The sequence below is a fragment of the Chelonoidis abingdonii genome, chromosome 17, assembly GCF_003597395.2.
Source record: "Chelonoidis abingdonii isolate Lonesome George chromosome 17, CheloAbing_2.0, whole genome shotgun sequence".
Lineage (NCBI taxonomy): Eukaryota > Metazoa > Chordata > Testudines > Testudinidae > Chelonoidis > Chelonoidis abingdonii.
In genome coordinates this window covers 32,527,402-32,643,592 of record NC_133785.1, presented here as the reverse complement: position 1 = coordinate 32,643,592, position 116,191 = coordinate 32,527,402, and the positions used below count along the sequence as shown (strand labels likewise).

The 116,191-nt window shown below is 41.2% G+C and overlaps 4 protein-coding genes across 7 annotated transcripts; 1 reads left to right on the top strand and 3 right to left on the bottom strand.

The window, feature by feature from the left end:
• Positions 1-3,712: 3,712 nt before the first annotated feature.
• On the bottom strand, positions 3,713-35,523 carry TMF1 (TATA element modulatory factor 1). 2 transcript variants are annotated; one of them, XM_032772859.2, is made up of 17 exons: positions 35,240-35,523; positions 30,941-32,175; positions 27,579-27,682; positions 26,956-27,082; positions 25,746-25,851; positions 23,126-23,268; positions 19,786-19,952; positions 19,422-19,578; positions 18,683-18,775; positions 16,044-16,200; positions 14,906-15,098; positions 12,971-13,040; positions 12,793-12,885; positions 11,284-11,403; positions 10,456-10,602; positions 9,291-9,416; positions 3,713-7,491 (listed from the first exon to the last, which is right to left on the bottom strand). In XM_032772859.2, exons 1-17 carry the CDS (start codon positions 35,379-35,381, stop codon positions 7,348-7,350), a joined length of 3,324 nt encoding a protein of 1,107 aa, XP_032628750.1. In that variant the 5' UTR covers positions 35,382-35,523; the 3' UTR covers positions 3,713-7,347. The 2 variants fall into 2 exon arrangements, with proteins under 2 accessions (XP_032628750.1, XP_074929337.1); XM_075073236.1 differs by lacking the exon at positions 9,291-9,416.
• Positions 35,524-36,899: 1,376 nt separating this feature from the next.
• Positions 36,900-61,680, bottom strand: UBA3 (ubiquitin like modifier activating enzyme 3). 3 transcript variants are annotated; one of them, XM_032772852.2, is made up of 18 exons: positions 61,585-61,680; positions 61,429-61,470; positions 58,286-58,406; positions 56,434-56,514; positions 53,870-53,952; positions 52,124-52,204; positions 50,092-50,135; positions 49,782-49,846; positions 43,377-43,532; positions 43,151-43,253; positions 41,380-41,493; positions 41,048-41,101; positions 40,528-40,564; positions 40,372-40,453; positions 39,001-39,101; positions 38,803-38,866; positions 38,659-38,713; positions 36,900-37,738 (listed from the first exon to the last, which is right to left on the bottom strand). In XM_032772852.2, the coding sequence occupies exons 1-18, from the start codon at positions 61,602-61,604 to the stop codon at positions 37,650-37,652; spliced, it is 1,392 nt and encodes a 463-aa protein (XP_032628743.1). In that variant the 5' UTR covers positions 61,605-61,680; the 3' UTR covers positions 36,900-37,649. The 3 variants fall into 3 exon arrangements, with proteins under 3 accessions (XP_032628743.1, XP_032628744.1, XP_032628745.1); XM_032772853.2 differs by lacking the exon at positions 61,429-61,470 and having other exon boundaries at positions 61,585-61,675; XM_032772854.2 differs by lacking the exon at positions 61,585-61,680 and having other exon boundaries at positions 58,286-58,430.
• Positions 61,681-64,266: 2,586 nt separating this feature from the next.
• Positions 64,267-78,936, top strand: ARL6IP5 (ARF like GTPase 6 interacting protein 5). Its single transcript, XM_032772856.2, has 3 exons — positions 64,267-64,567; positions 76,494-76,711; positions 77,117-78,936. Exons 1-3 carry the CDS (start codon positions 64,392-64,394, stop codon positions 77,287-77,289), a joined length of 567 nt encoding a protein of 188 aa, XP_032628747.1. The 5' UTR covers positions 64,267-64,391; the 3' UTR covers positions 77,290-78,936.
• Positions 78,937-81,706: 2,770 nt separating this feature from the next.
• LMOD3 (leiomodin 3) lies at positions 81,707-93,409 on the bottom strand. The gene is made up of 3 exons (XM_032772849.2): positions 92,960-93,409; positions 88,381-89,820; positions 81,707-83,801 (listed from the first exon to the last, which is right to left on the bottom strand). Exons 1-3 carry the CDS (start codon positions 93,248-93,250, stop codon positions 83,775-83,777), a joined length of 1,758 nt encoding a protein of 585 aa, XP_032628740.1. The 5' UTR covers positions 93,251-93,409; the 3' UTR covers positions 81,707-83,774.
• Between the last annotated feature and the right edge of the window lie 22,782 nt (positions 93,410-116,191).

Here is a 116,191-nt window from a genome sequence, read left to right as displayed (position 1 = left end):
TGTCACCCGCACGGGCAGGGCTCATGCTTAGGAAGGACACGGCCACTTCACTTGTTAATGTTGCTGCGGGAGTGGCCTGGGACACCCCCTGGGCCTGGTTGCGGTTAGCAAGGCCTTGTCCAAACCATAAATGGTCCCACTAAGTATACCCTGTACAGCATTAAATCACTCCCACCTGCATCGCTCTCAAGTCTGCGGCCTTTGGGAAGGAGAGTTTTAAAAAGGTCCGGGGAGGTAGGAGAGGAAACAGTCCAGCTCAGCAGAGGAGAAAAGAGCTGGCAGAAGGCAGAGCCCGAAGGGTTGTAACATCACTTCTAAATGTGATGGATGTGGCAGAGATTGTCTCTCTCCTTTGCATTTGCCATGAAATCAACGGAGTAAATGCTTTACCGCTCAGGACACATACCCATGCTCTCTCGAGGCTAGGGTGACCAGACAGCAAATGTGAAAAATTGGGACCGGGGTTGGGGGATAATAGGAGCCTGTATAAGAAAAAGCCCCAAAAATCGGGACTGTCCCTATAAAATCAGGACATCTGGTCACACTACTGGAGACTGAAGGATGCCTATTACTACCTATGAGAAAGGGAATAAACTGTACTTGAATAAGGTACCTTAATATTGCTCAAACTCAGGGGTGGGCAAACTTTTTGGCCCAAGGGCCACATTGGCATTGCAAAACTGTATGGAGGGCCGGGTAGGGAAGGCTGTGCCTCCCCAAACAGCCTGCCCCCCCCCACTTCCCACCCCTGACTGCCCCCCCTCAGAATCCCCAACCCATCCAATGCCGCCGCCCCGCTCCTTGTCCCCCAACTGTCCCCTCCTGGGACCCCGGCCCCTCACCCCTGCTCCGTCACCTATCCACATCCCCTCTCCCTGAGAGCCCCCCCTGGGATTCCCACACCTATCCAACCCCCCCCTTCCCCATCTCAACTGCCCTGACCCCTATCCACATCCTTGCCCCCAGACAGACCCCCCAGGACTCCCATGCCTACCCAACTACCCATTCCCAGTCCTGATTGCCCCCAACCTCTGCCCCATCCAACCACCCCTTGCTCCCCATCCCCTGGGACCCCCTCCCCCTTATTCAGCCCCCCTCCCTTACCGTACTGCCCGAGCAGCAGATCACAGCCCCGCTGCCAGTAGCCAGCCAGAGCACTGCAGCTGCGGGGGGTACAGTGGGGGAGGGGCCAGGGGCTAGCCTCCCCGGCCGGGAGCTCAGGGGCTGGGCAGGACAGTCCCATGGGCCGTAGTTTGCCCACCTCTGCTCTAACTGCAGCCACGTTAGTTGTTGTACAGGTATAACTGTCAGTATAAATTCACCACTCTAACATAGCTGTACCAATACAAAATGCAGTACATAAAGCAGGCTTTTTCTGTACACTTTATCAGCTCTTGGAGCTTGTTTGCAGTTGTCATGCTCAAAGCCCATAAGGATCAGATTAATGCATTGGAGAATAGGAGCATAAGCAACTTTTTTGGGGGAGAGGAGGGGGGCGAGCCTAGAGTTAAAAATATTTATTGAATAGCACTTTAATGAATACTTTTGTGCCATGACTAAATTTGTGCACCTTTAAACAAAGTGAGATAAATAAGCTTCTGTTCTAGACTCAGTGTCTTATTAATGCATTCACTAAATTTTAAAGGGAGCTTCAGCTGCTCCCGTTATCTGTACGCATGATTAAGGTTTGCTTTGTTGTTTTTGATAAATGTCAAGTAACTACACACCTTCTCATTTGTCTCATGTACCCCTTGTGTCTTTTTTAGCTCTTTACCATGTTTGCATAGCATCTAGTCCACCGGGGCCCTGACCTCGACAGCTAGATACTACTGCAATATAAATGTTAAATGCTTTTAAAAATCTGTTTATATTTCAGATCTTCCAATTATCTTCCCTTTACCTCTGTATAAAGCAGAACATAAATGAAGTACTAGAACAGAGCTATTCTCCTGGTGTGCTTAGGATAAGGGTGGTCTTTTCAGTATGTACCGGAAAAGGGCCTTTCCTATCATGGTCCAACAGGAAACAAACCCATTTAAAACACCATTGTTTTATTTCCTTCAATCTTGAACTTATTTCCCCTACTTAGATACAGCTTCTGCTTTAGTCAAAGGGCAAACTCCCATTAACTTTAATATGCACAGCATCTCAGTGGCCAAAATGCAACCTTTTTATTTTCAAAAGCCATTCTAATTACTGCAGGGTAGGGCTGGATTTTGAGGAAGGCAACTGCCTGGGTTGCTGGGCTTAGGGGGCACCAGGTTTCGGGTGCTGTTTTTGTTGCTAGTGACAAAAAAGAAAATAGAATATTGCTACCAAAGAAATGGCGGAAAACTTAAGAGTTGAGCCTGTCAGGAGACCAGTTGGTTACAAGGACAGAGATAAAGTGATGGGAAGCTTAGAAGAAAAATTCAAGAGGAAGGTTTTCTGCTTGCTTGTTGACACTGCTCAAGTGTCCATCAAAGAAAGGTTTGGACAAATAAAGCACCATAAAAAGACCTAGGGTTTTTTGTATGACCTTAGTAAGCTACCGGCAGACAGGAAAACACTCGAACAATTGTGTGGATCTTCACCGGAGGCTGACGCATGGGGAATGTTTGGATGTCAATGATAAAGACCTCAGTGTTGAATTGGACAACATCTGTTACATTTTTCAATGTGAGAAGCGCTCTCCACTCCATGTTCTCCCATTGATTCACGATGCAGAGCTGAAGGCCACTTTTCCTAATGTGTGCATAGCTTTGGGGATTCTGCTCACACTGCCATTCACAATAGCAAGTGGTGAGCACAACTTTTCGAAACGTGGGCTAATTAAAACATATCTGTGGTTGACGATGGCCGAGAGAATGACATCACTTGCTATTTTATTGCTGGAAAATGCCATTGGCCAGTCTTCGGATCTCTCTGATACTGTGCTTCAGTTTGGAAGGGCAAAGGCGAGAAAAGGGACTTTTGGAACGAAAGGACTAGGGTTAACATTCCAAGTCACCTACAGTAACATTATTTTATACTAGTCCACCCAATGTTGGTGCACACTTCAATGTACTGATGTTAGTACATTTCAGGTTATTCTTAAAAAAGTTTCTATAAGTTTAGAGGAAACAAAATTCCCACAGGAGCTGAGCCCCTCAAATCTTTTAAATATAAATCATTGCAAGAGCCCTGTGAGGTAAGAAAGTGCTATCATCCCCATTTTACAGATGAGGTACTGAGGCAAAACCGTTGATTTGTTCAAGGTCACACGGGAAATCTGTGGCACCACAGGGAACCGAATCCAGCTCCCCCAAGTCACAGGCTAGCACCCTAACCACCGGACCATCTCTCTCCCCATCTCTATTCAGCAAAACACTTAAGCACAAATATCAGTCCCAATAATTTTAATAAGCTATTTTGATAGATATTTTACATTTACAGCCTAAAGGGAAGTTAGTCAAAACCCTGCATTATCTTAATCCTAGAACAGCATTAAAATTCAGAACTACATTTGGTAAGCCATCCTATTGTGCCTAGATATTGGTGCACAAACAAAAATTGCAAGACCTACCAGTGTTCTGAAACCCTGGTTCAATTCAATGTTCATTTTTTGAGGGCTGCTTATTTAAATTACCTAAGACTTTTTCTTTGCAGGCTGCCATGTTGATATTTGCAAAGAATCACCTATCTTCAATTAGTTTTCAGTCTTCAGTCATTATAGAAAACTAGGAACACACTATTAGCTTCAATTTTTATTTTACCCAGCCCCTTTTTTATACAGGTTATTTACATTATTTTACAATCAGAATTCAAATGTTTGATTTTCATAGTATATTAATCCATTTTCGGTCTTATATTCAAGATAGTTGTAGCCCTTTACAAAACATACATAACCGTAATAAAAACAAACAAACAGTCTCATAACAGGACAAATTAACTTTTCTGTAGTGAAAATAAAAATTGTTACACATATACAGGTAGATAGCATTTGGAACATCTACTCTGGTTCTTCATTAAGGATGCAATGCAATGCTCATTAAAGTAAATGAGTGTTGGACTGAACCTTAATTTCTCCCTACTAAACCACCATGGGTTTAATCCGAAGTCAATAGGAGTCTTTCCATTGCCTTCGGTGGGCTACAGGACAGGCCCCATTTGAAAAATGTACTTCGAGCAAGTCTTGAAATGGCAAGGTTTCTTCACACTCATATAGTACTTATTACTGGAGACTAACAGATACAGACAAAATAGTTATTCTTTGGGTAATATTTTGATTACTTTGAATAGAAGTTAGACCTTTCTCAAATCTTTTTATAATCTCTTTTCCCAAAAAATATTTCTCAGACAGACAATCTCAACAACAGCATTGCATCTAAGGAACATTGGCATATTAAAATGTTTTAAAGAAACAACTGTAACAATGTTTCACCCAAGATGATTAAAACAAAGACCTTTTAAAATGTAGTGGTGAAAGGTAAAATTTTCACCATGTATGTTATTTACTTTTTATGTTTCACAAGGCTTTGATGATTAAAGTATATTAGACTGTTCCATTTTCTAATTTTACTGCACTATTATAGCAAATGGTTTCACTGCAGGAGAATGGCTGAATGCAAGCAAAAAGCCATCTTTTCACTGAAATCAAAATATTTATAAAATCTGTCAAGTTTGTAAAACAAATTCTGGGCCTGAAATACATGACATATCACTTTATAGCTAAAACCAACGAAGAAACAGTGAGTGTAGAACATACATTACTTTTTCCCATTTATTCAAGCTCTTCATTACTGAAAAGAACATATGAAAAATATTTGCCGTTATTAGTGAATAGAGCAGTTGCTATATCTGCTCTTTTGACTGAAAATTACCCTCTCATATTTTAAGCATGGAATGTTCTCTTAGAAAAGCACCTGCAATCATATGTGAAATAAAAATACCAAGCTAGATGCATCTCTCTCAGGAGTAGTCCTTGACTTGTCTATTAAGAATAAATCACTATTAATTGATCTTCATTTTTAGATACTTATTCATTCTTTTTACTAGATGAGTGTTGTCTCATTTGTAATGGGAAACTGCTATATGAAAACAATTCTTAACTGGTGCCCTAAACTAAGTTTAATTCTACTAGAACATTGGTTCCATTACAAATGGCTCAATTTTTAAATATTTACACCTCAGAATTTAAAATGATTCAACTAACCCGCAGATGATTCACCTTCTGCAAAATAAGCTTAGATAAAATTTTTAGTCTACATTTTGTATTTACCAGCAATTGAATGTCATTTTAAGAAAGCAAAATCTTAGTTTGTCTTTCAGTATAAGAACTATTAGTTTCCAAGATGAAATAAACTATAAGGATTCACTACCCACAAGAATACAAGTTCCTTTATTTGACCAAAACAGCTATTTTAAATTGTTTAAAAGTTACCATAACAGATGCAGGCCTTTATAACGTTTAGCATCCTTACAATTCTCTATTGCTTTATTAGAATCCTCTGAATATTTCACCCTAAACCTTGCTGCTAACATTGGAGATTTTTTGCTGCAGTGCAAATCTCCAGAGATGTTATCTGTTTGAAAGTGTAAATTGCACCAGTGCAATCGTCGTTTTATACATGTGTAGCTACATCAGTGCAGAAATACTTAATGCAGGCAGACTCTGAGAAGGAAAGCCCTACTACAGAAGTATCTCTCTAAAAGAGGCTGATTCCTCAGGGCTTGTCTACACTTAGCACTTCAGTGAAGATGCAACCTATGCCAACAGGAGGGATTTTCCCGTCACGTCGGTAATCCACTTCCCCAAGAGGCAGTAGCTATGTCAAGAAGCCCTCCCATCGACATAGCACTGTCTACACAGGGAGCTAGATCAGTATAACTGTGTCGCTCAGAGGTATGGATTTTCCACACCCCTAAGTGACGTAGTTATAACCAATATAAGTTTCTAGTGTAGACCAAGCCTCAGTCAAATCTCCATGTCCCATTAAGTCCAACCAATGCTAAGCTGTAACACATTAGGGACTATTCTCTGACACTTAATATGCATTTGTAACTTAACAGGAAGAGAGAGAAATCTCTGAGATTGCAGGCAGTGTTATGATAAGCAGTGAATTTCATATGCAGCATAGTTCACACTATAAGTATCGCTGCTACAAATCTGAGATGCAATGAACTATTTGCTGTCTGGAATGCAAACAGGAAGAAGGCAAGCTAATTCTCAGCACTCCCAAGGGTCTGATTCAGAAGTTCCCTCTGACACATGACCCCAAATGTAGCTCTTCGTACAGTAAGCTATGTAGATGTTATCTGATTCCTAGCCAATGCCTGTCCTAAATGGGAAATGGGAGATCTTTTCTAACAACTTCAGGCTATCTTAAAAATACTACTTTTAAAAATATATAAAGATAGACCAAGAATGGCTACAGAAGAGCAGCAGCAAATGTTGTGTGTCAAGAGAATTTTATATATCTGTTTTTGTTGGGGTTTTGTTGTTAAATAGTACTGTTAAAAAGCAGGACCCAAAACTACAAGAACCAAAAGAACTGTCTTGCTTATTGCAGTTGAAGTTAGTTCCATTTAGAGTTACAGGCTAAATGGCCCCATTATGCTTCAGGAATGCAGCACAAAGAGTATTCAAGATGGAGCAGTAGGTTAAAGAACAAGAGTAGTAGTCTTGAGTCAATCTCCTTGCTTTGGGGAGTGAAGATAAAAGATGTTATATGAAGATAAAATTTTGTCTATGAACATGAAATTGTTACTCTTGTATGTTCAAGATCTCCAAAGTACAAATCAGAAATTTTCACTAAGTAAAAAAAGCTAAGCCTGAAATAGCTACCCGCTTTAGTTTCATACTGCAAGTCACTGCTATTTACAGTCATGTTAAAAAAATATTATTTGTACTATCAAATTATAGAAAAAATGTTGATATGAAAAAAATCATCCAACATAAACTCTGATCTGTACCCATAAAAGTGTGTAAAACAGTAATCTGAAAATTATCAGGGGCTGTTCTAATAAAGCCTCATGCTACAGTATCATTACACCTTCCAGTGCTGTATGATTAGGTAATATTACATGAGTCAAATAATCTCTGTGCTACTGTCTGTACATAAAGGTCCACCTTTTGGTTGAACTTAAATAAAGAGAAGGATGGTTTTATTTAAACACATTTTAAATAATGCACAAATAATTTAACTGCCAACAGTACTAAACACTGTTAAAGTGTAATGATTTTTCCCCCCCACAAAAGAACTCTACAATATAATCCCATTTTTATAGTACATTTTTTTTTTACAAGGCATTTGAATTCTGCATTTACATAAACACCACTTTTTACAGTTTAAAGTCATTGTCGGAAAGTTACGGTTTCCGCAGAAATTAGTTGTGTCTTTGTTTTAAAAGTTCATCTATTTGAGTCTTGTACATATTTTTCACATCTTCAAGATCCAGCCGAAGCTCTTCGGCCTCTTCTGCTTTCTCTCCATACATCTGAAGAATAGTATTGTATCTTTGATCCAAATCCTAGAACAACATGGGCTTTTGGTTATTTGGCTATTTCTCCAATTTAAAAGCAATGCCACATATTTGTTTTCATTATTTGTCTAAACACATTGCCTATAGTGCTCTAAGTATTAAAAAAAACTGAAAAAAGTTAAACTAATGCTAACCCATATAAACACATACTGCATTGTGTCCTGAATATTGCTAAATGTGTGCTCTTGGGAACCGTGAAAGGAAGCAAATTCCAAAGGCAGGATTTTTAACTACAAAGAGCAATAGCATAAATCTTCAAATCAGTTTCAGCTGCTGTGGTAGGGTATAGGATGAGTGCGTAAAATTTTCATAAATGACTCTAGCTTTAATGCCCAAGTCTCTATAGAAAATAGGCACTTTTTGCAAGTTTTCCCTGATATATCAGATAACAGGCCCCAGACTGCTAAGGGTTTTACAGAAGACCACCAAGATCTTGAAATATAACTGAAGGCTTAAACACAGAGGTTGGCTGCTCATAGCATTCCATTCAGCGGGTGGGCAGCTGTAGTTTCTATATGAATTTCAAAGTAAAATAATCTGGAAAGGTCCACAAATTATCATCTAATGAAAGGGCATCTACTTCATGACTCAGGTCACTTTATATTATAATATTCAATTTTAACTCTCTTTCACACCCCAGATTTTACAAGCACTTGTACACATAAAAGCCTAAAACAGTTTCAGAAGCATTTTTCCTTCATTTTTGCATAGTACAAAGCAGTCTGAAAACTGTGCAATTGTTAATGTTCATAACTTAAGATGAGTCAAGGAGAGAACATTCAGCAAACCATCACTAGATTTTGTTGTAGGAAGACGCTTAGAGTCAAACACTTTCTGGTTTGAAAATTTAACATGCCGCACATATAAAAAAGAATAATTTTCCAGAATGAGATAACTTCAATTCAAAAGATTTGCATGTGTTATTCCTCTTTTTAAAAAAAAAAGACCCAAGAAGTTAAGTAATAAGAGTGGATTAAAATCTGCAATATTTATTTTATTAATTCCACCAGTATCAAACCTTTTCTGTGATAGGCTATGTTTTGCTAAACTCACAAGAACTGGAGTATTCTATATGCTAGCTCTCAAGGCTTCCAATTCACTCAAAAATTATGAGCTCCAGGCCAGATGTTTGGAATGCTCTGAGCACAAAAATATGCACACCTAATTTTTGTATACAATTATGCGTACAATTATGGCAACTATGTGTGCAAGTGACTATGTGTCTATGAAGTGGTCATTCACACATGCAGTTACACAAATAATGTGGCATATTTTAGTATTCCTGACAGTGGGCATAATTCTGAAAATATGATTCTCTCTGCAGCTCACAATTCCTGACTCTTAACACAGATTCTGTTATAGGTATGCACACTCACAGAACTGTATGTATGTTTTACAAGCATAACAATTTGAAAATCAATTTGGGAAGTAACTGATAATTGCCATGCAATATAGCAAAGCCTGCTGACAAAACCCATCCATCTCTAAGCTGCATCCTATAAAGTTACAAAACAATTTTTGTTTTACTGTAAAAAGAGCACTTAATTTTCAAGTCTAAAATTGTATTCCTTTGAGTTATTTTTCCACTGCCTAACTTAATAATTCAGTGTACATTTTGTGATTCTTACCACATTTTCAACTTTAAGGAAAAAAGCGATTTTGAATTAAGTATCACTATGGGCACCTACAGGGTTACATATCTATTTATGAATGATTAATTTAGTAAAAAGTTTTCATAAATCACTTGTCAATCTCTCACCTGATTTATATAAATGAAAGCCACCTACCCTTAGCTGTGCACGTAGTTTTGGTATCTCCTTCACCTTTTCTTCAAATTCATCATTTTGATTTGTTAATTTAACCAGCTCTTCTGCCATTATTGATCGAGTTCTTTCAAGGTTTCCAATTTCCAGCTAAGGTAACAGGCATTTAACAGTTATTAGAACTTTGTGCTGAGAGTGACCTACTGAGTTACTAATTTTGTTTTTCATTTAAAAAAAAAAAAAATCAGAATGATTGATCTTGGAAGTCAATTTATTATACAGACCAGTGATACTCAACCTCAAATGGTTCAGGAACCAAAACAGCGATCAACATTACCCAAAACAGATATAGTGCTGCAAAGAGCCATAGGAGACACATTAAAGATCTGCTTGCAGCTCGCAAGCCTCAGTCTGAGTATCACTGATATAGACAGTACCAAGTGGATGTCAGATTTATAAAGAAAGAAAATAATATAGTATAGATAGGACAGTATTTGCTGTGGGGTAAGGTGTCAATTTAAAGAGCTCTTTCATACATAAAAATTGAAGCTCAAGGTTAATTTGCTAAACTGAGTGCATACATATTAAACATGGAAAAACACATTATTCAAGTTTAAGACAGGTTTACAATGACACACAACTACATGTTTAAGTGGTTTCTTTATTTTCCAACCTGCATGTCACAAGTTCACATCAGTATTCCTTACACTTAAACTACAGTTAAGTCTTAGGGATTTTCACTCCCAGATCAGTAGAAACGAGAAGCAATCAAACCAGGTGAACAGAGATAGGGGGAGGAATTTTGATATACTGCCTTTAAAGCATCTTCAATTAAGTACCCTATGAAACAGCATTCAACAAACTCCTCACCTTTTTCTTCACCCTTCCCTGGAACCCTGATCAATGTTGAGATAGCCAGGTAGAGTCTACTTGATCCACCTCATCCAAAACCTAGTTAATGAATGCTTATCTCTTGTGATGGCCCATCATGACTTTAACAGAACTGCCCGGGGGATGGATGGAGAGAAGTGTCCCTACATCAGCGCAAGACAAAACCATTGTTTGCACATCCAGACCCTACATAGCTATCAGTAAAATAAACTTTGTAAAACAAAGCCAGTAAAGTAAGATCACATTCATCTTTCTACTTATGACACACACAATAAACTCAAAGTGATTTTCACAGTACCTGTAGGTGAGAAATCTCTCCTTCCTTCAGTTTTAACTGCGACTGCAGGTTTTCAATTATACTTGACCCTGCTCCCATCCTTACAGCATCATAAAGATTGCTCCCACTTGTAGACATTGACCCAAATGAATGATCATGAGGATCATCCTACAAATAAAAAGTTAACCAACCGTAAGATCGGACACAGAGACTTTAGCACTAGAAGCAAGAGCCTACTGATTCAATATGAACAGCAAACGAAGATCATCATCATTAGAGTCAAAAGTTTCAATGCTTCAAATATATTCCTTCCAAACAAAAGCTCATTTTGAACAGCTAAACAAAGTTTAAGATAACTCCTTATTTGCTTGCTGTCATTTGGCTAGCATAGATCTCTATATTCTCACAGATAAATTCATCAGAAGCAACAGCATTTTCACAGATTGCATCAAGACAGTGGCAGTGTTACATGGGTGAGTGGTGCACTAAAACTAGAATCACTGGATTAACAGTCAACTTTAGATATCGTGTCCAATTATTTTATAAAGCACCTTGGAATGAATTACACAAATAGTACCTTAAGTTTATATTCTCCATATTACTGTTCTACATTTTTTTTAATGTACTCTCAGGCACCCTCTTTCAAATGCTATGCAAACCTAGACATTTCGTACATATGTTTAAGAAATCAGAATAGCTGAAATCACTTTTTTCAATGCAGTTATTAGCTAGACAAAATTAACATGCCAATAAAACTATTTGAAGACACCAACATGATTCATTGCAAACACACACACGGTAGCAAAATGGTTGATCAAAAAACATCAACTGATAAATGATACATTTTACCTGGGAGAGGAAGGATGGCTGAAGCCCTGCCATATCAACTCCACTTATAGAGCTTGAGCGTGACAGTGTTGGAGTACTCGAAACAGTTTCCATTGCTGATGAGGTAAATGACTTACGCTCCTTTGAAAAATACAACAGCTAATTAAGAGAAAGTGAATACAAGGAACAAAGACTGTTGAGGAAGAGGATGATGATAAACAGACCTTTTCGCATATAAGGGGGTCTCCTTTTTCACTCCCAAATGTATAGCACAAATTCATTTTTTCTGTTTATTAATTGAAGTTTAAACAGTGACGTGGATTTAACAGAATCACTAGTACATCTAGCCTAAGTTCAGCTCCTTAGGAAAGCCTAAGGAAATGGTGGGAAACCTGCGGCCTGTCAAGGTAATCCGCTGGCGGGCCACGGGACAGTTTGTTTACACCAGCCCGCAGCTTCCATTGGCTGGAAACAGCGAACCATGCCACTGGGAGCTGCGGGCGGCCATGCCTGCAGATGGTCAATGTAAACGAACTGTCCTGCGGCCTGCCAGCAGATTACTCTGACGGGCTGCAGGTTTCCCACCATTGCCTTAGCCTTTCCTGACTATGCAGAAACAGAAGTTACTACCTACTGCATAGGGAAGTGTTTTTTCAGTAGCTACACTGCATAATGCTGACCTAAGACCACAAAAGTATGTGAGTCCTAGAGACAATTAAGAGTTTTGCTGAGCTCATGTGCCTCACAGGAATGACAGCCTGAACAAAAAGGTAGGTTCTTCCCTGGATGAAGGACAGAGAAGAGATTTTTTAAAAAGTGTTACAATGCCCAAATTCAGGATCTCTGAGGCTAAACTCTGTTACTGATGAGTTTTTCTAAATAGGCTGATGTCCTCTGCAGTCAGCAACTGAAGACATGCTGGCTTCAGAAGGATGAAGTAAATAGCTTTGAACAGGACTTTGATTTCAGAACTGCAGCAACTAGGAGATTAACAGTGAGGACAGAGCTGTGTTAGAATACTAACTGCTGACTGGTAGTGACTGATGGGCATTTGGTAACCTATGCTAAACAAAGTGGAGTCCGGGCCTATAGACCAGTATCCATACCACACAGACACATCGCAACTGGAATTAACCAGCACCTTGCTGGTAGTCTAAGCAGACGTAAGAGTTTTTCAGTGTCCCCAGACACTGAATGTCATGCCCCTCAAGGTAAGGACAAAGGCACACTGGTGCAACAGTGTGGATCAACCTATGCTACCACTGTCCATGTTTCATTTATCCCGTGGCTAAGCAGAGGAATTATTCAGGACTGTCAATACAGCATCTTTCACACAAGCACTGAATTCACAGGAAAAGAAAGATGTGGAGAAGTCCCAGATACTTAGTTTCATGGTATTGCCATGCTAGATTCTTGTAATTCTTGTTTGTTGTTTATGAGACATTTTAGCGTTCGAGACTTGCTCGGTCATCCTGTGACCCAATAAGATTTTTAAAATACATGAATAAACATTAAAGCAAATTTCAATACCTTTTCCTTTGCTGTTTCTTGTACAAAAATTGCTTTCTTCTTTTCTTGTTCAACTTTCATTTTCTCCATTTCTAACTGAGTAGCTAACAGCGTCTAGAAGGAGGAAATGTGGATTTTTAATCCCTTGCAAACTTAAAATTTTATGATAAAGCAATTGCAATATCGAATTAACCAATACCTTTTCTTTTTTTGCTTCATCAAGAGTTTTCACATACTCCTCTTTCAGGTTTTCTAATTCAACCTCATACCTATATTGAAAAGAGAGAAAGGTAATGTAATTTTATTAAAGACAATTGTCTCTTCATGTTTCTGTTTTAGGTTCACACAAAGAAAGATAATTTACTGAAACTGACAAAAGCATAATGCACTATATTTGCTTTCTGTACAAATATCAATCTAAACTTAATATCTAACTGCATCAAGAACAGAATTGATCTGTATTACCAAATGGAGAACTACAACTATCTCTCTATGATGTTAGAAAAATACCCTCACACTGACTTGTAAGCAGTATGTGGCTACTTGAATGTTTGCAAATCTTAAGAACCCCTGTTGAACTACTACTTATATTTCCATACAATATCCTCTTAAGCATCGTTAGTTGTGTGCATGCTGCTTTAATATTCTGGATACTTGGTCTATCATTGCATGAACCAGTAACACATTAATCTTAAAGATAAGTTATTGAAAGTTGATTTAACTATTTCTCATACAAAAACAGTGTGAGCATACTACAGAAGTGGGCATATGACTCTTCAAATTAACACAATGAAACCCAGAAGACAAAACTATCCCAGGTGTCAGAATTTCTTAGGACTGGTAGATTGTCTGAGAAGAAACTGCAGTTGCCTAGACAGGATAAAGTCTACTGAAAGATCAACAAAGTATTTTGATCCTCCCAATGTACCACCAGGATGCTGAAAAGGGAATTTCCTGATATGAACAGGAATCACAATGCAAGAAAGCACACCTCCCCCCAGGAACAACCCAGGGGATTAAAAAGGAAACAAACACAGAGTTTGTCAGAGACATAGTTAAGAGGAAGAATTTCACAAGGATAATTCATAGTTAATGTCTCTGCTACTGACTTCAGGTTTGCGTCTACAATAGTTTCTGTGCTGAGGCAGAGGTGGGAGGCCTGGACTGCATGTTGGTGGAAATGCTTCAGGGCAGACGTTCAGAAGGTGGTGGCTGGGAGCCACCAAAAAGCATTAGTCTTCAAAAGGACATGTTTTCTTGTTTTTCTATTATTAAAAGCGGGAATTTGTTTAAGAAAATAGTCGTTGCCACAGTTCAACTTCTTAGCACTTGATAATTATTTGATTTAATTTCTTTTGGGAGATGTTGGATGCTTTCTAACATCCCAATCCTGCAAGCTGCTCTGTGCAGATGGACCCTTAAGCCAGCATGCAGGCGCACGGACTGCAACTGCACAAAGCAGCTTGCAAGAGTAAGGCCAAAGAGAACATCATCATGGGTGGTGTGTGAACTGCTGGCTGGGGGAGGCTAGCCCTCAGCCCCGTCCCTTCTGCATCCCTCCCCCAACCGTAGCAGACCCCAGGCCCAGAGCACTGGGACAGTGGGCGGCATGCGTGGACACAGCCCCAGCCATTGCCAGTACTGACTAGGGGACTGGAGTTCCGCATGCAGAGCGTGGAAAGCAGGAGGGTGAGGGGGCTGGAGGCAAAGCCACATCTGGCTGTTTGGGAAGGCATAGCCTTGCCAAGCCTATGGTACCTGCCACCCATGAACATTATCTAATATTCTTGTCAAAAGCAAATGAAGTAGGTGAGAGTGACTGGTCATGGGTCAGGTGAGAGATTTAAGGCTCAACGCATTAGAAGTGCCATTAGGAACCCTAAGGGTACAACGACAGCCCCAAAGAGCTGAAGTGATCTGAAAATAGTAGGTATCAGACAAACAAAAGGATCTCTGTCTTTGTCTTTCTTCATAAAACCTGTCCAGCAACACCATCAGTATTTTATATGGTTGTTATCAAATTAATACAAAAGAGCAAGTCTTCCTGTTCAAACACAAAAACCTGATTGTTCCTTTCATTTCCACATGAATCTGACTAAAGAAACATGAAAGTCAAGAACTTGACCCAATTCACCTATTGTTTTCATTTTCCAGTTTCTTGAGTCTGGCGCTCTCTGCTTCCAGCTGAGCCTGAAGGCGACTGTTTTCCTGCCTCAAGAGGCTATTCTGTGATTCAGTGGAAGACACTTGGATTTTATTGGAAAGAAGTTCTTCTGTAGCAGCACGTTCTCTCTCAGCTGCTGCTGCCAGGAGGGCTTGAGATTCACCTAATTCCCAAGAAAGAGTAAATACACAATCCATTATAAAAAACAAAACAACTATTAGCTGACTTTTACACCAAAATAGTCAGTCCTCCATAACTAAAGACAATTATATAGGTGTTTAACTGAAATATTTGTCATATTTGCCAAATGTTTTGAAAAATATCTGAATTGAATCTAACACTGTAAAGGTTTATTCTTATACTATTTCCAGGCTTCAATAGAAATGTAGTCTTTTCAACAGCATTCAAAATGTGGTAAGTAATTACATCTTGGCATTAGCCATCAGAAGCACGTAATAGCAGGACTAGTAGATACAACACTGTTTGAGAACTGGTTGGTGGCAGTATGCCTGCCTTCAAACAAGAACATGCAATTAGAGGTAGAGAGGATTGTCGGGCAAGGAGGATTTGAGATTCTAGTCTTAAAGAGTAAATCGTTAAAGGACTGAAACAGTAAGCTCCAGGAAACATTTATATACTCTACCCGTGGCTTTGGACATTTTATTCCATTGTCATTTTGTTCATCCAAGGGGCAATGGTTTTTCATTACACCCTCAACCCAGCTGAAATATATTTGTTTTACAGCCTTGGATAGTGTTACAGTAGATAAGCCCAGGTCACAGAATCCAAAAACCACATCTGACAATTCAAAGTGTTTATCCATTTCCATTCCTGCCCCTCTCCCAGGCCCACAGAGTACTTTTCACTTATATAAATCACTACCACCATACAATCTCAAGTCTTTTACAAATTCAGTAAATCATGCCACACAGCACCCTTGCAACACACCTAAGTATCATCCTATATTACAGATACACATTTGAACCCAGATCTCCCAACTCATAGTCTTAAGCTTTAGACACAAGTCTATGCTCTTCTCATTACATTACTGCCATCTAGTGTCTCCCCCACATTCATACTGTACATTAAAGTCTACAGCTAGACTTACCAAGTCTGTCAGAAAGGTTCTTCTCTAACTTTTCCCATGAGGAGGTTTGTGCTCCCAGTGTTGCTTGTAGATTTTCGATCTGCCGAAGAAGTGGCCTGGTGGCAGATGTAACACTTTGACTCAGTTCTTGGTTCCGATTCTCTGCTTCTTGGAGTCTCTGAATTACGAATTAGTTAAATGTCATTAAACTTTAACACGGCATGACCAGTTCAAATGTTACCACAAAATTCCGCTAAAAATGTAACTACAATCCTTATGTGTTCTACAATAACTACTATTTAAACTGTACCTTTTTTTTTTTTTTTTTTTTTAAGTGAAGTCAGAGGAGAATAATATATCATCAAGAGCTGGAGTGACATCTTTAGACAAGTCATTAGGAAACAGGTCTGGTGTTTAAATTCAAACAGTAGAAGATGATTTAATTGCCAAGAACCCTTTTTCTGATGGTAGTGTTGTGTTAGTATATAACTGGAGTTTCCAGTATGAAGCAGAAGACAAGTCTCATCTAGCAGGCCCTAATTCTGAGCTGACAGCATATTATGGCTTAAATTTTAATAATGCCATTACTTGAGAAGAAAGAGGAGGTCTCCATTGTGGGGCCCAAAAGTTGAAGTTTTGAGTTTTGCCTCTACTAACCACTTCACACCTGAACAGGATCTGCTATCAAGCCCACATTTCCCTCCTGATGCTAACATAGTCATTTGCCAATACTCTCTCCACAGGCCCCAGGAAGATGCCACATTTAGACTAATCTCTGGGCTATTCCTAAAAGGAAAGGATGAAGTAGTAATCCACTCTTCCAAGGAAGGGATTTAAGTGTCCATTTGCTGGAAATTTTACAGCATAATCACAATCTTAATGGCTGAATTTTGCTTCATGCTAAATTTTGCTTCATACTAAAAAGATCCGTCATGCTTAAAAAGCTGGCATAATGGTTTTCAAAGAAATATATTGGCTGAAAATCAAACCACCACCAAAGGTTTTTCCTAACATTTGTTTCTAATGTTCTTCTGCATTAGATGTGGCCGAAAAGGTATGAACCCAAACAACTATCTTGTGGCCTATGAACTTTCAAGTCATTTGAGCATTTTGTAATGTGCTTTTAGAAGTCCCTCCCCCAAACAAACGACTTAGCATAATCCTATGTATGTAGTGTAGTTGTAGCCATATCGGTCCAGACACAAGTTGGGGAGAGATCAATATCTTTTACTGGACCAATTTCTGTTGGTGAGTGACAAGTTTTCGAGCCACACAGAGCCCTTCTTTAGGTGGTAGGGGGAGGCACTCCCAGGGTCACAACAAAATGTAAGCTGGAATGGTTTATTTAGCATATGGAGTTAGCACATATGGTAAGGGACCATTCGAGGTTGAGTGGCTCGTTAACACCTCTGCAGTCATAGGACAAAAAGGGGGGGTTAGTGGGTTACAGATTGTTTTAATAAACCATATATCCAGTATCTTGGTTCACATTTAGTGTCTCAGAGAGTAATGAATTTAAGCTCCCAGGTTCGTCTTTTGAAAGCGTTGTGCAGGCTTCCTTCGAGGATGAGGACTGATCGATCACTCTATATCTGACCTATTTGTGAAAAGTGCACATCCCACAGGTGACAGGGTGTTTTTGTCTTACATCATTTTCCTTTGAGAGCGCAGTGGTTGTCTGATTTCACTCACACAGCTATTGGGGCATTTACTGCACTGAATGAAGTATACCTACGTGACAGACATGTATAGGACCCATGGCTCTTGAAAGGTGTGTTATGGGGGATGTTGATCACTGTAGCAGTGGAGCTATGTCTGCAAGTTTTCCATCTGTTGGTCTGGCAGAGTCTGGTACCACTTTTGAGTTGTTGTGTCCTGGTCTATGGGGCACTTGCTTCTGATGAGGAGCTTGGAGAGGCTGGGGGATTGTTTGAAGGCCAAAAGTGGGGGTTCAGAAGAGACATTGGATTTATGGCTTGTTACAACAATCTGTAACCCACTAATCCTCTCTTTTTGTCCTATGACAACAGAGTTGGAAAGGGGCCGCTCTACCTTGAATGGTCCCTTACAATATATGCTAACTACTATGCTAAACAATTTGTTCCACCTTGCATTTTGCTGTGATATTGGGAGCTCCTTTCCTAGACCTGAAGAAGAGCTCCGTGTGGCTCGAAAGCTTGTCTCTCTCACCAATAAACAGGCATAAGAAGATTAAGCACTTGCTTAGGGCCCTGAACAGCTCAAAGGGGCCCTCTATTTGCTTTTTTAGTATGCATTGTGGGGGCGGGGGGGGAACATTCCTTCTTAGGGCCCCCAATGGGTTAGCACTGCCACCCAAAGTTGGTCCAGTAAAAGATATTGTCTCACCCACCTTGTCTATCTCAGTATAATCCCTGCATTTTTTATTTTCATAGAATATCAGGGTTGGAAGGGACCTCAGGAGGTCATGTAGTCCAATCCCCTGCTCAAAGCAGGACCAATCCCCAGACAGATTTTTGCCCCAGATCCCTAAATGGCCCCCTCAAGGAGGCGGCTCACAACTCTAGGTTTAGCAGGCCAATGCTCAAATCACTGAGCTACCCCACCCTCGCCACACACACATTTTGAACCAAATGAACATGCAGCAGCTAGAAATATCAGTGAAACAATTGTTACTGCACCTGTTGTAGTTCACTGATTTCTTGGCGCAAATAGTCCTCCTTTCTCGCTGCTTGCTGCTCGGCTCGTTGTAGTGCCAGCCTCAGGTCTGCCACCTGTATCAGCGGGAAGCAGACAATTACTGTATTTCATTAACTCCTAACGAAGAATTAGTCTCCACTTGTCACTGCTACAGCCATGTGCATTTGCATCAGTGATGTTGTACGGGGGCTCCAGTTTAGGAGTTTTACAGGTCAGCTCTGCACACCCACACACACCATGTGCATAACAGTTTCACTAGTTTACCCACCCACTGACTAGTTATAAGTGTCCAGTTCAAGGAAGTAACATTTAGCATCACAATAAGAGAATGGCACAGACATGAACTATGGCTTACCACCAAAATTATAATCATAAATTTAGACAAGATAAACACATTTAAAATTACAACTTTAGACAAGTGGTTTAGTGCAATATGACTTTTCTCCTCCTATGTACTGTTAATTGAATTTATGACTTATCTGGTGTTCACACGATTTTCTATTTACTAGGTTACAAAACAGTCATGCTAGATTTCTTAAGTATTTTTTCCAAGCTGTTTTTGGCAACCAGTTTTTTGGTTTTTTTTGGAAGAACAGAGGAGAATTTTGACATCCAGCTTGCACAAAGCCTGGTTGCCTTCAACAGTGCACATCATCCACTAGCCCAAAGTACACTCTCAAATTAGAAAAGAAAGCTTTAATCCCCACGCTTAAAGCTCACCTGAATTGCTAAAGCTTCTTGCTGCTGGCGGGCTTCGTCTTGGGCCTTCTCCAGAGCTAATCCAAGTTCTTCCTTAGCTTTCATTTCACGACTTAATGCTGCTTCTTGTGCTTCACTATCCTTTGTAGCATTAGCTTTGTGAAGATCAGCAAGTTCCCTACAAACCAAAAATTAAAGGCACCGGAATTTTATATCATAAAATTCAAATTAAGTATTAAAACTACAGTGATCCTCACAGTTTATACCATGTCAGGATGACTTACCAAGTAATTTTTTACTACATATTATAAACATTTCTCAGGCACTACATACAGGAGTTTCTAAACATAAATTTCTTGATTTTTGCATGCAAGTATCTGCTTACTTGTATGCGCTATCAAGTGCTGCTTGAACACTTCGGTTCCGTTCTTCAAGCTCTTCCACGTCAATCTGAAGTCTGCTGAGATCTTTTTCTTGTCGCTCTACCACACTGTTCAGTTGTTTAATGTTCTCTCGATGCTGCTTTTCAATCTCCTCCTTGCCATCAAGCACCTATTAGAGTGAAAATGAATTAAAAGTCTACCAAAATAACTGAAAAACCCCTTCCAAATTTAAGATGGAGGATTTTATAAGTCTTCCTGGGTTAAATTTCATTAAAACCTGAAACCCCAGATTCAATTAAGACAACAACATTTTGCACTTGAATGGTTACAGCACACCTGTGAGTCAATACAGACATAGGCCTCTATAGTGACACTTATTTCTAGGTATGGGCATAGGCAACTCGTGGCAATCAAGTTCAGGGCCAAAAGAAAGCCCTGCTGAGCATTAACGTAAGTTTTAGTGAGAGTGAAATATCAAGAGCCCGAATAAGACTTACTAAGACCACTGAATAGTCTTTAAATTACCTTTGGTGACTGAAAGCCTAGAAGGTAAGATTCCTGGAATGGCGCTTTCACTAAAGTTGAAGAAAAAAGGGAGAGGTCTATGATGCTGGGATGCCTACTGAGATAAGGAAACTACCACCATGGGCGGCCTGTGAACCTCTGGCTGGGGGAGGCTATCCTCCAGCTCTGTCCCTTCTGCCAGAGGCTCCACCCTTTCCATGTACCTCAGAACCCAGAGCCCCCCAACCACCGTCATCAGTCCCCACCCCAGGCTGGCTACTGCTCGCAGCCTACCTCAGCCCTGGAGCGCCAGGAGGAAGACCACACGGTGGTGCCGCTGCTCCACCCCTGGAGCCAAGTGGCACCCAAAGCGGGACCCTAGGGGCAGAGTATGGGCGGGGCCATGTCTGACTGTTTCGGGAGGCTCAGCCTCCCCAATCCACCACCCAGGACTACCACCATTCATTAGGTGGCCACTGTGACACTGGCAGACCAGGTGCCAGCACATGCCAAGGCTCCCAGGTCTCAGCTGAACACTGATAAATACATAGTTGGAACCAGTCTGGCTCACCTGTGCATTAGTATTGTTAATATAAGTATTACAGTTATAAAAATGTGTTTTGTATTTAGACTTTATGAAATTCTCGTAAGTTGCTGCCTGCATTAATTTCACTTATAATACCTGTATAAGGTATTTACGTGTTTGCTCTGTAACAGTAAATTCCCAGACAGGACAAAAGCATTAACATGTGTGAAATACTAGCTTTGTCTACACTAGCACTTTTGTTGGTAAAACCTTTGATGGTTAGGGGCACAAGCACTGACTGTGTCTTTTTGGGGTGGGGGGGGGGAGGTTTTGCAGTCCCTTTCCCCAGGAGCTGTCGGGAAGGTTATCACAGATGCCACTTACACATTTTAATAGCTAGTGCCTGTAAATTAGCAAGCAGGCCTGCCGAACGGATAACCTTGCTGCTCAGTACATTCTAGTGGAAAGCGCTGGGGCTGCCAGTGGGTGCTGAGCACCCACCATTTTTTGACACATCAGTGCTCCAGCCTCTAAGCACCCGCGGAGTTGGTGCCTATGGTTAGGCGCATGTGGGGGGTGGGGGGGGAGAGGAACACCCCTCGACCAACGAAAGCACTGGTGTAGACAGCACCATGTCGAGAAGAGCGTCTTCCACTGACATAGCTACTGCTGCTTGGTGGGGGTGGTTTAATTATGCCAGCGGGAGAGCTCTCTCGCCAGCATATACAGAAGACCTTACAGCGGCACAACTGCAGCAATAAGGCTATGCCTGTAGTGTAGACATAGCCTTAGTCTCCAACAAAAGCCGGCCAATCCAACACCAGATGTACCATTGTGGAACATCAGAAGACAAAAGGTTTTGTGGATTTTTTCTCCCCACCCCATGAAGAGGGGTCATGGATCTGAATTCTTCCCAACAGCTGAATTTACAACTTGAAGCAGAAGGCAGAAAGCAATAAAAAGCCCTAAGAAGGTGAAACTGTATCTTTTATGCTGCTCGGACTCTGAAGAGCAAGGATTACTAAGCATAAGCAAAAGATCCTAAGTGCTTGGCTTGGGCTAGTCATAAAGGACATACAGAGCTTGCTTATTATATATGCTTCTATTACCATTTGAAATTTAAGACTAACCATTTGTGTGCATATATGTTTACCTGCTTTAACCTTGTAAATAACTTATTTCCTTTTCCTAGTTAATAAATCTTGAGATAGATTTCACATCAATCCTCTAATAAACTAAGGTGCAACTGAGGTGGGGTACGTGACTGGTCCTTTGGACTCAGAGTATTCTGAACATTCTTGTAATTCTTGATGTAAGGGACCATTGATCACTAAGGCAAGCTGACAAGATAGATCAGAGTACCCCAAGGGAATGTCTGTGACTCCATGATTACACTGCCTGAGGAGTTCATATTTTATACTTGGTTGATGAAATCTAAATATACAGCTCTCAGCCACTTTGGGGTTTGTGCCGTTTCCTGACAGTCAGCCCTGAGGTTGGTTATCATTCTATTGAGCCACTGCAGGAACACTTGACAGCAACATCGATGAAGAATTATAATAATACCAAAAACTTCTCTGGTTGCTCTAATATATCTCCACTCCAAGGTATGAGAATCAATAATGTCTGTAATGCATATGACGAACTAAAAAGAGCCCTTCACAGGACTACCATAAAGCTGGGTCTGGAAAGCTAAACTGGGAATTCCACATCTGATCACCAAGGTTAAACTAGCTACTGTTATGGCAGCCAAGAGGCTATTAAGCCTCTGAAAGCATGAAGTGACATTTGTGTCCTGAACTTTCACAGAAAATTGCAATAAAATAAACGAAGTCTGACCCTTGTAAGCCGGTATTTCAGATGGGCATTGTTCATTCAGGATAACATCTGCAACCACTGAGGTATTTCAACATCTCAACTAATGCAATAGTTAAACACTAATAAAAAATAATTATTTTAAGTAAAAGTTTTCTAGAAAGACATCCATAATTAACTGTATGAAAAAACCTAACTAAAGCTACATAAAGTTACCCCCAAAGGAAAACTGAGAAAGAGCGTAAACAATGAGGAACTACAGAATTAGAAACAAATGATGAAGAATAGTTAATGTGCTGAGCGAAAGCATCCAGAAACCACCTGCCCCAAACTACTGAGAATCAGAAGAGGGACCACAATCTCCAAACCACAACGAAGTACAAGGGAACAAAACCTATTATGAAACCTCTCAAAAAGACGATCTTGTACAGTCAGAGTTAAAGGAACCAATATCAGAATAAAGTGATTTACAGAATGTGACTGCAAATATATCTAACCTGTTTTAAATGCTGCAACTCCTCTTCTAACTCCTTAATCTTTTTGCTCTGTTTTGTATTAGTATTTTCATTTTCCTTCTCTTTCATTCTTAACTTCTTAATGATGTTGGAATTGTGTAACTGCTGTTTTGAAAGCTTTTCTCCTTTAAAAGAAAAAAAAGTGTATGAAGTTAAGTATTAATTAGCATGCCCTTCCATCATCCAATATAGTGCAAGATTTGTTTTCTCTAAGGTGTAACAGTATCACCAAGAAATATGATTTACATTGACTCCTCTATAGTGTTTAATTTCAAACATTAGAGCACTGTATAGCACCTATTGCCATAGTATCTACATGCTTACGCTGTGCTATATTAAGGATAATTAATGCAACTGCAGCATGGACTACATTATTTACTATAAAAAGACATTGGAATCAACATAAATCATCTATTATTCCAATATTAAGTTAATAGTGAATCAGTGCTAAAGCTGCTTATTTTCTTCTCTCCCAATCACTTCAACCTATAGTATTTTTACACTGATACCGACATGGCAGCCTTATAACATTTTCTATTGTCAGTGGATTCTGGCCATCTTAAATGTCTAGTCGTCATTTCTCCAATCCCATTAGAACAGGCATAGTGATGTCACGATGCCTGAAAACTTCCTTCGTAAGGCATGTCCACAGTACAAAATTATGCTGACCTAAGTTATGACAACATACAGTCACCACAGTAATTAAATTGCTTTTGCATGTCCACACTACACTCCCTCTGTCAGCGATGCGCATCCTCACCAGGAGCACTTGCAGCAATTTAACTGTCAGGGTGGGACAACTTCTGAAAGGCAGCAAGAGTCAATGTAAGCAATGCAGTGTCTACACTGACAATGTGTTGACCTAACTACATTTACATTGACTCTACCCCTCTTGCGGAAGTGGAGTTAAGTTGGTGTAGTGGGCAAGTTATATCGGCAGCAGCAACATTTTAGTGTAGACACTTAGCCTAGGTTTACACTAGCAGGGGAGGTCGACCTAAGATATGCAACTTCAGCTACGAATCTGCGTATCTTAGGTTGACTTACCTGGCCGTGAGGACAGCGGCAAGTCAACCGCTGCCGCTCTCCAGTCAACCCACTTCCGCCTCTCATAAGTTGGAGTTTCGGAGTCGACGTGGAGCGCAATCAGGGAATCGATTTTATCCAGTCTACACTAGACGCGATAAATCAATGCCTGATAGGTCAATCACTATCTGCCAATCTGGGAGTTGGGCACCGAACCTGCTTAGGTAATTTTGAGAAACCCGCTAAGCACCTATATGCATCTTTGGGCACCTAAATACCTCTGACAATCTGGCCAGTGCTGAATAATTGTTTCCTATCACTTCACTATCTACAGTTAATACTTGTTTGTTCAATAAATCAGTTTTAAATTCAAAACATGTTTTGATGAACTTGTTTTTCCTTCTTATGCACCCAGCACAGTAAGGTAATTTCATTTACTCAATAAAAACAGTTTTAAAACAGTGTTTATTATTCATTTAATTGAATTTCAATTTCAATCCAAATGCAGCCTGACATAAATCTCAAGTAAAAAAATCACCTAGTAAAGAAGAAATGCATCAGTCACCATTTTCTAACAATAAAAAAATGTAAAAAGTAAGAATCTAAACAAACATGTGTTAAGCTATATAACTGCTTAAATAAATGTGTATAGACGGATCCTCCTGGCTTCACCAGATTTAGTGAAAAGGCTGCATCTGGTTTCAATTCAACAAGTTTTAATAGTTGCACCAACTAACGAGAATTAAACTTTAATAAAAACTAAAAAGTACAAATGCAAAACAATATTTAAATCAATTATTTAAATCCAGGTTTCCTGCTTACTGATTTAAATCATGATTAAATTTTGTGATTTAAACCACTAATCTAAATCAATCTACACTGGCAGGTGGGGACAGGTGAGTAACTACAACCATGCTGCCAGCAGCAGCAAGAGGCGGTTCCTGGCAGAAGGCCAGGAACTCTTCAGGAGAAAGCATTTCACCAGCACTGCAAATGGCTCTTTACAAGCAGCTCCATTCAGCTCTCAGCCTACCTTGTGTGTGTCTTGCCCTAAGTCACTAAAAATGGCTTCTTTGGACCCCATTGAGGGCTGTGAAAGACTGACAGTGAACCTGACAGAGACCAACACACATTCAAGCAAAAGGTACTAGATATTTTTCTTGAACATTGTTTCAGGAGATCTGGAAGATAGAGAATTTGACATCTGCTGTGAAAAACCTTATTTTCCTAATGTAGATGAATGCGTCCTGTGCTGCTGATCTAAGTTTGTCTGTGACAGAGCAAAATATTTACGGTATCTACCTGTACAAGGCTTCTATACTCAGAGTTCCCCGTCAAATCAGAAAGTGGAGACAAGGGACGGAAATTCCCATGTTCTTCCATCAAATTCTTCCACTATACCCACATTTTGATGTTTAAAAAAGTATGGATAGGAGTGAGACTCATTGCTTAAACATTTTCCACATGTAGAAGATACGTGAAATAACATGACATTTTCATGCAAGATCTAAAATAAGACAAAACGCATTAAAGGACACTTAAAATATCTTTACTATAACATGTTTACCAACTTTACCTTCTTGCATTAGTCCTTTGATTTGTTCATCCTTCTCCTTCAATAGTTCAGCTGTTTCATTACAATTTAGTCTAATTGCCAATTCTTCTTTAACATTCTTTACTTCCTAAAAAGGAGGAAATATTCTTAATATTATTTATAAATAATGTTAGCCTTTTTTAAAAATACATATATTAAGTTACATGGAGCTTTTATCCACTGGAAAAATGGATACGGCCCCAAATATAGCATAGTTTCTCAGATTCCTAAAAAGACTTTAGACCAGTGGTTTTCAACCTTTTTTCATTTGCAAACCCCTAAAAAAATCGTGAATGGAAGTGCAGACCCTTTTGGAAATCTCAGACAGTTTGCAGACTCCCAAGGGTCCGCGGACCTTAGATTGAAAATGACTGCTTTAGACTTTGTATTTTAGAATAAACCAGCAGTTAAAAGAATGAAAACAAATTGTTCTGCAAGAACTAGGCAATAACTGTATGAACACAAAGATGTAGAAGGTGATAACTAGCCTTAAGTGTATATTTTTTAAGTTCACTGACACCCCTATTATTTTTCGGGAGTGGAGTTCTATAGCCTGTATTAAGCAGGAGGTTAGACCAGACGATCATAGTGGTCCCTTCTGGACTTGGAATCTATGAATACTGCTATTTTCTCTTTTCAACCAGAATTTTATTTTGGCTTTACCTCATCCTATTTTAAACCTTTATGATGTAGCAAAAGAAACCCAGAACTATTTAATTCATGCAAGTGAATATCAGATAACATGGGATTCTACTTCCTCCTAAAGAGAGGTAAAGCCCCAACTGCTCCAACACACATTTAGAGGGGCATTGACAAAACAACGTGTTTTACAATAAAGCATTTTTTTAAATCTGACATTTTTAAGAATACTTTTTAATTATGCTGTTTAATTTACTTTTTGCAGAATGACTATGAACACACCACGCTAAGCAAAATGCTTTAGTGTTTGAGCCGTGAGTGTTTAAATCCCAAAACCCTTTTCTTTTTTATAAAATCATGAAAATATCTATCAGATCTTGTGGAGCCCCGTCCCCACAAAAACCCCAAAACCTTTGTATTGATATCTAAGTTACTTCATAGTGGCTCCTGTAAATGTCATGTTTTCCTAAACTCAATTTTTATGGATTTGCTCCCCAGGGAAGCTGAGACTATTTAGAGTTATAAATACTAATTCAGCTAGGAAGCTGATTACCTTTTTAGCTGCATCCCTCTCTTTGCATGCTAGCTGGACCTTCTTTTCAGCATCTGCTATTCGCTGAGTAAACTCCTCTTTAAGAGATGAAATGCTACTGCTCTCTTCTTTCACTCTAAACATTTCACTAGATTTAAGACATTTTAGAATAATCCAGTGGTTATGTTGACATTTCAAACTGCATTCAACAAGCTCTTATAATAAACTTTAACTAGCAAGACACAAAACACTGACACTCAGAGACACAGGTATTTAGAAGATCTTCACTGATTTAGTTAAGTAGTGTAACATAAGGTTGACCTTACAATGTCATCTAAAACATATTATTCACTAATCAAGCTCTGCTAACAAATGGGTAAACATACAGCATCAGTACAACAAGAAGAGTTACACTATGTAAAAGACAACTGATAGTTTATTAAGTTATTTAACAAAAAATCATGACTACTTCACACTAATATCAGGTTGATTTCACAAATAAACAGTTTTAACACTAACAAAAAATATTTATTTTATTGTATCACACACCTATGCAGCCCCCATTTTTGTTGCAATATAAGTCACAATTTAGCACTTATAAGCAGAACCCTTACATTCAGAACTGTTGCTATTTTGATACGTACTCTTTCAGGTTATCGTAAGCTTCTTCCAGGCTTGCCTTCTCTTTACTAACACTTAATAACTGTGTTTCCCTCTTCTCCAGCTTCTCAGTCAACAAATCAATCATCTGAATAAAATTTTAGACAAGATGATCAAAAACAGTTAAATGATGGAAACAGCATGTTTTTTTCTTTAGCTGGGTTTTGAGGTTGGAATTCTTTTGGTACTTTTAGGAACTTTTATTTTAAAGTCAATGAAGAATAGCAAGCCTCATGGTAAGCTTTTACATCTAATTATACCAGAGACAGAATCTGGACCTTCTTAATCTATTTAGTTTTCTAAACTTTTAACAAAGGGAATTCCTGACTCAGCCAAAGTTCCCATCAAATTCAACAGTAGTTCAATGATAGTTCTGTCTGAGTAAAGAGTGCTAAATAGGGCCCTGAGTCTCCACTATTTTTTATCTGTTTATTTTGTCAGATATATTTGCAGATGACAGAGCTTACAATTGTGGCATCTGACAACTTAATTTTGAATCTTTTTCATGTTTCTAAGAGATAAAGATGTTATGTAAGTGCAAGAGTAATTGCTTCCAAAATGCTCCATTTGTAACAGCTGTTTTAAGTTTTCACAATAGGGAGCAGACGTTTCATTTTACAACTATTGGCCATAAGTACTAAACAGAAACTCAAGACATTCATCAGCAGGAAGTTAAGCACACAAGAAAAACAAGGCTCTATACTTTCTAGATTTTTAATAAATAAATGTGCATGATTAGGAACTCCTTTATACTTCTCATTCCACTGTTCTGTGGCACTTTATCACAGAAAAGGCATGATAAAATACAAATGGAGTCTACAAATTACATGTAACAAATATATGTCAAGTCAAATCGCCAATAACAGGTAAAGTATGTGCATCAAACATGTACCACAATCTAATCAGGGCAAATGTAACTGAAAAATCTGCTATATTTCATGAACAATAACAGATTTCTAAACCAAAAAAAGTCTTCTCTATTCAATTTTATACAATTATCTAATTAAACATAATTATGTACCAGCCCATGACTCTATACTTTTCTGCAACATTTACATCATAATTCTGTACAATTTAACAGACATTAAAAAGGAACACGCTTATTAATTTTCTTTCAAAAGTGGATTAACTAAAGGTGTTTCATAAACTCAGACACACTCTTTTCCCATTGCTATTATTAATAGTAATATTACTGCTATGCTTACAGGCCCAAACCAAGATTGGGGCCCAGCTGTGCTAGGCACTGCAGAAACAGATTAACCAGGACAAGCTGGCAATTTAAAACAGACAAAGGCCGGGAGGGGAAAGAGGCACAAAGAAGGAAAGTGCCTTGCATAAGGTCACACAGCAGGTCAGTGGCCCAACTGAGAATAGAACCCAAATCTCTGAAGTTCCAGTCCAGTACCCTATCTACATTGCTCCTTTTTGTACAGTTAAGTTAGCTATCCAATTTATACTTATTTTAGTCAATACTCACTAACCCATTTCTCTTCTTGGCCTTAAAAACCTAGTTTACCTAGTCTTCCTAAAGTATCTGCTAGTGACAAAAACTAGGTCATTTGAATCTTTTGGGTGTAACGTCTCTAGGACAGGCAGTGGCATTGGAACATTTTTTTTTATGGGGGGGTGAAAGTCAGCACAAAACTGTTGCCAAACTTTTTACCTGTTCCCCCCACCCACTAGAGCTGGGGTCAGGAGCAAGGCTGTGCCTTTGGGAGGGGAGGAATATGGACAGGAATAAGGGAGCAGAGCCTGGGGCCACAACTTGGGGTGGATGTGGAGCGCTGGGAACTCAGATGCGGGGCTGGGAGCGGAGTTCTATGTAACATCTGGGGGTGCTTCAGCACCCCCACAGTTCCCCTGCCTATGAGGAGAAGTCTTTACAACTGAAATAATGCTGATGTATTGTGTAAATTAAGCTACTGTATAATACCGAAAAAATGTTTTCAGCATGATTTCTGGTTAATCAAAGTTGTTTCCCATTTCTGAAAACAAGTTAACACTAAATCTATATATTACAAAGCCAAATGTATACAAGCCTAATAAAGTGTTAAAAATATTTTCAAGCTCATTCTACATGTAATCAGTTTTACACAGCTTGCATATCTGTATCTGCAAATTGTTTGACTACTGTTGAATTGTTAATGGTTACTGATAATTCCTGATAATTTTACATCACAAAATTTCAAGGGGCTCCTTTCACTGTTTCTCTCATAATCAGTCAACTTCACAACAAAACAGCTAGAAGTATGTACACTTGACAAAAATACTTATTGACGGCTTGTCTACACATACAGCACTACAGCGGTACAGCTGCACTGTAGCACTTTAGTGATGCTGCTACTATGACAACAGGAGAGCTTTTCCTATTAGCTATCAGAGGGGTAGCCGTGTTAGTCTGGATCTGTGAAAGCAGCAGAGAATCCTATTAGCTTCCTATTAGCATAACTAGTCCCACCTCCCTGAGAGGTGGTAGCTATATTAGTGGGAGAAGCTCTCCCATCAATATAGCACAAGGGACTAGAGGTCAGTATAACTATGTTGCTTAGGGCTCTAGATTTTTCACATCCCTGAGTGACATAGTTATACTGTAAAAGCAGCAGAGAGTCCTGTGGCACCTTATAGACTAACAGACGTTTTGGGGCATGAGCTTTCGTGGGTGAATATCCACTTCGTCGGATGCATGTAGATGTATCCAACAAAGTAGGTATTCACCCACAAAAGCTCATGCTCCAAAACATCTGTTAGTCTATAAGGTGCCACAGGATTCTGCTGCTTTTACAAATCCAGACTAACACGGCTACCCCTCTGGTAGTTATACTGATCTAAGTCTGTAGTGTGTATACCTAGTCTGAGCCAGATTCCTGCTAGTAGGCCTCAAGACAATGCACTGAAAATAGCAGTATGGATGCTGTGGCTCAGGCTCTCAAGCCTAAGGGACAGATGGGTTTGAGACTCCAAGCCGCAATGTCCAGACTATTGTTTTTAGCATGCTAGCTCAAGCCCCACTAGCAGGAATGTCTACCTAGGCTGGGAGGCTCACTCCCAGCTGCAGTGTAGACATACTCATTAAGGCCCCAGTCTTGCAGTCAGGTCCACACAGACTGATGCTTGCACCCATGCAGAGCTCTAATGATTTCACTGGGCTTCTGAACAGATGAAGCCTTACATTGCAGGATCAAAGAACTTTCCATTAGTACAGAATGATGCAGTATGAACTTATTTGGTCAAGGTATAAGTCACTGCCTAGGAGTCAAGATCAATGCAGCTTCACTCACTTATAACTGGGATGAATTCAGCCCACAGAATGCATGTTGTGTGTTTACATAACATATTCTATAGTTACCTTGCAAAGCTCTTCCTTTTCACAATTCACTTTTGGCAACTTTTCAGCACCTTGCTGCTGCATTACCACATCCTCTTTAGCCATTTGTCCTTCATCTGTTTGTACAGCAGCAACCAAAACATCTGGTTGCTCAGAGTTAACAGGGGTCGCACTTCTCCCACTTTCCTCCATTTCAGTTTCCTCTGCGTGTACAAGTGTCTCATTCAATTCTTTATTTTTCATGAGGTCAACCATCTCAGTCTTCGGTGTTAAAGAGCTGATTGTGAGAGATGCTGACGCACAACCTCTGCCTGATAATTCATCATCTGAATTGATTTCACTTACACTTCGGCTGTCTAACGACTGCACACTAAACGAATCTATTCTTTCAAAAGCATCAGAGGAGCTGCAACTCTCAGTCAGTTTCTGAAAGTCATCTAAGCGATTATACTCAGCACAGGCAGATGTTGATAAGAGCTGAAAGGAAGTTTGCATCAGATGAAGACTGGATTTTGAATCTGTAGCCTCTTGTCTTGAACTTACCGAGCTCTCACTTATTACACTTTCATGGTCCAAAACTTCAATATCACTAGTTGTGGACGTCCCCGAGGAGAAAGTGCTAACAGGAGGTGAAGGTGTGTTGCTTTGTCTGTCCTCATTTTTTTGTTCCTTACTTTCCAAACCCATGTCCTTTGTCTCTGCAGTAAGAGATTGTGCAGGGCTGTCAGGAGCACTTCCTGATCCATCATTTCCTGCATTAGATTTCACATCAACAACAACTTCAGGTACTTTGAGTTCTGGAGTGGCCACCTTATCAATAGTGCCTTTGTTTGTATTCTCTTCATGTTTAGCATCAGTTTCAAGTACAGAACTTTCTTCTAGTTTTTCCTGGGGAACAGCAAGGTTTTTCAAGTCCACTTGCACAGATGCAGAAGAATCTTTTGCTTCTGTCTCAGTTTCTACTAGCGTTTCTGGATGACTGCTGCAAAGAGATTCCTTTAAAGTGCTTTTCACTCCTTCTTTGGGTCGTTGTGATTTGGTTGGAGGTTTAGACACCACTGGATTCTGCTGTAGACTCTGAATATCTGGTGGAGAGAGAAAGGCACTGAAGAAATTCTCAGATTCATCCACCACTGTCCTCCTAACTGGTTTGGTGATTGCTGCTGGTGAGGATATTGGCTGACTTTGAGGCTCTATATTTGAGTTTAATCCCCAAGTAGAAGTATCCCATCCGCCACTTGAAAGGGAATTTGTTCCTAAAACAAGAAGTAAAGAATCAGCCATATGAAAAGCATCTAAAATATAAAAAAGTTACGGTTTTGCAGTACTGGCATTGTGACATGCAACAATACAGAAAATGAACAAAGAAAGTTATATGATGTTGAACATACAGCATGAAAGAAGATATAGAAAGCTATAGTACCTTTTGTTATTATTGCAACCTTACATTTTACAAGTAATTGTCAAAGTTTAAAGGAGCCATAATGATTCAATGTACAGAAGGAACTCCAGAAAGGTAGAGCAACACGGATGAAAATGACTTTTTTTCTTCCCAGCAACTGTAGAACATCAGTGGGGGATAGAAAGGCAGACAAGAGTTATACCAAGATCTGAGAAGCAGCTGAAAAAGGTGGCTATGAGTATTACAGAGAGAGTGAAATAGGCCCATACAGAGTTTTGAAAATCATAAAGGACAATTTCTAAGATGGAAAGGAAACCAGTGAAGGGGAGAGTGGACAGGGAATATAACTGGCTTACTGTAGTGAGAGTAGGCAAGTCCCAGTGATCTGGACATGCAGAAGTTTAGAGCATTAGGCAGATCAGAAAAGAACAAATTGCAGTTATTGGGGTTTTAAAAAAAATTAACTGCCATTGACAAGTGGAAAACCAATCCTAACAACTGAGACAGTCTCAGCTTTCAATTTTTGAAGAATTTAGGACTAAAAGGTTCTGGCCGTTATGGCTGTGACAATAAACTTCCAGAACACAAACCAGTGGAACAAACTTTTTGAGGCAGCTGACAAAACTCCAGTGCCTTGGGGGCTGTTCCTAACCTTCTCAGACAGGGTAAAACCAAGAAATTCCTTGGTTTTCACAGTTGCTATGCCCAGCCTTGTCGAGCAACAGTAAAACTAACAACAATCCAATTAGCTTCACTCTGCTCCTCAGTGCTGTCCCACAGCAGCAAACAGGGTACTGCAACTGTTTGCCTTGGACTCCAGTAGCACCTCTCCCAGCCTCATCTCTCATATTAACCTCTGGACGGTTTTGTTCTCTGGCTAGTTGGGTAGGATGTGAAGAATTTCATTGTCAAATTTTACTAGTTTTGTATATGCAGTAACTGACAGGACAATATGGAACAGAAAACATTTGGGGTTCAAGAATAATTTCCAGGATACTTTCCACATGTAGTCAAAGCACTGGGTATCTCACTACTTATTTCAGACTTATGTAAAAAGAGATTTGTCCCAACAAATACTTAGTTATGGTATACAATAGTAAACTAATATGAAATCTGTAAGTTATAACACTCAATATCAATTGTTGCACTACTACATTATTGACTACATCATACTTTGTAACATCAACACTTGAAGTTTGGGTAAGACACTAATGGCTTCATTGCCAAAAGTACTGAGCACTAAAAACTTTTACTGCCTTTCATGTGAAATGCATGTGATTCAGAACATCTGAAAGTCTGGCAACAGTTTGACAACACATATGCTTATTTTTAAAAAAATAAGCTGAAATCACTAAAATATGGTTTTATCTGGTCCACACGGAGTTTGCTCATGACCTCTGAATTACCTCTAGTGATGTCCTTATGAATTTCATATTGTTATCACAAAAAACTTAAATACAATTGACGTTTTAAAATGATTTGCTATAGTACTAAAAGAAGCAGGGATTGAGTTTTGTGTAACCATTGTTCACACAAAACCCTCACTATTTAACTTATATGACATTGAAGCCATCTGACAGGTGGATACTAGAAATGTTTATATATTAAACTTTGTTTATACTTCACTATCACCCTGGAAAATGTTCTCTAACTGTCTTTTATTAGAGATTCAAGTTTACTCTGCCTGGTAAACATACTGTTCTCCATTTTACTGTTATATTATGCTCAAGATATACACAACATTTGCATTAAGGACATTGATTGGCTACCATTACAGCTTCCTGAGTCTCTTCATCCTGCAGCCCTAATTTTAAAATAGTGTCCCATATCAGGACTTGTTCACCTTGAACGTACAGCCTAGAAAGAAATTCAATACTGTAATTTAAGATGAATTTTTCTTTCAAGTTCTGTATTAATGCTGTGCCTTATATAAATAACAGACATCACCTCATCATATTTAGACTATCACAAACTTTCTAGAATCTAATTTGTTTAACAAACATTTGCATGCAGGAAGTTGCAGTAGTTTATTCTGCCATAACTTCCGCATGAAACTCCACTGAATTTCTATGAACTTGGAGAGGGATTAATGCAGCAGACACTGATAATACAGGAAGAGATGCCTGTATCAGAATTAGCCAAAGGAGTGGTGGAAAAATCATATTACTTAGACATTTCTCTCTTCACATCAGTCATCCTCATTGAGCAACAATGAATTAAAAAGTTTCTTGAGTAGATGAATTAAAAGTTTATCCTCAAGGCATAAGCATATTAACATTATTCAAAACTGGGAGTACTACTGTCAGTCATCAAGTGGAGCAGAGGAAAAAGGACTAATATTAGTTCCAGCAATTCCTCATTTTACACCTTTGGGGAAAGCACTAGGCTTCTTTGTGACTCATTTTCCTTCACCCGTAATATGGTAAACATATTAGGAAACGTAAGTAATTGTTTGCAAAGAGCTCTGAATACCTTCAATGGAGCTATATAATTGTAAAGTGTTAAAAAAAATACAGAATAAGTTGTGGAAGAGGCAGAAAAAACCTTGTTTTCAAGGTAGCCACCTCAGCACCTCCACAATAAATATGACATCAGATTAGGGTGACCAGATGTCCCGATTTTATAGGGACAGTTCCAATTTTGGGGTCTTTTTCTTATATAGGCTTCTATTATCCCCCACCCCCTGTCCCGATTTTTTCACACTTGCTGTCTGGTCACCCTACAGCAGAAGGTTCTGCCAGAGGGTCACATTCTGTCCTCCGTGTGATACACGGTGAGGGGCGCGGCACAGCGGGGGAGGGGGGACCCCAGGGCGCAGCCCACACGCCCCGGTGAGGGGCGCGGCACAGCGGGGGAGGGGGGACCCCAGGGCGCAGCCCACACGCCCCGGTGAGGGGCGCGGCCGCTCGCACACCTACCGTCGCCGTGCTCGGGGGTGACGGCCTCGGCCCAGGGGCTCTCCTCGGCCTGGATGTCCAGCACCCTGTCGATGGATTTCTGGGCCTGCGACAGCGCCTGCTTGGCGAAGCTCGAGAGCTGGGAGGCGTTGAACCAGCTCATCCCCCCGCCCGGCTTGGGCCCGGGGACTCCGCGGCCAGGCGGGGAACGTAACGCGCGGGTCCCTGGATCCGCGGGCGGGCGGGCTCGGGCCGCAGCAGCCACGGGCGTAAGGCCCGCACCACCACCCCGGGCCCGAGGGAGGGCTCCACACATGCGCACGTGACACGCGTCCACGTCGCACACTCGTCAGCCAACCCAGCGCAGGCTCATTCGGCGCGTCAACCCGCGGGTGGTCATGTGACTGCTAATCTTTCCGCCGCCATAGTTACCGCGGCACAACACAGCTACCTCGCACAACTTCCGCCTCGGTAGGTGTCATGGCGGACAGACGGTCGTGGCCTCGCTGTCACGCGAGACATCCCCTCTCCGGATTTTGGCTCAGTTCCGGCTTGGTCCCGGGCAGGACAAACCCCCACAGCTACCGCTATGATGGGCGTTTTCTTATAGATGCAATTAGTCCCCCGCAGCGGGAAATAAAGTGTCCAGATTTTTCACACTGGCTCTCTGGTCACGCTACCTTCCAGGACCTGGCCCCATGCAATGACTGGGCAATTGCAGATGCAAGGATGGGGCAGGTAGCAACGAGGATCCCAAGCTACTGATCGCACCCCTGGGTGTATTTCTTCCAGCCGCCTTCCTACAGGCGTGATTACGCTCCCTTTCATTTTTTAAAAAGGGCAAATTTCTAGTACACATGCTTCCGGGGGCGGGGGGGAGAGAGAGAGAGGAAAAAATAAATACTTAAACCCAGTGTATGCTACAGGTACAAAATGCCAAAAGGCAATTTAAAAAAAAAAAAGTTTCTTGCAGCCTGACTGCTGATTTTTGAATGCTTGGAATTAGCTATACAGCTCCAAAGGGCCAGGAAAATTGAGCCATTTGATTATTTTGATCAGGAATACAGAAAGGCCATTTTTTTACCATGGGGGCAATCAGCCTGTATCTATTCACTACAAGAATCATAAAAGCAGGGAAGCTGGGCCTACTCCTTATTTAGAAAGATGTCCATTTTTAGAAAGTGTCAGTTCTAATAATGACAAGTACTATTGGAAGTAATTTACTCAAATAGCTAAAAGTAGTTTTTTTTCTCTCTTTTGGCTACACCTTGTCAAAACTGGTAAAAATTTATTAATTTTTTTCATATAAGTTCTGTATTTAAAAATATTTCAGCCAGCTTTAATTTTAAAGTTTAAAATGGTTGTAAATGCAACCAAATTTTGCAAGACATGTTCATGTCACTGTTTTTGGTGTGTATGGTCAAGTTCTTTCTACTTATACATCTCTAAAAGCTGGGATAAGAGATTTAAGAAGAGAAAGGGAGGTATGTATCACATAAAACAACAAATTTCAGATCCATTTGAGTTAATTGACACACCATAACAGGTACAAAAGGTGTGAGAGAGTAACAGAAACAGCTCTTTTAATTGACAAAGTGATACCATGTAATCTTATGTTTTTCTCTCTCTTTCTCCTGGTCACATATTGTCCTGAATTCCCATTGACATACTGCAGAACAAGTTATCTTTATATTTTTATTAATAAATACCTTGAGAGCATCAATGATAACCAAACATAACTCACCAATCCTGAACATCAGTGGGCTTTTGACTGAACTATTGTGCATAGTAACCGCTAATCTACTTCAAATATAAACATGAAAAATACTTTGTTTTCATGCATAGATGTTCATTTAATTACACTGTCTTTCCATATTTTGTAAACAAAGTTAATTAACCCTCTGCAATACTTAATATCCGTTTAGCAGGTCAATAAAAATGAATATTAAATAAAGGAGGAAACATACAATGCTTATTTTACTCTACTGCCCGCAGGTTTTAATATAAGATTCAGCAAATGTATATGGGTTCTAAAATTTAATTTAAAATCATCATGGTCCTCAAAGGATATTCTTTTGTAGATGTGGGTGTTCAAATGCAAGCAGAGAACAACTCCTTTGACCACCAAAAAATGTCCAAGTGTAGGAAGGAGTGTTGGCATTATTTTAACATCAACACATAAACCGAAAAAAATTATCACTGTACATCAAGTTCTGTACATTAATGAGTATTTATACAAATACCATCCACCAAATATTGGCTTCTAAGGACAGTTCTAAAATAAGAGTGATTCACCTGGGATAATCTAACTTCCAGCAAGGCTAGTACTTAAAAGGGACATTTTAGGTTACTCTGAACATCCACATACAGCACATGTTTTACATGGTGTGCAGAATTCTCTCACTGTATGTGCAGATTAATGAGGCTTAAATTAAGTAGTAAAATGGAGCTTGAACAACATAGTCTGTGGTGTAGTTACATCAGCAACTGCAAGTTCCTGACCATCCACGAGCCCCAACTCTGAAATAGAAAAAAAAAAAAAGTTGTATCAATAGATCTAGGTTTAATTAAAAAATTACAGTTCTACAAAGGCTTAAACAAAACTATCAGAATTCAGCTATATGTAATTCATTAGCTATAACAACCTCAGTGTTAATTCAGCCAAGATGACTAGCAGAAGATATTTGTCAAGAACAAAGAAAAAATACGTTTCACAGCATCCTTTGCTGACTCAAATATTTTTTCTAATGACATCTACCCAAATAATGAGTGTTATCGAAGGAGTTAGTGCTCATCCCCAAAATAAATTTAAGGACATGGCTGACTGTATGAAAAGGAGTTAACCATATTCTACTGCAGGAATTAGTGAGGAGGTGGGTTATAACCCTCTTATAGGTTTATAGTATCAGTGTTTGTGAATTAGAAGAGAATAGAAAATGAAGAGCAGCAGAACAGGAAGAGTGGAGGGAATGCAAGGAGAGGAGGTAACAGAGAAAAATTCTCTACTCCCTCCGTCTTCTGCAATTTGGTTTTTCTTTCCATAGAAGCAGACAGCAAACTGCACTGAAAATCCTGTTCTGTAGTAGGTAATCCCTACAGTTCCTCCTCCAAAAAAATCCCAGTTAGGGGAGAGGAATTGGGAATAATAATCCCAGATACAAATAAATCCATTTGTTTTATGACAATCCAGCAATCTACATATTTGCACATAACTTAAAATGACTTCATCAGATACAAACCTAGTTCTCTAAAATTAGTCACATACTCATTTTATTGAATTTATATGTAATTTAAGATTTGTTGCTTAAAGTGCTCCTATTATTGCAAAATGTGCAATATGTTCTACAGAGGCATTAAACAAAACAGCACTAAAACTGAGTAATCATCTCTCTGATTTATATGTATGTCTTGATATTCTGCGTGACTCAATTAGGCAATACCTTTCAGTGTCTTAGAAAGATTTGGCCTTGTTCGTTCTTCAATTGAAGCTACCGTCTGTAAAATAAAACATGTTTTTAAATTAAACCAAGCCAAACTTAAATGAAAATAAGTTAACTAAGCAAAAACAAACGAGTACTGATTACCTGTAAATAGAGTGTTTTATTCCCCCCATACACAGTTGCTGTGATTGCTGGAGATTTCATTTGCCTGTATGAAAAACATGAAAGTGAAATATGAGAGCTATCAGGATAAAATGCAGTTTGAAAAATCAAATTTTAACATGCTGCAAACTTCAAATTTCTAAAAACTAATCAAAGAAATCAGAATAGTTGAACACATACAATGAAGCATTATTTGTCAAATAATCCAAGACCTCCTGCAGTTTTGCTGATGAAGGGAACTCTATATTTTGAGGGAGTTGGCTGCAGGCGGGACAATTCTCCTACCAAAAAAAAAAAAAAAAAAGTGTAATAATCAAGCTTATACTAAGACTTTTTCAAATATACTTATATCAGTACCAGTAATGATTCAAAATGTATATCTTCGCTACTACAATTATTTGCAAAATTTATAAACACGTGGATATAGCAAAATTAATACTTCTGTGAAGATTAAGTTCCCAATCCAATGCTCTGTGAAGTCAGTGGGAATCTTTTCATCAATTTCAAAGGGCTTTGAATCAGATTGTTAGTCACTAACGTACAACAATACATATAAAAAGGTACAGTCAGTCTGTATTCTGTTTGGTTTAAAGTTTAGGGTTAATCCTGTATGTTACTGAATTAACTATGTTGTCCTAACCTCTTAATGCCAACAGTTGCTGTTGTGTCCTTAAGGCTATGTACTTTGTTCTGTGAATTATGATTCTTGATGTCAGAGGGTTAATATTTCCTTGATCCTGCTTTCCAGGCTCAGCTACTGTTTTCCTCCAGCTATATTACCAAAAGCAATTGCCAGAATTAGGGATTTAGTCACCTGGCTCACCTTTCTAGACAGGGATTGCTACTTTAAACACTGGATGCAGCAACAACGCTAAAGAAATAGCTGGTGGAGAATCCTTCCTGCATATGGAACTTCTTCCCCTAGTCATTGAAAAATTTTAGCCTAACATATATAAATATTTCTTAAATAAGGCATCAGTATTTAGTATTTATTTTATGATGGGCACTGGTAATTTGGTGTGTGACAGGTGGATCCCAGGCCTACTCCAACTATCAAACGCTCCTCTTTTTAATGCAGTTGTTGCCTGGCTGCTTGGCGCCAGCAAAGTAACATCTGGAGACCCAATGGAAAGATTTTTTTCCCCACAGTAACAGCACAGTGCCCAGCGTTGTCTAGTACACTTGCCGTATCCCAGACATCTGATGTACCCTCAGATCAGCAACAACTGACCTTAATTTATTCCCCTGGAAAGCTGAAGTCTAGCTGCTCTCTATGAATCTAGCACATCACTGCCTACGAGGCCAACCCTCCCCCCAAAAATATCCTGTATACTCATCAGGCTACTCCTCCATGGGAAAGAAGTAAGTCAGACATACTGTTACTTCTATTTTTAAATAGAATGTGGGAGATATTTAGATACTACAGTGGTGGGGACCAGACATTGAATTTTCAGTTCAGCAAATAAGTAAGTCACTGCTATTGCAACAGGTGCTATAAAAATCAGGAAACAACCCAGCCAGGCCAAGAGGTTCTTCTGTAATAGGACTAACCTTTCTTTCAGCTTCAAATGTATATGTGTATAATCCATCTACATCATTGAACACCAAGTAGTTATTAAGAGGAATGTATGCACTGCAATGAGAAATGTGTTAGTGTTTATACAAATAAGTTTGCTGAAAATATTTATATTGAAAACAACAAATTACCTTGTTGCTATTTTAAAAACTTCAGTAGCGCATACAGCTGGAAACGAGAAAAAAAACAGTTGCTTTGTTCTCAATCTCAGAATATACACAACCACACAATCAAAATGCCTACAGATTGAAAGGTTTCTCAGAGACTTAGCTGGTAGTACTACACACTAATATGTGGTGGATTGGTACTCATCTGAGAGTCTTGGAGATCTGCACTGTACTTTTTAATCTCTACATTTTTGAGGTGTTAGTGCAACCTCCAAAACTTTTGCTTATTCTCAAGTCACAGAAAGTACTCAGAATTATGCAAGATCATGTGTAGCTGCCATGTAGAGAAAATGGGATAATAAAAGGAAAAGTTAGCTAACTCGAAAACCCCTACGCTACGCACTCTCACCCTCCAGTCTTCAACTGCTACCTCATGAAAAAGCTCACTACCCCTAATGGACGGGCAAAGTGAGGGAAACTTGTACTCAGATGCCTGGGAACCTTCTAATGAAAGCCAAAGATTTTCCTTTCGGCATTACTGTACCTGCAATGACTGCATTTGTAGAAGCTACAGCTGGAATGATCCGCTTAACAACCCCTACAAAGACAAGACATACAGCATTAAGCCTTTTCCAAAAGTTTCCCCATATAAAGGACTGTGTTACCCAAAATTTGTGGTTGTTTTGACTGCAGCACATTATACCCTAAATCACTTTACACACTTTCCTATATTGTGCATTTCTATAGCGCCTATCACTGTAGTATCTAAATGCTGTTGAAGTACCTTGGTATTTTTCTTGGTATTTATTGTTGCCATTTGCAAGAGGTTACTGTCCACACACACTCAACAAAATGTCAACTACTGCTCTTTCTTACCTTGAGTAAGTCTGTATGTAACACCCTTAATATTGAACTGTGATGCTCTTTCTAAAGATTGTTGGTAAATCCATTGTATATGATCAGGGTCATCTCCATCCAAAGGCACACTCTCTACAGGAAAATTAAAGATATACAGACAAGTTTATCTAAATTCATAATGACTCTTCAACATCTACTTTTTTTGTCTACAAAGTCTACATTTGTCTTAATCCACTAGTCTTGGTGAGAATTAGCACAGTTTTGGAGGTGGTGTTGGCAAAACAATTTAGATGTTAAAACTGATTTCCATACATTTTATGAGCACTGATGCATAATTTATAAAATCTGCAAGGTGATGACATTGATGGCCATGACAGGGTGCATACGGGAGTCATGGGCAGGGAACTACATTGTGGGGTGGGGGGAGAATAGAACAGGGAAGGCTGAGGTGAACAGAAAGGGGAAAAAAACCTATGTGGGAAGAGGGATCTGGTCTGGGGAGGATAAGGAATCCATTTACTGGCCTGGAGAGAAATCTCTCAATCCAGTCTATTCTATATGGCCAATTCCCACCAGGGCATTGCCAGGAGACAGTGTATCTTGTTGGGGGGGTAGGGTGGGAGATGTACATCTGGTAGTTACATTAGATTGCTTCTCAATGATGGGCATTGCATGAAGATAAGATTGTCTGATTTTTGTTTGTTCTGTGAATAGCGGCCAGGGGCAGAGTTAGTGTTAACTAACCTTAACTGCACATTTTCATACTCCCTAATATTAATTTTTAAGTAAAACTAACTTTAAATGTACAGTTTTGTTGCTGGAGGGAAAAAAAACCTGCATGTTCTAAAGAGTTGAGACCATATAATATGTTTAAGGGCAATGTTAAGATTAGTAGACCAAATATTAGAACTATTTGTTTTCTTAAATAATTACATGGAATTTGCAAGATTTGCATCTCTCTTCAAAGCCCCTGAAAGTCTCAATACTCCCCCCCCCCCCCCAAGAAGTATGCAAATATCAGCAATCAGAATCAAACATAGCAGCAAAGTTATAGGTCTACACAAGGGAAACAAAAGTTCAGCAAAAATATTTAAGCTTTCAAGGATTTATTATGAATGGTAAATAAGAGCCTGTTTTAAAAATTATGAGATACTTTTGACCGTGATATAGTATTAAACTCATTAAAATAATCTAAATAACCATTCAAAGTCATAAACCACTGTCCCAAACTAAGATTACTATTACTGTAATAAGCAGTGAAAACCATAACAAGCTACCATAACACGAATCAGTACTGTATCAATTATTCAGCATAATAAAAGGGCCTTTCTCAATGGAACCATTCACACAACAGACAAATTCAGGTCTGAAATTATACATCTGTGTATTTCTATATTAGCAATAGACAGTTTCATTACTGGCTTCTAACAATCACGTCTGTTCTTTTTTCTGCTGATGGCAGTTGTGGATTAGTAAAAAAGAGAATAAGCAATGTATGATGAACAAGAGATCAATAACTGTTTATTCAACATGATCAATCTATTGTTTTCTTTCTAATGCAGTTGTAAAATATTTGCTTCAGGCTATAAACTGACACACAGGATTTTAACCCAAGAGTGAAGTTTGGCCAGTGGTTGTTGGTAAGATAAAGTGCAAAATTAAAACAAAAAGTTTAGTGAATCAAAGTATGATTTTACTCCTCTTACTTTGCAGCAAGTGTTATGATTATTTAAAAGTCACATTAGTTCATTGATTAAAAAAATAAAATAAAATGCAGTGTACTGATTACCTCCAAAAGGATGTTCCTTGGGCCACTGCAATATCCTGACATATTCAATACAATGCTCCGGCAGCCTGGGCATAGATGCAATAGTACACATGGGAAAATTGATCTGATGAGGAAACATCATAAAATGATTTAACATATATTCTGTGAGAGAGAGGAGATGAAGGAGAATGGAGAAGTGGCAGAAATGGAATACACAGGGGAAAAAAAAATCTATGATTTTAGTTACCTGAGGTGGATAAAGTTCAAGTGTGCATTCAATACAAGCTGTCATTCCAGGAATAATCACACGAGCATTTCCTTTAAAACCTTCCGTTCCTCCATCTATCAAAGGTATGATGGAACTTGGATCTAACATGCCATCTTCATAGTTTAAAAATGACATCTGTTAAAATTACAAGTTTGTACAAGTTGCATAAAAAATTATACCAGATCCAAAAAGTTCCTTTGAAATCATCTATTACTTAAAGATATAACACAACGTGGCATGCTAAGAAATATTCAGTATTGTAATTTATAATAATCTATACATCCTCCCCTCTTTCATATTTGCTATTAGATATATAAGACTTAAATCTCAAATTCATTTCTCTTAGTATGTTGTTCCTACAGTCAAGCAGAACAGCAATGTTGTTCAACCTGCAGAAATTAAAAAAAAAAATACACCCACCATTATGTCTGACCAAAATACAAACTAGCCTGTTATTTATGCTTAGACATAAATATGTCATATGTACTGTATACTGTACAGACATCAAGGGAATATACAGACCAAGATTCCTTGTAAGTCCCATCAACTGTATTATGCCTAAATATTTAGCACTTTACATCTGCAAGGCGCAATAAAACATTAGCCAGCCCACCCTCTCAAAACATATGCGGAGGTAGGTACATAACTTATCACCCTATCGTACAGATGAGGACACCATCATAGAAAGCCTACATATGGTAGGTGACTGAGCCATTTTAAGATTAAACGTAACAGCTAAGCATTTCTAGTATTGTTTGTTTCTGAGAGAGTTCAGTGTTTGTTCACAATTCAATCTGATTTGATTAAGTAGGTATAGGATGCCCACACACTGAATTCTCTCCATTACTGTCAGGATCCATAGAATCACAGGCCTTTTTAAGCAAGTGCTGTTTAATAAAGATGGCTATAACTAAGGACACAAACAGGCTTTCACCTACAACAGTTCCAGTTTTGTCGCCTTTGTTTACAAGGAACCACACACTGCTTAGAAGTCTATATTGCAGACATCTAGAAGAATACACTGCAAATTCACATAATGCAATTTTATCAGTTGACTAGTTATTGCTCAGCTCCCTATTTTCCAACTCCTCACAGGCCAAACATCCCTCAACAGTACAATGTCCAGCATCTATTCAAGGATCCTGCTGAAGCTGTGAAGTACATGCAAGGATCACATATGTACACGTGGTATCCTCTCAGATGACATGGACATTTTCAGAAGTGGTATTCGTAATGCTGTATTACAATCTGCTGCTGGAAAAATCACTTTCAGACATTTGAGCAAGAACCCATGGCTTTCTCAGGATGTTGCATCCATATTCATGCCTAGCTCAGATGGCTGCCATCTTTTATTGACCGAGAAATATTTTTGGACCATGACATGTCCAATCACTTGTGAAACAGGGTTGTGCAAGAAACCAACGATGAAGAACAATGGCTAGAACACCTCTAATAAAGGAGACTTGTGTGTGTGAGTGTCTCTCTCTCAGGAGATCATACCAACACACAAGTTCCAATCCACTCACAGAGAAATCCATTTTCCTTGTGGAAGCTGGCAACTGCGGGCAACCATTGCTCACTGGGACACGTGGGATTTGGAAAGTCCACAAAAGGGGGCCTGTGTGCTGGAGGTGTGTATCACAGAAGATAAGTTTTAATGGGGAATGTGATCAACATAAATGTCCCCAAAATAATTTCTTAAGACAGCTTTCTCTGACTGCATTAGAGCTACAGATGGCACCATTCTGTACCCACTCAAGCAACGTAAGAGGATACTGACTGAAAAAAGCTACTGTCCTCATGGTAACACAAGCCCTGGTGGATCATACAAACATACTGTTCAGCATTAGGCTGGCCTGACAAAGTATGATTGTGCTAATTTTGAAGTATTCTAGACTGCTCTGGAATGTACAAAAATCCAATCTTTTTGTCCTACACCACAGACCATAATCGTGGCTAGCTTATGAAAGCTTACCATGATTACTACATAGTGACAGGTGTTACTTCAACTACTTGGTTCAGCAAAGCCAGAACGGCTGCAGCCTTAAGACACGATGGAAACACCTTCTGAAGAGAAATTACACTGCTACTGATTACGTCATCTGCTCACTTATTTTGCATTTATGAAAGCAAAAGGGAAATGTTCACTAGTGAGTGGATAGAGCAGGCAGATGCAGATTTGGCATTTCACCAGCCAGACCCAGATGCTTTGGTTAAGGATATCATATACGCTGCCAGTAAGCAACATGCTAATATTAGGGATGCCCTCTGCGAGTATTTTGCAAATGAAGCAAATGGGAATGACAATGCTGATAGTTATAATCACAGTCAATTTACTTCTTACACTAGTAACAGTTATTCAATGCTTTTTGATGGTGAGCTTTATAGGGGATAACACTCCACTAAATCACTTGTACGTGAAACAAAATCATCTCACACAATATGTATTTTAAAACAAGTTTTATTCAACTATAAAAACTGAACAAGTGCAAGGAAAAAGACAACAATCATGTGTTTGCACAGTGTCAAAGGTCAGACATCACAATAACAAATACGGGTGGGAAGAAGGAAGTGGGCAGGTAATAGACCTACAGATAGTGATTCTGGAGATTGGCTGAGGTCTAGGCTGTCACAGCTGTCCTGCTGGAAGAAAAGCCAGGAAGTGAGAAACTGAGAGTAGGCATTCCAGGGCAAGGGGAACACCCATGAAAGCATCACTGCTAGAAGGGCATCTGCTGGAACAAGCCTGGTGATAGACACAGTCAGGCTGAGAATGTTAAGCATTCATTTTTTAAAAAGGCTCTCCCTATTCCGCATCATCTGCTACATTGCCATGGAATATTACTCTATCTCCAGCCAGTTTATTTCCTTTTCATGTTCCATATAGTTTTGCCGTCTCTGATCCTTCTCCTACACTGTCAGATTTCTACACTCTAAGCTGTTCTCAATAAACAGCTAAATTTGTCAAGTTCACTTCTTCTGTCATCTCCTCTTCTTGGGCTCCAGCAATCAGGCTCCCTCTAACTCAGGGAAGCTATCAATCCTTGATCTCTTCTTATGAAGGTTGTTGAGCTGATCTTAACATTACACTCCTTCGTTCTTGCTAATGTATGCTGTCTCCTCCCCCTTCTAATAGCAACTTTTGAAAAAGAAATGAAAAGCAGCAGGGTTAACAGGGATATTTAATTTCTCTTAATCTGTCTCACTTGCAGCTGCCCACCACTAATAGGGAGAACTAAAATTTGAAATAAGCGTCCTTTCTGCAAGAATAGAGGTAACTTTTGCCACTTTTGTGAGAATAAGGGGTGTTCAGTTTAGCATAAGGTCTTACACACATTTACTGTTAAATACGCTGGTGAACACTGTGGTTCTGTAGATTCTGAAATCAAAGGCCCTAGGTTACCTTAATACAATTTGTATTTGTTTTTCAAGTTATCAGTGCCGAGACCCTGGTTTAGGGAGGAGTCATGAAAGGCTAGTTTGCTAACAACCTCATTGCTGAGCTACAGGAGTGAACAACCAAGCATTTCACTACTCTAACACCCAGAGATTGGAAAAAAAAACTGTAGCTAAGATAAACTATTATCAGCACTAGTTACATGATCTGGTCCTATTGAACAGAGATTCGACTGATCCACTCAGGTCACTGATGTCTATTAGCTACAAAGTACAGTAAGTGGATTTGGCTTTAATACCATCAATGGGTATTTGAAACTTTTACATTTTAATATCTTTTTCATGCTGCGTTAGTGCTATTATATGGGGCACAGTACTCAGTGGGAAGCATGGGGTCACTGGAATTTCTATGCTTAAAGGTGGCCAATCTGACAACATAAGATGGAGTTGTTGTAGCCATGTTGGTCCCAGGATATTAGAGAGACTAGGCAGGTAAGGTAATATCTTATTAAACCAAATTCTTGGTCCAATAAAAGATATTACTTCAACCAACTTGTTTCTCTACCAGCAGAAAGAAAGGCAGGCTCTGGCTATGAGAATGATGGTGGGGGAGGGGACTGTGAAGGGCAGCATGGCCCATCACATTTTGAGGAGAAGAAGGGAAGAAAAATATCAATCGTTTGGCCAAACAGCACTCATAGGAGGGGCTCAATACTCTGCTCACTTGCTCCCCATGGCTGTGGAAAGAGTTAAGACTTCCAGCCCTAATGGCCGCAGCATCCGTCTGCACAACAGCAATGAATCACTAACATATGGACCTCATTTCTCTCAATTCAAGCATACAGTTAAGTTATAAATAAACACCACACCTTACCTGGAGAGTCTGCTCCTTTCTCTATTCCAACACTGTTAGCTGGGATCTACAACAGCAGATCCATAAAGTCCAGGTTCATGACCTGCCAGTCCAATTTCTGCTTATCAATTCACTTCTCCTGCCCCACCAGGATGCCTCTTTGTTGTTCAATGGCATGGGAGGCTCAGTGAATGCCTTGGCCCAAGACTATGTTTTAACATGCTGTAGATGGGGAAAGGTTTGCCTTCCTTCCATAGACATTCGTGTGTTGTTCTGGATCCAAATGAACCACACTTTCACGCTCTTAATTTTATCCCAGTACTGCTTTGCATTATGCCTTATTCCAAGCTTGACCAGATGCCGTGACATGTGGCATAAACAAAAGTGCCCTGGAATGAGAATCAGCTCAGAATGGATCCCCTCACCACTCCAAATATTGAGAACAGCCCTAACACATTTGGCTCAGTCACACAATCATAGGAAACTGGTGCTGAAGGAATTTCCAAACCAAATGCAGAAGCTAGCACAAGAACATAGTGATTGCACAGAAGTGAATGATTACAAAATTCATGTTTTGTTATGGCAGGTGAATGCAGAACATTATATACAAGTATAAAACTTCATGTAGGATTGCCATGGTACGCACTGAGCATGGGACACAAATGCCAAGGAGTCCTTGTCTAGAGAGATCACTGAAGGATGAGCAAGAGCACTGTGGAATTGCATTGGGAGGACTGATTAACTAGTGCAGGTGTAAACATCTCAGGTTTACACATGCAATGAAATGGTGCTGTTAAAGGCTCATATAATGCACTGGAGATGGTGCTATTAGCCTCATACTGGGATAGCTTGCTAAATTCTAAGGGGTGTGGCTGCAGACACACTGTTATACATTTGCCAAGTGCCATAATTTGTTCTGAGGTCTGGAGAGGTTAAGTGAGTTATCAAAATGTTACACAGCAAGTCAGTGGTAGAGGCAGGACTGAAATTTAGGAAACCTTGGTTCCCAGTCCCATGCTCAAGTCCACTAGACCTTGCTGCCTCCTGTCAGAGTATTATCTTAACTCAAAAGAGTCCCATATTAACAATTAGCTTTTTGGGACCAAATCCTGCTTGCTGTACACAACTGTGATAAGTCATGTTTACAAAGAGCAGGAAGTGCCCTTAGTGTATTATTTTTACCTGGTACCACTAAAATGGCATTGGAAAAAATCACAGTTGTGTCACTCGTACTATTAAGGGCATAGTCTCCAAAGTAAAGTGTCAGAAGCTTTTGCTGTTGTTTTTTTAAAGAATTTAAGAAGAAGATCCAAAGTAATACAATATAAATATAAAAAACTCACAGGAGCAAGAAAATAGTGACATCTCTATCTTTAATTCATCCTGAGTCAATGAATAAACACCAACAGGAAGGAATAAAGTGGTGAGTAGTAACGGAAAAACAGTTTAACCTGAACTCCCTTATTTATATCAGTTTAAAATTAGATCCTGCTTTTATCTGTTTTGAAGTGAATGTAATACTCACTAAAAGTGTTGGACTGACAGCCTGGAAGACAGAACTCTGTTTATTCACAGAACACATTAGCACAGGCAGCAGCAAGGCAAACTTCTCCATGCTGCATGTCACTGTATCTCAACTCTGGCCTAGAGGGACCAGCTCTAGGTGTGAAAAAAGAGTTAAGTCTCCATGCTCATTTAACCCTTGGCCTTTCAGAATGCAAAAAACAGGGCCAAACTAGTGCCAATTATACTGGTGGATTTTTGTCCAGCAGGAACTGGAACTCATTACATATAAGCCACTCAAGAAAAAAAGGATGAGCTGGCATCAGTGGCATTAAAATCCATTTATAGTTTACATGGAAACTGACATTTTTCACAAAATGTAATTGAGTGGTATACATTTCATCACGATTCACAAGGAGTTAGAGGTTTAACATCATCAAAATGAAAATATACTCAAATATGAATTATAATGCAAAATGTATGTCTTTACCATTATCTTAACCAGTTTCACAATTCTATCTTAATACCCTTTGTTCCATACTACCTCTATTTTGCATAAAGCTGTTTAAATTTAGCTACCTATACTCAAATGATGATGATTAACTTTAGAAAGATTAAAATAAAGTCTTTACCAGCATGCCATTTATCCATCTTCTTGCAATTATAGAGTCCAGACCACATACAATGATATGAAATTCTAGAAGAAAAAAATTTATTTAAAATTTCAGTGTGTTTTCCTTTAAATAATCAATACATTTTATTCACACAAAAGGAATGAAGTTAACTTAGCTGTGCTATGTAGTTTATAAGAAAGTTTCACTTTAACAGTTCTGGCTTTAAGTGAATAGTATTTTCTGCTCACTCGAAACAAACAATAAAAAGTGAACACCTCTACTGACTTAACCAAAAAATGGCAACAACTACAGTGCTTTCCCAACTTACGCCGATAGAAAGTTTCATCCATATCCTGAATTTTTTTAAAATGTCTGAATGTATATGCAGTAAAGGAATTATAGTATGGTAATTAGTACTTTTATAGTATTATAACCAAATATAGGTTAACAAGCACAAAATCAGTAAATCAAAGACCTAATGATCTATCATTATCACTTTATATCAGACATGGGCAAACTACGGCCCGCGGGCCAACTACTCACCCCATAGCTCCCAGCCGGGGAACCTAATCCCTGGCCCCTCCCCTGCAGCCACGCCTCCGTGCAGACCACACTCTGGTCTGCCTCTCCTGCTGGCAGCATGGGGAGCGCAGCTGGCTCTGGCCGGGTGTCGCAGCAGCGAGCTCCTGCTGCTGGTAAGGGGGCAGGGAGCAGGAGGTCCTGGGGGGCAATCAGGGAGGAGGGGGTGTTTGGATGGGGTGGAGGTTCTGGGAGGGCAGTCAAGGGATGGGGAACAGGGAGGGTTGGGAGTGAGAGTCCCGGGGGGGCCTGTCAGGGGTAGGGATGTGGATAGGGGTCGGGAGGGAAGTCAGGGGACAGGGAGCGGGGGGGATGGATAAGGGGGTGAGATCCGGGGGGAAGTTAGAGGTGCAGGGTCCAGTGGGAGGGGTCAGGGAACGAGGAGCAGACAGCGGTTGGATAGGGGGTGGGAGTCCTGGGGGGACTGCCAGGTGGCAGGGGTGTGGAAAGGGGTCAGGGTAGTCAGANGGTCAGGATACAAGGAGCGGGGGGGCGGGTGGAGGTTCTGAGGAGTACAGTCACGGGACGGGAAGTGGGAGGGGCAGGGGCCAGGCTGTTTGGGGAGGCACAGCCTTCCCTATCGGGCCCTCCATACAGTTGTGCAATCCCGATGTGACCCTCAGGCCAAAAAGTTTGCCCACCCCTGCTTTATACAGTGCCCAATTAATATTTATATTAAAGTAGTGATCAGAAGCCTCACAATTCCTGGAAATTTTTGGACTGAAGTTAGGACCATAAAATCATCGGCTATGAAGAAAACAATAGTAGCCCCTCTGGAGAGTGCTGTCTAGTCTCTTCACCCTCATATTTCTCTGAAGGTGATGATGAGCATGATCTGAGCTTAAGTGCATAGGAGAGCTGTGAAAGAAAGGGAACCTGGAGCAGACCTCAGATACCACTGAGGTTGAATTGGGAGTCCTAGCACAGTAAGGGATACATGAAAAAGGGAGCAGGGGAGAATTCCCTGGTGAAAACCAAAGAAGAAAGATAAAAAGAGGAGGAGACAAGAGTCTGTACAAGACAAATCAGACCGGTGAATAAAACTGTGGCACACAGGGACAGGCTGGACAGAGATGACAACACTTTAGGTCCATGAGTCAATGCTGGTGCAATGCTGGTCATGGTGCCAAGAGCAGCCGTAGTCTACAAAGGTCCACAACACAGAAAAGACTCAACTACCTTAACTTGAATAATAAACATATTTGAGAAAACATTAAGCTTTCCAAAAAGGGGGCCGGTGGGAGTAACAATGGATTCTGCCAAGTTTCAGCTTGCTGCCTATTTAGATCAGAAGAAAGTGAGTGGTGGGTAGAGGTGTGTCCCTTTACACACCCTGACCAGAATGCACAAGGATATAGTTAGGTGCTGGTGTAACAACACATATGGCTATCTATCTGTAACTGGTGGGCCCAGGAGGTTCCATGCTGATATAGCTCCTTTTACATTTTTCAAACATATTTCATTCTAGCTGAAGAATAGGTTTGTATGTATCACAGATTCTTAGATAATGTTTTCATCCCTCAGCCACGAGGCCGAGAAGGGATGAAAAAACACCAATACATACACCAAAAACTACTTCTGTGCCCATGCACACTTCTGTTGTTCTAAAAGATAATGCCACAGTGGGAAAGAACCTAAGCCATCAGTCCAATTAGTAAGCTACTTTTTAAACAAATGAAAAGAAATGAAGTTAGATTCTTTAAAATTAAATAGCCTGACCACCTACAGCAATCTTAAAAACACGATTAACTTCAATGGCTACTACTTCTCTAAAAGGATACGGTACAACAGCACAATTAGGAATTCGGTTGTTTAGAAATTCTGCTGCAACCTCTGCTTTAGGTCGTCCAACATCTTTGGGTCTGCAAAAAAAAAAAAAGGGGGGGGGGGCTTTTAAAATTCTTATTCTAATAGCAAATCATTAACCTTTGAGAATTCACGTCTTACAAATGATTTACACATGATGAAATATTACTGTAGGAGAATCTAACAACAGATACCATTACAGTGTATTTCTGTCATTTGTTAAATGGCTTTTACTTATAAGCTTCAGATATGAGACTAAACACATTTAAAGATCTTCGTAACAGCTGCTGATACAAAATATTGGAAAACTGGTATATATTTTATTTTATTAGGAAGGAAAGTGTTACTTGTGAAGCTGATACTTTAACATGGATAAATTCTTCTATAGTATTACTTATTCCATTACCTTAGGCATCAGTGAATTAATTGATACTTATGTATTACCTGTTAACAGCTTTATTCTGTTTAATTAAAAAAGAAAAGTACCATACTTGTACCCAGTAGGAAACTCCTTTCTGTATGCTGTTTAACAATACATAATTTGATTTCTACTCTCAATTCGTCATATGCAACTCCCACCAAGAGCAACTGAGGACAGAACTAACAAAATTTATTCCCCCCCATAACTGGAGGGGTCTTAATGGGCCACTTCACCTTGAATGGTCCTTTGAAGCGTTCACTACCTATGCTAAACAATCTTGTTCCACCTTGTATTTAGCTATGGCAGTCTGAGTACATTTCCCTGCCCTGAAGAAGACATCTGAGTAAGCTTTGAAAGCTTGTCTCTCTCTCTCTAGAACTGACAAAACACATTAGGATGGCTTTTCTAAATATCTCAGAACCAAGATCTAACTTAAATTTGTTTCATTTAATTTGCTCTAGACATTGATCAAGACTACAACAATATTTCAACCAGAACTTTGTTCAGCAAACTGTACAATTAACTTGAGAAGCTCACTGCAAGTCTCTAGGCACTATATGCATTAACATTTTCTATATTTTCTACCATGCCAGCTATGGCCATAATTGATTAGATTTATTTTATTTTTTAATCTTGGAAAGCCACCAGATTTCCTCATAGAAATTAGAGATGGAAGACTTCCCCAGCTAGGTGCTCCAGTCTCTCTCTCCACCAATTCAAGACTGTTTTCTACAGGACACGTTCTAGTAATTTACTTGTCTGTAAAGAGGATGTTGGGATTTTCTTGAGGGCACACTTCCAAACAATAACTTTTATACTTCTTAAATATTATTCAAAATGTATCTAAGCCTGCAATAAGGTATTTAAGAAAGCATTCAAAATTGTCAATTGGCAAGATTAAGATGCTTGCTATAGAGCCTAATATTTACAATAATTATAATCTTGCATATATTAATCAACATCTTTTAAGAGATGAGGGACTCTAATCTCCACTCAATGTCTTGCATCTTTTGTAGCCATTGAAACCTGTGAAAATTGAGTTCAACCTGGTTGTAAAACACTACCAAATCAGAACAGTAAGAATTTTAGATTCACTTTGCATAGGTGCAACACACTACAAAAAGTGCAAGGCAGTACAGAATCAGGTTCCTGGCTTAGCTAAGAAAGAGCATTCCCTTGATATGAAAAGTTAGTTAGCAATGTTGATGACATATTACTGGCCTAATCAGACACACAATCTAATACATATGCCTTTTGCTTAGAAATCTAAGAATATTTAAATGATGAAAATATCACTTACCGAAACAAAAATTGCCTATTCAGATTAGAAACATCTATAGTATCCATGTCAATAACATGGATTTGTCTAAAACCAGACAATGCCTGTGGAAATAAAGTAAGGCTTGTAAGAGGAAGTGAGATATTTATAGCTCATCAGTAAAACATTCCAAGTACTAAAGGGTTCATAAAAAGCCAGCATCTGAAGGAATCTATAAATGTGTTCAACTCCATACACAGATTGGCAAATGGACATAAACAACATGGAAGCTGTTGACTTTTTTCCCTGCAATAAATATTCTAGCGTTAGAGCAGGGGTCAGCAACCTTTCAGCAGTGCTGTGCCGAGTCTTCATTTATTCACTCAGATTTAAGGCTTGGCGTGCCGGTCATACATTGTAACATTTTTACAAGGTCTCTTTCTATAAGTCTATAATATATAATGAAATTATTGTTGTATGTAAAGTAAATAAGGTTTTTCGAATGTTCAAGAAGCTTAATTTAAAATTAAATTTTAAAATGCAGAGCCCTCCTCCCCTGGACCGGTGGCCAGGACCCGGGCAGTGTAAGCGCCACTAAAAATCAGCTCACGTGTTGCCTTTGACACATGTGCCATAGGTTGCCTAACCCTGTGTTAGACTAACAAAAAAAGTGCAAGATGTCACAGATATAGCCTTAGTACTACAGAATACACTGGCTATGTCTACACTAGCACTTTTGTCAGTCTGGGGTGAAAAAACATACCCCTGACCAACACAAGTTTTACTGACAGAAGCACCAACATAGCTACTGCCACTCAAGTTTAATGACGCTGACAGGAGAGCTGTCTCCCATTGGCATAGAGCAGCTACATGGGAGACCGCTGCAGCTGTGCTGCTATAAGATACAACTGTGCCGCTATAAGGTCTCTAGTGTAGACATAGCCTAATACTTCATGTTTTAGGGACAGTTCACTTTAAAATTGGTTTAGCACAAGTACTATGAGAAAGTATCTGAAATATTAAGTGTTGTAACGCTTATGTGATAAGTCACAGGACATTATAATGCATATTACATGTATTTTATGTAAGTAATAAATTTGAATGTAAGTGCAGTCATTTTCTGGTTAAAATACCAGTTTTTGTAATAAGTATTTGGAAAAATTGGGTTAAATACATTAGAAATGGTCAAAAAACATTTTGAATTTAGAACACTATTAAGATGAAGGAGACAGTCACACTTAGTTAGTGTTGTTTTGTTTTAGCCCATCTGACTGCAGTACAAGGAAGATGGTAATATGCTGATTTACAGTGTGAATGGTACCTGCACAACCACAGCGGACAGATTTTTTTAAATAAGGTCAGACTTTGAAAAAGAGTAAACTCTGCAAAACTATCAATCTACTTATCCCTCACCTACATGGTTCTAAAATGTTCAGGCAGAAAATTAAAAGTATTTACAATTTCAATGGCGTTAACAACCAATTCTGAGTTAAGATAAATGCAGATGGGGGCTTTCCATGTCTGTGCTCAAATCACAGCTGACAATAACCATGAAGAACTTATAGTCAATACTGAAGTACAACCAGCAGTGCAAAATAACCTCATTATTTGACACAACTCAGCAGGCTTAATCTCTCTGCCCAATTGTCGCTAGGCCAGCCCATCCTCAGTAATGACAAATGGTATTAAAGCACAAGAATGTCTACGTAATTATTGTGGGGCTGATCCAACAGTTTAATGATAGTGCCCTGACACTACCATGCAGATGACCTGTCTGAACTGCAGTAAAAAGAATTGAAATGCTATGGAGAAAAGCACACTGCCTCAGAGGAAGAAAATGCCTTGTGTTATTGAACAGTGATCCTCCTGCCATAGTTTTGGGTTCCAAGAAGATTTCAGTTCGGTCCCATAAACAAGCAAGGATACTGGCTGCAACATGGCCTCTCAAAAATGAGCAACTATCAAGCAGAATAGGTAAAATCTGAAGAATCTGACAAAGAACCTTGTCCTCCAATTTCTTATAGGAATAATATTCAATATTTTCACACATATGAAACATTTATTATTTGATATCCAAAAATGAACACCATATTATATGTTTTAACTCTAATAATGCTGTATTCAAAGCAGTAATTAAACAGAAATCAAAATCTATTTTTTTAAAGTAAAAGCATGTGTTCTTAGGCAGCAGTAGCAAGTGAGAATTTAACATTAGATATCTGAGTGCTGCATGTTCATCTTGTTTCACTGGATGATACTCAGTTGTCATTTTAAGTTCATCCAAAAGTCTAAAGAAAATTAAGTTAGATTTTAAATTGAATCATCATCAGTATTTATTTAACAAACTTAAACTGCGTTTTATATCAACTATTCCACTTGCTACAGTGAATTTGATTTGAGATTAACTTGAAACTATAGCTCCTCTTCTGATTCGTGAAAGAGGCTTTTCAAAGCAAAGAAACTGGCAGAACAACACGTAAGCTACCATCTTGCAAACACTTACACAAGAATGATATGACAGAGAACAAAAACAATCGAAGTGAATTAATAATCTCTTGAGGAAAGGAGTAGGATCCCAAGAAAAAGATGAAAATCAGAGTAATTACCAGATTTTTCAGAAGTTCACATCCTAATCCTCCTGCTCCAATAACTAGAACTTTACATGTGTTTAACAAAAAGTCGAGAGGCTGTAAAGAATGAAAAAGGATATTATTATGTTGAACAGGAGAAAACTAAGATTTCCCCATTGCATCACAGAACGTATGATTAACTTACCACTTCTAAGCACCTAATAAACTTTTATTTGATCTTAGACTGCTGATGCCTGCTGATTTAAATATTTCCTTAATTTTTCCTATTTTATTTTGCTTGTGAAATAAGCAACTTGCCCAGCATCTTCCCTTTCACACACAAAATAATTTATTTCAAGATATTACGATGCCTTTCTCCCACTGAAAAGGTTTGCTATCACACAATGCAAAATGAAAGTAAACCCAGAGACAAAAAATATTGCTGGCCTAAAAGGTAGTGAAATACTTGCAGCACTGGATAATTGCTCTCTGTGGACTATTCCACCAGATATTTATCTTGAACTGGAAACTGAGGGAACAGTACACTAAAGCTAAAAAGGAATAAAACAAATATTCTGGATAACAAACAATAAATAAATAAATGAAATGCACTGAAAAAAGGAGAGAGAAAAACCAAAATAAACGAAAAACAAAAAGCCACTTAAGTTTTTGTTTTGTTTTTAACATAAAGCCAGAGTGCATTTAAAATATAGATGACAAAAGCATAAGCTAAGAATCCAGAATAAAAATAGAAAGTAGGAAAAGGAAGAAAGAAGGTAAGAATTTTTATAAAGTGAAAAATCAATGTAGGAAAATAATGAGAAATTATCAGGTGAAAAGGAACTAGGAAACTGTTCATAAAGAAAAAAGTAGGAGGGATACAGAGAGGAGGGAACAAAAAGTAGTGGGCAAAAAGCAAAATAAATCAAAGGATTCGCTTATTTTGCTATTTACTTTTTAATTTTTTTGTAATTGCCAAGGCTACCTTATACATATCAGAATTGATATGAGTGTGACATAGCAACAGTTCAAATAGTTATCCCATCTTCAAATATTATGGATTTTTGCTCATTCCCATTAAAAACATCCTCTCTTCCCAATACAGTAGAACCTCAGGAATTCCAAATACCAGAGTTATGAACTGACCAGAACCATACATCTCATTTGGAACTGGATGTACACAATCAGGCAGCAGCAGAGACGACAAAAACAAACAACAAAAAAAGCCTAAATATGTACAGTACTGTGTTAAACGTAAACTGCTAAAAAATAAAGGGAAACTAAAAAAAAGATTTCACAAGGTAATTCAACTGTTTCTGTGCCTGTTTCGTTTAAATTAAGATTGCTAAAAGCAGCCTTCTTCTTCTGAATTTTAAAGTTTCAAAACTGTATTAAGTCAATGTTCAGTTGTAAATTTTTGAAAGAATCCTAACATTTTGTTCAGAATTACAAACATTTCAGAGTTATGAACAACCTTCATTTCCGGGGTGTTCATAACTCTGAGGTTCTACTGTACTGTGACTACTTATGTTTACCTTAATTCCTTGTTTATCTGGGAGATAATTCCTTACTGCACCCAAAATTATTTAAAACCAGTAGAAAGTTACCATTTTCCAGTTGGAATTTCAGGAAATAGTCCACTTGCACTGTACAAGTTATGTACATATTACTATGAAAGCTTGTAGCTCACAACGAAGTGTAAAAATATAAAAGTTTATTTACAACACTGTACTTTATTCTAAAATCATATGATTCAATTGATTCACTTTAAACACACACATGCATTTTTAGTTTTCTTGCATTGCTGGATGGTACACCAATAAATGTGTTCACATTAGTTTGCAACACAACACTACAAATATTTGTATTTAAAATAAATGTTTCTCACTTGAGTGCTTGGCTCGAAATCAGGGTGTGTGAATGGTCCAGATCGCTCGAGGAACTTCTTTACATGGTTCCAGCGACCTTCCCAGTCTCCAGTGTCCCCACACCCACCATCAACAGCCATTCTGCACAGAACATAGTAAATTCAGCTGCAAAAATCAGTAAAGAAAATGCCATGCCTCTACAGCTTGTTTTCCATCAGTTGTGCTAAAAGAAAACCAAACTATGGTCTAATCCTGAACACATGTTCACATCTGTTAACTTTACTCCAGTTCTGGTTAAGCACGTGTAAACGTTTGCAGGACTGTGGCAGCTGGAGAGTATTTTCAAAACAGAGTAACTACACATCAAAGTCAAAGGCAAATAGACACTTGAAAATAATCTGGCTAATTACCTACAATCAGCTAAAGGTGACCTGGAAAGAAAAAGTGAGTGCACTCTTTTGTTGTGTGTTTGTTTCTGATGTACAAAGAATGCCTGAAGGAGTTTTTTTCTCAGCTCTTTTCCTTAGAAATATCCGGAATGTCAATACCTGTATTCCTTTTCTTTGTCGGACTTCTTAGATAAATCAGATAGGCATATGAGAGGTTCTCAGCACTTAGCAGGGGTGGAGTGTTAATAGTTTTCCTTCCATGCATTTTAAACAGGCATTAACAAAAATGCCAACTGTCAGAATAAAAGTAATTTCTTCTCAAATAATGAGGTGCTACTTTCATTGCACCTATCTGACAGTTAAGCATAGGTATTCCAGGGCAGACAATCTGAAATTCCAATATAAGTATTTTTAAAATTATTTGTATTGTTAATTTTCTTTTAAGCTTTAAGGAATTCTTTTACATCATAAAGCAAAAAGAGGCCATAACCCATTTTTCCTCCCTTTGCAGGTCACTTTTAGTAGTTCATAATTAAATTAATTTTAATTTTACATCTCAAAATGTCTTGTTGGAATACTTCAGAACCAGCATACTCACTTCAATATTGCTTTTAATTTAAGATCACTTGTCTCTTTTAAATTAATCTATACACGGAACAAATAAATCTTTCGCTGAAAGAACACATCTCCTATTTAAAAATTTAGTTCAACTCAGCCTCTATCATTCCTGGTCAGTGTTAGCAAAAGCTGCATAAATTAAAAAAAACAACCCTAAAACTGGATTTGTTTGAATATTTCACAAGCTGTCAATATTTTGACTATTTTTAGACAGTGGGCTAAAATCATTCCTGGGGGTAACTATCTAATTCTATGAAGTTATACCAGCAGCCAAGAGTCCTGTGGCACCTTATAGACTAACAGACGTATTGGAGCATGAGCTTTCATGGGTGAATACCCACTTCGTCGCATGCACATAGTGGAATTTCCACTACATGCATCCGACAAAATTCCTCTACATGCATCCGATGGAAGTGGGTATTCACCCACAAAAGCTCATGCTCCAATATGTCTGTTAGTCTATAAGGTGACACAGGACTCTTTGCTGCTTTTACAGATCCAGACTAACACGGCTACCCCTCTGATACTTGAAGTTATACCAGTTACTAATTTATGAAGAGCTTAATGATAAATACTACAGCACAAAAATCTCTTTTGTAATTGAAACTTGCTTCACTTTCTTCTGCAATATGTACAATTCACGCTCCCCTCTCTGACTCTTGGATCTACGGACCCTCCTGTTGTACATTGGTTCTTAGCGTGCATGGCTACTAAAGAAATGCAAATCTCATAGATGTTTTTAACTCGTTTTATTTGCACCACAAACATTAATCTGTATCCTATGTAGTGTAATTTTAAAGTTCTGCTGGAAATAAGTGTAGCACTGTGCTTGGTGGCGTTAAGAACTGATTTTCTGTGCTGTTTACATAGAGCCTAAATGTATCCATTATCCAACTGTACTTTTTGGAGGGATTGGAGGTGGGGAGATGACTACATTTTTCTTAATTTACAGTTAACTGTATTCAGTAAGATTTGGTTTCGAAGTGAGATTTTTTTGTTCATTTTTAAAGTCTTAATTTTTACAGCACTATAGCATTAGTCAGTCTCTGTATAATTAAATTTTTGTTAAGGATCTTACACTATATTTCAATGAACTGTTTCAATTTCTCATTTTTAATTTTCAATGTCATTTTAATTGTCACTGTATCACAGTCCTTATGGTGGTGTCCCAGGTCCCACACTCTTTCCTTCTCCCTCCCAGTTCCCAAAGCTCTATGCTTCTGAGGGACCCTGTCATCAGCATGCATCCAATATGCCCAAGAACCTCTGTGACCCCATCCCAAACATACACATGCAATGCCTGTGAGCCTACCTCTCAGGCTAAGTAGCTAGGTCTGTTTTGTGATCTTTACGGAGAGAGTTGCAAGCAGAGGAAAGCATACAGTTTGAGGGTCCCCACGTGTTACATCTTGGCGAGTGAGGGAAGGTGCATAGAGTCTGGGGCTTTAATAAGCAAAGGCAGCTCTTCTGTAGCCTGGATCTTTAATTCTCAGCAGCCAAAACAGCCACCACTTCAGGCCTCTGCCCAGCAGCACAGCATCTCCCAGCACAGCCAAGCCATACTCATGCCCAGCTTCCAGCACCCCAAGCACCAGCCCCCTCTCCACAGGAGAGTCCTCTTCTCCAATCCATTACCCAAGCCCCTTAACACCCAGGAGCCCTCGCTAAGCCATCCCATAGCTCCACCTCCTGCCAGCCTGCTTCGCACTGCCCCACCCCACAGCTCCAGTTCCCCCAACCCCACACCAGCCCATCCCATAGAAGCTAACTTGTGGCTGCAGCCGCCGCAACCCTAGTTCACTACACCGGGCCCAGCAGGATCCCAAAGCCCCAGTATCCAGATCCTGACCCCCTCCGATAACCCACCTGCCAGCAGCTGCCCCACACTAACCCCCCTGCCCCCAGGCACCGCACCCGCCAGTTCCACCCTACGTGACCTCGCACTAACTCCCCCCCGCCACACACACACACACAGCAACTTCCTCTGGCCCCGCCGCTCCAGCCTCGCACTAACCGCCCGCCAGCCTATCGCCCCGGGCGGCCCCGCATTACCCCCCGGGCGGGCCTGACGCTAACCCAGCAGCCCGGCCCTGCGCTACGCTCCCCCGCGAGGCCCCGTCACCGCACTAGGCCCCGCAGCCCGGCCCCACACTAACCCATCCGCCAGCAGCTCCTCTATCCTCCTTCTTTTCTTCTCCCTAAAAGAGAGAGAATAAAAGAAGGGTCAGTCTCGCGCTACCGAGCCCGGGGAGAGGGAGCCCGGGGCCCACCGAGCCCCGAGGGGAGGGAGAACCACACACACAGCTACTTACGGCTCCTCGCCATCCGCCATATTTCCCTCTGCTTCCCACAATGCCCCGCTGCCAAACCGCCGCGGCCCTACGGGCCGAGCCGGCCTACGGCACCGCCGCGCCTCTATGGGCGCAGTTCAGCTAGAGCGCCAAGAAGGGGGAAGGCCATAGAGAGCAGCAGGGAGGGTAGAGCGCCTCACCCGGCGTGCTCCGGAGAGGCTGCGTGATGGAGGAAGAGAGTGCGCATGACACGTGGTCCCAAGCAGGACGAGTGTAGAAGTAATCTCCATAGCAATAACGTAGGGAATGGACCCTCCCCCTGTAAGGGACTCCACAACCTTAATCTGCCCCATAGAACTCATCCCTCTAGCAACAGTGCAGGGTATAGTCCCCTATAGGTCACCACAGAGCCAGCATCCAGGGCCAGAGTCCCAGCACATCTCACTTTATTGCCAAACTGTAGGGCATAGGCCCCGCCAAAACATCCCTCTGCAGAGTTCACTCCATAATACCAGGTGTAAGTCCTATAGAATTCCCCTTCACACATAGGTAGGTCTCTGATTTCCTAATGCCACTATTTATGTCCATAATGCATAGAAGGCCCTGTCACTCAGCCTTACACCCATTGGGCAGCATATAAGAGTATAACTCACTCCTACAGTCATAACAATGGAGAGCATAGGCTGATGAAAGCTGGAGCTTCCTCTGAAATTCATATGTGACTTTTCTATACAGCCTTGAGAGATCACCACCAAACTCTGAGAGATTCACCCTCCTGAGTCCCAACAGGACTGAACAATCTGTGTTCACTGCACTTTGAACTACAGTCTCACAGAGCAAGAGACCAGATTTCAAAATGGCCTCTTGCTTATTGCAGAGAAATAATCATACAGCCATCTGTCCAGCACATCTTATTTATGTATTCTATATGTATTTTTGTTTTAGTTTTTGTCTTTTTTTTTAATTAGGGGAAGCTTGAAGACGGTATCAATTATAGAAAAGCTGGTTTGGACATGTGAAAAGAAGACTGGAAGAATATATGGGAAAGGGTATTAACTTAGAAGTGGGAGAGTAAGAGAAGTGTTGGAAAATAACTAGATGGATGGATGTCATACAAAAGGATCTGATTAGCTTTGGAGTTTCTGAAGCACTGCTTCAAGACAGACTGGAATGAAGGACTTGAAGAGCCAACCCCATACAGATGGCAACAAAGAGTCCTGTGGCACCTTCTAGACTAACAGAAGTATTGGAGCATGAGCTTTCATGGGTGAATACCCACTTCGTCAGACGTATGTACCCCATATAGATGTGACTAAGGCTAGAAGAAGAAAAAGAAATGTATTTTTGTCTTATCAGTGTTATCTGTAATTGGCTTTCTGCCTGAACAGAGGATGGCACAGACAATCTGACAAACACTAATGGACCGAGTAACAAAGGAGCTGCTCATATGTGTCAAGTTACTTATTCCTATTAGTTGTTGTGCTAGTGATGCCTACGTATAGGGAGGTTTCTGTGAGGTTAAATGGAATGGGGTATGATAGGATGTTTATGCAGTTCACCTCCCTCCATTAGAATTTAGGGCAATGGACTGAAGTTTTCCATTCCTTTCATCCCAAAGCAAAAAGCAGAGGGAATGATATGGTCTAAAGACTGCAAACACAACATATGTGGAAAGTAATCTCAAAGACTACAGACCAACATTGTAGAATCCCCGTTGACAACTACATCCTGCCAGGTAGCATACACAGATCATTGATATATTTAAAATAAGAATTAGTAAACACCCTCTACACAACGTAGGCATCTTTTTGTTGAAACCAGGGCTAAAGTGAGGCCTGATCCAACTCCCATTAAAGTCAATGGAAGTGGGATTAGGCTCAAAAAGAACAAGATAACTGGATAAATGGAATCAACCATTGCTGATGTATTGATGGCTGGACCTAGCCATCATCATTACCTGAGTCGCATTGAATTCAAGCCCATTTCTGCAGCATGAATAGTTTAGAATTCATGAAGTGATTTCAATTAAAACAGCATGTTAATTTCAGTTTTGATGGTTACAGTTTATTGAACAAAGGGAACAAGCTTTTGGCAGTGGCCTATATGTGCTATAAAACATCAAATGCATTGGTGTAAAATATTTTGTGAAAAATAATAAGAATTTCACACCTGACACTAATTTGAGTCCACGTTTGCTTTATATGTATTCATCTGATACTTTGTAAAAATGTCATGTCAATTAAAAAATATATTTTTTAAACTAATGCTCCTCCCTCCCCGTTTTCAGTAAGTACAGTAATGTACACAATAATCCCTAGACTCTTAATCATCTGACCTGACTGTAGATTTCACCTGGGTTTGATGAGCAGTTAAAGGCCTGCAACAATTCTCCAATAGGCTCATTAATGTGATTTTATTAAATTATTGAGCTTCCCTGCCCCTGGCGAAATTCGCCCGGCTGCTACAATCTCATCCATTGAACGGCAGGCTCATTGGGATTAACTTTAAAGGCAGTTTTGCAACAACAACAACAACAAGACCCCGAGGGGAAGAATCCTTTGTTGAAAACGTAGCGTTTAAAATACCGCTTTCGTGTGCTTGCCACATCGCGTCTCCTTCACGCTGCCACAGCCACCCACCCACCCCAAACCAGAGGGGAGGAAGTGCAGGCAAAGTAGGAAAATAACCCCCTCCGGCCGCTGCTCTGCCTGGCCGGCGCGGGTCCCTGCCCGCACAGCTGAGCCAGCCGGCTGCGCTGATTCGCTGCCGGGAGCTCTTGAACCCTGCCCAGCTGACGCGCCGCGGCGCACGGAGCGGCTGGGAGAGCGATGGATGTGCAAGTCGCACCCCGGAGAGCCTGGGATGACTTCTTCCCCGGCTTCGAGCGCTTCGCCTGGCCGGATTTCAAAGACGTTTCCAAATGGAACAACAGGGTGGTCAGCAACCTGCTCTATTACCAGACCAATTACCTGCTGCTGGCGGCCGTGGTCATCTCCATCGTGGGGTGAGTCTGCCTCTCTTCTGCGCAGGGGGGTCGGTAGCAAAAGGGGCGCCTCCTCCTTCCCCTGTCTGCGCTGCCGGGAGGGGAAGCTCAGGGTTTGATCCAGGGCTGCCCGGGGGGAAGGAGGGCAATTTGCCCTGGGCCCCATAGGGACCCCCACGATAATATAATATAATGCAACCTTTTTTTTATGGAAGGGGCCCTCAAAATTGCTTTGCCCCAGGCCCTCTGAATTCTCTGGGCAGACCTGGTTTGGTCTCCTGCACCTGTGACTTGCAAGGGCTCGATTCAGCTGGGTCCTGGAGGTTAGTGAGGCAACTTTTTTCTGGGTTGTTGGGTGGGGCAGACACAGTTATAAAGTGGGATTTAGGATCAGGCTATTGACGGCCGTGTCAATGTGTCACCCACCCACGCAGTGCTTTCAGCTCTGTTCTTTTACAGGGGAGGCCGCACAGTTATCAGGGCGGCAGCACAATTCTCAGCAGTTGTTGTTCTTTAGTATCCGTTAGGCCTACAGCTGCATAAGCAGCGTAGGCTAAACGGACTGTGCAAGAACTTGGCTGTATTAAGGGAGGCAGCAAACATACTTGGTTTTTGAATTTAAACCAGAAGAGTTGGTTCTGTTCATGTGATATATAGTTGGCACAAAACCAAAAGGGTATGACTCAGTGGAAGGCTTGCTGGTATGGCTTCCTTTTAAAAGCATCGTTGTGGAGTAAGAGTCCTAAAGCAGCTTCTCCCTTCCCTCCCCCCAATCTCTCTCTTTCTCTGTTTGCTGTTGCTTGCATGTGTGCGCATATGTATGCCTATGTGTGCTTGTTTTGGAGACCTATAGCTTAAAACTTAACAGCCAATCAAAAAATTTAATGTCTTGCTCAGTCTTAAAAAAACAACAGTGAGTTTATGAAGAGAGCGACAGCATCCAGTTCATAACTCTGCTTTTCTTTTCAAAAATAAAACGACTTCCTCTACATTGATGTGCTTTCTGCTTAAAGGTTTACAAGCCATAGGGCAGAATCAGGCAAGTTGGAATTTAGAAAGTGAAAGGGGTGTGTGGTTGGCTATTGATGGGTTTTGTGTGTATGGGTTTTTTTCATAAACTGCAGGGGACCAATTTTGTTCAGTTATTGTGTTGCGTCTGTTGTGCCTGAGATCAGGATAGGGCTTTAGGTCTGTTGAGGGGGAGCAGGATCAGTCCCTGAAGCAGTTAGTTCTGGAAGTCCAATGATAAGAACAGGATTGTTTTGCACATGGGGTCTCATTCAGATATTGGTGGACTCTGAGCACAACTGCACCATAGAGCCCTGTCCTTCTACTCCTGGAGAAAGTATTGTACCCCTTTCTAATGGGGATCTGCTGTGGCTCCCTCTAGAGTATTGCTGTAAGATTTGAGTTAAGGTGTTTTAGAAGCAGATGCAGAAAGAAGTGGTAATGCGGGTGGGAACCTCTTAATCTACCAACCAAATCATTTGCCATTCTCATCTCCAGGCAGTTAATGTAGCAACACTTATCTGAATCCAGAGCACTTAAATGGTGAATTGGGGGTGGTAAGGATGATGAGTTTTGTCTGAATCAGGTCTGTCTTTAAGCCTGTGAGCCAGGGCACCACCTTGTTGTAAAGATGCCAGCTAGTTCATTTAAAACATTAAACCTGAATGAAAACTTGCTAAAGCAAAGAACCTACATCCAGTCAGACTCCTTGAGGCCCTTAACACGTTTGGCCTAATCTGAAGCCCCTTGAAAGTCAACACCACACTTTTTCAATTTACTTCACCTCTCAAAGTTAATTGATGCTGTCTTCATAAGTGGATGATATTTTTATTTTGCATACTAGCTATGGAACTGGCAGCATGGAATAGAATATCTTTTTCTTCTACCTGCTCTAAGCTTGAAGGCCGCTGGTAACTGGGAGTATAGGAGTGTTATATGGTCGGTGATTAGAACACGGAACTGGTAGGCCGGACTCCTGGGTTGTTTTCCTAGCTCTGTCACCTTGAGCAAGCTACTTGGTGCTTCTTTAAACACACAAGTTGCACTGGCTTACTTCACTTTAGTCTACCCTTAACTGTCAACATTATTACATAGCTAGAATAGACAAGTAGTTCTAGTTTAGACTAGTGCAACGTCTTGCTGTTAGGTAAATCAGTGCAACTTTGTGTGTTGGCCAGGTGTGGTGTTCACTACCTCAGGCTGCTAACTAATGTTCAGTTCTGAAAGGCAGATAACCCATTAGTCATAATGTACTTTTCAGCCAAGGATCTCAAAAGCACTAAAACTGTTATTGCCACCACAGCTTGAACCTGTTTGGTCTCCTCAATCGTTTCCCTGCAGATATACAATACTCAAATCCTCAATCTAAAACAGTGGCTCTCCAAACTTTTGTACTGGTGACCCCTTTCCCATAGCAAGTCTGAGTGCGTTTCTCCCCCCCACCCTTATAAATTAAAAACACTTATATATTTAATATAATTATAAATGCTGGAGGGAAAGCAGGGTTTGGGGTGGAGATTGATGGCTCGTGACCTCCTGAGTGGTCCTGACCCCCAGTTTGAGAACCCCTGTTCTAGAATAAGGATTATCTGCCTGTCACTGGGCTGGGGGAGGAGGAATATTACCCACTTTTTCCAGGTGCGTGTATGTGTTGAATCTGCCAATAAAAACCCCAGCAGGCATGGTGCAGAGATCCATAACACTAACTGTTCTGATATTTAATTTTCAAAAAAATAATTCCTGAAGTGAAAACACCAGGATAAGGCACATCTGGAGTCTGAGATTTTCTTGCTCCTGAGTTATGCGCCACACTATGTGAAGACTTTGCATCCTAGGAATGCTGATCCTGCTGCCATTCAGTGGAATAGCAAAACTGTCATTTATTTTAGCAAAGATAGAGTCCTAATGGAAAAACAAAAGTCGATGCTTCTGAGTGTGCATTGCATAAAGCTGCCCTTCTTAATGTGGGACAGATTGTGGCTGACTTCACCAATTCAATTCAAATACTGAGTGAGCTGAGCGGGAAAACTAAAGAAAGCTCTGCTGATAAATCATAGACTTAGTCATTTGTCTAAATTCTCCATGCTTAACTGTTCACTGGGCAGCAATCCAATGATGTATCATGGCTCTACATCTTCTAGAAAACCCTGTTGAAGATGAGGTTTAACTTGCACAAGACCTTTTATAAGGCCGCAGTGACAGGATTCTGCCAAAAGGCCATTGCAGTGTGCGAAATTATTACTCTCAACAACTCCATGGTCAACTCTGTTTTAGAGTAGCCTAACTAATCTCATTCAAGCTGGGTGTGTCTGTAACCCTGGGCTGTATGATTTCTATACTCTATGCTGGAATAGTTTGGCTATTGTGGTGGTGGTGATGTTGGGCAACATGATCAGCATTTCTTAGGAACTGTGTGTCTTACACATTGCTAGTAAAACCATAAAACCCCTCTCTTTTTATGGTTGTAAATTGAATCTGACAATAAGATGGAAACTCATTGGACTTCCAACCTGAAGTGGAAACAATGAGGAGTCCTTGTGGCACCTTTAAAGACTAACACATTTATTTGGGCGTACAAGCCAAGCCCAAAGATACAACCGCATTTGCTCCAATCCCTCAGACAGAGACAAACACCTACAGGATCTCTATCAAGTGTTCTTAAAACTACAGTACCCATCTGGGGAAGTGAAGAAACTGATTGACAGAGCCAGAAGGGTACCCAGAAGTCACCTACTACAGGACAGACCCAACAAAGAAAGTAACAGAACACCACTGGCCGTCACCTACAGCCCCCAACTAAAACTTCTCCAGCGCATCATCAGGAATCTACAACCTATCCTAAAGGACAATCCCTCACTGTCACACCTTGGGAGACAGGCCAGTCCTGGCTTACAGACAGCCCCACTACCTGAAGCAAATACTCCCCAGCAACTACACACCACACAACAGAAACACTAAGCCAGGAACCAATCCCTGCAACAAACCCCATTGCCAGCTCTGTCCACATATCTATTCAAGGGACACCATTGTAGGAACTAACCACATCAGCCACACCATAAGGGGCTCGTTCACCTGCACATCTACCAGTGTGATATATCATGTGCCAGCAGTGCCCCTCTGCTGTGTACATTGGCCAAACCCAACAGTCTCTATGCAAAAGACTAAATGGACACAAATTGGACATCAAGAATTGTAACATTGAAAAACCAGTAGGAGAGCACTAGGGTGACCAGACAGCAAATGTGGAAAATCAGGACAGGGGAGGGTAATAGGCTCCTATGTAAGAAAAAGACCTCAAAATCGGGACTGTCCCTACAAAATCGGGACATCTGGTCACCGTAGAGAGCACTTCAGTCTCCCTGGACACTCAATAATAGACTTAAAAGTGGCCATTCTTCAACAAAAAAAAACTTCAAACACAGACTTCAACAAGAAACTGCAGAACTGGAATTAATTTGCAAACTTGACACCATCAAATTAGGCCTGAATAAAGACTAGGAGTGGCTGGCTCACTACAAAAAAATAATTTCCCTCTAGTATTCACTCCTTCTTGTCAACTATTGGGAATGCACCACATTCACCCTAATTGAATTGGCCTTGATAGCACTGATTCCTCAACTTGGTAAGGCAACTCTCATCGTTTCATGTGCTGTATATTTATACCGTCCTACTTCAGTTTTTACTCCATGCATCTGATGAAGTGGGTTTTAGCCTACGAAAGCTTATGCCCAAACAAATTTGTTAGTCTAAGGTGCCACAAGGACACCTCATTGTTTTTGCTGATATAGACTAACGTGTCTACCACTCTGAAACCTCAAGCGAGTAAAGGATACCTCTACCTGGGATAAGGGATGCAATAGATGCAGCTCCTTATGCTGGACACACTGTAAAATTGCAGTATTACTCTCTTAAACTAGGGGGAAGCTATACAGAGAACCTTCATATGGTACAGTACCATCTGAACACTAATCTTATCCCATAAAAGCTATCGGGGAGCGGGGGGGTCCCAGATGGCAAAGTATAAAGGTCACTAAGTAATCAGCCGATTATGTGCACACTTCCTGTGTGACATCTAAAAAGGGAAATCCTGGGATCAACATAGCTACAACAACACTGCATTTAAAAAAAGAAATCTTTCATATGTGAGCCCCCCAGGACTAAGTAGAACTGTGAATCCAGAAACCAGAAACTAACATTTCTTGGCTATTGTGGTTGCTTACGTATACAATAAAAGTGCCAGTGGGAATGAATCACAGAGCTGCTCTGTGTTAAAACACATTGTTTACAGTAACTTGATTTTTCAAGGCTGGACTTACACAGCAACATAGCTCTGTATTAAGAATATCTCTCCCACTGAATCCTTGTAGCGATTCCAAGATATTAAATATGTGACTAGGGCTCCAAAATCAATAGGAATTGGGTGCTTAACTGTCCTGTGCCTTTGTTGTTGTTTTGTATTTCAGCAGGAGCTACCGGGCCCCATTGTTTTAGGTGCTGAACAAACAGCAAAAAAAAACCCTAAAGATCTAAACAGCTTCTTAAACATTCGACTATAGATCTGTCCTACCATGAAGATTGTACAGTATTAGTTTTTATTCTGGTCAGAGTCATAGAAATATAGGGCTGGAAAGGGACCTCAAAGAGGTCATTTCTTCCATCCCTGTGCGCGGAGGCAGGACCAAATATACCTAGAGCAGGGGTAGGCAATCTATGGCACGCATGCCAAAGGTGGCACGTAAGCTGATTTTCAGTGGCACTCATTGCCCGGGTCTTGGCCACTGGTCCAGGGAACTCTGCATTTTCATTTAATTTTAAATGAAGCTTCTTAAATGTCTTTAAAACCTCATTTACTTTACATACAACAATAGTTTAGTTATCTGTTAACAGACATCTAGAAAGCGACTGTCTTAATGTTAAAATGTATTACTGGCACGCAAAACCTTAAATTAGAGTGAATAAATGAAGACTCAGCACACCACTTCTGAAAGTCCCTGCTCTAGACCATCCCTGCATCCTAGTGGAGGACTCCCACTCTGGCAGGAGAATGAAATCTTGCCTAATAGGTTTCCATGCCTAACTGATGCTGTCTTAGTAAAAGTCAAATCGCTGTGTATTCCATTAAACTTGCACAGTATTTTGGAACTATTTTGTCATGCACATCGAACGCTTAAATGTTAGCTACTAGAGCCTTCACACCATGTAAAAATCGTTAGAAAATTTGGTAGTGTAAAATGTGCTGGGGATCCCAGAGCCCCTCATCTGCTGTGTAAGTCAACAGCTGTCTGTTCTGTTGTAGCTGTGTGGGTCCCAGGATTAGACAAGGTAGGTAAGGTAATATCTTTCAGTGGACCAGCTTCTATGTGTGTGAAAGAGACAAGCTTTCCAGCTACATAGAGCTCTTAGTACACTTCTCGGATCTGAAGAAGTGTCACAGCTAAATACAAGATCAAACAGCACATACTTTAGCATAAGAAGTTAGAATATTTGTTTTCATCTTAGTACATACCCAAATTCCCAGACCCAACAAAGAGCTCCGTGTAGCTTGAAAACATGTCTTGCTCACCAACAGAAGTTGGTCCAAGAAAAGATATTCCCTCACCCACCTTATCTCTCTGTTCTGATATGGCTTAATAGTCTGCTAACCTGCAGCCTCATGTTGTGATTTTTATTTTTTTATCTGCATTCTCCTCTTTTCTCCCCCTTCCCTGGTCCTTTTGATTATTTTCTTCTTCCATTAGCTTACTGCACAGTCACTATCAATTGACAAAACAGCTTTATTCTCCCCCCGCCATGTTAGCTGATCGATATAGTTGGAATAATTCCCTATGCAAGAAGATGACTCCAAAGCAGCAAAATGCCACTTTATTTTTAATTGCTTGGAGGAGTAGGGCTTAAAAACAAAAAACACACACAACTGGAAGGGTAAAAACAGTGAGGGTGAGCAGCACTTCTGTTTTGTTTCTTTGAATATGGATGCATTTTTTAATGTGGTTAGCCTCCTACATGACGAAGCAAAATTTGGGAGGCATCTGAGGGAATGGTGAGTAGTGGCCTTAGCAGAGGGATATTGGTACCTGGTCTCCTGGCTTCTATTCCTAGATAGTGCTTCAGTAGCTGTTTCATGTATGTGAAGCTCTTTGAGATCTCAGGATGCTAGCAGTGTCTGAAATACTAAATAGACTTAGTTCACCCAGTAATAACACATCTGTGGTAACTCATAAGGGTTGAAAATTTTATCCCTATTATGCTTGCTTATAGGGTTGCCAACTTTCTACTTGCACAAAATCAAAAACCTCTGCCCTGCCCCCTCCTCTGAGGTACCGCCTCCTGCTTACTCCATCCCCACTTGCTCTCCCCATCCTCCCTCACTTGCTCATTTTCACTGGGCTAGCTTGTGGGGGTTGGGTGCAGGAAGGGGTGAGGGCTCCAGCTGGGGATGCGAGCTCTGGGATAGGGCCAGGGATGAGGGATTTCAGGTGCAGGAAGGGGGTCCAGGCTGGGGAGTGGAGTCAAGGGGTTCAGAGTATGTGAGGGGCTCCAGGCTGAGGCAGGGGGTTGGGGTGTGGGTGGGGGTACAGGCTCTGGGCAGGGGGTGTGGGTTCTGGGGTGGGGCTAGAAATGAGGCATTTAGGGTGCAGGAGGGGGCTCTGGGCTGGGGTAGAGGTTTGTGGGGGGAGATGAGGACTCCAGCTGGGGGTGCAGACTTGGGGGTGGGGCCAGGGATAAGGGATTTGGGGTGCAGGAGAGTGCTCCAGACTGGGACTGAGGGGGTCAGAGGGCAGGAGGGAGATCAGGGCTGGGGCAGGGGGTTGATGTGTGGGGGGTGCAGTATCAGGGGTGCAGGCTCTGGGCAGCACTTACCTCAGGCAGCTGCATGCTGCCTCAGGCGCCACCCCTGCAGCTCCCATTAACTGCGGTTCCTGGCCAATGGGAGCTGCAGAGCCGGTGCTAGGGGTGGGGGCAGCGCATGGAGATCCCTAGCTGCCCCTACACCTAAGGAGCCAGAGGGGTACCTGCCACTGCTTCTGGGAACCACGTGGAGCCACGGCAGCCAAGGCACCTGCTGCCTGCCAACTGGACTTCTAAAAGCGAGCTGCCAGGGTCCCTTTTTGACTGGGCGTTCTGGTCAGACACCTGGCAATCCCACTTGCTTAAATGTACAGGACTAAATTCTGCCATCAGTTAAATTGTACTATGCAAATTGTACTGGCTTCAGTGGGATCGCATACATGTAACTGAGGGCAGAATTTGAATTTGTGCTCTCTTGAAATAACTCATGCCTGCTCACTTACTGGAATGTGGGTGCGGGGGAACAGAGGCATAACTTTCTTGGGCCTCTAGAGAAAGGGTGCATATATGTATTCCCTCTAAATGATGATATTGTGTTGAGGGTAAGCCTAGTCACATTCACAAGGCAGTTAGCAAAAAGCTCTGCTACACAATAAGAAGCAAAGGTTCTGCCAGTGTTTTAATAGAGACTTTCCTGAAGTAAGGTCACATGCAAAGCAAAACAAGCTGACAGGTGTGACAGCTGCTAAATAAAGCACAGGCTCAATCTAGCTCTGTTCTTAAAGCATCCCTACTTTAAAAGCTTGACACAGTGCCACCTCTTGAACTATCCTCTGCCTAGACCAGGGTAAGCAACCTATGGCATGCGTGCCAAAGACGGCACACAAGCTGATTTTCAGTGGCACTCACACTGCCTGGGTCCTGGCCACCAATCCGGCGGCTCTGCATTTTAATTTAATTTTACATGAAGCTGCTTAAACATTTTAAAAACTTTTATTTACTTACAACAATAGTTTAGTTCTATATTATAGACTTATAGAAAGAGACCTTCTAAAAATGTTAATGTATTACTGGCATGTGAAACCGTAAATTAGAGTGAATAAATGAAGACTTGGCATAGCACTTCTGAAAGGTTGCCGACCCCTAACCTAGACTCATGTAAAAGAGCAAACTCACTGGAGCACTGTCTGCCATCCTTAATTTACAAATGGTGCTAACCCACTGGGGGACATCAGCAGGAATATTTCCCCCCCAACATAATAATTAACGGGGGGCCCTAAGCAATTGCTTAGTCTACTTATGCCTAGTGCCAGCTTTTCGTACAAAAGGACTATTTGAATTCTTAGCTGCTGAAAAAACTAGCCAGCTGGGCTATCCCCTCTCTGTGCAACCTTTGTTTCTTACTGTGTAGCAAAGCTTTTTGCTAACTGCCTTGTGACTGTGACTAGGCTCACCCTCAACACAGTATCATCACCTTCACTTTTTTGTATGTTGATTTACACCCTTGACCAGGCCATCATGGAAAATGCTACCAAGATGAGAGGTAGCATGGTATGTCTCTAAAATATAAACAGACATTGGATTGTGTGTGTAGCCTTAGGAAAACCTAACCTATAGCCTGTGATAACTGCAAGCCATGGGTCTTAGAATTCAGATTTCAACAACTCAGTACCTCCTCTTAACATCATCTTGCTGATCAGATGTCTTCTGCCCCCTACTTACAATTCCTCCAAACACCCCTGTAACTACAGACTTTCAGCCTATAGGTGTGGATTTACTCCTTCTCTCTGATGGCATTTATTTCTTGTGAGCATGATTCTGTTGTAGCACTGTGGGAGCAGAAAGGAGTACTGCATAATACAGATGGCTTTCAGTGATGATGTTACAGGGAAAATGGCATAACACAGAACATCCAAATTGAATTCAAGAGTGTTGGGGAATCTGAACCACATGGCTCACATGAATATTCATGTTCTTTGGACAGCACTACTACTAATCTGCTTTGATGTGGCTCTGAATGATCTTATTTGATACTTACACTGGCTGCTTCTTTGTACTCTTTGCAATTCATCCCACTTCAGAAAGCATGTACTTCAGATTAACTCTTTCCTCGGAAAAGCTGTCTTGTGGGATCACTTGCAGCTGAGGAAGTTCAGCTGCACAAACTCCCTAGAATACAACTTTAAAAAAAATGTAAAGTAGAGATTTGGTATGAACTACTTGTCAATAGGGAGAAAAATTTTATTCCATTTAATGTTTGGGTGGAAGTGATTTATACAAACCCCCAACTTCTAAAGTGGAAAAATAAATAAAAGCTTCTGAATGTTGAAGTAGAATATATCAACTTTCCTACAAATGTTTAACTGGGGACAACCTCCTGAACCCAAATCTAGTGACCGGCTACTGGCAAACTGTTAAACAGAGCAGGTCATTTCTCATAGAAGTTAACAAGGTTAATCCTCCTGGTGGAGGGGGAAAGGAGGTGTATTTAGACTTAAAAAAAATATATACCAGCATTACTAGCATAGTCTGATCAGAAATCCTGCTGCAGCAGAGCACAGATTTAAAATAACTTCTGCCTGGAGTAAAGTTGGTCACTTTTTCCAGCCTGGAAGCTTAAGAGACTGTTAAACTAAATATAGTCTGTGGCTGACTGCAAGACAAATGACTCAAATATTGCAAACAGGCCTGACCTATCAGAGTTTCTTTGTGCCATGCTGGAGCTCAGACGTGAATAACAGGAGCAGGTGGGTAGCTAACTTGGTTTTTATTTTCAGCCCAGTTGTCCCATCCTTGTTGGGACAGCTGATCTACAGAGGAAACTGGAGATGAGTTGCTTCAAACAAAAGTGATGAGTTTCCCCTTTCCTACAGAACCCTTTGTCAGAGTAGTGGATACAAATACTGCCAGTGTAACGATAATGTGTGTGAAATGGCTCTTCGTTTTTGTTGGATGTTAAGGACAGACTGTAAATGCTACCACATGCTACAGCAGTTGTCCAACGGGATGCACCAAGCTTATTGCTGATGTAAGTGTGGGCTGGTCACTTAACTTTAGTGTTACATGTGGTTATGTCTGAGATGAATGATGGCCTGAAATACTGGAATTGCTATAGTAGGGATGAACCCCATTTGACAGAGTGGCAAATCAGGATCATCTTGGTCATACAAACAGAACTGTTAACTGTGGGCTTAAAACAACCAAAAGGAAGTACTCCCTTCACACAATGCACAGTCAACCTGTGGAGCTCATTCCCAGGGGACATTGTAAAGTCCAAAAGTATAAATGGCTCAGAAAAAGAATTAAGCTTATGAGGACAGGTCCATCAACTCTGTCCCAGACCCTAATTCTTTCTGACCCTGAGAGAGACCTTCTACCTGCAGTTTGCACCTGTCACGCTGATGAAAGTAATTGCCCTACATAGGGATACAGACTGTCCTGACTTTTGGGTTTGATTTTGATTATCTCTGCATCTCTTCTCTCTTACATTTACAACATCTGAAGATTTAGAGTACAAATAGAAGTCAGAGTACCATTCTGCATAATAGGCAGGGGAGGGGAAATGTAAACGTAACATCCTGGCCTGAACCTTATCTGAAGCTCAAGGCAGTACAGTGGGTAATCACTAGCATTCTCACCTCCTGAAGACTAGGTTAGATCCTGTTTTAAGCCACAAATGGAGAAAAGTCCCAGCAAGCACTAGGCCATCACACTATCTGGCATTACTGTTGGATGCTGCTCAAGAAAGGCCCAGGAGTGAAATGGGTGGTGGCATTTAGATGTGCTGACAGTGATTCCTGTCAGGACTCTTTAGCCAGATGTGAGTTCCTTGCTTTCATGAGTACTGAACTCCTCCAAAAACCAGGGCAGGGGAGAATAGTGTGTGTAAATACACACAGGAACAATACTAATTCAGTGCATCACTTACCAATGGCTTATGGTCTTTGCATGACAACTTGTGGCTAACAAAGCACGACATGTGAATGTCAGAAGCTGGCTGATAAGGGTTTTGAGGCACTGAAGCATAAGCCTTGTCAATGGTCTCTATCTTCCTACTCATGTAATAGTGAGACACTCAAACTAAATGCATAATTTGTATGTTCTAAAATGAAGATGTTGCTCAAACACTTTTCCCTCACTTTCTCCCCAGATTTCTGAGCCCACTGAACATGATCCTTGGTGGCATTGTAGTAGTGCTGGTGTTCACAGGTTTTGTGTGGGCATCACACAACAAAGACATCCTTCGCAAGTTCAAGAAGCAGTACCCAACTGCGTTTGTGGTAGCCATCCTGCTGTCTAGTTACTTCTTGATATCCTATTTTGGAGGTGTCATGGTGTTCATATTTGGGATAACATTTCCTCTGCTGTGTAAGTATAGCGTTTCTCCCCCCTTCCCATGATTAGAACTAAAAGCTCAAGTCTATTCACTCTGAATTAATGCTTGGCTTCACTTAATATACAAAATTTGAGGTTTTAAAAATTGTCCTAAAACAAATCTTCTACAACTGACTTTCAAGGCTGCTAGCAAGTGAAACTTGAAGGAATCTATAGTTTTTCCTTTTTAAGAACAATAAACTATATTGGAGGTAGGGCATATACTTACATGATTTCTTAAGCAAACCATATCAGTGCATACGTGTTAGACTTCCAGCTTCCTACTTTTGGATGTCAGCTCATTTACAGAGTCAAAGTGCCAGATGAGGAGCACTAAAAAAAGAACCTAGGTATTAAATGGAGGCATGTCAGTTAACAAACATGTATTTCTGTTCTTAGTGATATTTATCCATGCGTCTCTGAGGCTTCGGAGCATAAAGAACAAACTGGAGAATAAAATGGAAGGAATAGGTTTGAAGAAGACCCCCATGGGCATAATACTTGATGCCCTTGAACAGCAGGAAGAGAACATCAACAAACTGGCTGATTACATCGCTAAAGTGAAGGAATAAGGGGCACGTAATATGGTATTCGTATCTGTTGCAGGAATTTAGTTGCTATTTACTCTTGTCAAAGCTTGCTTTCAATTTGTCTGAGATGCACGTACTGTACAGATTGACAATGGCAAGACACAGGTACACAAAGCTATTGAGGGTTCCACTAAGACTGGGGAGGAGAGAGGCATCTTTCTATAATGTCTTGTTTTCTGGCAGGGAGATGGGGGAGAAACAAACATGAATTGCAGTCTCTGAACCTGTTCTTGGTAGCCAGTGTCATGTTGAAGTATTTATAATGCACTTCATTGGAGGGATGGTATGGGGTGGGGGGGGGCGGCAGGGGGGCTGTTTAGTGCACGACCGTTGGCTAACAACATCACCAGACAAAAATCTGGCAAAGTCAGGACTGGCTGAAAGCTCCATCAATACACATTTTCATTTCCTTACCCCACCCAACTCCCCTAAAAGACCCTCAAGGGGGTGTTGTCTTAACTTTTTCAAGTGGTTTATATTCAAGCCATCTTATCTGAAGTAGCAAATGGGAAGAATAAATTGACCAGAGCGCACAAGTCACCTCACATGCTCTTAAGTCTGTTCACAAAATGTAACATTTTCTTATAGCAGGAGATCAAAATCTAAATGGGCAACATATGTAAACTATATAGCACCCTTGTCCAGCTCTGCCCGCGATACACCTATGCAGATTCTACTGAATTCCGTAGAAGTGCATGTGTCTCTGAAGGCTATGATGAGCCTTAAATGTTTCTGAAATCTTGGCTCTCTTGAAGTCCATGGAAGCTTTTTTTGCCATTGACTTCAATAGAGCCACAATTTCACGCTTATAAGGCGTGGGGTTTTGTGATTTTTAAAAAAACAAACAAAAAACTGGACTTTAAGAATAGCTAGGACATCATCTTATTTGGAGTTCTGTGTTTTGAAAAACAGAACTGTCACTTGAGATTTTAGGACTTACCTCATTGTCCAAATTGTGCTTTGACTCTTTTCCAGTTTAAAGAAGACACTGGCTAAAACATACATTTTGCTAACTTATTCCACTTGTGGCTCTGTTCAGGGGAAATAAGACTAGATTTCAGACTTATAAAAACAATAAATTGCGTATTCTTAGAACTATTTCCAAATTCATGTAAGCAATTAGTTTCAAGAGCTATTGTTACAAATCTCTTCAGTAAACTTCAGCTTGACCTAAACAATATGCATGGAAAAACGTAGGCAGATTAACATAATGTGTAACTATCACTCTTGCATCTCTCCTCCTTTTTATGAAGTATTTATCTGTAACTGACTTGATTTACATGGCAGGTGTAGCAGATACCCAAAAACCTCTTCAGAGTTCATGTATATAGTCGTGTGTGCGCGCACACATGGTGTCTCTTCAAAATGAATTGTTTAGAAGTCTGAACACCTCATTCCATGCAAATGTTTGAGTGATCAGTATTTACTGGAAGTTTTGTCTTTATGTGTATATTCCAGGGTAAGAAGCAATGACCTGTTCCTTTATTATAGTACCTTGTCTTAGCTTTTGATGAGTAGTTCTTGCTACACTTACAGAAGAGATACTAGCCTAGGACTTCATGAATATATAGTTACATTGTAGAATTTTAAAAATGAGTTGTGAAGAATAAACTTTAACAATTGATAAAACTGAGTGCATTTATTTCTTTTTAAGCTAATCATAATGCAGAAAAGTGAGCTTTAATCAAGATCACACTACTCTACAATAACAGGATGCAGTTTAAGTGACAAAACTTTTTTGGTTTTTGAACTATGGTCACTACTTTACATATAACAAAAGCACAACACAATGCACTGTGGGTCTTCTTTTCTTTTTAGAAAGGAAATGGATTTGGAACATGCCATAGTGAGTCATTGGATATCTGTGTCCTTTTGGGTGAGGGGTTTTCTGGATGGAGGAGAGTAGGGAGGGCAACCTCTTGGACTACTTTGAGAAATGCTATGCTTACCAAACTGGATGGTGTCGGGTTTGGGTTTTTGTTAAACCAAATTTTCCAGTAGTCAGATTTCTGACCTTTAAAAAGAAAAGCTTTATAGCGTGCCAGATTGGAGCTTTTGTGCAAAGTGCATATACAGACCACGGTTACTGGAGCACAGCTACCTTATGTGAGTAAATTTTCAGTTTCCAGCCCCACCAAACTAAATTTATACATTAGATGCAGCTTGAAGCGAGAAGATTACCGCCTTTGCTTCCCAAAACAACAAAATACCCTCCGTGAAACCCCAAACCACGAGGGAGTAAATCAGTACACTATGTGTCGGGGGGGGGGGGGGAGGGGAAGCCTGATTTGATGTTTTGTTTCTCATCTGAACAAAAGCTTCTGCAATAGAGAGAGAGGTAAACTGCTGTATTTCCTCAAGGGAAATTGAAGCAAATGGGGACACCTTCCTATACAAGATAACAGGCTCTACCTTTACAATAACAATAATTCGTTAGTATTTGCTACTGGGTTTTGTGGGGGTGGGGCACAAAGCCTAGAACAACCCCTTCTCCTTGAAGTTTGATCCTACTTCTGGCCTTAGCAGAATCCATTGGGCCCTTAAAGGAGGACACAACTCAAAAGTGGGGCATGCATTGTTGGATTTTTAGAAGAAGCTACACCCCACCCAAATATGGCTGGCAGCAGGGGCAGCTCTAGGGTTTTTGCCGCCCCAAGCAGGCTGCCTTTGGCGGTTTGCCTGTGGAGGGTCCGCTGGTCCCGCAGCTTCAGCGGACCTGCCGAAGCCACAGGACCAGCAGACCCTCCGTAGGCACGCCACCGAGGGAAGCCTGCCTGCTGCCTTCATGGCGCTGGCAGAGCACCCCCCCACGGCATGCAGCCTCAAGCATGCGCTTGGCGTGCTGGGGCCTGGAGCCACCCCTGATTGGCAGGAACTATTAAGTGGCTATCAGAAAAGTGTGGGAGATGGGCTCAGTTACCTTTCCCAACCCTAATGAAAATAAGGAGTTTGCAGAGGTCTAGGCAGTGGAAAAAGTAGCACAATCCCATTAGGGTTGAGGTAGGAGACAGCAAGTAGAAGATGTGATAATGTATGTAACTCTTTGAAGAAAAAGGATGGAGATGTGATATGCATCCTGACACCACCATTCAGAGCTGAACCCTGTGAATGGCATGACACCAGCCATGACTGCACTAACTAGAGAAATCTACAAGGCACTAATAGCTCTTCATACCATGATGCTCAGTCCAATGTAGATGAACTTCAACGGTAAGTGAATCTTTACTCTGAAACAAACCAGTCCTCCAGTGGAGCAGGGCTTGAATGGGGGTAATGCTGTATACATCCTAGTGTTTGCTTTTGTATGCTTTCCAAAGGGGACAGAGATGGGATCTTTTCCTGCTGCACATTCCTCTCTTACAGTAGGATCTGATGGCTGTGAACAGCAGCCAACTTGTTTTGCAACCTGCCTGCATTTTTGTCTGGTACTTTCCTAGACTCCGCCTATCTTTCCTTTGGCCACACCCCCTCCAAACTGTTGTGAAATCACAGGCAAGGGTTGTGCTGATGCTACTGAGAATAGCATGTTCCAGTTTCTTCTCCATATAGTCCCCTTCTGCATCTTTCAGGCAGGAACTGGCAGCATAGATGAATGTGGTCTGTGTGCCATATTAGCATATGGTCCCACTTGTGATTACACATAAGGGAGTGATGGGCTTTTGCTTGCTTTGACTTCCCTCAGAGGAAGGGATAGGGTTGCCCTATTTTTTTCCAAACACTTAGACACCCTTTCAGGTTGTGTGAGTGCAGAGCGGCTCCTATTGCTCATTCACTTCCCCCTCTTTAAAAGCAGCAAAGAGTCCTGTGGCACCTTAGACTAACAGAAGTTTTGGAGCATGAGCTTTCATGGGCAAATACCCACTTCATCGGATGCATTCACCCACAAAAGCTCATGCTCCAAAACTTCTGTTAGTCTGTAAGGTGCCACAGGCCTCTTCGCTGCTTTTACAGACTAACACGGCTACCCCTCTGATACTTCCCCCTCTTTGTTACTACACAGTGTAGACATTCGGAACACACTGAAAATTTTACATGAACGTTATGGGTCTGATTCACTAGAATGATCAGCCATAAAATCAGCTTAACTAGCCCTGGGAGCATTCCCTTCCTGTAGGGATCGGCTGATGGCATAGGGTCACTGCAGCAGCTCTGCCATCCCTCCCACCCTCTCTGGCTGGCACTGATACCTAAGCACTAGGAGTTATGGTCAAGGCACACACTCTGCCCAGACAGACTCTTGAAAAGCTGCTCAGTTAAGGGTGAGTCCTGAATCGCCCCTGGGAACGGGGCTGAATAAGAGTGGCTCAAAGCCGCTTTGGCTTTTCCCATCTCTGCCTGACCATGCTCCTTTTTCTGCTAGTCTTTCAGTTCAAAGAGAGACTACAACGCTGGCACATCCCACTTAGAGTATTCTCTTCATTTGACTGCTGTAAATGAGAAATAAAGTAAAACTATGTTTTCTTCTCAACATTTGCACAAGCAATGTTGCATCATAGTTTAAAAAATTCCTTAGCGTGCTGTAAATTCATACAGTACCTTAGAAACAGTAAATCAAGTTCCCTGCCTGCATGCATGTCCTGTGCCCCCACAGAGCCTTAAAGGGAATCAGACAGCAGCTCAGTTAAGGTAAAGAGTGGATTTGAAAGGAGAGGGTTGATAGGAAACAGTTGCTTTCTTTATGCCAATGTGGGAGCAGTAGGATATGCAGCTGTGAGTCAGAGAAAAAAGGTTTGGGAAGGAAGCATGGATTGTGTAAGAGAAATACAAGCTGGCTGGCAGACGCTTTTGTAGAGCCTTGGTGATCATGTTGAGTGAGAAGGAAAGAATGAGGAGCAACCAGAGGAGCTGTGGAAAGAAGAAGTCAGATTATTGGATGGCCAAGGACATGCAGACGAGAAGAGGAGGAACTGAGCAGCAGTAGTAGGCAGACCAAGGAGGGGAAAAAAGAGCAAGACCCAGCCTTGCATCTTAGCTACTAGAGGCAGAGTAGGCCATTAATGGACTTGGTGAGGCTGGTTTGCGTGGGGTGAAGTTTTGTGGGGAGCAAAAGGAGAGTTGGCAGATAGGGAATCAAGCAGAGAGAGTGGATAGGCTGGTACAAACAGACTGAAGTAAGGGGAATACAACGGCATGCCTGGTAGCAAAGGGAAAACATCCAGAAAAGAGATTCATTAAAGATAAGAGAAACTGAGGAGGATTTCACATGGATGGGGATATACACTTTCCCCAACACCAGAAATAAACCTCTCTTTTCCTGGGCACGTTCTGTGAGTGCTTAGGCTATCTTTGGATAGTACAGAATCAAGGCTTATCGCTTTGACCATTAAAGCACTTTTTCCCTATCAGAATATTTATAAACCATTAGCTTGTGCAAGGATGGGCGAGTGCAGTTACCTCCAGCTAGAGCTCTGCACTGCCATCGCCATGCAAGCAAGACATTCAGTGCCATCCTTAAACGGGCAGGCAGTTTGAGCCCCAAGCAGAGGGAAGAAGGCAAGAGCCTAACAATACTCAGGAGCAGCAACTCTGGCCAGTTCATCAGGAGTATTGAAGGACATCAGAAACAGTCCAGTTCTGTTCTCAGAAGGTGACTGCAATGTGTGGTCTGAAGCATGGGGTTGGCGATACAGTTCAGGGCTATAGCAAGGACAGAGAGAATCTGCTGGGGAATAATGATCGCACAGCTCCCAGAACAGCTCATGGCTTCATGTTTTAAATGCTAACCAGACAGAATACTTGCCAGAACACATTCTGTGGAGTATGAAGTTTTAAACCATTATGACTTTTTTTTCTTTGTACTGTGGCTTTAAGTTTCTAAGAACTCTGCCTGTTTGCGGAGATGGCAGCCATTTTGTTCTCAGAACTACTGCAGTTTGTTCTGGAAGAAATGCAGACTGTGCTCTCTCCTAGTCAGGGCATTTTTGCTCTCTCTTTGTTTGTTTCCTCAGCCTAAAAAATGAAAATAATTCTGGACTGAAAATATAAGTTGTGTAGATAGAAATCATGTGTTCTTTTTAAAAAAGCTGTGGCATACAGCAGTGTGAAAAAAGAAGGTTGTGTGCGTAAAGAAGGTAAGTCGCAACAGGGCACTATGTGTTGCAGGAGAATTTAACAGCAGAAAGTACCATGTAAGCAATAGAGTTCACTGACTGAATCTGTAAAACCTGTTAAGTTATTGCTGCTGCTGGGCAAATACCTCTGGGCAAACTGGAGACTAGAATCCAACTGGCAGACAGATTATACCAGGGTATCGTTGTTACTTGATAGCTGATGGAAATCCTTTTAGCATTGACTTGTTCCATTCCACCCTTTTCATCAATGTATAAACAGATACATATTACAGGCATTGTTCCCACATGTTCGTTATCTACCACTTGGCTTCTGAAGAAAGCATCCTTTGAAACAAGTGTCAGTGAAACTTGAATAGTCTTTATTTCAGGTTGTTTCTTTCAGGAGAATCTGATGTTTCACTCTAGCTGTTTAGGCACTGGCACCTGTACAAGACCAATAAGAAGACATGTTAAGAGCAGGAAAATCTGGCTTCACCCTCTTCTCTCCGAAAATAAGTGTGCTTATTATATTTAGACAATAACATCAAAATACTGAAAATGTAACAGGAAATTCTGTGGCTGTAATGGTTAAGAAATTTTTGACACCTTGTTGTCTCTTAGAATTCACAGAGCTGTTGGTTATTGCTTGATAAATCAGATAGCCATCACTAACACCACTTAGCCCAGATACAGATCTCATAGATCTCAGAGTGCTCTACAAGGTGAGGAGGCATTCTTATCCTGCATATGGAAACAGATGGGGAAAGAGAGACTATGGAGAGGCTTTAAGTGAGGTGCCAGGATCACACAGTGAGTCAGTGGCAGAGTCCATGTGCCTTGAATCCAAGTCCAGTGCCCTGTCCGCTGCGGGTATTTTACTTCTAGACAGTATGACAGAATCCAAGATACAACACTTCTACACCAATGTAAAAGGGCAGAAGTCTTGAAGACTGCCTATCTTTGCAGCTAAATTAGTCTTTAAATAATCTTGCCACTGTAATAATATTAATAATAATAAAAATACCCCAGTGATGTGAGTTAGGGACATAGTGGCAGCATTAACTTTGAATTTACAGGCAGGTGTCATTTTAAGACCTCTCATCTTCTTGAACATGTCAGGCCAAATTCTTGTCTCAGTTACGCCTGTAATTCCATTGAACATCGTGAGTTTGTACAAATGTAAATGGGACCAAAATATGGCCTGTAATTTAAAAAAAAATTAATACATTGAAAAAAATTCAGAGGAAGTTATTATGAAGCAGGTGTCAATTACTTGAGAAATTGGAATGGCACCTTTTGGCAATTTACTTTTTAGACTGGATCCTCCACACTCTTGCTTATGGGAGTATTCCTTAATCGCACAAGCAATTCCATTTGGATGATGATTTTCACAGAATTTAATGGGCCTGATCACTTACATAAGAACTACAGGATCAGTATTAGATCCTAGAAGAAAAGAATGTTAAACACAATGGCCATGATTTTGAGTGCCTAACCCGAGACTTCTGAAAGGGGCCGGGTTTTCCGAGGTTCAGGGCTCGCCGCTTCTGAAAATCAGCCTCCTTAAAGTATTTCAGGTTGGACACACAAAAATGGAAGCATCCAAAATCATTAGTCCTTTTCATAATTTTGCCCCATAGTTTGTTAAAATGCATAACAGACCCAGATCCTACTCCTGTTGTTGCCAAGAATTTTACCATTGACTTAAATGGGAACAGGTCCAAGTCCAGTCACTGTAGTCACACAGTGGTTCCTAACCTGGGGTGCATGAGATGCCCTTTCTGGGCGTGTGACGAGACATGCCAGATTTTTTTTAGAAGGTAAATCATCAAAAACACAAATTAAGCGCAGGCACGTAAATACAACTACTTTGTTTCATCAAACCTATGTATTTATTAACGTTATACATTTTTAATGATTACTGTAATATACAAACAAAATATATCTAAGTTTAAGGGACACAAGAACATATTTTGATTTTTGATAAGGTGCAAGAACATATTTTGAGAGCCAAAGAGGTGCAGGTTGCAGTAAAGGTTAAGAACCACTGAGTGACATACACAGATCTGGGACCAATATATTATTTTGTTAAATACATGCTGACTGTTAACATTTCATAAATGCAAAACCAAATTCACCATTGCTGTAAAAGGGCCTGTCTCCACTGATTTCATTCCAGTTACACTTACTCACGCCAGAAGTGAATTTATCCCATGGTCTTTCTTATTTGGTTTTATCTATTTATTTAAAAAATTATTTTTAATTAAGATATTATTGAAGGCATTATATGTGCCCTACAGACCAAAACAATACATTAGAGGCCATTTGATTCTATCTGATATGTACTCAGGCAATTTTAAAAATGTGTCCTAGACCAGATAGACCAAAGGAGCTCAGGAGGAGCCACTTCTGCCTGTTTGACAAATTATCAATTCAAAAGTCGTGGCATATGCACTAAATATACCTTAGAAACAGTATATAGACATAGATTAAGGGGCAGTGGCAGTGTCACCATTTGTAACGTCATGATAATCTCAAACAAAGTAAGGAAGAGTTGCAGTAAAACAAACAAACAAACAAACTTACTCCTCTCCCCACTAAAACAAGAACAGTCTCTCATGAGATCTTTTGAGTGGTGAAAGCCCCATAAGAACTTTCCTTACAGGTATGCATTAAAGGCTTCAGTGCGTGAGATGCTGAGCCTCCGTAACTCCAAATCATCTTGATGGGAGCTCATTTACGTCTTGTCAGTTACTAGGCCCCTGTCCTGTGTGTCATTTGGAGAGGGAGTTATGGGAACGCAGGGGACTATGGCTAGGAATAAATGGTCAGTTTTCGGAATGGAGCGAGGTAAATAGTGGCGTCCCCCAGGGGTTTGTACTGGGACCAGTTCTAGTCAACGTATTCATAAATGATCTGGAAAAAGAGGTAAACAGTGAGGTGGCAAAATTTGCAGATGATTCAAGATAATTAAGTCTCAGGCAGACTGCAAAGAACTACAAAAGGAACTCTCAAAACTGGGTGACTGGGCAACAGAATAGCAAATTCAATGTTGATAATGCACATTGGAAAACATAATCTCAACTATACATATAAAATGATAGGATCTAAATTAGCCATGACCACTCGAGAGATCTTGGAGTCATTGCGGATAGTTCTCTGAGAACATCCACTCAATGTGCAGCGGCAGTCAAAATAAGCTAACAATGTTTGGAATCATTAAGAAAGGGATAGATAATAAGACAGAAAATATCATATTGCCTCTATATAAATCCATGGTACGCCCACATCTTGAATACTGCATGCAGATGTGTTCGCCACATCTCAAAATAGATATATTGGACTTGGAAAAGGTTCAGAAAAGGGCAACAAAAATGATTAGGGGTATGGAATGGCTTCTGTACGAAGAGAGATTAATAAGACTGGGACTTTTCAGCTTGGAAAAGAGATAACTAAGGGGGAATATGATAGAGGGCTATAAAGTCATGACTGTTGTGTAGAAAGTAAATAAGGAGGTGTTATTTAGTCCTTCTCATAACACAAGAACTAGAGGCCACCAAATGAAATTAATAGGGAGCAGGTTTAAAAGAAAGTATTTCTTCACACAATGCACAGTCAACCTGTGGAACTCCTTGCCAGAGTATGTTGTGAAGGCCATGACTATAACAGGGTTCAAAAAAGAACAAGATAAATTCATAGAGAGTAGGTCCACCAATGGCTACTAGCCAGGATGGGCAGGGATGGTGTCCCTAGGCTCTATTTGCCAGAAGTTGGGAATGGGCGACAGGGGATGGATCCCTTGATGATTACTTGTTCTGTTAATTCTCTTTGGGGCACCTGCCATTGGCCACTGTTGGAAGACAGGATACTGGGCTAGATGAACCTTTCGTCTGACCCAGTATGGCCATTATTATGTTCTTATGTTAAGGCTAAAGCATTGCACAGGTGACTAAGTAGACCTAGGTTCAGTTCCTGGCCTTTCCACTGGTTTGCTGGGTAATCTTTGGGCAAGTCACTTCATCTCCCTGTGCCTCACTTTTCCCAGCTGTGAAATGGGGATAATGATACTCACCTTGTAAGGGGCTTTGAGATCTATGGATGAAAAGTGCTAGATAAGTATTATTATGGGGTGCAGAACCTCATAAGATTGACCATAAATTGTTAAGGACCCTGCATAATATTTGGAGGATTAGTAATAAATCATTCCTGCAATTATTTGCACCCTAAAAGAAACAGATTTTTACACACACACACACAGTGTCTTCTAATTTTTTTGCTTATCTATTAGTTGAGTCCTTTTCTTTTACCCTTATGATTGTGGGCATACAAAGATTTGAAATCTCCCTTTCGGACTTTGCATCAGTGGTACCATTTCACTGACTACTATTGAGAGGAGTTTTTGATTTGTCTACTTATAAGCTTAAATCAGGCATGACATCTCACTCTATGGGCAGATAACGGTGTGGGTCTTGCCATCCTTGCTCAAAGAACACTCAGTGGGAGCTTTTCCTATATGAGGACTGTAAGCTGGGCTTAATATTCACCACATTTGAAGTAAAACTGTCGTTGGTCATTACTGAGATGTGTAAAGTGTGAATTAAAGTATGAATTCATCTAACAGCTCATAACGGCCAAGGAGGCACCTAACAAACCCTTTATCAAAATTCCATAACATAAATGCACTTAATTTTAAAATGATGATGAATCTATCCAGAAAGCATAGCTGCCAAATCTTCACCAGGCATTAATAATTGCATCTGCAAAATTTGTGGTTGTATTAATTTGCCTGTGCAAGTCTGCATTTGTGCGTATAGAAACACGTGACTAATGCTCAAAATCTGTTTAAAAAAATGCCAACTTGCATACAATAAACACATTTATATGCCTGAAAATGAATATGCCCACAATTTTTGTAGATGCTTTTGTGGAAGCCCTTAAAATAGAATATTAGATTTGATTTGCATTCAATTACAAAGATGGAAATATTTCTCTGTTGCTACCGTTCCGTTTCATAAACACTTACCGGTTTAAGATAAGCGACGTTACTCTGACGAATGTCATTTAAAAGCTTTTCTCTTGGGGTTATCTCAACCAGGGGAGGTGGTCGTTTTTTTGGAACTGGTTTAAGAGTCTTGATCACATCTTTGATATTTGTTTTTTCAGCTGGTTCCACGTATTCTGGTATAGTGGGCTTGCGCTGAGTTCTCTTGAGTTTGACCATTTTGAAGGAGGCAGGTTCCTCACTACTCTGTTCTTCAGGGGCTGGCTTTCTTGCATGTTCATTTTTCCTGCTCATGGGCATAGTTTTAGGGACAGGTGGCGGCTTGGGGGCTTGTATTGAGCTACGCATCCTTGAATCAGGCATTGGTCCCCCTAGCATTTCCCACATCCCAGGAGGCAACCCTAGTCCATTTTCTAACATGGCTATTAACTCTCTCTGCTGTTTTAATTGCTGCTGTTTTTGCTCCTCCTGCCTTTTTTGTCTTTGTCTGTCAAGATTTCTGCTGAGCAGATTGGTAACAACCATCCTGGGGCCTGGAAGTTCAAAGTGATAGCCCATCTTCAGCAGTTTAGGATTGGCTTTCAGAAGCCTGGCAATTTCCATTTCAGCTTGATGGCCCAACATGTTCCTCTGATTGTGAAAGCGCAGTTCAGTTAACGTCTCATTATACTGCAGACATCTCATGATAGCAACGATTCCCTTGCCTGAAATAAAATTTGAATCAATATTTAGAGTAGTGATGCTTCTGTTTTCACGTAACATGTTGGCCACAGCAAAAGCTACGTTGTCATCAGCTCCCACATTGGCTAAACTAAATGTTTTTACATGCTTGTTTTTTTTCATGGCGTTCACAAAGTCCACAAGCATTTCCTTTGGGATGTTTTCAACGTTGTTCAGGTTGAGTTCCTTCACATCTGGATCGTTCTTCCAGACCTTCTGCAAGCTCTCATCTAAATTGGTTTGGTTTCCTGAAGGTCTTGCACTTAACTTAATAAAACTAGTATCTACAGCTAACTTCTTTGGAATTTGTAGTTTTGATACTTTCTTCTCATGGTTTTCTTGGTTTTCTTGATTTTCTTGATTTTCCCCTGATTTTGTACATAGCTTCTTAGTTACCTGATCACTGTTGCTGTTTTTGTCTCCATATGGCTTCTTCATTCTTGATTCTTCTTCATCATCTTCCTCCTCCTCCTCCTCTTCATCATCGTCATCTTCCTCATCGTCATCGTCATCTTCCTCCTCATCATCATAATGCTCCTCCTCATCTTCTGTCTCTTTATAGCTTCTCTCTTCATTTGTTTCTCCCGATTGTTGTGCTGAACCAGGCTTGGCCTGTTCGACATGTTCGTTTTTGTAATATATTTCTTTTCTGTCTGCTTCTGTAGTATCATCTAGCATTTTTTGCTTAGCAATATTGTCCATATCCCCAGCATTTTCTTCAAACTTCTCTGCAATGTGTCTCTAAAAAAGACAAAATGCTAATAGCTGAAATAATTTAAAATGGTTTTGTTACATTAATTATGCGCTGAAATAAAATGCGACAAATTTCCTCCTCTACCTTGGTGAGTCCTGCGCTTATTGGCAGATTTGCTCAGCTCAGTGATCTTCCCCACAGTCTGGGTCAGCTCCTCCTGTGTCTGATCAGGAGTTGGGAGGTTTGAGGGGAACCCGGGCCCGCCCTCTACTCCGGGTTCCAGCCTAGGGCCCTGTGGATTGCAGCTGTCTATAGTGCCTCCTGTAACAGCTGCATGACAGCTACACCTCCCTGGGCTACTTCCCCATGGCTTCCTCCAAACACCTTCTTTATCCTCACTACAAGATCTTCCTCCTGGTGTCTGCTAATGCTTGTACTCCTTAGTCCTCCAGCAGCACAGCCTCTCACTCTCAGCTCCTTGTGCCTCTTGCTCTCAGCTCCTCACACACACTTCCACTCCTCTGGCTCCCCGCTCCCTGGCTGGAGTGAGCTCCTTTTTAAACCCAGGTGCCCTGATTAGCCTGCCTTGATTGGCTGCAGGTGTTCTAATCACCTTGTTTGCCTGATTTGGTTCTAGCAGGTTCCTGATTACTCTAGTGCAGCCCCTGCTCTGGTCATTCAGGGAACAGAAAACGACTCACCCAGTGACCAGTATATTTGTCCTCTACCAGACTCCTGTACCCACTGGCCTGGGTCTGTCACAAAATGTATAGCAAATGGATTTAACATATCTGTTTTTCCTCACATCATGTATAAGAGAATGTTTTTAGAAAAAAGAAACAGCGTTCATAGTACTTCTGGCCCAAGTGTGAATGAACAATAATCCCTTACTTAAATACTGTTATACAGCAGTCTCTCATATAAACTTTCCAAGAATGCCAATAACTTCTTTCACATTTCTGATCAAAAGTCTATTGATGTCATGAGAAATCTTTCTATTGACATCAATGGTAGATCAGCCCTAATTTTTTCTGATATAACAATGGGTTGTCTATTGCATTTCTAGGAAACTTTTGTTTTTCATGTAGCAAAAAACTGGAGATACATTTGTAGATATTGGCTCTGTGGCTCAGTCTAAAGAAGACCAAAGAGGAGAACATCATAGTAACGGGTAAAACTATTAGTGTTCAAGCCTTAGAAGTCTAGGCTTCTGTGTAGAGTATTAGCATTAAGTGGGCACCACTGGGGATGTAGGTGAATATTAGTTGAACTGCTTTTGTGTTCTGCAGTGGGAAAGTGGTTTCTGAACACTGCTTGAAGCAAGGGTTGTGCTTTTAGCATCAGTAATGACATCATACTGGCCTCTGCTCTGTTCCTGCCAGGACGGTTACCCAGTTTCCCTGAAGATCTATTTCATATACAATTTAATTTTCTTGTCCCTTCCTCATGATGGGTAAGAACTGGATTTTACTACTCAGGACCCATTTCACTTTGTCTGCAGCTTGCTATTAGTAAGCAATTAGACAGCTTAAAACTCCCATGGACTCCAGTGAGAGTTTATATATAAATAAGGAGTGCAGGATCAGGCCCTTTGTACGTACAAGAGTAAGGGATACAGTTGGTGGTGGTGGTCCTGCCCCACTGAGACCAGGATTGGGACCACCGTGACACTTAACTGCACTTCTCCTTTGTACCAGTGGAGGTTGCTATTTGTCAAATTCTGAAGTGACAAAGTAGAGGATGCTGAAATATAAATTTTTGGAGTTTTCATATGGATTTAACTTGACTCAGCTGGGAATGAAACACACAACCCCCAACTCTGGAATACAGGCGAGTCTCATCTGACGCTGGGGTTACGTTCCGATGTCAGTGTGTAAAGCGAAAATCGCGTATAGTCAAAATTACATTGAGTGTAATGGCGGGTGAAATCGCCCACACTACAGGTACAGTATTAAAATTGTTATTTTTCTCTCTTTTTTTTGTTTTTGCTGACTGCGCAAAGCTGAATTCACGCATGTTAAATGTGCATAAGATGAGACTCCCCTGTAGTTCAAATCTGGATCCAAACTGTGCAACTCAGGCCCATCTCTACTTTGTACAATAGAGGTTAAAGAAACCTCAACACCTTTCAACATCCCAAAGTATAAAAGGAAGCACATTTATATATGAACCTGTTAAAGGCCAACAATGATCGAGCAACAGCTTATCTTCTTTGTAAACAGCTCCTGGGACACTAAAAATTTTACTGGAATTCAGGGATATACAGTGCTGACATACTAGAATACAACCATATTATATAAGGTTGGACTGATAGTAAAAAGTCACACACTGTTTCTCCCTCGCGTCATTTAAAATTCCTACAAGTCCTAATCCAGATGTATTTATGCAAGTACATCCCCCCTTGTATTCAGTTGGAGCTTGGCCTGCATAAAGACTATGGCCCCAATTCAGCAAAATATTTAAGTATGTGCTTAACTTTAAGTCAATTGGACTTAGGAATGTGCTTAAGTGCATTGCTGAATAGGGTTGGACTCTTGAATCAGAGCCCACCCTAAGACATACAACTGGACCTTAGTTCCATTAACTTGGCTGATTTACATCTGCTGAGTATTTGGTCCGTGAAGTTTGGGCTCATAGTCGCTAGTGACTGTAACTCACAATCAAAAAGACAGATATTTTCAATGTGACGTTGTTATATTAATTATTACTATTATTATCTGATTTTAGAGTTTATTAAGCCCTTCTAGTTATATTAAAGTTATCAGGGAAAATCACACTAGCCAATATATATATTCTTATATATATTATGGAGAAATAAAAAGCTTGACTTCTATTTTGTGATTTTGCTTTTCTATGGTGATTTTTCAGTCAGAGGTTTTGATGAAATAAAAACGTCATTTTCTTACATTTGAAAATGTAGTTAACAATTTAGGGCAAAAAGTAAAAATAAAAACCCTGAGGTAATCTTTCAAGTTACATCCTATAGTTATACAGAATTCTGAAACAAGATTTGACTGAGCTTAAATTCATACACTATACTGTGCTTTAATTTGTAGAAGGAACTGACAGAGAGGAAGACAAAAGCATCAAACCTATTGTTATGAAGGCCCTGATCTTTGGCAATATACTCTTACAATAAGTCTTATAGCAGATGAATAATAAACAGTTGTGATTCTCGCTTATTACCTCAGATGGCAAGAGGGTGACGGGAACTCTCTCATCCTCTAGCATGCGTCTTGATGCCTTCTGCCAATACAGGTAATCAACAAGAGATCTGTGGTCAAAGTTTCCCGTTGGAGGTTTTTCAGTCTGATCTTTCTGTATCATTCCAACTGGGACTCTTGGGTCTGGAGCCATGACCTCCATTTCACATTGGAGCTCCCTCAGCTCTTCAGGGGATAAGTTTCCTAAGATTTCATCTTCATCGATGTCCTCAATTCTGACTTCCTGGTTAGAATTTTGGCTGAATTCAGACATTTTCTTAAACCTGCAGAAAACAATTTATAAAACGCTGTGCTACTAATGGTATTACACGCTGTTAAATTCCCACATTCATGTTTTTGTCATGGCCCGTGGCAGAACTGGATCTCAGTGTGTGAGAGAGACAGTAGGACTAAAGCTTTTACTAAGTCTATATTAAGCTGCTGCACTTGGCTGGATAAAGAGAATTTATGGAGATGCTGCCATGCTCCATTTTCAGCAACTTGTCAGCTGTGCAAACCCTTCTGACATTTCAGCACAGCTGGTATGTCTCTTATTGCGTAACAGAGAAAATGATAGTTTTATAGAGGATTCCCTTCAGAGGATGACTTTTAAATCTCATCATATTGATTAATCTGCTATATATACAGGATGAATTCACATTTGTGCAGAGAACCGACACAAGTTTTCTTGGAACTGGAAAAGGTTCAGAGAAGGGCAACAAAGACAATCAAAGATATGGAAGTGCTCCCACATGACAAGAAACTGAAAAGATTAGGGGTGTTCAGTTTAGAAAAGCAACTACGAAGAGGGGATATGATAGAAGTCTATGAGATCGTATAGTGTGGAGAAAGTGAATAGAGAAGTGTTATTTATCTTTTCAACACAACACAAAAACCAAGCGTCCCAATTAAATGAATAGGCAGCAGGTTTAATACAAACAAGAGGAAGTATTTTTTCACAGAACGCATAACTAACCAGTGGAATTCATTGCCATGGGATATCGTGATGGCCAAAAATATAATTGGGTTCAAAAAAATAACTGAATAATATCATGAAGGATAGGTTCATCAAGGTCAACCCCATGCTTAGGGCAACACTGAACCTCTGACTACCAGAAGCCTGGAGTAGAAGACAGGGATGGATCACTCCATAAATGCCCTGTTCTGTACACTTCCCCTGAAGCTCTGGTACAGGCCAGGGCTGGAGATAGCAAACTGGGTGAGATGGACCATGGTCTGACCCAGTATGGCAGTTCCTATGTTCATAGCCTCAGCAGAGGGTTTAGGTGTCGCATAGGCCTTGGGCTGGCCCTTTACATAGGAGTGAATTTCACACAGTATTCATAGTTTTTCCTAAGCTTTCAGAAATGACTGAATTCTGAGGGCAGCTTTACTTCACATTCAAATGCTGAATGTCAGCTCGTAATAGCCCCAGTCACATGAGCAGTCCACATGGCAAACTGTGCTTTGGATAAAATCATGAAAGATTGGGCAGGATAGATTGAAAAATTAGAAACATAAAATATATCATAATATGGTGCACTTGTTACCAGGGTCCTGGGCCATGACAAGGGGCCCTAGGTGCTAATAACAACCTGAATCTAAAGAACCAGGTATGTAGTGAATATGACCTCTGTAAAGTCTTTATTCATAAGGCTTCTTTACCACCTAATAAGCCTCATTCTAGGAGTGAGACATAAGTCCTTTTGTAGTCATGGGTGAAATTCACCAGTAGTGTTTCTCCTGGAGTTTACCATATCATTTTCACACCCATCGGCTACTGTTAGGATATTGTGGTTATTGTTTACAGCTAGGGATGTTGTGCAAATTTAAAACAAACTACAGTAACTCCCACTTAACATCCTCTCGCTTAACGTTGTTTAGATCTTATGTCCCTGCTCAATTACAGAACATGCTCCGTTTATAGTTGTACAATGCTTTGCTATAATGTCGTTTGGCTGCTTGCTTTGTCCACAGCTGGGGGGAGGAGCGAGGACATGGTGTGCGGAGTAAAGGGGGAGGAGAAGGGGGAAGAAGAGGTGGGTTAAGGGTGGGGACTAGGGGGAAGGGGTGGAGTGGACGAGCCGAGGTGCTTGCATAGTAGGGGAAGCTGCTGCTGCTGTGCACAACGTGCTTCTCCTAGCCTACAGCACCGTCAGCCTCCTTGTCTGCCTCATCTCCAGTGCCAGTGGGCTGTGCCTCTGTGGGGTAAGGCGGGGGGCACCTCCCAACTATAGTACTGTACTGTATGGCAAAAAAAAATTTCCCTGGAACCTAACCCCCCCTCATTTACATTAATTCTTATTGGGAAATTGGATTCGCTTAACATCGTTTCACTTAAAGTCACATTTTTCAGGAACGTAACTACAATGTTAAGTGAGGAGTTACTGTATTGGGCCTATTCACCACATATACAGAACACCATCATGAAGCTTTAGTCTTTATGTAGATTTCCCCTATGCCATGTGTGTTGAAGAAAGCTAAAGAGACTTTTGTCTTTCTGGGTTTGTATCCCAGTCGACATGTGTTCTCAAATCCATCCTCCCCGAAAGAGTATTTTGTGTATACTGTTCCTGCTTATTAAATATAGAGCATTACTTGTGATTATAGGTATTTTACAATGCTCTGAAATTACAGATCCAAAAATAAGACCCTCTTTAACATCCTACTGTGCATGAGTAAGGAGCAAGCTGGGTCTGTGTTACACACTATATTGGTAGAAGTTAACCTGTCTCACAAGACGTTCACAGCTAAGAAGCAGTGCACTAATCTGCTGCATATCTGTGACTATAATTAGTTTTATGAGATCTAATAAGTACTGTATTTGCATCCGTCTAGACAATAGTGGACGGAAAGAAAACAACAACATTCCACTGAATTCCTTGTTCCCAAGTATCTGTGAATGACTGGGAAACCCTCAATTATTATTACCATTTACTGTCCGCTTCCAATCCACTATCAAACCATCTAAGATCAGAATTTCTGCCAGCCTTCTGGACTGCAGTGTGCTCACACAAGATATGTCAGGTCAGAATCTGGGCTCTGCCTCTGGACATGGGAACCTGTTAGGAATTATTTTCAACTAACTGTCTATATTGAAAAGTTTTATTTTTTCCATCATATGATTAGGGTTGGCCAGCGGCAGCCTGGAATAAGTGGGTGAAACCTCCTTGGGAATTTCTGGGATAAATTTGGCAGTGACGTACACAGTAGCGTAAGACAGACAATGGGAGTAAGTCGTGTGACTTAGACTAACTTGGCATTTAGTGAGTGTAGAAGAGCCGTATGCTACGGGAATCGGGACAAGCGATGCAGGAAGTGTGGCTACGCCAACGACACGCTACCCCATGTCCTGTGTAGCTGCAAGCCCCATTTGAGAGCTTGGCAGCTACGACACAACGCCATCCAAGATCACCTGGCAAGAGCCATCCTGCCACCCATGGGGAAGGTTGCCAGTAACTCTGCCATCCCCGGTACCAATAGCCAACTACAACCAGACATTGTCATCACCAACGAGGACCGGAAGATCACCATGGCGGACGTCACAGTGTCCTTCGAGAACAGGACCCCAGCCTTCCACGATGCCTGAGCTTGAAAGGTGGAGAAATACTCCCCTCTGGCTGAAACCTTGAGAGCAAAGGGTTACCAGGTTCATCAGAGCCTGGGGCACATGGGATCCCAGTAACGAGTGAGTGCTGAGAGAATGCAGAATCAGTCAATGCTACGCTCAGCTGATGTGGCAACTCGTGGTGTCAGATGTCATCAGGTGGTAAAGGGACACCTACATAGGACACATCACCGGACATCGGCAATACCAGGAAGGAGGAGCAGGAGTGTCGATGAGAAGCGCAGTCAGGAAAGTAACTGAAATACTCTCCTCATGGATTATATTTTCTAACTGGACAACCAACCTAATTCTCAATTACTGAGGGACAATCTCCATTAATTGTTATATTTTGCTGTCCACAACCAAGTCTCTGTACAGCTTTTCATGAGTGATGTACTCAAGTATTCAGATTCTAATATCTAAACTGTATTGTTAAATCTATTCACCTAAATTTGGGTTATTGCTGATTATGTACTCTACGTATCATATGATTTTAAAAAAACTAACTGTATTTGTGGATAATCTAAGCACTATACCCAGATGTACAGACACCTTTCTCAACCTATGTATTATATCATTTTTTTAACATTAGCTTTAATAAAAATTTGTAATGAGTGGCACTTACTCATTTATGAGGTAAAGAGGAGGCCAGGGCAGCCCCAACAGGTTCAGGTGACTCCAAAGTTGAAGCTCCAAGGCACAGCACTACTTTTAGGCTATGGCTACACTATGAGGCTTTTAGCGACACAGCTGTGCCCCTACAAATGTGCCGCTAAAAGGCACACAGTGTAGCTGCTATTTGTCAGCAGGAGAGAGCAATCCTGCCGAGCAAAAACTTCCACCCCCCATGAGCAGCAGAACACTGCTGCCAACAAAGCGCTGTTCACACCTGGTGCTTTTCGTTGGTAAAACTTTTGTCGTTCGGGGTGTGCGTTTTTTTTTTAAACACCTCTGAATGATAAAAGTTTTGCCAACGAAGTCCACTGTGGACATACTCTAACTTTCCCATGGCTTTATTCCAGGGGTTCTCTCACTTCACAATCTTCCTGGTTCTCCTGGAAACTCAACAACAATCCAAGTCCTAAAGCAGGACTGAGTGCTCTGATGGTCGACTTCAGGCTTGGACCTTGCTGGCAGAGTGTTCTCTGGCCAGCCTGCCAAGTGCCATGCACTGGGCAAGTTTTGACACTCACTGCATTTTCCCCTCCGCGCACACATTCCTGCAGCCCTTTGGGATTCTCCAGTCCAGAGCAGGGATGCGGGGAGTGGAGAGGACTTTTCCTGTAATACTCTTCCCAGTTATTGTGGCACAGGGCAGCAACACAGAGGGCAGGGAGACTGAATCTCCTCTGCTCTCAGTGCCCCAGTGCCAGCTGGCTGCACCTGTGACTCTGGCAGGAGGGTGAGGAGCAGAAGGGAGACACACGCAAACTGGGAGAGCGGGGAACTGAAGGGAGCAGGCTGGGGGATGGGAGCAGAAAGGGTAACAGGAAGTAAGGGCAGGATGGAGAAGTTCCTGCTCAGGCTGACCTGCCACTGTGCCACTCCCCACTCAAGTTCCCCTGCTCTCTTTACTTCTCTTATCCCTGCTGGCTTCTCCGTGGTCCCTGTCTCTGCTCCTCCAACTTGTGCAGAGTGCAAGGCAGCTGCTTCCCCCACACCCATCCATCCTGCCTCTCTGGGGCCCTCCAAGAAGGGGGTGAGTGGTTGTATTTCACTGGTGAAAAATGGCTGCACAGTCCTGGGCCACTTCGGGCAGTGTGCTCCTTGGGAACATGGCCTTTTCCCATGATCCAGACCTTGCTTTCTTGGCAAGGCAACAGCGCTTATCCCCTCCCTCCAGGTCTGATAGCTTGTGCCATGAACCCATTTGGGAGGGTGTGTCACAGCTAATGCTCTTGCCTTCCACCGAAACTTATAAACACTTCCTTCCAGATGCTGGGTAGAATATATGCCTCATGCATTATCTTAAACATTCCTGTAGCTGCTTCCACCTGAGGACCCATCCCTATCCAACCCTTTCCACCCCCCTTCACCTGCCAGAGCCCCTAGGCCACCCCACCATGGCCAGAGGAGCCTCAGCCAAACCACCCCGGGCCTCCAGATGGCCATCCCTAGCTGTCAAGCCCTCCAGGCCACCAGCCGGCTCAAGACCCGAGCTTCAGGCTGCTGGCCCAAGCTGAGCCCCTGCTGGCTTTGAGAAAGAGGGGGAGCCACGGCCGGGGCTCAGTGCGGAGTGTGGGCGGGGCCATGACCTGGGTAAGGGGAGGCTAAGCTCCCCTGGCCTATGATACCTGTCGCTCATGCATGTTTCCACAACCACTGAATGCCAGATCAGTGTACACTTCACTTACATCCAATCGCCAAGCAATTTGTGCCCTTCAGGCATATTTCACATTAAGCACCAAATCCAGGTCCTGTTAAAGTCAATGGTGTAACCCCAATTTAATTCATTCGGCCCTAAGTCTTTGGTGAATTTTTATAACAGTGACAAACATGTCATGCAGAATGTTTGACTATCTGTTAATCTCCATTAAAAGGCCTTAAATCCAATATAATCCCTGAACTAGTTCAGTGACATGAGTAGAAATGATAAAAAGTAAAGTATCAAGAAACAAAAGGCAACGAAAAAATAAAATAAAAAGAGGCTATGAATACAAGGAATCTTGTCACTCCTTGGGTATTTCAAGAGACAGCCTCATAATTTATTATGCCTCAGTGAGCACATCATCAGACCCACACGTCAATGTGTCTAGTCTACAAGTTCTAAACCCAGCAAACACTGTCTATAATATAGTCCATAAATGTTTTCCTGGTGTTATCAAATAAATCATCTGTGTTCTGGAGTTGTCATGGTATTCTCTTGAACAATGCTGTTTGGGTCACTGAAGCTATCTGGTCACTGGTTGTAAATCTCCAGTTGATTTCTTGACTGTAAATAAAGTGTTAGTCATCCTCTTATATTTCCCCTATCTGCAGTCAGGGCGGGATAAAAGTTATGAGGGGCATAAGGCTAATGGGAGGGAAAGGCCTCAGTATGAATGACATATTGCAAAAAAATTATGAGGTCATCAAACATTTCTCTACATACATATTTACATATTTATTTTGTAAAATTAACATGTTTATTCTACTCTCACAACACTCAATTCTTCAAACCATCAATTTTTTTCTTAGCTGTGGCAAAGTCATGAATGATGTCATTGTAATTCAGAGACCTGATGATTTCATTCTCAGTGCTCAAGAGGGACAAAGCACCGAGATGCTCTTAGGTCATGGTGGATCGAGGACATTTTTGACCCTTGTTAGAAGAGAGAAGGAACGTTCTCCATGACAGTTAGTGATCATTAGTGACAAATGCTGTAATGCAGTTTGAATATTCGGGAAACATTCTGTCACACTGAATTCAGTGATAACTCAGTACATGCAAATAGATTTGCTTTCGTCATCTTTTCTCTCTATATCTGAGAGTGATGTGAATTCAACAAATTGAAGAAACTCTTTAGTAAAATCTACTGGGAGATCGTCTGGGTACTTCTGACACAGACATTTGATGCCTTCACTGACTTTGGAACTTGAAACGTTAGGCAGAAAATCTGTCAGTACACTAAAGGTTTTCCCTAAGCCTTGATCTGATGTTCTAATGAACTCTTCAGTTTGTTGATGATTGTGATGAAGGTATTAACTCTGAAGGCCTCCTTGTCACTGAAGGAGTGGGCAGTTGCATCGTCACAGGTCTTCTGTCTTTTGCAGCATTTGGTGGACTTATACTCATGGTTAGCAGTCCTTGCAGCTCCCTGAATTTCAGACTCATCAAAACGATCCCACATTTGTTGAAAAATAGTTCCAAGACTCCTCATTAGGTTAACAATAGTGGAAAGGTCAATTTGAGCACTTTGGAAGCTTAGATGGCACCTGCTGAATGGCTGCAGTATATCATTCGAGATGCATTGCGTCACTCAGGATCTTCGCATCTTTTCTTGTTGCTGACTTTTGAGATTAATCATCCTTGATGCTCTCTAGTGCTTCAAGGATGTTGGGGTATCCCAGAACAACTGCATTCACAGCTCAGCGTTGGCACTCCACCATGTCCCTGAGAGTGACTTGGGTATTGGGCATCTAAGAATCGTCCAATGACTGGTTGATACAGAGAAAAAAATTGTACAATCCTTGGACAAATCCAAAGAAAGAAACTACTTCAACACAACAATCCATGGCAGTCTGTCCAACAAGGTAGAGTGAATGTGCAGCACATGGTTTGTAAACAACCAAAGCATTGCTCTCTTTTATCTTTGACTGCATCCCGGAATATTTGCCACTCATATTATTTGCATTATCATAGCTTTGGCCATGACAAAGGCCGATGTGAATCCCACTTTTGGTGAGGAAATTGAGTAGGTACGAGGCAAGTTTCTCCCATGTGTGGCTGGTGATGTTTATGAAGATAATGAAACGCTCAACTGGTCGGCTGGATAGCACATAATGCAATATGACAGTCAGCTGATCTACATGTGACACCTCCGATGTTGAGTCAAAGTACACTGAAAAATATCCCACATCTTTGATCTGATAGCATCTTCTTTGCCAGCAGTGCAATTAATTCATCACAAACAGTCTTTGAGAAATATGATGTATGGCCTTTTCCACGATTTGCATGTTCATTGATGTGCTGAGCTAAGACAGGGTCAAACTTAGCAATTCGCTCTAGAACGCCAAGGTAACTGCCATTGTGTTTCGATCCAACCATCTCATCTGAGCCATGGAATGGCAGACCACAGCTCAGCAAGAAAAACTATGGTTTCAGCTACACTTCTGAGAACGTTCTTCCAATAAGCACGAGCTTCCAAAAACTGGTTTGCCATTTGGGTGTCAATTCTGCCACAACTTTCTTTCAGGCATGGTAGCTGCTAACTGACAATGCATGCTGCTCACTCACTGAATGATTGCTAATGTATGCAGTATTCTTCCAATCACTGAAGCCTTCGCAGAACATTCCCCACTTTTTGGTATCAGAAAACAGATGGCAATAAAAACAGTACACTTTCTTCTTAGAAGGTGAATAGATGAGCCATTCTCGCTTGCCAATCTGTTTGTTAGGCTTCACATATTCAAACATTGATTTGGTCAGATAATGGTTCTGATTGGTGTATTCTCGCTTTGTCAAGGAAAAGTCAGCATCTAAATTCTGGCATTTCTGTGGGCCCTTCTCAGTCCAAATGCAATGAAATCTTAAGAAGTCATGTCCCACTCGCCTGGATCATTGGAGAAGGATATTTTTGTATTACTATCATTGTGAAAGTCTTCAGAGGAGTGGGGTCAGACTGCAGCTAGAGAAGTCATAGGAGGCTGTTCCTTTTCATCAGGCTCTGGAGCAGCAGGTTCCCTTGGGCTGGTATTTGCCTGTATTTCCTCACCACCAGACTTAGCAGGAGGAAAAAATGTTAGGAGAGAAGGAGTTCCTTTCAGCACTACATCTTGTCTTTGTCGCCTTTGTTTGGCCTCCTTCAGTTTCTGCCATCCTCCTTTTTTCAACATGGTTTCTATTGTTCATTGTAGGCCGACTGTGTACAAAGTTCAGTATTGCATGGGCCCATAAACACTTACTTAGCCTACAAAGAGAAAATCACAACCACCATAAACTGAATTAATTTGTACAAAGAAATATCTAATGAGACCAAAAAATTCTGATGGCCCCACTACTGTCTCTCAGCTGTTACTTCAATATGGGATGGAGGGGCTACAGTAGGGCCTAAAAATAGGAGGGCATGAGGCTATAGCCTTATTAACCTATGAGTTAATCTGGCCTTGTCTGCAACCATTCCATCCTGGGCTGTGATCTCATCAGCTCCATTAAGTTAAGTCAGGTGGGCCTGGTGTACTTTGCAGAGGGAACTTCAGGGAAATCAAGATACAGCAAGGATGCGATATATTGCAGGGGATTCAGTAGGCAGCAGTTTTCTGTTTGAGACAGAACTTTAGAAGGCATTGTGCTTGCGGAAGTGCCATCTTTTATATTAGATATAAAACAAAGGTCCATCCTATAGATGATGCTTTTTGCAAGAGCAATGATGATAATTCTAGGGTCCCACCAAATTCCAATTTTGACGTCACGTTCTGCCTACCTAACATTCCCCTGTAAATTAAATTGGTACAGGATTCACTTCCTTTCCTAACTTCTTGTCTTGTGGTATGTGCACTGATAATAGGTGCGTTTCACAGAGGTTAGTGATGAATGACTTAATTCCTGCAGAGGACATATATGGCCAGATCCCTCAGTGAGCTCCCATGGAGTTTTGCTTAGGTAAGGACTGCAGGTTTTTGCCCCGTAGTTTGTAAAATATAAATCTGTAAAGCATTGTGGGCTCCATCTCCATAAAATGGTGCTTTATATATGCAAGTTCTTATCCTTATTATTACAATTTATTATTGTTTCTATTGATAGTGCCTCAAGATCCCAAACAGGGATTAGATCACTGTTGCACAAGCTGTTGTACCAACAAATGACAAAAAGATGGTCCCAGCAACAGACTGGGATTTAGCCAGTGCACAACAGGTAAAGAGACAGAAAGGAAGGTAGAAGGACAAGATAACAGTAGACACACAATATGCAGCTGCATTAGTTAACAGACATCATAATTCTCATCTACAACCTTTTAAACATCTGATTTCAAATTTCCTTGCACAGTAACTTCTTTAATACCAAGATCACTACTTAATTCAAAACACATTGAATTGGGATACTCTTTTGACACCTACCACCCTGTTTGAAATTGAAGGAGGAGGACTCTAACATCCCTTCCCTGGGTTACTCAGGAGCAGGTAACACTCCCCTGTGCACCCGGGCATCTGATGTTGTTGACAGTAAAGGAGATCCTGAGTATAACATTGGTGATGTTGGATAGGTGGGAATCCTTTATCCACCCTTCTGCTGCAGTCCCTTTACTCCTAAAGGAAATTAAAATTGGCAGTGCCTCTACCTGGCTGGGCCCTGCACACACTCAATGGTGGTGCCTTGGGAGCCTCCGGGAATACACCTGAGTTCATCTGTGCAAAGGATCTAACTAAAAAATACCAATGATAAACAATATACACTTAGCTTGGAGTTAACACACCTTTACCTAGCAATGTAGGGAAACATGGTATAATGTATTGAGATGTTTCAGAGAGTTTCTGAGATGGAATGTCACTACTAATTTAAATCAGCAAGGGGCAGTTCAATAAATCAATTAACAAATACAGTTTAGAGTAGTAAATGAAATTGATCTAACTTGCATATATGCTGCCACCATTTACCCCACCCCTGAGTATACACTCCTCTGCATTTCAGAGCCCTAGATGCTTGCAGGGACACACTTGAAGATCTTGAAGCTGGGGCCAGTGCTCTGTTGGTCCAGTGATTCACTCCAGCCAAGGCAACAAGGGCCAGAACAATTCTAATTTGGGAGCATTCCAGGATGCACAACCCCTCTGAAGACTGGACATGGTTTAACCAGAGGTCAGCAACCTGGGCTTTGGTTTGATGACAAGACCACCCTGCCTCTTCAGACTCAGACAACACCTTAGAGTCTCTTCGCCATCCCCCGCCCCTTGCAAGCACTTTCCCAAACAACGGTGGTGGTTACTCATACCGCCGTCACTGCAGGCCCAGCTCAGTCAGCTCTGGGCACAGCAACAGCTCCAATGAAGCCACCAAAGCATCTCAGGCTCCCTGCTCATTTTTGTGACTTTACACTCACACGGCCTTATTTTTAAAAATGTTTTCCTCTCTCCTGTTGTGAGACTCACACAAACAGCAGGGGAACCAGTTGGCTCTACAAGGGGAAAGGGAAGCTGGCCAGATATAAAATGGCGTGAAATGCACGAAGTAAATGGAACTGCCTGGTGAGTGTGTCCTACCGATCTCCCCCCTTCTGTGCCAGTCCGCAGAGTCTGAGTTGTTACAGATCTGAGCTATAGAGGTTTGGCTTGTTAGCTGATACTTCTAGTGCTGAAGGTCCTCGCTTCAATCCACAGTGTGGCAGCCAAGACAGTAGCTGTCACATAAACAAACCAGAAAAGGGGATTCCCATCCCCCGCTTCAATCTCTACCAGATTTTGTTATTTTAGGTGTTACTTGTAACAGGGGTAAAAAAATTTAAGCACATGGGTGAGTTTTGTCAGCAATGTCCCTTTAAGTACACCCTAAGTATTATTATGCTCATTCAATGGATGCCTTTGACTGATGGTGTCATGTCTATACCCAAGGTCATGATGGATTCTCCATTGCTGGAAACTTTTAAATCACAATTTGATTTTTTAAAAATAAATATATGCTCCATTTCAAAAGGAATTATTTTGGGGGAGTTCTCTGGCCTGTGTTATATAGATCAGACAAGGCCTTTTGACCTTGATATCTATGAATAACTTGTCTTGGAGCAACTGAAGTTACACCTTTTATATTTTAGGCCTAAAACGTAATATTTAAAACTTGGGCCCCATTAACCTAGGGCTCTGAGCAGGTGCGTGGCGCTGTCCTTGTGCCACAAGTGGCAGGATTAGGGTCTGAGACCTATTTTTCCTCCCCAAAAGGGGTATATTATGTTCACGACTATTATTTGTTATCACAGTTTTACTGACCGAAGCATTTGTAGGTCGTGCTCATATTGCATCAAAGTGCAGCACACAGGGGATCTGTAGAGGAAGATATTTTAGAGCAAGAAACTGCCAACATTTTTATTTTGATTAAGCTGATGCTAACAATCTTTAAAGCCAACTACATCCCACCCCCTATCCCATCTTCCAGGGGATGATTAACAACTTGTTTTGAAAGCTTGGCCATCTCACGCAATTCTCCTTTAGTGAACTCAACCAGCATTCTGGGCACTAATCTTACAGACATGGATGATTAATGACTGTCAAAGACTCACAATAATAGTACTGAGTAAGCACCATGTTAATGATTCCCCACTTGGTAGAAAAATAATGTCCTTTTCGCCTTCACTGCAGAGCTGGCAGAGATACTTGAAGTGAAAGTTACACAGCCACTAATAAAAACCAAAGTTTATGTTTTATGGCACTCTATAAAGCTGAAGAACTTTCTTACATTATTTTTTCAAACAAGCACCCAGAGCTCTGAGAAGTCACTGTGGCAGCACTTTTGCATGAATTGATCTGAATACGTTGAGTTAAAAACTCCGGACCTGTACAGAAAACTGCAAAACTGCAGAAAATACCAGTACAGAAAACTGTAAAACTTCTCGGCTCTTAGATCCGAACTAAGTGTTAATTCCTTTTATTAATTATTCCTTATTATTAAGGTAGCATTTTTGAATATGGATGAGAAAAAAGTCACTTTAACTGCACAGAAGCCTGTTTAATATATGGAATAATGATAGCTACAGTTCTGTTGTGTTGACTAGGTACTTTACAAGTGCTGAATACTAGCAATTAAGAAATAAGCATTAACTGTGCTGAGAGATTAAAAATGCCTATAGAAATCAATGACCGATTAATACTTAGCGCTTATTGTTTCTAAGGCAAGTACTTAGAGCACGAACATTTGTTTGAAACCCGGGTACTGTATTGTTTCACTTCAACTGATTTCTCTTTCAAGTATTTTCTTCAGAAGCTCCAGTCCTTCAATCAGTCTAGAAAGTAAAAGCAGCAACAAGCTTTTAACTTGAATAAAGAGAGGGGACAACTAGTTCACCGACTTCTCTTCGTGCGTCACAGTGTGACTCCAAGGTAGCAGATCATCAAAACATGCTTCGAGTGCCTAAAATGTTCAATGGGTTCTATTTTTAAGATAACTGATAGGGCCATGTGCTGATACCAAGTCCTTTAGAAAGCAAATTCTGTACTGTTTGCTTTCATTTTTGCTGATAAAACCCACCCATTTATTGCCCTCTACCAATACATGCCATTACCAAGTGTCAAAGCATTAACTGAAAAAAGGCTGGAGAATGTGTCCATGTAACATAACCTGGCATCACTTGTAAGGGTGATGGGACAGTCTAAAATTGAAAAACACAGACCAGTTCTGAGTATGTCCAGCAGTTCCCGGTAATGCCATATGGGGATTATTAAGGGTCAGATGATGGCTTTTTAATAAGAAGAACCACCAAGTAACTAGAGGGATCATAAAGAGAGATCCTGTGGTAAAGATACCAGGAATACTTGTTTGATCTGATTTGTTGTTAGGCAGCTCCCCTGAGAAATGAATTTATCATCCATTAAGGTCATATGGCAGAAAGAATGGTATCGCTGCAAAGGTCTGATCCTCTTCCGAGTGGCCTGGGCTAACTGGCTGGTGTGGGGAATTCCTCCTGGGTGACAGACAGCTGGAGAAGCTGGCCCAACACTACTGCCTCACACACTCCATCTTAGGGAACACAGACAGAGGGAAGCTATATGGGTAGATGGGTGCTTTGCTCCAGCAATCCCCAGTGGCAGGTCCCAGAACTGGGAGAGCCCCAAAAGTTGTGTAAAGCCATCTTTGTCCCCTTCCCTTCCTTGGCTCTGCACCAAACAGAACTCAGCTGGACCTGAGGATTGGGGACTAGAGCTTTCATTGTACTGAGGCCTGGTCTACACTAGGACGGGCGGGGTGTGTATGTGTCAGTCAATCTAAGTTATACAACTTCAGCTATGTGAATAATGTAACTGAAGCTGACGTACTTCGATCTACTTACCGTGGTATTTTCACTGTGGTAAGTCAATGGCTGATACTCTCCTGTCGACTCTGCCTGCGCCTCTTGCCCTGGTGGAGTACCGGAGTTGACGGAAAAGTGCTTGGCAGCTGATTTATCACACCTAAATTTAGTTGATTTATCGCTGCCCATCAATGAGTTTTTTAATGATTTGTTTTAATGAACCCCTCGCCCCGTAAAAGGCACTTATTTTGCCACAGAAGTTATGGCTCTGACGAACACGTAAATCTAGTCAGTGGTATCCCACATTTGTCTATCTCCTCACATCCATGACTTATTTTAATTGCACAGTTAAGCATATTGTTACTTATATGGCCCAGCCTTTGTTAAAATCCTGTTTAAATACAAGGTACACATTGTTCAAAGCAAATGAAGCAATACTGCTTACTTGACGTTCATGAGAACCAAGAGAACCTGCCTTTGTTTGAAGCTTGTTTGTAGGCTCTTTGGTATGGGTAACAGCTGAGCTGAATATTTCTTAGGCGTTCATCAAAAGATGGACTATATTCCAGCTATGTATATAGGTGAGGACTATTTCTTGCTCTCACTTACTCTTTGAGCTTGGTAACATCGCTTAACTGATCCATGTCTCAGAGTATCTATCTTAGTATTACATACCAAGCTCACGAAATTTAATTAGCATTTTGTAAAGCACTTTGAAATACTTGGATGAAAGATGCAAGATAAGGGCTGTGCCTAGTGGATCTTTGCCAGTACTCCAGATGGACAAGGCTAACAGCTGACAAATAAATGACAAGAGCAACCAGTGATGAAAATAAACCAGTGCTGTGGATTAGACCATAGGCAATTCATTTCCTACAGCTCTTTTAGGGGAAAAGGATGAATCAGGGAAATCGTTATGGGATAGGGAGTCTTTCCCAGGGCCGCCCGGGGGAGGGGGGGGGGGCAAGTGGGGCAATTTGCCCCAGGCCCCTGGCCCTGCAGGGGCCCCCACGAGAATATAGTATTCTATAGTATTGCAACATTTTTTTTATGGGAGGGGTCCCCGAGATTGCTTTGCCCCAGGCTTTGAAGCCTCTGGGCAGCCCTGGTCTTTCCTCTCAGTTCTTTTCATCAGCATCAAACACACAGCAGCATAAAGGGGCTATAAAGCTGACCCATTTGGCCAGCTGTGGATTTCTCTGGTTTGGTGTAGTGAGGCCTGGAGGAGGGGGAGCCTGGCTCAAGGATGGTTGTGCTCAGGCAAACCACCACTTCTGAATGGTTCCAGGGGCTGTTGTAGCCCAGGACAACTTAGAACAATCCTGAGGCATTGCAGTCTGAAGGGATTTTTAGTGGCCGCAGGACTGGGGAACGGGCTTTAATGGGAGCACCAGGGCACCTTTTTCCTGTCATGCTGGGTTGTGGGCCTAGCAGAGCTTTGCTGGACCTGAGAATTTGTCCCAGGCCCACACACTCCCAGAGATCCTTTGTTCTTTCCAGGACTTCCCTTATCCGTCTGCCTCACTTCAAGGCTGCTGCTTTTGTCTTCCACTGTTTTATTTATTTTTTTGGTGGCAGGGAGGTACTTTGGGCCCGCTGGATATCTTGGCCCTCAGATACCTACCCCATTACTATGATACCTTTGGGATCATTCCTGGCTGTACCTTACCGCCTGATAAGTGCCCACTGAAAAGATTTAAAACTCTGAAGAGGACTTTGACTCTGGCTTGCGCTATGGGGCTAAAAAGAGCAGCATGAAATAGCTGGAGCCTGAGCTTGGAGACCTTCTCTGTCTCCAAGTTTCAGAGCCTGGGCTCTAGCCAGGGCAGGAACATTTATACCGCTTGTTTTAACCCCTTAGTGTGAGCCTGGGTCAGTTGAGCCAGGTACTGAGACTTGCTGCTGGGTGATAAAAGACCTGTGGGTCAGCTGACTCTGGCTCCTGGGGCTCGAGGGCTATAAAACTGCAGTATCGATGTCCAGGCTTGTGCTGGAGAGGGCTCAGAACCCGGGCTCCAGCCCCACTCCAGACATCTACACCCGTAGCCCAGCCTCGACAAGCCTGAGTCTGCTGAGCTGGGACTTGAAACAGTGCCATGGATTTTTAATCACAGTGTCGACATACCCAGAGTCTAAGCAAGAGGGAAGGTCTATGGCAGACCTAGGATCTCAACCCAGATAGCTTGAGGCCAGCACATCCCTCGGCCCACACTGCTTCCCACAGCCCCCATTGGCCTGGAGCAACAAACCGCGGCCAGTGGGAGCTGCGAGCGGCCGAACCTGCGGACGCGGCAGGTAAACAAACTGGCCCGACCCACCAGGGTGCTTACCCTGGCGAGCCGCGTACCAAAGGTTGCCAAACCCTGGTCTAGTATCTTAACCATATGACCATGCTTCCTTTCAGTAGCCTACCTTCACCTCCCTTTTTGGGGCACACAGCAGCCCCAGCGGCTACTCCCATAGATTGTAGTAGTGCCAGCAGCAAGGCTATGCCTGCCAAGCTGCTGGAGTAGGTGGAGATTGTTTCCCCCCAGGCCCCTTTAATTCCCCTCTGTGCAAAGATCCTATTTACTTGCACTTTTGCTGGGGATGAGGGTGGCTGATGCCCAAAATGTCCTAAGTCCTGGGCACAGTTTTATCCCCTCCCCCAGTTCTGATCTTTGCTTTCCTCTCCCTGCTCTGCCGGCTTGCTTTGCTGCTCATTGGAGTGCTCCAGCTTATGTTCCTATTGCCTTGCTACAGCGCCCAAGTACTGTGATCCCTGTCTCCTTCCATTCTCCTTCTGCATCACTGCTGACCTCTGGCTCTTTCCCTGTGCTGATGAGGTCTGCTTTCCTCCTGCCTTCACCCTTGGAACCTAGTAATGTTTGCACAGCTTGAACACTATTTGTCTTGGGTGTCTCAGTCAATGATGAAGGGCTGAGTCAAAGTTTGCCAGACACTCTGTAAATGTCTCCCCCAATCACTTTATAAGAACCTGGTGGGTTTCCTTTCCACAGGGATCTTTTATGGAACAAGGATGTTGCCCATGATAGCAATAATTAATGAATGCAGAATTCTGGGCAACACTTTTCTGTATTTTTCACTTTTTCAATGTTGAAAATCATCTGCATTTCAGTGTGTGCAGAAATATATGCCCACAACATTTATCCAAACTATTCCTAGCCACTTCTTAATTTGGATTAGTCACCCTGCTCCACAATGCCAAGCAGCTTTAATCCTTCTTCATACCTCTCTCCCCATTCTCACCTTAGCCTTCCAACAGGCTCCAGTCTGATGCTATCTGCTCCTTTTTGGCCTTGATCTTTTGCCCTGTGTATTGTATTCAGGTGGGTTAGCTTGTAAGGTCTTCAGAACAAGGATCTCATCTTTCTGTGTACCATTATGTTGTGTCTCGATATGTGGAATCACTGTCCATCTTGACTAGAAGGGGCTTATTCAAAAATAACAACCAGAAATTAGATACATAAACAGGCTTTCATGCAGCTTGAGTTCTAGCTTTCATCATTTGTTTACCAGGGACCACTCTCTGTCTGGAACACTATCAGGTAAACAGAAACATCTTATCAGTAAACAGTGCAATTAACAATACCAGATATTTTAGCTCACTGAATTTCATCTGCCATTTTGTTGCCCAGTCAACCAGTTTTGTGAGATCCTTTTGTAACTCCTCACAGTCTGCTTTGGACTTAACTATCTTGAGTAATTTTGTATCATCTGCAGACTTTGCCACCTCATTGTTTACCCCTTTTTCCAGATCATTTATGCTGGTCCCAGTACAGACTCCTGGGGGACACTGGTATTTACCTCTCTCCATTCTGAAAACTGATAATTTATTCCTACCCATTGTTTCCTGTCTTTTAACCAGTTATTGATCCATGACAGGACCTTCCCTCTTATCCCATGACAGCTTACTTTGCTTAGGAGCCTTTGGTGAGGGAGCTTGTCAAAAGCTTTCTGGAAGTCCAAGTACACTGTATCCACTGGATTATCCTTGTCCACATGTTTGTTGACCCCCCTCAAAGAATTCTAATAGATTGGTGAGGCATGACTTCCCTTTACAAAAACAGTGTTCACTCTTCCCCAACAGATCATGCTCATCTATGTGTCTGATAAATCTGGTTTTTTTTTACTACAGTTTCAACCAATTTGCCTGGTGCTGAAGTTAGGCTTACTGGCTTGTAATTGCCAGAATCACCTCTGGAGCCCCTTTTTTAAATTTGGCATCACATTAGCTACCTTCTAGTCAGCTGGTACAGAGGCTGATTTAAGTGATAGGTTACCTACCATAGGTAGTAGTTCTGTAACTTCATATTTGAGTTCCTTCAGAATACCGTCTGGTCCAGGTGATTTATTACTGTTTAGTTTATCACTTTGTTCCAAAACCTTCTCTATTAACACTTAAATCTGGGACAGTTCATCAGATTTGTTACCTAAAAAGAATGGCTCAGGTGTGGGAATCTCCCTCACATCTTCTGCAGTGAAGACCCATTCAAAAAAGTCATCTAGCTTCTCTACAGCGGTCTCGCCTTTCTTTACTGCTCCTTTAGCATCTTAATTGTCTATTGGCCCCACTGATTGTTTGGCAGACTTCTGGCTTTTGATGTACTTAAAAATATTTGTAGTGTTGGTTTTTTGAGTCTTTGGCCAGTTGCTCTTCACATTCTTTTTTGGTGTTGCCTAATTATACTTTTACACTTGACTTGCCAGAGTTTATGCTCCTTTATCTTTTCCTCAGTAGGATTTTTAATTTTTGCCTCTAGTGGCCTCTTTTACACTGTTGTTTAGCCATAGTGGCATTTTTTTTAGTCTTCTTACTATTTTTAAAACTTTGAAGTATACACTTAAATTAAGTCTCTGTTATAGTGTTTTTCAAAAGCTTTCATGCAGTTTGTAAGCATTTCACTCCTGTGACTGTTCCTTTTAATTTGTGTTGAACTAGCCTCTGCATTTTTGAATCATTTCCCTTTCTGAAGTTAAATATTAAATAGCTTAAATATTAAATAGCTTCTTGGCTATTTCCCCCCCTACAATATAATTATATTATGATCGCTATTACTGAGCAGTTCAGCTACATTCACATCCTGGAGCAGATCCTATGCTCCACTTAGGACTAAATCAAGAATTGCCTCTCCCGTTGTGGGTTCCAGGACTAGCTGCTGCAAGAAGCCGTCATTAATGGGGTCTAGAAACTTTATCTCTGCATCCTGTCCTGACGTGACATGTACCAAGTTAATGTGAAGGTAGCTGAAATCCCTCATTACTGAGTTTTCTATTTTGATAGCCTCTCTAATCTCCTCGACTATTTCACAATCATTGCCACCATCCTGATCAGGTGGTTGGTACAGGCAGTATAGTCCTACTGCTATACTCTTATTATTTAAGCATGGAATTTCTATCCGTAGAGATTTTGTGGAATAGTTTGATTCATTTAAGATTAAGGGCTCACTCCCTCTGGGGCACCTGGCATTGGCCACTGTCGGTAGACAGGATACTGAGCTAGATGGACCTTTGGTCTGACCCAGTACGGCCGTTCTTATGTAAGATTTTTTCTTTATTTGACCCTATGCTTTCTTTCACATACAGTGTCACTCCCCTACTCAGAGTGTCACACTGTCTTTCCTATATATTTGTGCCCTGCTATTACAGTGTCCCACTGATTGTCATCATTCCACCAAGTTTCTGTGATGCCTGTTATATAAATATCCTCATTTAATACCAGCCATTAAAGCTTACCCTTCTTAGTATTTAGACTTCTTGCATTAGTATACAAGCACTTCTAAAATTTATCACTTTTTAGTTTTTTGCCTTCATATACTGTAATTGAATGAGACTCATTTTCATTTGACTGTTTCTCTTCAGTTCCTACCTGTGCTTTATCAATTTCTATCCTCTCCTCTTTACTAGGACATAGAGAATCTCCATTAATAGATCCTCTCCTAAGGGATGGCTCTGTATGAACTGCGTGCTCCTATGCACCTGTTGGCTTTACAGGTCTTTGCACCTGGGCAAAGTCTTGTGCCTGAGTTTCTTACCCTAAGAACTTGTTAAAGATGACAGGAAAGTATAAAACAAATTAGAAGCCATATAGCGCATGGAAATCTTCACATGAGGATATTTGCTAGCCTGTCTAGAAAGTGGAGTGCAAGCATTGATACTGTTCTGTTCTCTTAAGCCAGTGGTCCCCAACCTTTTTCATCTGGCGGGTGCCAAAGGACCGTGGTGGCAGATGAGCATCCGCCGAAATGCTGCCGAAATTTGGCGGCGACACCTCTGGACCACGTTGGGGACCCCTGTCTTAAGCTGAAGAACCATCATATACAATGACAATTTCTGGAGACCTGAAGAACAGCTCTATGTAGCTCAAAAGCTTCTCTCTTTCACCAACAGAAGTTGATCCAATACAAGATACTTATCTAGTCCACCTTGTCTCTCTTGCAATCATTGTACATGATCAGGAGAGGGCACTAAGTATCTGTTTGAAGAAGGCCCTCATTACCTGGCGCATATATTTAAATGCACTGGGCCAGATACCTGGCCAGTGGAAATGATGCCAATTTACACCAGTTGAGGATCTGAGAGCACCTTAGCTGTTTTGCTGCATACAAGTTTGTGTGGCTGTTCTGATCTACATAGCCGCAGTGTTTCATTTTGACTTTGTTCCATCTCAAAACAAACCTGAGTGGAAATGATTGAGTTTTGCAGTGAACTCAGGTGGACTGGCAAATTTCACCTTATTTCTATGCAAATCCATAAATGAGCCCAGCTGAGCTCTAAAGAGCTATGAACCTCAGAGAACGTTACAGCAAACATGATCTGAAGTTTGGGTTTGGAACAAACTCCGAATTCAGGGGTGTTTCATGTGTCTGCGGCAAATGTTAGGCACGGCCCTTTTATGTACATATTTCAGACTGTAGTAATCCTTTCACCCGGTTATCTCTGAAGCTCCAGGTCACAGGATCTAGCTATCACTGCTAAGCAGAGAATTCTACGCAGAATTAATGTGTTCTCCATCCGCAGTCCTTATTCAAGTGGTTCTCAACCAGGGGTCGGGGGCCCCCTGGGGGGGCTGCAAGCAGGTTTTAGGGGGCCCGCCAAGCAGGGCCGGCATTAGACTTGCTGGGGCCCATGGCAGAAAGCCAAAGCCTCACTGCATGGGGCTGATGTCCGGGACCCTGAGCCCTGCCACCTGGGGTTGAAGCCAAAGCCTGAGCAATGTCGCTTCATGGGGGCCCCTGTGGCATGGGGCACAGGGCAGTTGCCCTGATTGCTACCCCCAAATGCCAGCCCTGGCTTTTTGAAGCTGAAAACCAGGTATTGTAGCACAGTGGGCTTTGGAGTTTATATAGCATGTTGGGGTGGGAGTCCTCAGAAAGAAAAAGGTGGAGAACCCTGCCTTGTTCCACCTACTCTTCCTTGGCAGTTTGGTGATTGCATCATGTATTTCATAAAACAATCCATGCAGTACATTCCCAAAGAACTGAGTTCTGCAAGGTTTCTTCCAAATGTACCTATCAGGGTTGAAGGGGCAGGGGGAGATTCACCCTTGTGCAGAGGGTCAGCACAAGGCCTACGTGCTACTTAAATCCATTTTAAATTCTCACAGTAGGGCTTAAGCAAGACGCAAATGGTGCATATGCCTGGCTCTGGCCCTCTGCACAGAGCTCTTTTGAGAACTAGGTGAATATTCATCTTCCCTGAGACTAGGGAGAGCAAAGTCTAGTGCTGAGCTAACACTGAGATTTTGTAATATTTACTAGGGAGCATGCCCTGCTGCTGTGAATTAATGCTCTTTTAATGCTTGACTATAGGATAAGCTCATCTGTGCAGGAGACAGAGCTTTCCTCAGACGCTGGTCCCAGACGGGAAGGAACTCCCCCCAGGAACTACGAACTATCACAAACCTTCCCGGTTTCACTCCAAGTGCTAAGTATTAGGTGCACATCTTCCACTTGCCTTCACTAACATAAAAAGAGCAGTGTGTCTTTCAAAAAAAGCCACAACACCAACAAAACTCTCCATTGAACACACTATTCCTCCTCTGGGGAGAAGATCAGAGAAAGAACAAGCTTCATGTAACAGATGTTAGTCACAACGTTTAATGTGCTAAAGCTCAGGTACTACAGAGGTGAGGGAGACATAAGAAGCTGTACAGAACAGACTTGAATAGAATGCTTCACGCACAACTGAACTTTTACAAGCTCGTCCTGCCACGCTAAGGACGAATGTAAGTTTGTGTTGTCAACAGAGCAGAAAAAATATGCAACAACAATAAGAGATCAGATTACTTACTTTAGCAAAATGTTTTCCAATTCATTTTTGTTGTTTCATTTCTGCTCATTTAATATATTTAAAGGAAATCACTCTAAAAATTCTCTAGGTGCGGTGATTTCTTTGCCTTTGTTAAGACGAAAAAAGGCAATTGCAGTGTTCAGATTAACGTTCAATCTGACTCCGTTCTGTGGATTTTTGTTGTTATATCTTTATATGTTCTCTCTGGGCTTCTGTTCTGTCTCTCAATATGTATTATGCTGTGGAAATATGAGAAATAAAATATTCTCAAATAAAAGGTAGAGAAGGATGTGAGCTGATGAAAGGTGAGAAAGCTCTTACCTGCAGTGATCCTGATCAGACACTGGATGTCCTCGCTGTTCCTGCTCAAGAAAGGCGAGTGAACCGTTGCTCAGACAGCTGAAAGCATATATGAAATAAGTCATCGATGAACAAATATGATTTCCCATTTCAGTTCTTTACAAATGATCATAATTACAAATATACTATTAATAACTCCTGTTGAAGTGCATTTGGCTGTCCAGGGTACCGTGGTTGTTCACAACTACTGAAGTGGAACATCACTAAAGAAATATCCTGGTTCTATGGTTAAATAAGAAAAACAGTTACTCGCCTTTGTAACTGTTGTTCTTCGAGATGTGTTGCTCATATCCATTCCAGTAGGTGTACGCGCCGCGTGTGCACG

What these genes read in the sequence shown, in the direction of transcription:
- UBA3 (XM_032772852.2), bottom strand. Translation starts at nt 61,604, where the DNA reads ATGGCGGATGGCGAGGAGCC. An exon ending in TTGAACTTTATCCACCTCAG is followed by an intron (nt 43,254 to 43,376) that starts GTAACTAAAATC and finishes TTTCCTCATCAG; the next exon opens with ATCAATTTTCCCATGTGTAC. An exon ending in GTTTTTAAAATAGCAACAAG is followed by an intron (nt 40,454 to 40,527) that starts GTAATTTGTTGT and finishes TTCTCATTGCAG; the next exon opens with TGCATACATTCCTCTTAATA.
- LMOD3 (XM_032772849.2), bottom strand. Translation starts at nt 93,250, where the DNA reads ATGTCTGAATTCAGCCAAAATTCTAACCAGGAAGTCAGAATTGAGGAC. An exon ending in TCACCCTCTTGCCATCTGAG is followed by an intron (nt 89,821 to 92,959) that starts GTAATAAGCGAG and finishes TGTCTTTTTTAG; the next exon opens with AGACACATTGCAGAGAAGTT. An exon ending in ACGTCGCTTATCTTAAACCG is followed by an intron (nt 83,802 to 88,380) that starts GTAAGTGTTTAT and finishes GGTCTTGTACAG; the next exon opens with GTGCCAGTGCCTAAACAGCT.
- ARL6IP5 (XM_032772856.2), top strand. Translation starts at nt 64,392, where the DNA reads ATGGATGTGCAAGTCGCACCCCGGAGAGCCTGGGATGACTTCTTCCCC. An exon ending in GTGGTCATCTCCATCGTGGG is followed by an intron (nt 64,568 to 76,493) that starts GTGAGTCTGCCT and finishes CTTTCTCCCCAG; the next exon opens with ATTTCTGAGCCCACTGAACA. An exon ending in GATAACATTTCCTCTGCTGT is followed by an intron (nt 76,712 to 77,116) that starts GTAAGTATAGCG and finishes TTCTGTTCTTAG; the next exon opens with TGATATTTATCCATGCGTCT.
- TMF1 (XM_032772859.2), bottom strand. Translation starts at nt 35,381, where the DNA reads ATGAGCTGGTTCAACGCCTCCCAGCTCTCGAGCTTCGCCAAGCAGGCG. An exon ending in GCTTACGATAACCTGAAAGA is followed by an intron (nt 27,083 to 27,578) that starts GTACGTATCAAA and finishes TCTTAAATCTAG; the next exon opens with TGAAATGTTTAGAGTGAAAG. An exon ending in AGAGGGATGCAGCTAAAAAG is followed by an intron (nt 25,852 to 26,955) that starts GTAATCAGCTTC and finishes CCTCCTTTTTAG; the next exon opens with GAAGTAAAGAATGTTAAAGA.